We start from the raw sequence: 116,406 nt of genomic DNA on the forward strand, positions 1-116,406 counted from the left end.
TATGCTAAGATGTCATCGTACCATTCCGCGCCTAACTGGTGGTGTTTACGGTTGCTGAGGAGGTGTCCACACTCCGTTCCGTTAGCGTCTCTACCCTTATGCTCCGCTTTTTATTGCTTGTACTAGAGCTGGCCAACTTGGACAGGACGTCAGCCGCCATGTTTTCAGTTCTCGGTACCAGCATTACCTCGAAGCTCTACAATCCGGCCGTCAGGATCTTTACTTTACTCAGGTACTTTTTCATGACGGGCTCTCATGCTTCGTATGTGCCTTCTATCTGACTTGATACCAATTGGGAATCGGTTATCACCAAACTCCTTCTGGCACCAGTCGCAATGCTCACACTTATTCAGGCTAGGGCTGATTCGTACTCTGCCTCATTATTGGAGGCTTTGAAACTGAATCTGACGGCATATTCTAAGATCTCCCCCTCTGGAGACGTCATCATGACTCCGGCACCTGCCCCTATTTGCGCGGCTGAACCGTCCACTACTATCGGCCAGACGCCGGCAGGTTACGACGTTTCTGCGTATGTCGTCTCGACTATGAAGTCCGCCAATGCTTGGGCTTTGATAGCCGTGCGAGGCCTGTATTCTATGTCGAGTTCCGAGAGCTCTATTGCCCACTTGAGTAACATGCCGGTCGTTTCGAGCTTATGGAGAGCCTTCTCCAGGGGCTGGTTGGTGAGTAGCTGGACGGTATGCGAGTCCAAGTATGGCCTCAGTTTTCTTGCTGCAATGAGCACGTCATATGCCATCTTCTCCAGTAGCTCGTATCTCTGTTCTGCTCTAGCCAGGACATGGCTTATGATATATATGGGGCTTTGCTGCCCCTCTCTTTCTATCAATAGTACTGCCGCTACAGTCTTCTCAGATACAGAGACGTATAGTTGCAGTTTGTCTCCAAGCTCCGGCCGGGTTATTGTTGGCAATTTCTTGAACTGCTCTTTGACCTTCTTGAAAGCTTGCCGCTGCTCATCCCCCCATTCGAATTTCTTATTTCCCCTCAGGACTTTGAAGAATGGTAGGGCTTTTTCTACGGACTTCGAGACGAACCTGGTTAGTGCCGCCATTCTTATCCTGTCAACTTCTGGATATCCTGGATGCTCTTCGGCTCCGGGAGGTCGCTGATGGCCTTAATCATATCGGGGTTCGCATCAATCCCTCTGACCCCAAATAAGCATTTATTGGGATTCAGCTTCATTTGGTGTTACCGGGGAGCGGCATATGTTTCCCCTAGATCGACGACATGGCCCTCCTCCGTAAGGCTTTTCACGATGCTATCATCGACTTATACTTCCACATTCCCGCATTTTTGGTGCTCGAAGATCTTGTCCACCAGCTTTTGATATGTAGCGTCGGCATTCTTGAGACCGAAAGGCCTAGCTTTGTAGGCATATACCCTTGCGTCTGTGACGAAGGCCGCTTTGCTTCTATCAGACTCTAGCAGGCTGACTGATGCTAACCGGAGAAGGCATCCATGAAGCTCAGCAGAGCGTGGCCGCTAGTGGAGTCTACCAATTGATCGATCCTGGGCAAAGGATAACAGTCTTTGGGGCAAGCTGTATTGAGGTCGGTGAAGTCTACGCACATCCGCCATGACCCATTGGCCTTCTTGACCATTACCACTTTAGCAAACCATTCCGGGTAATCACAGGGTTCGATGAAATCTGCCGCTAGCAGTTTATCAACCTCTTCCTTGATGGTCGCATTCTTTTCTGAAGATAAGTTCCTCTTCTTTTGTTTAACCGGTCTGACGTCCTCTTTGACATTCAGCCTGTGGACCATAAATGCTGGGTCAATTTCCGGCATCTCGTCTGCAAAGAAGGCAAAGGTGTCGGCATGGCCTCGTAAGAGGTGTATCAGGTTGATCTTGACCTCAGCTGCCAAGTCTGCCCCTATCTTCATTGTTCTTTCCGGCCTTTCCAGCTCAAGGCTTACTTCTTCTGTCTCACCTTTCGGGCTAGGTCGCGGCAGGTCTGCCGGCCTTCCCTCGAAGTTCTCCATTTACATATCTCTCTTAGCTTTGTTTTCTGTCCTGCGCCTTTTTCGTGCCGACGGTGGCGTCTCTGCCGGTCGCTTGTGATCAGAGTGCTTGAGGGCCGTCAGGTAACAAGCCCTGGCGGACTCTTGATTCCCCTTGATTTTTTTCGGTTTACCTTTGTTTGACATGTAAATAATTGTCAAATGGTAGGTGGAGACTACTGCATGTGCATCATGGATCAGAGGTCGTCCAATGATAGTGTTGTAGGCCGCCGGGACGTCGACGACCAGAAACTCTACCATCATGTCTCTGGAATGGGATACCTCACCTATTGTCACCGGCAGCTTGATGGTTCCTTCCGAGACGACAGATGCCCCAGTAAATCCGATTACCGGATACGAGATAGGCTTTAGGCATGATGCCTCAAGGCCCATCTTTTCGAACGTCTCTTTGTATAATATGTTGGCGGAACTTCCGCCATTCACCAGTATGCGATGGACCATCACTGTGGAAATTTGCAGAGATACTACCAGGAGATCATCGTGGAGGTAGATGATTCCTTTGGCGTCCTCTGACGTAAACGCTACAGAGGGCATGCGTGGGGGTGCCGGCCACTGTCCGGTGTTATGATAGTTTACTTGATGCCTAACCTCCTTTAGGCTAGCTTTGGCACCACGTATGCTTCCCCAGCGTGTCGAGCCTCTTGAGATGACATGGATTTCGGTGATCCGTTCCTTCACTGACTTCCTGTTGCCGCTTTCATCCTCTCTGGACGGGGATTTCCGATGTACTTTTACGAGGTACTTTATGAAGTCACTAGTAGAAAAATGACGATTTGCGTCGCCCGAAGTGCGTCGGATGCAAAGCAAAACGATGCAAAAGTGTTATTTGCGTCGCACATGAAGAAGAGTGCGACGCACATCATGTGTAAACGAGCACCACAATGAGCTATCTGCGTCGCATTGACCAAAGGTGCGTTGCAAAAGCACGATGAGCTATTTGCGTCGCATTGACGTATTGACCAAAGGTGCGTCGCATTGACCAAAAGTGTTATTTGCGTCGCATTGACCACATGGCCCATACGACGCAAATAAATTTCACTATCTGCGTTGCATCGTATTTTAGTGCGTTGCATCGTATTTTAGTGCGTTGCAAAAGACCAAATTGCGTCGGACCTCATGGCCCATCCGACGCAGATTTGCAGCCCAAACCCGCCCCTTAACATATCCCTTAACCTAAATTCTCTATCTCAAATTCTCACTCCTCTATGCATCGCTTCACTCCTCTCAAATTCTCACTCTCTCTCACTCTATGCGTCGCTTCACTCCTCTCAAATTCTCCAACCTAAATTCTCCCTCCCTCCCTCAACCCTCCCTCACTTCTAAACTCCGTTTTCCGGCGACTTTCAGCTAACGAACGACACCAACGAAGAGCAGCGAACGAACGAACGAATCAATTGCAAGTCTCTCAAATTCTCGCTGGAGTTTCACTCTCAAATTCTCCCCTTTGCGAACGAACGAACGAATCATTTCCCAAGTATGATTCAATGCGAACGAACGAATTAGATTCCTCCCCCTTTGCTGCTCACCGACAACGCAAACAATATCAAAAGAAGACGAAAATTCGACGTGAAAAAGATCAAAGTACAATCTTGTTTCCCAGGTATGATTCAACGCGAAGATTTCATTTTTTACTTTAGTTTTCAGATCTGAAAATTCATTTTTTATTTTCAGATCTGAAAAATAATAAATTAGTTCATGCAGATGAAAATAAAACTTTGATCATTTCGTTTTTATTTTTATTTTTTGTATCTAATTTTTTTGTTTATTTTTTGGCATTTTTATGTTTTATTTTCAGATCTGGAATTTGTTCTTCTCGAAGTTGTCTCCCTCAAACACTCGAAAAATGTTGCCATTACAATGTTCCTTTATTAGATTCAGTTTTAATTTTACATTTTTTTTACATATTTACAATGTAATTTATTTTGTATATATTGTATATATTTTTTTACATTTGTTTGTATCTAATATTTACATATTAATGCAAAGATTTATTTGTATATAATATTTACATATCAATGCAAAAATATTGCAATTTTAAGTCATATTGTGGGAATATTATTTGTTTTTGGAATCTTGTCTTGATTTACCCAGAATGGTGAATGAAAATATGCAATAATGTGAGTTTGAGAGAAAAAAAACTGAAAATTAAAAAAAAAATGCAAATTCAGTAATTTGTGTCGCACCTATTGCCACATGCGACGCAAATTACTGACTGTTGGGAATTTGGGATATGTGCGTCATTTTGGCCTGATTTGCGTTGCACATTGTTGAAGATGCGAGGCAGATGCCTGATTTGCGTCGCACACAGTGCTATGTGCGACGCCAATTCCCCTTCTATCCGGTGCTGGGGAGAGCCATCTGCGTCGCACCGGATATTACGTGCGACACAAATAGGTAAAAGATCTGCGTCGTTTTCGCATACGACGCAGATCAATTTTAGGTCATCTGCGTCGAGACCTGTGCCGTTGGACCCAAGTCCGATGCAAATAGGCGTCTCAGGTCCGACGCAAATCGGCGTTTCTCTACTAGTGAGTATCCTCTCGTTATCAGATCTTCGATGCCGTCCTTCAGGTCCTTACAATAATTAGTGACGTGACCATAATCCCTGTGAAACTCGCACCACTTTGACTTATCCCGGCCCTTATAGTACATCTTTCTAGGCCGCTGCCACTTGTCGTCTTTCTTGTGGAGCTCGTATATCTCAGTCCAAGACATTGTCAAGGGGGTGTAATTGTGATATTGGTCAGGTCGCCCAACCTGACCCTTCTTTACCGTATTACTTTCCTCCCTCCTCCTGGAAGTTTCCGGCTTTCTGTCCTTCCGGTACTTGTCTTCCTTGCGATCTTTCTCCTTCTCTTTCTTATCTCCTGTCGGACTTTTAGCAGCTGCCACTTTGTCAAACTCCTCTCCTCGGATGAAGTCATTTGCCTTGCCTAAGACCTCTGTTAGGCTTGTTAGCTTTTTGCGGCCCAAGTAGCTTCTGAAGGCAGTCCTTTCTTTTAAGCCTGTCATTAGGGCTAAGACCGCCACCTCCTGCTGCAGTTTGGGGATGGTGATGGCTTTCGCATTGAAGCGCCCTACATAGTTCCTCAAGCTTTCAGAGTCCCCTTGCTTGATGGACATCAGCTCGCCGGTAGTTTTCTCCCTGCGCTTGTTTCTGACAAAGTGGGTAACAAACATGGATGTGAGCTGGTGAAAGTCGAAGACAGTTGCCGGTGGTATACTCTTGAACTAGGTTTGGCCAAGCCCAATTAGCGCAGTGGGGGAACACTTTACACCATACCGAGTCGGTGTTAGTGTATAGCAGCATGTGTCCCTCATAAACTGATATGTGATCCTCCGAGTCAGTTTTACCGTCGTATTTGCATGTCAGCATCTTGATCTTCTCCATGGGCTCTTGAAGGATGGATGTGAAAAAAGGGGAGTTTCTCAGGGATACCGGTGCCCTACGCCGGTATTCGCCTCCCTTTCTTAGCTAGTTTGACTGCTGAATCTCCGTATCTTGCACCTCATCCTCCTCTTCTTCCTCCTCCCCGAACTGCTCAATGGGGGTCTTAGAGTCGGCCACTTGATCCTGGTCATTCCAACCTTGTTCACCCTGGCGGCCCGTCCCTGGTGAGCGCATTGGCGATTGGACCAGCAGGTGGTGTCTGGCTAGCCATGGCCTGAAAGACCTCTGCAGCACTTCTAAGCTGTCCCGGAGTGAACATGTGCTGGAGCGTCTCGAAGATATTCGGTTGAGGGGTCTCAGCAGCTTTCTTCCCCTTATCAGTTGGCGGTTCGGGCAATCCTGTCGCCGACACTGGGGTTGAGAAACCCGGGGGTGCCCTCCCGATGGGGATGTTGTTTTCGTCAATTTCCGGCATCCCGAAATTCTGACTAGGATCCATGAGAGTGGTTTTGCTGGTAAAACTGTAGCTTAGACTCAAAAGTATAGTTCACCCCTCCTTCTAGCGCAAATTGTTCCGGTATGGAATAAGTAGTAGGGTGTGAACTGGTATGTCCTTCGTATGTAAGCCAGTTTGTTTATCTGCAACAGAGAACACGTAAGCTAACCTCGAGGGTTGATCCGAGGAACGCCCCTCCAATGCCTAAGTTAGTAATGGGTAAATCGGTAGCTCTCAAGTAGAGTATGATTGTGTTTGTGACTCAGATCAACGGGGCATTTATAGGAGCCGGTAAGAGTCATTGTTCAAGTAGGACTCTGCTCCTATTGGTTGGACGTAGGTATATTCCTTTGGGATATACATTTAGCCCATGTTGGTTCACTAAAAACAATGACTGGAAACGGAATGAAAACCTTGTTTCCGTTTCAAGTTGTTTGGTTCAACACCCATGGAAACCCAATCCCTTACTTAGTTGTAACCCAATCCCCTCATTTGTTACCTTACTTCACCCAGCGGTAACAAAGTTGTTACCTCCTCTAATCTAATCTCCGTCCCTGTCATTTCTCTCTCTCTTACCTCACCTCACCTCTCCTCTCTATCTTCTATCGATGATTTCGTGAAGATAATTGCAACATATCAGGCAAGATTTTTCAATTTCTCAATTTGAGGATCGATTTTGTCTTGGTAAGCATGTGATTTATGGCATTTTGTATTTTGTTGTTAAAATTTTTGGATTTGTTGGATTTGGTGCTACACGAACAATAGTTTTCGACATGAACTATTGAGTTTCAGTTTTTCACATCTGAAATTTCGTTTTTTCTAAATGAAAGTGTATCAAAAAATATCAAATCTGAAAATTCCTTTTCTTTTTCAAGCAAAAATTTTATATTGAATTTTTATTTTGGCTTATACTATTCATATTAGTAATGTATCAAGTTAGATTTTTGGGTCAATGAGTTAGACTTGTAGACGTTGTAGTGATTGAATTTCATAACCTGAATCTATTTTTTTTTTCCTTTTCATTTTTTCATTTTAGGAAGGATTTTTGCAGTAGGGAGTAATGATTTGATAAATTTCATATCCTAGTTTTTGGGGTTTAGATTTGATTTGCTGTGATGGTGGCTTGAATGATTCCTTTCTTCATTGAACCAAACAATCGATAAAAGTAACGGTTATTGTTACCATTCCACTCCTCTAACTCATTCCATTCCCTTTCCATTCCGTGGTTTGAACCAAACGAGCCCTTATCCTATATTGATGTTTATCTTTAGGCCCGTAGGCGCATTTAGATAGAAACTGGATCAAGCCTAGGGCCATGGATAATGGCCAAGGGAGGGATATCGTCTTGGTATCCTAATTAAACCGGTATGATGAAGTCAACGGTTCTGTAGTAAGTGTATTGACCATAACGATACACATCGGTCTAGGTGGACCGGTATGGAACTTACTCTGCCCCCATACAGGTATTAAGTATGAAATTTTGTTGGTTATTCAGATGAAATTAATTATATATTGGACTCTTGAAGTTGTTTTAAAGCTATTACAAGTATTCCTGTTATTCTCTAGTTTCTTGATGATTAAAATTATATTTTTTCGAAGACAATATTCTTAATATTATGATTATTGTTTTTGAGAAATTGTAAGTTGTTTTGAATTGAAATTGATGGGTTGAGTCCCTAAAGTTCATGCAGTTTGATGTACGATCTTAAATGCAGAAAATATATTATATTTTTATCGTTTGTTTTTGTTTGAGGATGATTAGTGAGGCGATATGGTCTCCTAGGAATTAACAGTCACTATTTACTCACCAGGGTACATAGTTTATACGTATGTATTGAGAAGGGTGTGTAGGTTCGTCTTCATTATTAGTTGTCGTCTGAGAGATCGAGAAGTATTGAGCATGTTACTATCTCGTATCAGGGTGTGGCCATGACATAGGCGAGCAGATTCCTAATACTATATAACCAAATATGAATTGTGGGTTACGATCCACTTACGTTCAATTCCTCCTCAAAAATGTGTTGAGAATATTATTTTGGAAAATATTAATATTATTTTATTCGATTTTTTCACCATATAACTGTAACAAATTTTGTTTGCACCATATACCCTTTCGACTTTTGAAATTCACCATATACCCCCGCTTTTGAAAAAATACGTTTATTTACCCTTAATGACTAACTGAGTTAAACTATGTTAGTCATTAACCCCCTAACCCCCCCTCTAACCATAATTAACTACCTTAAATCTACCCCTAACTCTAACCCTAACCCCTAATTTAATACCCTAACCAGCCAACCACCACCCCTCCCCCACCTCATCTCTTCTCCTCACTGCCCCATCACCCCCGCAACCCCCTACCCCACCACCCCTGCCCTACCACCACCAAAGCCCCTCTCCCTCACAACCCCCCTCCCCCTCCCCTCCCTTTCCCCCTCAGTCCTGCAACTCCTCCCTCCCCTTCCCCTTCAACGCATTGTCGGTCGCACCAACTCCCCCCCCCCGATTTTTAGGCCTTTTTTCACCCTAGATGTTCGAACTCAGTAGTGCTCTTCAAATTTTTCGAAACACAACAACCTAGATTTTTCGAAACACAACAACCTAGATTTTTCGAATGGAACCCAAAATTTTCGAATTTTTTTTAGTGTTGAGGGGTGCAATTCAGTTGGAGGAGGGGGTTGCGGGGGAGTGGGGAGGGGGGGCTTCGGGGCTGGTGGGGAGTGGGGAAGGGGGGGCTTCGGGGCTGCATGCGGAGTGGGGAGGGGGGGAGCTTCGAGGCTGCGTGAGAGTGGGGAGTGGGGAGTGCGGAGAGGGGTTCGGGGCTGCGCGGGGAGTGGGGAGTGCGGAGAGGGGTTCGGGGCTGCGTGGGGAGTGGGGAGGGGGCTTCGGGGGTAGTGGGGAGAGGGCTTCAGGGGTGGTGGGGAGGGGGCTGCTGGGGTGGTGGGGTAGTGGGGAGAAGGGGGAAGGGGTGGGGGAGGGGTGGTTGGGGTAAGGGTTAGGGTTTGGGTAGTTAATTAGGCTTATGGAAAATTAGGGGTTAATGACTAACGGAAGTCTAACACCTTTAGTTAAAAGGGTAGTTTGATGTATTTTTTGAAAATTGTACGGTATATGGTGCATTTGAAAACTTGCGAGGATATACAATGAAAAAAAATTTGTCAAGGATATATGTGAAAAAACCGTATTTTATTTTATTTTTATTGCTCATTGATATCATTCTTGATTTTATATAGTGACTGTTGATGATTCTTGCTTATTTGTTTGTGTGAACTTGATTATTATGTCTATTATAACTGATTTGTGAATCCTAATTGGGCTAGGAGAGTTGCTAGTTACTTCCTACTTATTGTCAATGTTTGTTGTTATGTTTTGCAGGTAATAAATAAAGAGTAGTTCTTTTATATATTGTGGGCTGTGAAGGAAGACTTATTAGGCTTATAAGACTTTATATTTTATTTCTTATTTATGTTTGTTAAAATGGGTTTACGAGGTTGTTTTGCCTCCATCTGGATATTTTTGGTTTAATTTAATTTGGGATTTAAATTTCAAGTTTGATTAGTTTATGGAAAATTATGTCTAGTAACCCTGTAATTTAGCTTATTGTTTATGGTAGACCAAAACAAAATGTTTCAAATGACCATGTAACTAATAACACTGTTAACACGTGACATTGATGATGTTTTGCTGTTAATAATTAGGATTAACACGTTAAACCTAGGGTATAGTTGTTACCATAGTAACTTTTACCTACCCTAACTTTGAAGTTAATAACCACGCTCCCAACTGAACCTTTGATCCTTCCGAAAAAAGCGTCCCTCTCTTCTTCTCTTTCTCTTCTTTCTTACAATGTGATCATTCATCTTCTTCAAAAACACGACCCTCTTATTCTTCCATTTTCTATGGTTTTCAAAACAAGTACTTGCATAGCTGAACTTCTAAGAAATTTGCACTAGAACCCAAGTGTGAAGAAACGAAGTTGAAACTGGGTTTTCGCTTCTTCTACTATATGTAACTTATCATCTCACTTTTGTTACCAAAATCCTTTCATGAATTGTTGTGCTTTGCTGCGTTGTGAATTTTTGTTGTTCAAATAATTGAATTTTTTTTCCTTTTTTTGCTGCTTGGCACTTTTGATTTACAATATGGCTGATAGTTTGGTTCTAAGATTTCAATATAAGGGAAAAGATGTAGACATTATTGTTCCCCTCAAAAAAAAAAATGTAGACATTATTGTTGATGACACTGATAAGGTGATGCTCGTAGATCATATAATTGAGTATTGGGAAAAGGCTGAGGAAGCCAACATTAGCACCCCTACAAACCCTAAATTTGAGTATCTTTATAAAATGAAACATGTTCAATTGAACGATGATAAAGACCTGATGACCATGATCAATAACTTATCTGAAAAGAAGTTGATAAATATATGGATAGAGGATGTTTCACATCCTAGTAATATTGTCATGATTGCCCAATCACTTAAGTTTATCCAAAAACATGTTGAGGGTTGGGTGCTTCATCTAGGGTAAGGAAGGGCAAGGAACCCGTGGAGATGGTGTATCCTAGAACAAGTTTAAGGGTGAGTCACTTAGAGGATGATAATGTTGATAACAATATCAATCAATGTATAAAGAGAAGTGGTATGACATTGAGGTTTCTTTTGTGGAATCAAATTTGAGAGAAGGAAGATGGAAAGGAAGCAGTACAGATCTGAGAGGCAGGGAGGCAATAGGGAGAGGGATGGGAAACAATGATTGATTCCAATGAAGTGGAGTTATAAGTGAGGAGGAGTACTAGAAATCTGGATGTTGTGTTAATTCCCAACTCAAATCAGCCCACTCTCACCTTATCAAATACAGATGCAACCTTAAACACAACATATCATGGTAGTGGTACAACTAAAAACCCAAATCAAGGCTCTAGGTCATCCAAATCAAGTGATATTACATGTAAAAGGGTTCCTTGAACGATTGTCAAGAGGAAAGGCATTACATACAATAATGGGACTGATGTGTTGTCAAAAAAGAAGAAATCTGTGAAGGGTGAAAGGAATAGAGATGTTTCTATTAATTACAACAGAAGATCATGGTATGTCGTTCTTCTCAACATGATGATGATGATGGATACTCTCCCTCTAATAGTGATCGTTCAACACTGAAGAAAGTTTGGTTGATGAAGATGAAGAATCGGATGAAGATTATGGACTAATTATTCATGGTATATAAGGGAGCATAATGGGATGATGATGATGACAACTATTTCAGTAAGTTGTATAAAGTATATGAAGATGAGAAGTTTAGGAAGATTGTAACCATACCATGGCAGTTGTTTACAGATAAAGATCATTTAAGAGATGGTGTGAGGGATTATTGTATACAATGTGGCTTCTCAATTGTTGTTGATGAGGCAAATAACTGCAGATGCACAGTGAGGTGCTTCATTGAGAGTTGTGCGTGGAGATTACATGTCTCTAAGCTAACTGATGGTGTCATTAGTTACAGGACAATAAAGTCCATCTAGAGCCCAGAACATACATGCATACACTTTGAGGTTCACAACCCTATGGTGAATGTAAAATGGGCATCAAGAGTTTTATTGTAAGACATTAGGGCAAACCATTACTACCCTGCCAAGGCACTGAAAAGCTGTTGTGGGACAGATACAAGGTGAGATGTGTTAAAGCATATTGTATAGGATTGGGAAAAGGGCTCTGAAATTAACTCATGGAGGTTAAGATGTATCTTATTCTTTCTTTACACAATCTTGTGGATTATAAGAGAATATAATCCAAATTATGCTGCATTTTGTGCTTGGACACCTCCAAATCACCCTGAAAGACCCTTATGTTTCTCAAGCATTTTCATTGCTTTCAAGGGCCCATTAGATGGATTGTATGCTGGATGTAGACCCTTAATTGGTGTTGATGGGGCCATATGAAGGGTGATTATGGTGGAATATTACTCTCAGTATAATAGCACTTGATGGTAATAATGAAATTTAGCCCTTTGCTTGGGCCATAATTGCAATAGAAGATATTGAGAGCTGGAAGTTCTTTGTGTGGCACTTGAGAAATGTTTTTGAAAGACAGTTGCAGAAGAGAGGATAAATGGTGCATCATTTCAGATAGGCAAAAGGTAAATCAAACCAACATCTCTGCCTAAACTCACATCTAACTTTCATTTCAGTTGAAAGGGTTGCACCTGACTTCTTGTGTTTTTACAGGGCATTGATGTTGCATGTGCTGAGTTAATGCCAACAACAAGGAGAAGATATTGTGCTAAGCATCTTTGCAAAAATTGGAAAAGAGCATTTCCAAGTCCTTTAATGTTCAGCCTCTTCTGGAAAGCTTGTGGAGCAACATTTATGTTCATATTCAGGAAAGTGATGAGTTTTAAAATATACCGCAAGTGCACGGTGTCTGTTTAGCAGAAACTGGCAAATACGGGTCCATCCACAGGGAGAGGAGTTCTACAGATTTATGTTCAATTATCTAACTACTTCCAGAAAGGAAAAATAATTGAGGAATTAATAACTAAACTAGAACGCTGAAAAATGGGAATTTATCAACTAATTAAATAACCTAGGGCAATCGAGCGGTCCACCATGCTTACACCAGTTTAATCAATATAATATAGTTCAACAACACTTGGATTGAGGTTCGAATAAATGAAGTATTTCGTTAATCATTGGTCAGGCATTAACAACTCCTAGATTAACATATGCCAGTATGGTCGCTCAACATAATCAAAACTACCTATTGTAACAAGCCTCTAATGAATACGATCTTCCGATTCTAATTCTTATTAGCTAAACATAACTCATGATATTGCACAATTACACGAATTAAACAAGCATAACAAATCAACAGGAATTATTCTAATTCAATCCAATTATTGAAGAACATCAAACTACAATAAAAAAGGTATAAACATGGCTTCCCTCTCTAAATCCTAGAAATAGACTACTCACTCATTATAATAAAGAACTCAATAAACATGATCAAAGTAAAAGAATTCATTAAATTAAAGAAAGTAAAGAAGAATACCGAATGATTGAAGAACAACGAAAACGAAATCAACGATCTTTATAAACTTCCAAATCAAAAGTTAACACAAGGTAGAGAGAGAAAAACTAAGTATTTAGCCCTAAAATCGTTGAAAATAAGATAGTCTAAACGAAAATACTAAAAACATATTTATACTCTTTACAAAACCGGCTAAAAAACGCGTCCCGAGAAACCGCCCGGTCGGGCGACGGTGATTCACAACTTACGACAAAAAAGCAAATCCGCCCGGTCGGGCCCGTAAGAGAATTTTCCCATTTGGTCGCCCGGTTGACCGGGCTAACATGCCTTGCATTTCGGTGAAAAATTAATTTCGCCCGGTCGGGCAAAACCGCCCGGTCAACCGGGCGAGGAAACTGCGATTCTGCGTCAACTTGCGAAGGTTGTATCTCTCAAACCAGAAGTCGGATTTGGGCGTGTGACCTATCATTGGAAATCCCTTGAAGCCTAGTTTCCAACCCAACTGGAATTTCTTGATTATCTATTTTATATCAAACGTTATGATCAAAATAGTGAACAGGTGTCAGTTTTGACACTTCTTTCACTAACTGTTTGCTTCATTCTAACTCGAAATTGTCCCGAAAAGATGCATTGTGACCCTTGTACAAGATATCTTCATCTTGAGTGATTAATAGGCTTGATCTTAGGTAATCACAATCAATTTGCATCAAAGTAACCTGAAAATGATCAAAACACGCAAACGGGGAGTAGTAGAGCACAACTTACGTAATACATGTCATTATGCACCTAAATGCTCTAAAGGGAGTTCCAAATGCAATCAAATGCATCTAAAAACTATATATAATTATGACATATCAAACTCCCCCAAGTTAAACCTTTGCTTGTCCTGAAGCAAACAAGACATGAACGTGAATATGATTGTATGTTTCGCCCCTTTATATATGAAAACAGAGATCAAAATCTTTTATAAAGCTCATAAATCATTCAAGCAGGTACAATTCAAGTTCAACTGTTCAAATTACTCTATTTACCCATCCCCCAAATAACCAATCCAATGCAGCTGCCTTATATGACATACAAACCTCGAAAAGGCATTCACTGGGGTGTCACTCCTCTCGACATTTTTGTGGCAGGCAAAAGATGTGCCTGATCACTCACCATCCTAACCATAATAACCCTTCCCACTCACACTCTCATGTGTTTAGAAAGGTGATAATGTCACTCAACCTAATCATGTCGACTCAAGTAGCGAACGTACTCTTTAACCTTGACAAACTGACTCCACATCAATCCGATAAACAATGTAAGCACAAGCTCAAGAGGACTTTTTCAGGGTTGTAATAGGGCTTAGGTACGGGTAGGGATTATGTATGGGAAATGTGGTGGAAAAAACAAAGAATAGGGTTAGCACAAGTCACTAGAAGTATCAACCTGAATAATAGCCAATAACAATCTCCCTATTCTATAAATCACAAAAGTTTCAATAAACTCATCCTTGAAGCAGTGTGATGAATTTTTTTTTTCTTTGCAAGCATTTGTAAAAAAAAGAATTTTTAACTTTTTGTTCAATTTTTTCAATCTTTCTTTTTCTTTCTCTTTGCATTTTCCAATCCAATAATCACATGTATTTCACTTTGCTCATTCTTTTCTTTTTCTGAACCTTTGTACCTTAATACTATCATCTCCATCCAAAGTAACTCATAAAAACTATCTCAGATACTAACTCAGATATATGCTCCCCCAAGCTAGGCTTGGGATTAATGCCAAAACAAGGGTCATGGGCATGTAATGAGGTTTAGTAACATGAAATAGTCATTAGGCTAAGCGGGGCTAAGGAGGATAAGAGTATATCGCAAAATCACTCGGAGGCTCAAGAATCAGACAAAAGAACGCCTCTATCATAGCAATTGTCACAAGTCATCAGATATCAATAAGACAAGAATAACGCTCATCAACGACGGGAAATCTTGTTGTTAATGGAGCTTTTCTCGTCGCAGACGCCTTTTACGACGAGATTTCCGTCCCGTCGTCCCCGGTCGCAAAAGGCTCCGTCGAAAAAAATTACGACCAGTTTGGACGAGTCGTCGTCATTGATTTTTTACGACGAGGTGGAAAACTCGTCGCAAAACGTTGTGTATCTGCGACGAGATTACCTGACGCAATTCAGTTTTTAAAAATTCAAATGATTCTTTTTACGACCAGAATTTCTTGTCGTAAATCTCATTTTTTAAAGTCATTGTTGACGTAACTACGACTAATTTTCGGTCGCAATTATACTCTTGGAACTATTTCATTACACCACTAACGACCATAATTCTTGTCGCAATTCTTTTTCATGCATTTCTTGCAACACATTTTACGGCCATAATTCTTGTCGGTGTTCTTTTATTAAATGATTTTTATAGCACATTTTTACGTCCGCATTTGTTTCGTTTTTTGCCGGACCAAATTGTTACATTTTGCGCCATTCTTGCTTTGCATTCACTATATTTACTTGTAAACCATATACCACTCACTCCGAATATCGTGATAAAACATAATTCATAAGTACATAGATGTCCAAACACAAGTACCAAATAACAAAAGTATCTACAATCTTAGCTAACGGTTCAATACGATAAAAAAGTCTAGAAAGTTTCACAAGCTAAAAAATCATAACTATTGTAATTCTTCCACATTGTAGAAAATGTATGACCCACAATGTTAGTCCATATCACTCCAACTCAAGCTTCATGTAAGGATCTCCTCCTCATGTCATTGTTATTATTAGTTTTACCCAATCATGAGTCGCCTCGCTACTAAGCCCCTAAAACAAAAGGTAACAAATTATAAATTACAATGTATAAATTTTTAGCACATAACAGACAAAGTAGAAGTATAAATAACAATGAGCAAAAAAATTAGTGTAAACTATGAAAATTCAAATGATTCAAACCATGCAACAAAAATGATTCAAACCATAAGCCTAAATGAAAAAGGCATCCCCCCAGCTAAAGTGGCAGATTAAAGAAATGAAAGGAAGTAATCAAGGTTGACATGCCAATGTTTTTTTTTTTTTTGACAACATATTCAAACAAATGAGCCCAGCTAATACACAAACCAACAAAATTTGCACAAAGGGACAAGAAATGGGTAAGCTACAAGAACAAACTAGGAGTAATACTCTAAACCTTGTTAATACTCTAGTAAACCAGATGTTCCTTCAGACCACCCACCAAAATAAAGCAGACATGGTAAACTATGACTATCCTAATAATGTTCTGACTCGAACCAAGGGCAGGAGGTATCATCAATGCCTTTGCCAAAAATGTTGCTATGCTCATTGTTGGAAGAATTTTCCTAGGTTTCGGCATTGGATTTGGCAATCAAGTAAGTCCCAACTTCTACTTATTTTTCTCTTCATTCCTTCCTTTCATGTGAAAACAATGTGGGTCTTGAGAAGTGATTTCTCTACCAGTTCAGCAAGATTTCAGAAGTTCTGCAATAATTAACATTCCGTGTTCTATTTTCTGTTTAATCTTACAGGCAGTTCCACTGTATCTTTCTGAAATGGCGCCTGCAAAAATCCGAGGAGCTGTTAATCAACTCTTTCAGCTAACCACGCACATGCCTTGGAATATTAGTAGCTAACTTCATAAATTATGGGACTGCCAAACAGTCTGGTGGAACAAGGCAGGTTAGAAGAGGGAAGGAGGGCGTTAGAAAAAGTCAGAGGTAACACGAATGTTGAGGCCGAATTTGTTGACCTTGTTGATGCTAGTGAAGCAGCAAGGGCTATCAAACATCCCTTCCGAAACCTTCTTCAGAGGAAGAACCGTCCTCAGTTGATTATAGGTGCTATAGCACTTCCAGCATTCCAACAATTTACTGGACCCTCAGATCAGATTTTATAGCTAATGATATTAGCAATCAGAGTGGTTCAGAATGTGACCCTCAGATCCTTTCCGATGTTGGGAGTTTATACCTCAGAGAAGCAGCAGAAAATGATAGTAATGAAGATGATCATGACGTGCAGGATCATGCAAGTAGCTTCATAATTTTAATAGTATAATTTGATGCATATTACTGATTTCACCAAAGTTAATATTGTTAATTGATTTAGTTGAGCTCACAGTTCAGATAGCTGATCTAGGACATCTATATTTTTATCTTCTACTAGGAATTTAGACTGAAAAAATAAAGCCGGTTTGATAGATAGTAACAAGTGATGGTCATACAGATGGATTTTATAAGTTATTTTGTGAATGAAGTCGCATGCCGATGTCCACGGTAATACTTATCCATTACCCAAGTATCTCCTTTTCTTCAGAAATCTCCATTAACATACATCATCAGTCGCAATACAGATAGTTCAGAATTTTCTCACAGCAAGAAAGAGAGTGAGGTCTGATGTAATACAGAGAATTTAAGGATAGTCCAAGAAAGAGAGTTGATTTCTTCAGTCGCAATTGAACTAGACTAACATCAGGAGAGAAGTTAGGTGAGGTCAACACACTCCCCTAATTTAGAATTAAGCTAGCGAGCACCTCATCCACCTTATATATTATCTCCTAATTTCGTTCCAAAATGCAGAGATCCAGCCTTCTATTCATTTTAATATCAACATCAGCAAATCAAAGACATTTAATTCTTTAAAGGTTAGAAAGCGTAGTCACCTGGAACGTTATGCATAGCTTGGTCCCGACCACTAGTTCGTTGAATATGAGCTTCCATTAACATGTTTAATTGTGCTGCCATATCATTCATCTTTTTGCCGTAGTCCTCCTTTATTTCATCTATTTTTTTGTTAAGGTCAACATTTTCTCGTTCCTTCTCTTGGATACGTGCCATAAGTTCTGCTCTACTGGGTAAAGGTCCTCTGACATCTTTAGGTGTTACACCAAACCCAAAGCAAACAACGCTACCACGATCTTGTTCCCCAAAGCATTTTTCGACAACTTCAAAATGTGATAGGGATGGATTCTCTTTCTCAACGTCAACTATCTCATTCTAAAATAATAAAACACAAAAAAGAAAAGTTTATTGTGAGCTCACATAAACATTATTTTGAACAGTTTAGAACATTTGTGAAAATATTACATACATATTTGCCATCCTCGTCTTCATCTAAATCTCCAGATTTTCTTTTCCTTGTCCTTTTAAAAACAGCTGATATTGGAGGCGGTTCCTTCCCTTCTTTACCTCCCTTCATATAAAATAATCAAACCATCAAAGGAGCATTATATAAAGAAAAGACTATAAATTGAAAATCTTACCATATCATCCCAAATTACTTGTCTAAATGGCATGCTACCAGTGCGATGAGGCATTGTTAAATGTCCTCTGTTTCCGGAATTTCTAGAACTAACTTTCTACAACCACAAAGTATATGTTAGTAATTAAACCTCTATTAAGGAAAAGAGTTGTTAATCATTACAAAAATGACATACTAAAATGCTAAACATTAAGAAAATGACATACTTTGAAATTGGAACTTGTAAAATGCTCTTTTACCAACCACTCCCAATCCTCCTTTGTTAGATCATTTGGCGTTTCTTTTAATGCATTTTCTATACCACCTTTTTTGATTATTGAATTCTGCATCAAGATCCCTCTCCAGTTCTGCCACAATCTTTTCAAATGGCAGAGGGTTATTGTACGGTCCAACTCAAAGCCATTTCCTGCAAATTTGTTCTGCAAAAGAAAAAATTTGGAACACAAATTAATGAAAACAAAGTTGTGTATGCAATTACGGTGTATGCGATATAAAGGTCAAGTTAGCATTACCACAACTTATTTCCACATATGATCCTTTGCACTATCATCTATCTCGTTCCATGAATGCACTCTAATTGGACAAATTAAGCGATCTCGAACAATTTTGCCCATGTGCCTTGTCATTTCCTTATGGTTATCTCCAACTGGACCACTGTTATAAAAATTCACCTCTAATTTCTCACCTTCTTTAAGATTTCCCACTTTCTTGCACTTGTTAACACCCCTTGGCTTTGCATCCGGTCTCCTATTTGTCTTCCTAACCGTAGGGATGGATACTTTCATAAAGCAACAAAAAATCATTAATGGGATATAAAGAATTAAAGCTTGAATTATAACAATTTGATGTTCAAAGTTAATTTCATACCTTCCTCCTGGATCCTCAAGGCATCTTGTGAAGAACTTTGATCAAGAAACTTACTAATTGCATCATTATTGATGGATCTTTGTAGGAAATCATCATGGTCTATCTCCTCATCAAGAGATAAAGTTGAAGGAACGGAAGTAAGCTCCTTTTCCATTTCCTCATTAGTAGTCTGTTGGTTCATTTGGCTTGCATTAGTTACATTTAAATTTGAAGGTAAGGAAGTAACATGTACATGGTTTGTGACCCTAGGGGAAGTAACTGTTTCACCTAAAGTGGACGAAGAAGGGGGTTTTGCATTAAGCGATCTCGAAAATAATGTAGCTTTTAGTCCTTTGCCACGATTTTTACCAAGTATTCCAGGTGCCAGAAACATGTTCTTCTTCCCACCTAGTGTCATTATGACATACACGAAAACTTAACCTGTCCATGTATTACTTTTGGTTAGTGGCATGTCAAGAGATAATGTTAGAATTTAAAGGTTCCTGATGAAAGAACGTAGGTGAAGGTATAATTCTATAACATGAACCATCTATCACTCGTTGATTTCTATTCAGTGAACATTTCTGTTAATGAAAGCAGTTACTATACGCTCACAAGTTGTCATCCCTTCTATGCAAAAGCTGAAGTTTAAAGAAAAAAAAGATAGAGAGTAGAGACGAGGAGAAGAGAACAAAGTTCTAACTTTTAGAGGTTACAGCAGGGCAGATGTTTTCTAGTTTAACACATCATGTCAGATTACTCAGATACAGCAGGGAAGATGCTTAACATGACAAGAAATTCTCATTTGGCTGCTATATGATACCAGAAAATTATCACCTTGCTTATAGGATAGGCAAGAGGAAAGCAAATCCAAACAAGAACACGAACCAATGGTGATATTGTTGCACCAATTGCTAAACCATGTCGAGAACAAGCTGATTGAGGTAAAATCTGCATTTGCAATAAAACATCGACAAGAATGAAGAAGAAAGAAATAGAGGTTACATGAAACAGAAAATGTAAGTGTGAACAAAACCATCATACAGAACTATTCAAAACTAACTACCTCCATCCTTGGGTCTGGGAACATCTATAGAAATCAACATATATGTTATTATAATATCACTGAATAGAAATACAAAGCAGAACTAAAATCACTGTATTCATAATCCCAAAAACAGAACTAAAATACAGAACTAAAATCCATGTTCTGCTTTCTATTCATAATCCCAAATACAGAACTAAAATACAAAACTAAAATCCATATTTAGCCAAATACAGAATAGAAATCAACATATAATCCCAACATATAATATCACTTGGTGGTTAATTAGAGATTGAATGCTGATTGCTTCAACTAATTGATGCACCAATCAGACACATGCATGCAACAACTATAAATTGTAATTAACAAAGATTCATCTACTGTAGTTACTTTCCATGGTATGTTGACACAACTAAGTAATCACAACAAGAAATCCTTCCAAGCTCCATGAAAAATGGAACATATAGATTGCTAATACATACCTTTCCTACTAAATGAACGTTATGAGGCAAGAACTAATAAATTATTTCAACATTAGTCATGAAAACTATAAATCTCAAAGTTGTGCCATTGTAATTTAGCAAGTAGTACTTTAAGCACCAATATATAGGCAAGAACTAATAAATTATTTCAACATTAGCTCTTGTCAACTACTTCTAAGCAACAAACATAACCTTTCCAAACACTATTTAGATATTGTTTTGTTCAAAAAAGAAAAATAAAGAAAATGCAATCTAATAATAATCCATCTTAAAACAATAATATTTTAAGGATCTCTAATTTTTCTCTTTCTTTCTTTACTCCACAGCATCAACGTTCTCAACAATCTCAGGTTCCATGTCAACCCTGTGTTCATCATTCATCTCGTTATGCGTGTATGCCGATGCAGATGCAACAAAGCCAAAAGATTCACGTTCTTGATACGCATCCTCGGCATCATCTAAGATTTCCATGCTTTGAGAATCTTGTCTTTCTCCACTGCCAACTCATATGTAACTCGAGGTTTTGTCTTACTGCAACACGCCAGTTACCTTTTTTTACAATATCTGTTGCATAGAACACTTGTGACACTTGGCTAGCTAGCACAAAAGGTTCATCTGTTTTGAGGTTCCGTTGTGTATCAACACTAACATACCCAAATTTGTCCACATTAATTCCTTTCTTAGAATCAAGCACATCATACCAATCACACCGAAAAAATACAACATAATTACCCCCCAAATACTCTACTCTGATTACTTCTGTCAATGCCCCATAAAAGTCTAAGGCCTCTTTTTCCTCACCAGTATCACCCAACACCACTACTCCACTATTTTGTGTTCTCAAATTTCTATCACGGTGTAATGTATGAAACCTAAATCCCTTAGTGACATAACCACTAAAAGACCTAGAACTGTATATAGGACCACGTGCTAAAGATAGAAATTCTTCCCCATAAGGACATGCTTTTTGTTCGTCCAACTTTTCAATCTGGAAAATACACATAATAACAATCAAAATGCAATCTCAAATTATCAAATTCAAAGATAAAACTTTTCCGGAATGAAAACGTACTTTTTTTCTAAACCAACTCGCAAAGTTCACATCTCGTTGATGTTGGGAAAGTTCAACTCCTTCATGTGCTATCATTTCAGCATATTCTCTATGTTGGACAGTAAATTAGTTAAAATTAAATAAAAACATCTGAAACATCAAACAAATGTTATAACTACTCACTTATAGAATGGGTCAACTTCAATGCAATTCTTTAAAGCATAGATGTGAGCCTGCTCTCTTTCATACACGTCCAAATTGTTGGTTTTTCCGCCCCTAAGGGCCTTCCAGGGTGAGAAAATATAGATAGTTTCCTCGCAGTATCATCATCACCATCACAGTTACGCTCATGACGATTAAATTTTGTTTCAACGTCATCTAAGTACCTTGAGCATAGAGTCATACACTCGTCAACAATATAACCTCCGCTATTGAGCCCTCGGACGTGCTTTATTACGCACATATAACTTGAGTTTATGGAGATATCGTTCCCAGGATACATCCAACGAAAATGGACAGGACCGCCAAGAATTAACTCATCAGCTAGGTGGACACTTAAATGAAGCATGACATCAAAACAAGAAGGAGGCAACCATGCTTCTAACTTCGAAAGAGTTAAAGGAATTTGGGATTTGATTTTCTCTAGATGTTCAACTTGCACAGACCTAGCACAAAGCACACCGAAAAACTGACATAGCTCAACTAAAGGCTCGGATACATCTTTCACCAAAAGGCCGCGAATCACAAGAGGAAGTATGCTTTGTAGCAGGACATGGCAATCATGACTCTTCAATCCTGAAATCTTACAGTCTTTTACATTTACACATCGAGAAATATTAGAAGAATAGCCATTGGGAACTTTCAACTCTTTTAAAAAACGACACAATATCTCTTTTTGACTCTTAGATAGTGTGTATGGGGGGGTAATTCAATCTTGTCACCCTTTGAAATAGGATGTAGCTTTGGCATTATACCTAATCCCTCCATATCAAAACGAGAATTAGCTGTGTCTTTAGTTTGTCCTTTAATGTTCATGATGGTTCCCAGAATAATATCACATATGTTCTTTTCAATGTGCATTACATCTAAATTATGTCGTAATAAAAGTGTTTTCCAATAAGGCAACTCAAAGAAAATACTTTTCTTATTCCAATTATCGCCTCTGATCTTATGTGACACTTTCGTCTTCTTACTGGGATCTTTGGACAAACATATACCTTCAAGATCTCTAACTTGTTCAAGAACTTCCTCCCCTGATAATGGCTTAGGTGCCTCTCATTTTTCTTTCTTTCCAAAAACATCTTTCTTCCTTCGCCATGGGTGATTAATAGGAAGAAAACGTCGATGACGCATATAGACATGCTTAAAACAATTAGGTAACCACATATAAGAAGTTTCTTTATGACAACAAGGACATGCTCTCTTCCCCTTGGTACTCCATCCAGATAACATTCCATAAGCGGGAAAATCATTGATAGTTAACAGCAAAGCCGCATGCATTTTAAAATTTTCTTTTTTTGAAGCATCATAAGTTTCAACACCAACTTCCCACAACTCTTTAAGCTCTTCTATCAAAGGCTGCAAATACACATCAATAGCATCGCCAGGACCCTTTGGACCAGGTATAAGCATTGACAATAGCATACTAGAAGGTTTCATACACATCGAAGGAGGCAAATTGTATGGAACTAGCATCACAGGCCAAATACTATACGGTTTTGCAACATTAGAAAAGGGATTAAATCCATCACTTATAAGCCCTAACCTAACATTACGAGATTCAGAAGAAAAAGCTTCATTTTTTTCATCAAAATGTTTCCATGCTTTCCCATCTGCGGGGTGCTCAATAAAACCATCTTCGACAGACCTTTCATGATGTCATCTCATATGATGAGCTGTCTTAGAGCACATGAACAAACGTTGAAGTCTTGGCTTAAGCGGAAAATATCGAAGGACCTTTTCAGGTATTCTTTTACCATTTTCTTTCGTTCTAATTTCCCCACTATTCTTACCTTGCTTCCACCTAGAAGCATTGCAAATTTTGCAATATTCTAATTGTTCATCATCTTTCCAAAATAACATACAATCATTAACACAAGCATCAATCTTTTTATATGAAAGCCCCAAATCTTTAGTGGTCTTTTTTGCATCATAATAGGAAGTAGGAAGAGTTGAGTCTTTTGGTAACAAATGATCTTTCAAGTATTGCAATAACATAGTAAATGAGTCATTACTCCACCTCCCAAGAGTTTTAATATGAAGCAAGTTAACAATTGTAGACAATCTTGACGACTTAGAACCTTCAAATAATGGCTTTTGCATATCATCAAATAATCTAAAGAATTTCTTAGCATCATCATTCGGATCTTCAGCCCGTAATTCACTAAAGGAGTCATTTTCAGCAAAACCACTACAATTAGGAAAAAAATCCCTAAGTATTGTATCCATCTCATTTTCGTTATCGTCTAATAACTCATCATCTCCTACTTCTTCGCTAGATTGTGATTCAAAGGTATCCTCCCCAACTCTTTCCCCATGGTGATACCAAAATGTATAACCCTCGATGATTCCATAAGTTAATAAGTGATCTTTTACCATATTTAGAGATTGAAATGATGCATTTAAGCATTTTACGCAAGGACATTTAATCTTTTCTATTCCTCCCGACTTTTCAGATGCATATTTTAAAAAGTTTTCAACGCCTATTTCATATTCAGCATTCAAACGATCATCTCGAGAAAGTTTCATCCATTCCTTACAAGGGGCCATTTTATTCTGAACAAACAAATGTAATGTTTTCTTATAATAAGATAATAACGTATCTCTAATTTCATAAATGAGAATATCTATGGTTAAAATTATAAATAAAGCGATAAAAAAAATCTAATAATTTACCTTTCCAATATGTTAGGACTATGTGTAGTGTGCAAGATCGTTGTCAAACACGCAGAAAAGGAGACAACACGAAGGATCACGACACAAACCCCAATTGTTGGTATACAACCTACGCCCAAATCCAAATCCAAATCCAAGTGTTAGCAAATAATTAACCTTGAATAACATGTCATTAGAACCTAGAAACCCGAAGCATTAATTAGTTGAATATCCATCACATGCTAACTGACTAGCACCAGATATCCATCACATACTTACTGACTAGCACGGTAGCACCACACCTTCATACACCATATAAAGTCATGAAATATCATTGGAAATAAATAACAATTTTCGAACGCTTAAGTATTCTGTCAATACATGTACAGTTACAATTAAACTCAACTTCAGATTTGGATACTCAGATTGAGCACATAAACTCCAATAGTCAAAGGATGATCTCGTCAAGTATTAGCAGTTCAGCACAACTTTTCTCAGAGTATCAAAGTTGTATATTACTTGATCACTAAGGAGCTACGTATACAAATAACAGCGGTCTGACTTGTATGATTTAACTGAACAACCAATCCAATTACAGCAAAATGTTTTACATCGAGCAAATCTCGCACATATTTTGGTTTAAGATACTGGACAACAAGCAAATCACAATTCAGAATGTCTTTTTGTCGTTTGGTTTGATTGGGGTTTCAAAGCACCAATTTTGGTTTAAGATTCTAATAAAATCACACCAAACGAACATAATTCAGCCAAATTCGACAATTATATCCCCGTAAAAAAAATCGACAATTATGGTTTACGATTATGAAAATATTTAAATCAAAATTATGCTTGAATATGGAAGAATAATACCTAATATCTCGCAATTATGGTTGGAGATTATGAAAATATCTCACAAATTGGGGCGCCAATGGGATGAATCTAGGTCGAGAATTCCCGTAGAACCATGAAAAATAGATGAACAAAAACATGAAGACCGTCAATTAAGGCGAAAAAAAACAAAAGAGAACATCTGATTTTGGCTTTATAGCATGAATGATGGAGAAATTTACCCAGAAATTCCAGATGAACAGAGAGGAGTTCGCGCAGTATGAAGCTCGATGAGAGAGAACCGCAATGGAACAGTACGTACTGAGGACTGAGAAGCGTAGGGCTTTTTTTAATTTTTGGGGATTAACAAATTAATGATATTTTTAAAAATTTCAATAATCTTTTGCAACCGATTATCACGTTGTAATTACTAATTAAATGGATGTTAAAAAATTGAGAAACCGGGAAAGCTCCCGCTCATTTTTTTTCGCACAATTTCACACATTTTACGACCAGATTTTATCGTTTACCACCCAATTTAGGACTCGTTGCAAAATAACCTTAATATCTACGACGGGTTCCAAATCTCGATGTAATTGGTAGCTTTTTACGACCGGATTTCCGCACGGTCGTAAAGGTTGGTCGCAATTGACATTCATTCTTGTAGTGAGCGAGTACGTTGTCAAAGTCAAGATCAGTCAGCTAATGAGGAACTAACACACAAGAAAACAGAATGGATATAGATATGAATCCATTGGCAAGAATGAATCCTCACAGTCTAACCAATTCAAGTATACAGTCAAGATAAGCGCTTTATCATCAAAACTCATTGAGGGTCAAGGCATTTAGAGTTCACATTCCAGCATCACAATCTCAAGTCCCTAACTATCCAGATAAAGAGCCCAAATACACTTTCAAAGAATATCATAGGGCACAGAGAAGCAATCACATCAATCCAGTCAAATCGTATTTTTGGTGTTCTTTCAGCAATATATGATTTGTTTTCTTGTTTTTTTTTTTTTTGTTTGAAAGTAAATAAATCTGGCCTAAGAAAGCAAAAAATCTACACTAAAAGGTAGTAAAAGAGAGAGAAAATACATACAAAAATCCTTCCCCAAGCTGAACGTGGCAATGTCCTCAGTGCCGCAAGATGAACTATAGAACGATGCTCAGAAGAAAAATTAATGTTAGGACTCTCCCGCTCTCTCACTCTTTAAAAGGGAAAAATGAAAAAATAAAAAAAAAAAGAGATAAGAGGAAAAAAAAAAACTACGGGTTGCCTCCCGCACAGCGCTGGTTTATAAAGGTCCCGCACGACCATATTATCTCCTCAATCTCAAATCGGAGGGGCTTGGCAATGAGTGCCTCCTCATCAAACATTTTCCTCCTGCAGCAAGTTTGCTCAAGCATAGGAGACTTAACAACATTGGTTAGTTTAAAAGTGACATTATCATCACCAACACTCAAAGTTAAAGACCCGGACTTGACATCTATAACAGCACCAGCAGTACACAAAAACGGCCTACCAAGAATAATAGGAATTTGGGCATCCTCCTCCATATCAAGCACCACAAAATCAACAGGAATATAAAACTTTCCCACCCTAAAGGGACGTCTTCTAAAACACCTAGAGGTATTTTATAGAACGATCGGCCATTTGCAAAGTAATTTGAGTGCACTTAAGTGCTCCCATATTCAGTTTCTTAAAACAGAAAAGGCATGACAGACACAAATGCACCTAAATCACACAATGCCTTATCTATAAATAATGCACCTACATGGCAAGGGATGGAAAAACTACCAGGATCCTTCAACTTAGGTGGGGTTCTATTTTGTAAAACAGCACTACACTCTTCAGTTAGAGCGACTGATCTACCCACCAAAGTCTTTCTTTTTAGTAATCATGTCTTTCAAAACTTAGCATAAACAGGCACTTGAGAAATAAGTTCAGTAAAAGGAATTGTTACCTCAAGGTTCTTGACCATAGTCAAGAACTTACCAAGTTGTGATCGACCTTTGACTTCTGCATCCTATGGGGAAAAGGTAGCCTTGGTGTAATAGGCATTGTAGAACCCTTTTCCTTCCGCTTTCCTGTCTGATCTTCCTTAGCTAGTTCGACCTCAGACATCGAACTCTTCTCCACTTCTTTCTCTACCACCTCTTTCTCCTTGCTAGGAGCAGCATCATCAATGGGCATGGGAGGAGCATCATAAACAGTGCCGCTACGAAGTGTAACAACATTGATAGTCTCCTTTGGGATGGGTTGTCCCGGCAGATAACCTGGTTGCCTCTGTGCATTATTTCGGCCACTTGAGTAAGTTGAGTCTCCAAGTGTTTGGTAGTGTTCTTCAACTCTTTGATGCTCTCCTCATGATTTTTCTGCATAGAAACCATCATTTTCATTAGATCAGACATAGTATGTTCTTGAGAGTTGACATTCTGAGAAGCTTGATGTGAAGGCCTAATGAAACCAGGAGGGGGATTCTGAGGAGACCCTTGATAATATTGTTGTCTAGCAGCATGTGGTGGTTGGTAGGAAGATTGTGGTGGAGGTTGAGGATTCTGAACATTGTTGTTCTTGTAGGAAACACTAGTGTAAAAAACAGCTTTTGCTACTTATCAAATGCTTTGGTTGATTAATCAACCCGAGCATTTGTGATACAAATGCTCGTGTTGATTAGTCAACCGGAGCATTTTATACCAAATGCTCCGGTTGACTAATCAACACAAGCATTTGTGATTCAAATGCTCGGGTTGATCAACGGAGCATTTGTGATAGATAAAGGCGAGTTATTTCTAATGTTATCAAATATTACTCGTCCCAAATTAAACCCCACTTCTCAATTCAGTTATCACTCCTAAGTCGCCTCTCCCTCCCAACTCCCAAGTCCTTCGCATCCTCCACCACTAAGTCGTCCTCCGTCGTCCCTCCCTCCCTCCCTCCGCCGGATTTCAATTGGAACTCGCTTCGCACAAGTCCCTGGCCGCCGTTCGAAGTCTGTCGCAGTTCGAAGTCCTTGGCCGTTGCTGCTTCCACCACAATTCAGGTTCAATCGAGTTCGAAGTCTGCCGCCGTTGCTGCTTCCACCAATCTATTGACTCAAATCTTTAGCCTATTGTTGTTATTTTTCTTATTATTGTCTACACCTATTCATCCTTTACAGCAAGCATTTTTCAAACAATTTTATGGGTCAGTGACGGAATCAGATTACTTCACTATGCGAATGGGCTTCATCATGGTAATTCTTCATTATATTTTTCCTCTCTTCCCTCAAAGTTTTGGTTATAATTGCTTTACTCAGTTAGGCCAAAATCAACTTACTCAGAATGTTGAGAAAAATATCTCGCATTTTTTTCAATATAGTGATAGTTCATATTTTTCTAAATATGTTGTTACTTGTACTAAGTGATGGCAATGAAATAGTATTCACATAATCTTTTTACAGCATTATATTGTATTCTTACTTATGAAAGGTTGATACAATGTGATTAATTAATTTCAATGTATGAAAGAATATATACTAGTAGAAGTAATTAACTAATTTTGCTTTTGACAGACACATTGTAGGAGTCATACAAAATTCAATTCAATGTTCACCGGCCGCACTTCAATCGAGCATTTGATCCCTCGGGTTTCTTTCTTTCTCTCTCCAAAAATTTATGTTAAACACCCTAATTTAGCAATTTTCAATGTGCTTCTATTGCGCCTAGTTTGCATAATTCATTCAATGTATTTGCTACCTGTTCCTTTGATTTTTTTTTATATAAATGCAAGTATTCATGGCAAGAGTAAATTTTTAGTCTCTATAACTGTTGCCAATTTTGTTGATTATGGGGAATTTGAATTAGAGTGTTTTTCATGAACTAGGCAAGACTTTCTACTTATTAGCTTAAAGTTGGAGCTTTGTTTTACAAGCAAGCAAGCAAGCAAGCATCCGATTGAGTCAATTTCATGTTGATGTGGGGATGGAGCGGATCATTTCTCTTTCTGAAATCAAATGCATTATAGTTCTTGGGCTGCCAGCCTGCAACGTTAAGTTAGCTTTCTTGATTGTATACTACTTAGAAACTCTCTTATTGAATTTCACTTTTTGATTATGCTCCAATTTCAATTGATTTTTGTTTTCATGTAATGTCGGTGAATATGCCGTCTTTTTTCTCTGTTGTTTCCCATTTTAGCCACTGCCAGCAAGCACATCGACTAATTAGCTAGATTGCTACGATCAACAACGAGCAACATGAATCACTCTAGCTTTAGTTTTATTAGATTTATTTAAGCTTCTTTTATGCCATCAGCATCATTAAAATTCAATACACAGATTTCTACTTCACAAATTTATCTAAATAGATACAGATAAGTGGTTTATGGCTTATGCTGTAATTAGTTTAAACATGATGTTATAGAAAACCTTTGTCAATCCCTTCTTTGATCGGATTCGTGATATCTGCAACATAATTAAACAAAAAAAGTTAACTGATCTTCAACTAAAAATCTGGTAACTCCTGTCATAGACAAATAATACTTTGTTACAACATTAACGTATGGAAGCAGTTTAATGTATTTGATCGGCAATTGAGCGAATGGCTCTTATTAGACAAAAAATACTCTTTTACAGCATTAACTTGCTTGCTTGTAAAACAAAGCTCCTTCTCATGTTGAATTTTCGCAAAAGAGTAGAAACTCTAGCTAATTAGTCGATGTGCTTGCTGGCATTCCAAACTTATTAGAGCTGAGACTTACTCTATAATGTGAAGTGAACACACCTTAGTTGTCTGGTTAGTTTAGTACAGTTAGTATATTTCTAGTTTTTTTTTTTTTTGGCATTCTCAATTTTGAGTTTTAATTTCTCTATGATTGATGATTCTTGTACAACAATTGTGGATGTCTTATGTCTCAGGATTGCCTTACCACTAGCATTTTTTTTATCATACTCAAAGCTCCAATATCTACATATTGAGTAGTTATTATATGAACTATTTGGTACTTTTGGTGCCTAAATTGTAATGCTATGGTAAGGATCATCTACCTCATGAGTCATTCCTAGTATATAATTACTAAATGAGAATTATAGTTAATAGTGAGCTAATGTATTACACCTCGTCCGTCTCTAAGTTTTATTAAAGGAAGTTATTAGTGGAACTAAGAAAGGAAGTTATTAGTGATATGTTGATGCTGAGGCTGCATGACTTTCAAAAAAACATTCTGACATAGTGGTACCTTGACTTAAGATACCAATCATCTGTTCCATCATCTGTCCTCCAATCAGTTTTCCATTTTGTCTGTGATGAAGTGCGAAGTTGCTTAAAAGTTACTTCTGTCAATCTAGAGTTATTCTCTAGTTGTGTGCTTAAATTGTTCAACCTTGGACAGGATGACAGTCAAACTATCAACCTTGCTAAGGTATGGAATATGATATGTACAGCTTTAGTACTGAACAGACTCGTCTGACCCTTTATATGACTGCAATTGCATCTCTCTCGAATTTGGTACAAAAACCCACTGTAAAGGTGATTTTGTCCCGGCTGAGTATCAATTTTCATGAGTACTTTGTGTAATGTCTAGTTGTGTACCATATCTTTTGTTACTAGGACTCCCCTAACGGTGGAAAATAAATGTCCACGATTTTTGTTGATTTGGCTGATAGGCTCTTGTCTACTATGTTCAGGTATTCCCACAAAATGGCCTAGAAATTCAACTATCTGGCTCCGGTGCTTCTGGAAATTCACCAACAACTTTATCACCAGCTGTTTTGACTGTAGACTGACATGTATGGCTGCAGCTGATGTGTTTTACCTATTGAGGTGAAGTAGTATCTTAACTTTTGAATTTACAGGTAAAAAGGCACGAAAAACACCTTATGAAGTGGATATCACTATTCCCGTGGAGAATTATGAGCCAGTGAAGTTTACTCTCACAAAAATGTACGGTAAGTAACTTTATTTAGTAGTGGTATGCATTTATAAGGAGCAGTCCCCCATCATTTTAAAATGACAAACTTCTTTTTTCCAATAATGAAATTTTGCAGATCATAGACAAGATGATGGAAGGAGGCAAGAAAAGGATGGCTATATTTGGGATAATATCCTGCATGTGGGGAATTTAATATTTCAAATAATAGCTTTATCATTTTATAGTTTATTTTCTTTAGATGCTGCCAGTGTGTAGCAATTGCATTTGCTTCCAGTCCACTTCCAAACGATTACCCTCCGTCTATCTTCTACCTCATAATCTCACTTGCTGAAAATCAGATAACAAACAAATATACAGTATGACTCACCCCTTCCAGTTTGCCAATTACTATACACTATTTAACCTGTTTTCTGTGCATACTTGAAAGAAAAGATTGCTTTCTTTGCCTTTTATTTTCTTTGCATTCCCGTCTTTATGAGTTTTCGTTTTCTCCTATTAAAGCATTGTCTTTATCTGGTTACTTCGGTTCCTTCTCTAATAAAGAAGCATGGTAGTAGTGGACATTGTGACTAGTAGGATATGTGGTAAGTGCCAAGTATGCACCCACAATTACACATAGTGTATTAGTGTATCTTGAGCATACGAAAAAGCAGTTCAGCATCTTACATGTTTTCATTATCATTAAGTAGCTATTTAACTGTTGTAGCTTGTTATTTCCATTTTGGAATATCATTTAATATTTGAATTTCATTCCTTATGTATGTAGATAACTCTTTCTGATTTAAGGGCTTTGTTTTTGGGCTTCTATGGCCTAATTTCTCTGCTAGGTTCATGCTTGCTGCTCAAACTTCTTAGATAATGTTTATTTATATCATTACTTTTTATTTGTTTGATATCTCCATTGGGCAGTTATGATATCATTGGGTTCATGCTTGGTGCTGATTTTTTTTTTAAAAAAAAAAAGAACAAATGCTCCGGTTAGGCTAAAAAAACGGAGCCATTGAGACGCAAATGCTCCGGTTATTAGCCAAAAAACCGGAGCATTTGACGAATTTGAAGACAAAAAATGCACAAATGCTCCGGTTTTTCTTACAACCGGAGCATTTGTTAATTGTCCAATTGCTCGTATGGCGTTTGCTACGCGTTAAATACGGAGCATTTGGTGGGTTTTTAACCAGAGCATTTGATGTTTTTTGTACTAGTGAAAAATTAGGATGATCTCTCCAACCTGGGTTATATGTGTTAGAGTATGGGTTGTGTGGAGGTCTCTGCTGAAAAACATTTGCATGCGCCATTTGATTCGAATCAGGTTGATTGTAGCAACAATCATGACCAAAAGTGGCCTTGAACACCACACACTTCACAAAATGAAGAAGTAATAGGAGCCATGGAGGACATCGCATTAATACTCATAGGAGGAATACTAGACTGTAAAGATTTCAGTGAGTCCATCTTCATACTCAACTGGGCTACTTGTGAAGACAACAAGGCATATGCATCAACATCCAACTATTTCTTTGTAATACTCCTGGAGGAACTATGATCATTCGCCGCTAAGTTGGCCAGGAAATTATACCCTTCATCTACCCCCTTATCTAGGAAGACACCCCCTGCAGATGAATCAATCGTGCTCTTGATATGAGGTTGTAGACCATTGTAGAATGCTTGGGTGATGAACTACTTATCCAGATTGTGGTGTGGGCATTCTCTCTGCAGATCCTTGAACCTATTCCATGCTTCCTTCAGTGTTTCATCGGGTTCTTATTGGAAGGTGGCAAGATTATGTCTTATTTCTGCAGTCTTGGTGGGAGGGTAGTACTCTTTCAGGAATGCTTCAGATATAGCACTCCACTCAGTTTCATTGACATCGTTTAGCCACTTCTGTGCCTTGTCCTTTAATGAAAACTCGAAGACCATGACCTTCAACTGATCAGGAGTGACCCCTTGGTGCTTGACGGTACGACAGAGTTGTTGAAACCGTTGTAAATGATTTGCAGGGTCTTCAGATGGATGCCCACCAAATTGATTCTGTTGGATCATATTAATGATAGCAGGCTTGATTTCGAAGTTAGCTGCCTGTATGTCAGGCATAGTAGGGCCTGTGGGAACATTGTCAGGAGAAGGTACCCCATAAGACTTCAGTGACTTAGGAGGCATAATTGGTTCTCTTGGTTCTTCCGTGGGTTTTCCCTGATTAGCTGACTGCTTTTTCTTCTTTTGTGTCTTCTTGAGCTGTCGGATGGTTTTCTCAAGATCAAGATCAGTCGGAACTGGAGAACCTGTTCTTTTAGACCTGGGCATAAAAGAAACTGTTTGGACCCAAAAATATGGCGAGCCCAATAACATGTGACAAGGTAAAAATACCCTTACCGGGAATTAACCTGACATATATAATAGCCTATAGCCTTGCTAGGCTCAAAATTACTGAAGGGACGGAAATACCCCTGTTGGCAATAGAAATCGCAGTTTTCATCTAGAATAACTCTCTATAAATAGGAACGTATCCCCATAACTCAGGGATCGAATATCTATCACTTGAACTTCTCTCACTACTTTCTCCCTCCACAAAGTTATTTACTGACTTGAGCGTCGGAGGGGCGTTCCTGGGGCACCCCCCGGGGTAGGTTTCCTTATTTTGCAGGATTATGGCCGACCAAACAAGACCTGCTCGAAATGGACGGGGCACAGCTCGAGACGACTCCCCAAATATCATATTACAAGTTTTTACCCGAAACAGGTTGGCGCCGTCTGTGGGGACCGTCAAACAAAAGGTCAAAACTACCTGAGTGTGCTCACGTCGTTCATACATGACCGAAGTTGACCGCTATCAAGTCAGCCAACATGGAAAAATGTAGTTCGAAGAGGTGCTCTTATGAAGGCCTTCGAACACTCACGGGGGTTGGTCATCTCCAACGTGCGTGGTTCGTAAAGGTCCTCATACAACCTTCGAATACCCATGGACGTCCACCGTCAATATAGTCATCAAGGGTCCTTTCATCATGGCCTTCGAACGTTCATGTATGTCCATCCTCAACGTAGTTCGTAGAGGTTATCATACAGCCTTCGAACATTCATGCAAGTTCGAGATGGCCTCGCTCGAGTCGACTAAGGACTTCCAATATGACAGATCCTCGACCCCTGGGCCATCAGCTCCTCGTTAAGGTCAAGAACCATGTATTCATCTTACTTGAAGAAATATATTCAAAGTACAAAAGATCTTCCAACAAGGCAATTAGACTCCCCTCGAAGTCATATGGCTCCCTTGGTTGAGTTCCTGATTCGCTCCCTTGGTTGAGCTACTCAATCGCTCCCTTGGTTACTCGCTCCCTTGGTTGAGCTCCTGATTCACTCCCTAGGTCGAGCTACTGACTCGCTCCCTTGGTTGAGCTACTTGTTCGCTCCCTTGGTCGAGCTACTAACTCGCTCCCTTGGTTGAGCTACCCACTCGCTCCCTTGGTTGAGCTCCTTATTCTCTCCCTTGGTTGAGCTACTCAATCGCTCCCTTGGTTGAGCTACTGACTCGCTGCCTTGGTTGAACTATTCAATCGCTCCCTTGGTTGAGCTACTGACTCGCTCCCTTGGTTGAGCTACTCAATCGCTCCCTTGGTTGAGCTACTCACTCGCTCCCTTGGTCGAGCTATTCACTCGCTCCCTTGGTTGAGCTACTCCTACAATCCCTTGGTCGAGCTATTCACTCGCTCCCTTGGTTGAGCTACTTATTCGCTCCCTGGTCCAGCTACTGACTCGCTCCCTTGGTTGAGCTACTCAATTGCTCCCTTGGTTGAGCTCTTGATTATATATCTCCCTTGGTTGAGCTACTCAATCGCTCCCTTGGTTGAGCTACTCAATCGCTCCCTTGGTTGAGCTACTCAATCGCTCCCTTGGTTGAGCTCCTAATTCGCTCCCTTAGTTGAGCTACTCACTCGCTCCCTTGGTCGAGCTCCTGATTCTCTCCCTTGGTTGAGCTACTCAATCGCTCGGTTGTGCTACTGACTCGCTTCCTTGGTCGAGCTACCACCTCGCTCCCTTGGTTGAGCTACTTACTCGCTCCCTTGGTCGAGCTATTCACTCGCTCCCTTGGTCGAGCTACTACCTCGCTCCCTTGGTGGAGCTACCACCTCGCTCCCTTGGTCGATCTACCACCTCGCTCCCTTGGTCGAGCTACCACCTCGCTCCCTTGGTCGAGCTACACTAGGGGAAAAAACAGAAAGGGCAGCGCAGGAAGGGCTGCGCTTTTCGTAAAAGCGCAGCCCTACTAGTGAAGGGCTGCCCTTTTTTAAAAAAGCGCAGCCTTTCTGTAGGTAAGAAGGGCTGCGCTTTTTAAAAAAGCGCAGCCCTACTAAGTGAAGGGCTGCGCTTTTTTAAAAAGCGCAGCCCTTCTGCTATGTAGGGCTGCGCTTTTTTAAAAAGCGCAGCCCTTCTGCTTAGTAGGGCTGCGCTTTTTTGAAAAAGCGCAGCCCTTCCTGAAAAAATTTGAAATTTCGGAATCGCGGGCTTTGAAATATTGAGCGGGGATTCGTCAAATATATTATCACTCATTCTCTCTCCTCTCTCACGTCCCTCATTATTCCTTTCCTCCTTCTCTCTCATCCTCTCTTCTCTCTATCCTCTCTTCTCTCTAAAAACTCCCATAAACATTTGCGACAAAAACCTTCAAATGATTTGCACTAAACATGGCAACGGAGTCCGATTGCCTATTGTGATACCTTTTCGGAAGCGGAACGGGCCAACGAGTCAAACACACACGCTATGCTGTGACGTTTAGGCTTTTTAAGCCATCCGAGTTCGTTTAAGCCTCCAAATAGCCATTTTAAGTTTTTCCGAAATTTTTTTTTTCCCTTAAATTATGTATTAGGATTTTGTTTTATGTATTTAAACATTATTAGGTTAATGTTTGGAGGTAGTTCTTGTATTTTCAGATCTATAATGTTCTTGTATACTTCTCTTTGTTTATATGTTTTGATTAATGTTCTTGTATACTTCTCTTTGTTTATATGTTTTGATTAATGTTTCTTGTATACTTCTCTTTGTTTATTTTGATTAATGTTCTTGTATACTTCTCTTTGTATATAATTTCTTGTATTTTCATCTTTGTTTTGATTAATGTTCTTGTATACTTCTTATACTTCTTGTATACTTCTCTTTGTATTTTAGTTTTTGTTCCTTTTTTTCATTTTCGTTTCATTCTTTTTATTGTTTTGGGTTTAGTATTTTCGTTTCGAATCTCTTCTCTTCTGTTTAATTTCAGAAAATGTGAGATTATGAGTAAAAAAATGTCAAAAAAAAATTTTTTTTTTATTTTTTTTTTGGTAGGAAGGGCTGCGCTAGTTTGGAAAAAGCGCAGCCCTTCTAGCTCAGAAGGGCTGCGCTTTTTCCTAACTAGCGCAGCCCTTCTGGGCTAGAAAGGCTGCGCTTTTTCCTAACTAGCGCAGCCCTTCTAGCTTAAGGGCTGCGCTTTTCTAGCGCAGCCCTACTTAAAAAGTGAAGGGCTGCTACTGAAAGGGCTGCTGTCAAAAAGCGCAGCCCTACATGCCTTTTTTAGCGCAGCCCTTCTTCATTTTTCCACTAGTGCTACTACCTCGCTCCCTTGGTTGAGCTACTACCTCGCTCCCTTGGTTGAGCTACTCCCTTGCTCCCTTGGTTGAGCTACTCCCTGGCTCCCTTGGTTGAGCTACTCCCTCGCTCCCTTGGTCGAGCTACCACTCGCTTCCTTGGTCGAGCTACCACTCGCTCCCTTGGTCGAGCTACTCCCTCGCTCCCTTGGTCGAGCTACCACCTCGCTCCCTTGGTTGAGCTACTCAATCGCTCCCTTGGTCGAGCTATTTACTGCGCCACTACGAAAACCTCTCCTCGCCGGAGCTCTAACTCCCTGGGAAGAATACGCCTAGATGGAGGCCAAAGACCTACTCTTAGGCACCTCACCCCGATCGAGTGGGGGATATCTCGGTCGACATAATCGCCGAGATCGGCGCCCGTCAAGTGCTACGGCGCCATACCCTTCGAGTGAACCAGGGACGCCTTGGTAACCTCGAGCGAGGCCACTTCCCCGAGTCATTTCGAGGCCCATCGGCCCCAAATAACCTCGGGCGAAGAGTCAGAACTCCTTCAAGTTATTCAAAAAACGATCAATAACTTCGAACGAAGTCTCTGAAAAATACCCCTCGAGTTGCCTGAGGCTCATTGGCCCCTGCGCGACCTCGAGCGAGGTATCTCATACCCCTCGAGTTGCCTGGGGCTCATTGACTCCTGCGCGACCTCGAGCGAGGTATCTCATACCCCTCGAGTTGCCTGGGGTTCATTGGCCCCTGCGCGACCTCGAGCGAGGTATCTCATACCCCTCGAGTTGCCTGGGGCTCATTGACCCCTGCACGACCTCGAGCGAGGTATCTCATACCCCTCGAGTTGCCTGGGGCTCATTGACCCCTGCGCTACCTCGAGCGAGGTATCTCATACCCCTCGAGTTGCCTGGGGCTCATTGACCCCTGCGCGACCTCGAGCGAGGTATCTCATACCCCTCGAGTTGCCTGGGGCTCATTGGCCCCTGCGCGACCTCGAGCGAGGTATTTCATACCCCTCGAGTTGTCTGGGGCTCGTTGGCCCCTGCGCGACCTCGAGCGAGGTATCTCATACCCCTTGAGTTGCCTGGGGCTCATTTGCCCCTGCGCGACCTCGAGCGAGGTATCTCATAACACAAAGATAGCTTCGATCAACTGGTGATTTTCTCAAGCGACACGACAAATATTTCTCATGTTTTTTCGTTTGAACAAGAATATTCTTGGGCACTCCCTCGTGCTAGTTGGTATTCTCGAGCAACCCAACTCACTCTCTTGGTCGAGCTAGTCATGTCACTCCCTTGGTCGAGCTACTCATTTCCTCCCTCGGTCGAGCTACTCACTAATTGCCTTGGTCGAGCTACTCATTTCCTCCCTCGGTCGAGCAACTCACTCACTCCCTTGGTCGAGCTACTCATTTCCTCCCTCGATCGAGCAACTCACTCGCTCCTTTCGTTAAGCTACTCACTTCTTCCCTTGGTCGGGCTAATCACTTCCTTCCTCGGTCAAGCTACTCACTCGCTCCCTTGGTCGAGCCACTCCCTCGAAGTTGCTCATCAAGCCACCTTCAATCTTGAGAGACCTTCATCAATCCCAACTTGTAGCTTTAAGGAACAACCATCGAGATTGTTAGGGGAAGATATGCAAGACCATGGTATTTACTCATACTTTGAGACATGTGCTGATCGGCACGACATCACCATCCCTCGAGTACCCTATAGCTCAAGCATCACCGCATCTCGACATCGCCGCATCACCGCATCACTCAAGCTTGTGAGCCTCCTCGAGATGTCTCTCTCTGCCTCCCTCGACTTTTTCAAGTCCTTATGATTAAATGGGACCTCAAGCTTAGTTATCTTTGTCGAAAGAGAGTATGTTTGTGTCCCGAGGTGTTAAAAGAGTGCATGAAAATGCTTCGAGTTCTCCATTAGGCTTGAAAATGGCGAAGTCGCCGAGTACCAAGCCGCTCACTCTTCTCGCCTGCTCCTTCTCGAGCCTCTCACGCCTCTCTCCCGCTCGAGGTTGCTAGGTCCATGCTTAAGCTCAGTCCTCTCGAAATGCTCTTCCATCCTCTCAAAGGGTAGCATGAGACCATGTATGGGTCTGCTCGAAGAAGATACAACATACGAAAAGGTGGGGTTAAATGAATTCGAAGACTTGGAAGTTTTTGAAATTGGCGCCAAAATGCAAAACTCACAAGGTCTTCAAATACCACTACTGAGTCATATGAAATCATATGGCCAAGACCGAAGTTGAAAGAGTTGGGCCATTATATAAAGCCATCTCGACTCCATGGACCTTCATTCTAAAAACATGGGTCATCTTGGAAGCTTGGCCGCCCAAGCATCGTTCCTAACTTAATATGGAAGTGTTCGAATATGATCTTAAAGATGGTCGCAGGTTCCTTCGAATATATTGTTCGAACACTTCGAACATTCATAACTTGCATTTAACCTTCGAAAGCGCCAAGTAACCTGCTCGAGCCATTCAAAAGCATGAGTAACCTCCTCGATCGAGCGAGCCACTTCTCTTTCTTGCTGAAAATCATGGGTAACCTCCTCGATCGAGCCAACTACTTCTCTTTCTTGCTGAAAATCATGGGTAACCTCCTCAAAGCCATTCATGTAGAGAAAGAACACGCCAATAAAGAATAACACTTTGACACATCATGACCAACCTTGTGACAGTGAGCACAAGTTGGACGCTCCGAAGAGCCACGGCCACGGCCAGAACCCGTACGAACCGCAAAGCCAAGAACCGCCTCTGCCGGTTTGTCGTCTATGGCAGATTTAGAGGTTCTAATACGTTCCTCCTGAACAACAAGATGATAAGCGCGATCTAACGATGGCAATGGGTCAGTGGATAAGATTTGAGAACGTAACCGACCATAGTAATCATTATAGAGACCCATAAGAAATTCATGTAAACGTTGAGTTTCATTACGAGAGGCGTGTAATTCACCCGCCACACATTGATGACAGCAAGAACAAGAAATAAGAGGTTCATGCTTCTTTAAATCTTCCCATAAAATATTCAATTTACCGTAATAACTAGAAACACTCATCGTCCGGGTTTGTTCACACTTAGCTATGGTAGATTTTATCTGATGAATGCACGGGCCGTTAACAGTAGCAAAGCGTGTTTTTAGGTGATCCCAAAGTTTATGAGCCTCTCTAAATTTAGTGAGCGTACCTTTAACCTCGGGATCGATGGTGTTCATAATCCATGAGACTAGCATGGCATTCACTGTCAACCAATCAGCAGCAGTGTAGGGAGATTGAGGAGCGGTGATCGTCCCATCCAAGAAATCGAATTTACGTCGCGCCTCCAGCGCGAGTTGTATGTCGCCAGCCCAGTCATCAAAGTTGTCAGACCGGAGACGCGTGGGTGTGATAAAGTCACCGGGTCTATCACCGGTGCCGAGATAAAAAGGATGAGTGATATCAGTTTTAGGTGGAGGGGGGGCGGCGGCTGTTCGTCACCTGCCATGAGAGAAGACGAGAGAGAGAAAAAAAAAATTCAGAGATTTGGCTCCGATACCATGTAGAGAAAGATTAGGGCAAAATATGTGTGTTGCCTTTCATTGAGATATGCAGATTATATATATACAATGTACATAAGAAAACTTTCTATACAAGTATAATAAGCCCATATAACATAATATCTCCTAACAAGTCACCTCTCTCCTGCTCAGAATCACGTAATCAAACTCGAAGACGAATATGTTGGCGCCGATCGATTCGTCATGTGAAAGCTGCATCTCTTGCTCGAGGTCATGTTGGCAAGTTTCCTCTCGACATCGTCACAACGCTCTACCGTTTTGAACCCCCTTGATCACTCCTGTCGAGGTTTATCCTTGTCGAGGAAGTTATGTGAATGTGAAAACAACCCTCTTTTCTCTTTCTCTCGGGTAGTGACATGCTCGAAGAGGTACGGTTATACAAGTTGGAAAGCTGGTCGAAGAGGCCGAACAACCTCTACTTGGACGAAGGCATGAAATGCTCGAACCTAGTTCATGGCTAGGTTCATATTCGTTGGCTCTAGTATTATATGAAGCAGCTGCGCCTCGACGAACCTGCATCGTTCCAACAACCATGCAAAGCACGCTCTCATGGTTGACCTTTCATGACTCTTAAGGCGCGAACGGCTTCATTCACCCTCTCGAGACTCTCATCCTCTCGAAGGCAAGCATGAGTGATCAAAACTAACAAGTGCGGGTCTGCTCGAAGAAGTTACAACGTAAAGAAAAAGGCCTTGAACAAGTTCGAAGACATGGGTTTGGCGCCCACCGCGGATATTTTTGAAAGTGGCGACTAAATATACATTCCTCACGCAACATCCATGCAGATTCATAAAATAATGGATGCATATAGAATAAAAAGTCAACCATTGCTTGATATTTACTTAGTCAGCAGGATGTATTAATCTTGAATTACAAAAAGCACCAAGATTGAATCACAAATGTAAATTGCAAGCAGACATATGGCAACTGATGGCCCACTTGGGTGCACATACTTATATATTGTATATTGGGCTCACAAGTTTGTGATTTTTTTTCGAGTATAAAAATGATGAGTTTCCGCTCAACACACGATCTACAGAGCGTCTTCTATCGCATATTGAGCGTGGGGCTAATGTTTGGACCTAAAAATATGGCGAGCCCAATAACATGTGACAAGGTAAAAATACCCTTACCGGGAATTAACCTGACATATATAATAGCCTATAGCCTTGCTAGGCTCAAAATTACTGAAGGGACGGAAATACCCCTGTTGGCAATACAAATCGCAGTTTTCATCTGGAACAACTCTCTATAAATAGGGAACGTATCCCCATAACTCATGGATCGAATATCTATCACTTGAACTTCTCTCACTACTTTCTCCCTCCACAAAGTTATTTACTGACTTGAGTGTCGGAGGGGCGTTCCTGGGGCACCCCCGGGGCAGGTTTCCTTATTTTGCAGGATTATGGCCGACCAAACAAGACCTGCTCGAAATGGACGGGGCACAGCTCGAGACGACTCCCCAAATATCATATTACAAGTTTTTACCCGAAACAGAAACAAAGAAAAATGTGTAGTGAGATGGTCTCAATTGGAACTGGAAGTTTTAATGAGACAGCAGAAATAGTCAAATAATTAATCAGAAAACTATAGAAACTAGCCGTCTCCCCGGCAACGGCGCCAAAAACTTGAAGGGTTTTAAAATATACCGCAAGTGCACGGTGTCTGTTTAGCATAAACTGGAAAATACGGGTCGTTCCACATGGAGAGGAGTTCTACAGATTTATGTTCAATTATCTAACTACTTCCAGAAAGGAAAAATAATTGAGGAATTAATAACTAAACCAGAACGCTGAAAAATGGGAATTTATCAAATAATTAAAATCCTAGGGCAATCGAGCGGTCCACCATGCTTATACCAGTTTAATCAATATAATATAGTTCAACAACACTTGGATTGAGGTTCGAATAAATGAAGTATTTCGTTAATCCTTGGTCAGGCATTAACAACTCCTAGATTAACATATGCCAATACGGTCGCTCAACATAATCAAAACTACCTATTGTAACAAGCCTCTAATGAATACGATCTTCCGATTCTAATTCTTATTAGCTAAACATAACTCATGATATTGCGCAATTACACGAATTAAACAAGCATAACAAATCAACAGGAACTATTCTAATTCAATCCAATTATTGAAGAACATCAAACCACAATCAAAAAGGTATAAACATGGCTTCCCTCTCTAAACCCTAGAAATAGACTACTCACTCATTATAATAAAGAACTCAATAAACATGATCAAAGTAAAAGAATTCATTAAATTAAAGAAAGTAAAGAAGAATACCGAATGATTGAAGAACAACGAAAACGAAATCAACGATCTTTATAAACTTCCAAATCAAAAGTTAACACAAGGTAGAGAGAGAAAAACTAAGTATCTAGCCCTGAAAACGTAGAAAATAAGATAGTCTAAACGAAAATACTAAAAACCTATTTATACTCTTTACAAAACTGGCTAAAAAACCCAAAAAAATGCGTCCCAAGAAACCGCCCGGTCGACCGGGCGAAATCCGTCCGGTCGGGCGACGGTGATTCACAACTTACGACAAAAAAGCAAATCCGCCCGGTCGGGCGCGTAAGCGAATTTTCCCATTTGGTCGCCCGGTTGACCGGGCTAATATGCCTTGCATTTTGGTGAAAAATTAATTTCGCCCGGTCGGGCAAAACCGCCCGGTCGACCGGGCGGGGAAACTGCAATTCTGCGTCAACTTGCGAAGGCTGTATCTCTCAAACCATAAGTTGGATTTGGGCATGTGACCTATCATTGGAAAGCCCTTGAAGTCTAGTTTCCAACCCAACTGTAATGTCTTGATTATCTATTTTGTATAAAAAGTTATGATCAAAATAGTGAACAAGTGTCAGTTTTGACACTTCTTTCACTAACTCTTTGCTTCATTCTAACTCGAAATTGTCTCGAAAGGATGCATTGTGACCCTTGTGCAAGATATCTTCATCTTCAATGATTAATAGGCTTGATCTTAGGTAATCATAATCATACATCAAAGTAACCTGAAAATGATCAAAACACGCAAATGGAGAGTAGTAGAGCACAACTTACGTAATTCATGCCATTATGCACCTAAATGCTCTAAAGAGAGTTCCAAATGCAATCAAATGCATCTAAAAACTATATATAATTATGACATATCAGAAAGTCATGGAGCAACTTTTAAAAGCCAACCCTAATACATTGGCTTTGTTGGCAAAAGTTGGAAAACCAAAGACTTGGTCCAAACATGCATTCAAGCCTGATGTGAAGTGTGATGTCAACAAACTAACTTCGTTGAGAGTTTCAATGCAACTCTTGGCATTGACAGATGTAGGCCTGTCTTGACACTCTTGGAAAGTAAGATCTATTATTCTCTTGGATTGTTATTATATCCTTATGAGTTTATGTTGTTGTGTGTTTAACTTGTTGTCCTGTTCACCAAAAGGTATTAGGAGGGTAACAATGGTGAGACTTGTAACAAGGAGGCAGGTATATGAAGAGTGGGATAGGGATGCCATTTGTTCTAATAGCGACAAAAGGATACAAGTAACGGGCAATAACTAGGGGTGTTCATGGGTGGTTAACCATCCCGAAACAACATTTCTGTTCGGTAACCAAAAGCTTTGGTTCGGCCTTTTTGTGAACCGTAACCGTTTAAACCAATTACCGCCTAAGCGGTTGACCATTTTTTGGTACGATTTTTCGATTAACCATTAACCGTTATTTAAGTTATACTATTATATTTTACTTAATATACTTAAATATTTTTTATTTTTTTGTGCATATATTTTAATATTATATATCTCTAATATAAAATATATTATAAGGTAGATAAAAAATCTATTAGAAAATATAACTAACACTAAGAATTCACTCCATTTTCTAGTTATAGTGTTTATATTAGTACTAGAGTTTCCAAATAATCACGCACTTCCTCTAATTGTTATAACTTAGTAACAAATATTAGAATTAAGAAAAATTTGATTTAATTAGTCCTAACTATGGGCGTCCTGACAAAAACAGTTCCTACTTTAGTCTATTATTGTTCGATCCCAACTTTTGGGGTTATTTTATAATAACAATTCAGTTCACCAGTAACCGTTTTAAGAGGTTAAATTTTCATTTTTTAGTTTTTACCTTTTTTGCTGTTTTAAGGGGTATTATACCTCCTCTTTCTCTCTCCTCCCTCCCCTTCTCCCTCCTCCTTTTCCTTCTCCCCTGCCATTCACCCCTCCCCTCCCACCTCTCTCCCGTATTAGGCTGCCACCCCCACAAACCCCCTCCCCTCCCCTCCCCTCCCACCCTGAATGAAACACCCCATCCCCCTCCTGCCACCCATTCCCCTCCGTTATAAGTTGGTAAATGCTTTTACTTCACGTGTTTTGATCAATCAAGAATGAGTCCTAATGAGATCAAAATTCTTTATGAAAGTCTATGTGAAGTTTGATCTACAAGCTTACTTTGGTTGACTTGTGTGCTAATACTAGCAAAACAATCTATTTTTAATTTCAAGCACCTCTTTCCCTCTCTCGTTCTCTTCCTTTCTCTCCATTCTTTGTTTTTGTGAATTCTCATGATGTTAAAATAAGATTCTCTTCGTCATAATTCTGATGTATTTGGCTTTAATTATTCAGCTAATTTCCCCAGTTTCTTAAGTTTTCCCTGCAATAATTGCGAGTAACTAAATTTGACTGGATAAAACTTTGCGGCAAATTCGCTGCAATTTGGTTCCGAACTCATTTACTTAGATTGAAAGTCAAAAAATGACTCCCGGCATGATAAGCGAGCCGAAGTTTTTTTTAATTGCTTTCTCGCGATTAGCTTTTCACTTCATGTTATTTGTTTGATTTTATTTGATTTGAAATTTTTTTCTCTAAATTATTATTAAATTTTTCGATTTTCAATTTTTATTTGCCAAAGATTACATCTGAGATCAGATTCTTTCAATTTCATCATGCATTAATACTGGCCTAGTATGATTTGATGTCGTGAGAGTTTATTGTTCTGTTGTGATTAATTTATTTTATTATCCTTATTTAACAAATGTAATCTAACATTTCTAATGCATTTGCCAATTTGCAGGGTGGTAGGGAGGGGGAAGAGGAGGGGTGGGAGTGGCTGGGGCAGGGGAGTGGCTTCGGGGGGCAGGGGGTTGTTCCGGGGGAAGGGAGATGGATGGTGGGGGAGGGGGGGAGTGGGAGGGGTTTCGGGGGCACGTTGATGGACGGTAGGTGGTGGGGGATGGTTTTAGTTAGGGGAGGTGGGTGAGGGGGTAGTGGGGTTGCAGGGGAGAGGATGAGGGAGCAATGAAGGAAGGAGGGAGGAAAGAGGTGGAAGAAGATAGAAAAAAAAAGAAGCAAAGTTTACCTGCTATAGCATGTCTTTAACCTATCGGGACTACCATTGTAAAATACCATTAAAAGTTGGGATTGAACAATAATAAACTGAAGTAGGTAGTGTCTTTGTCAGGACACCTATAGTTGGGACTGATTAATTGAATTTTTCCTAGAATTAATGTAATTGTTTGAAAATGTTTTACAATAATTAAATAGAGAAATAAATATTTTGGTATTTCGGTTAAAACTCAAAAATTATAGTTGTAACTGTGTTGTTTAACTCTTCATTTTATCGGTTTGGTAACTGTACCGTTAAAATATTTTTTACCGGTACGGTTACCATCCATTTTAACCGGTTTTTCGGTTTCGGTTTTTTTTAACACCCCTAGCAATAACAACAGGACTTTCCATGCTTAAGTCTTAACTCTCTGGTGAGGGGGAGTGTGAAGTACAAGATGGTAGGTCATCACTACGAGTTAGTCTTAACAACCACACATGTGTTTGTGGGTTATGGAAAAACAATGGCTTACCTTGCAAGCATGTCATGAAGGCTATTTTTCATGCAAGAGAGGACGCTTACAAGTATGTATCTCACTAGTATTCAGTTGTTATGTACAAGAAGACTTACTCAAGCAACATCAAGTCACTTCCTGACAATGAGCAATGGCCAGATAATGATCTACCTAAGATACAACCACCAACTGTTAACAGGAGTATGGCAGGTCACCAAGGAACAGGAGGAGAGAAGAACATAAACAAGCCAAAGGGAAGAGATCAAAGACTTTTAAAAATTGTAAATGCAAGAATTTTGGCCATAATGCAAAAAATTTCAAAGGAGGGCTGACAAACAAAGAGAAATCAGCTGAAGTTCAAGTTGAGTAGACTAAGAAAAAACAGACACAAAAGAAGACTAAGGTGTCTACATCACAACTAGCCACAAGCACAACTTCCAGAGAATCAAGCTCCCAACTACATTCAAGTTCTCAACAACTGCCATCTACTAACTTTCTTTCATTATCACAACCTATGTGATGTGTCACATCAGTTGGAACTAAGGGTATTCATTTCAGATATCTAATCCAATCAAAAATTTCGGATCGGGAAAAATGCAATCTGAATCCGATCAATTTCAGATCGGGTCGGATGTCCGAAAACTTAAAAAATTGAAATTTTCATAGAAAAGGTTCATATAATAAGTTCCGGATCAGATATTACTGATATTCGCCTTGAAAACGGATATTTCAAATCGAACATCCAAAAAAATCCGGAAAATTTTTTATGTTCCGAATATTTTCGGATACCGGAAAATGAAAATTCATATCCATATCCGATCCTAGCTCAAGAAAGGAATAATCGCCTTTATGCCTTGAGCCTTTTGCCTGCTTCTGCTTCATCTGCAGATCGGATTTTCAGCATCAAATATGTAATACCCCTAAATTTCTCTCTTTTGAAAAACTTATTTTAATATAAAACTCCTTGAGAAACTTGAGAGTATTACCACCATGTGAAAACGTTAAGGCTTTAATACTAACTACTAACTAAACTTGAACTAATGCAGCGGAATAACTGAATTAACTTCTCTTTATTGAAATAATTTTATTGTACAACTATATAAAAATGGATTAAAGAAAATAAAATAACAGTTCCTTGACTAATTATGATTCCTCACTAGCTCCCCCACATGAAGTATGCATCATATCAACTTGTAAAATCTGCTCGCCAAAATAGGGTACAAAGCCATAAAACAAAACAAAACAAAACAAAAGTGTATCAGTTAAATACTGAGTACATGTATATGCGGAATATTAAACACTTTATTTAATTAAACATGAAATATTTAATTTCGAAAAACCTTTATGGATACTTGATAATACTTGTATAATATAAAGTATATAACCTTGATAAAAATCATTTTTCCTTGCCTAGGTACCTTTCTTAAAGTGTGCACACCCCAAGTTTAGTATTCCTTACCAAGTCTATTACGAGTGGTTACTACCTTGTCCACATGACTTATACAAAAAGTACATGGGTAAATAATATAATGGCTACCGTTCTTGCTAATAAATAACAAGTCGTTGCCTGGGTAAATAATATTAATAGCTACCATTCTTGCTAATAAATATCAAGTCGTTGCCTCTTTATAATTTCGATCATAAAAGATCATATATCTAATAAAAATCCTTCGGAAATTGTCCTCCTTTAAAAAGAATAATAATTCTTATAAACTTAGCCATATAAAGACATAAATAAAATAACTTGTTTAAGAGGTAACTTTTGAAAAATAATAATAATTCAAAACAACTCCTTTTTAAATATTTAAAAATGAATCTAAAGATCAACTCCTTCTAAAATATTTGAATATAACTTCAAAGATCAAACTTTATACTCATATTAAACGAAAGACATAATTCAGAGTTCATAAATAAAATTTGTTAACATTCAAACATGTTCATATAAAATTAATGCAGTTCATAATAAAAAAAAATTCATAAAAACATGTATTGCAATCCAAAATATTATCCTAAAACATGATACTACACTTGCAAAACAATTATTAAATATCTACACATACACGCACCTCGAAAATTATACTATGAGAGAAGATAAATGGTAGGCTAAGAGAAAGAGAGAGTTTAAACTTGAGAAAAGAGATTTATTTCTCAAATTTGGCGTGAAGAATATGATGGGTGGATACCCCTAAATATACGAGTTGGATAGGTACAATTGGAATAGGACTAGAAAACTAAAAAATGAATTTAGGAAAAAAGATAAACTAATCTAGCTAAGATCTAACTAATATTTACGATTATCCAACTAAGATTAGGAAAAGATATAAATTATCCCATTATACATCACTATAAAAGGTAAAATAACTAAAAGATAAGTAAAAAAGAAAAAAAATAACCTTATATGATAGATCTTGAACTTAAAGGCCGTGAGCTATGCGCCGGCAATTGGTTTCATTTTTTTTGAATTTTTTCCTTGAATAATGCTAAAAAGGGGATTAATTCCCAAAATGTGCCCCAAAAAAATTTATTTCCCTGCGTACCGTCCACGTAGGACGGCACGCGAAAAAATAGTTTTTTTTTTGTTTTAGCGGAGGTAAACCGCTACTCCGAGTAGCGGTTTCCTTCAAACAAAATCGCTACTCGGAGTAGCGGTTCATTCACAAAAACCGCTACTCCGAGTAGCGGTTTTGGTGAGTGAACCGCTACTTAGAGTAGCGGTTTTGTTTCCCGGTTCCAAAGCAACGATAAACCGTACTCCGAGTAGCGGTTTGTTGCATAACCGCTATCCGAGTAGCGTTTTGTTGCCATAACACCACTAGCTGCATTGTTTCCACACTGGCCAAGTGCCAGAAACGCCAAAAATCCAGCAATCCCAAACAAGTATCCAACCTGCAATTCCAGCAATTCCAAACAATTATCCACCTCCAATTTCAACATTATCCAACCTGCAATTCCAGCACCAAATTCCATTCAACAACACCAACTTCATCCACACATTGATCACCAATCACCAAGTTCATCCACATTCAAATTTATGTAAAAAAAATTTAGTTACAAGTTAGATTGAGAAAATATGTCAATCACAAACAAAGTTTAAAATGTAACATAATGTTAACTAACTACATAAACAATAAATGAAACTGCTAAAACCCTCTCTTCTTCTTTTGTGAAGGTGTAGATGAGCTCGGTGTGGTCTCATGAGACTCTGCAATGGCATCAAGAGAAGGGGGAGTAGTGTCAGAACGTCATCGATAGGCCCTCTGACTGACTGGAGGTGAAAGCAAAGCTGTCGTGGTAGATATATGGGCAGCAGACGTAGAAGATGTAGAAGTCGGTGTATATCCAGCAGAAGTAGGCACCCGAAACATCTGGTTTCTAGAGATCGACCATGCTTTCACAAAATTCTTTAATTGCTGCAATGAGGCGAACTCTTGTCCTATCTCAAATTCAGAAGCCACAGTCAATGAACCAGTGCAATTCCAAGTCATCCATGAATCTATTAACCTTTGATCAACTTCGTCAACTCTAAGCCAATCTTGTGAACGAACACCAGCCTTTATTGCCTTGTCAGCTAATTCTCTTGCATCATCATCCTCATCCCTATCAGAATCCACATGCTCCTCCTCGTTTCCCAAAAAATCAACATCATTTTGATGTAGAGTGTCGAGATGGAAAATGTGGATGGTATGTGGGGAGACGAACCAGGAGAAATAAACTCATTCATGTGCTGATTGACATAATGTGGGTCTGATAACATGCTAGTAAATGATTCAAATTGCATATTAGGAGCTAATGTCGGTACCTCCATGCTATCCCTAAAGTCCATTGAAGGTACAGAACCCACATTACTTTGCACATTTATCTCTTTGGGAACTTGTTCAATGTACACCTCCATTGCCATGGCTGACGTTTGTGTCACTGAAAGCCACATAGCACTTAGTGACTCGTCATCCTCTAGTGCAATTGGCACATATTTTCCCGACATCAGATATCTCATAAACAATTTCAGTTCCACATACATACGATCACATCCAACAATGTCATATACCCTATTCAGAATCTCTTGAAACATCATACCGGAATTGATGAACAAAAACTTTTTCCTTCCACCTCTATACACAATATCAACATCATTTTGAGATAATTCACCATTCCAATAAAGGTATAGAGGATATTTAGGTTGTTCCATATTCTACATACAAAAAACATAATGTTTAAGTTATTCTTATTCTACACATTCAAACAATATGAACACTATTTTTCACCTATACTAGTAGTATTTACAACTTAAACACAACAATTCATGCAAAATCAACCATCACAAAATGCTCAAATTCATTTTTAACCAACCAACAACTAAATTATACTAATCAAACAACTAAACAATATGCTAATAACCTTCGAATTATACTAATCACCTTCCAATTATACTAACCTTCCAATTCATACAAAATCAACCATCACAATATGCTAAATTTTTAACCATCAACAACTAAATTATACTAATCAAACTAAACAATTTCCATCTAACAGTTACAAACCTAAAATACATAACAAATATGGCATGCTAAGCAAATTAAATTAAAAAAAAAACTCACAAAAATCAGGCTAGGGCTAGGCTGTCGGTGGTGGTGCGCCAGTGAGGTGCGTCCGTTAGCCGTCCGTGAGCGACAGCGACGGAATCCCGTGGTGATGGCTGAGCTCCGGTGGCCGTGTGCGCCGGTGAGTGTGGGTCGCTGCTGTCGTCGGAAGAGAGAGAGGGAGAAGTGAGTTTGAGAGAAAAAAAAAATTTCGAACGTTAGAAATTGTAGCCGTCCGTGAGCGACAGTGAAGGAATCCGGTGGTGATGGCTGAGCTCCAGTGGCCGTGTGCGCCGGTGAGTGTGGGTCGCTGCTGTCGTCGGAAGAGAGAGAGGGAGAAGTGAGTTTGAGAGAAAAAAAATTTCGAACGTTAGAAATTGGGGACTTAGGTCTGATTTTGGGGATTTTACTAAACCGCTACTTGGAGTAGCGGTTTTCTTTAATGAACCCCTACTCCGAGTAGCGGTTTACAGGGGCGGGTCCAAAGCCTTGTAAACTGCTACTCAGAGTAGCGGTCAATTCTTATGAACCGCTACTCCAAGTAGCGGTTAATATTAAATATAACCGCTACCTGGAGTAGCGGTTTTTATGCGTTAACCGCTACTCTGAGTAGCGGTTTTACTGAAGTTTAAAAAAAAAAAATTCTCGCGTGCCGTCCTACGTGGACGGTACGCCGGGAAATAATTTTTTTTGGGGCACATTTTGCGAATTAATCCCCTTTTTTGCATTATTCAAGGAAAAATTCCATTTTTTTTCTTTTCTTTTCTTTTTCTTTTTATAAATCTTTTTGTTTTGAAATTTCTTTAAATCTTTTTTTTTATCTTTTTTGCTTTTCTTTTGAGAAATATCTTCAACTACTAAACTAACTACTTGAACTATCATTTGTAAACTTAGGTCCAATATTTATTTTGGGCTAGAGTCTATTTGAAAAACCCATAATATGTTATAAATTCCTATTTAGAAACTTTATAATTAATAATAAACCTTTTTAATAAATAAAACTCTTTTAAAAAGTATAATTAATAACTTACTAAAAATACGGAGTATTACAAAATAAGTCAAAGCTGGGCCTTTCCGCTCGATATTCACTAACAATATATCCAAAAACTAAAAAAGGGATCGAATATCTGAAAAACCGGATTGTTTATTCATGAACACCCCTAGTTAGAACATCCTTTTTTGCAAACATATTGTTAATGGTTAATGGTTGCTCAAATTGCACTTGTTTTTGGTTAATGGTTACTTTTCGGACTATGTTATTAGTAGCCAGTGTTAGTAAACTTAGCCTAATCATCTCTATTCTATATGGGAAGAGGGGTAGGACACCAAAATATTAGAAACCCCATTTTACCCTCATAATATCTCTATTATAACTACTTCCTTTAATGAAAAAATAAAAAAGAAAACTACCTAATTAATTTTAAAAATAAAAAATATTACAAAAAGAAAACCATCAAGAATTCAAATATTCCTAATTTATTCGAAATAATTAATAATTAATTTAATTTTTTTCATCTCCTAAAAAAATTATTTTGTACGTATGTTCGCACGCATCGCGTGCATATAAAAACTAGTATACTCTTATGGAGATTTATGAGCCTAATTTTTTGTTGGTATGGTTAGTATCAGCAGAATTTATGAGTATGCTTTCCCGTGCTCTGTTTTTTTGGTAATTTTGCATAGTTTTGTTTCACAAAACGATAATCTCTATTATATAAGGCAAGACATGGGGGACACCAAAAAATAGAAAAAATGAATAAAAGGGGAAAAAAATAGAGGATAACTAACTATTTTATTTGAATGAAAAGAGGCGGAAAGTAGGATATTTAAACTGAACATTAGTTTTTTGAGAAAACAAAATATAAAAACAGTTTTTCTACCCAATTAATTTATTTTCTACTTCATTTGTTGTCACACATTATCGCACGCATTGCGTGCATGTAAGACGCATGTAAGACTAGTATAGCCAAGATCAAGAGCTTAGATCAATATTATTTCATTATGGATAATTGATGGTTACAAAACCATAATATCACCATCAAATACATCTTACATAACTCTTACTTACTTTAATAAAACAAAAATAACAAGAATAAAGTACAATATAACTGCCATTTTGAGTACAATTTTTATGTACTTCACAAAAGCATCCAAAGTATCCTTTATGACAGTTACAACTCCATTTGCAATTCGTTCTTCATGTCCATTTCCAGTCCTTCCAATTTGTTCTTCATTTTCAATTACATCTTCTTCATTAATCCAAGAAAAAAAGGAACATGATTTGCCCTTGTAATAAAGCTTACAGAGATTGTTCATTGAATCTGACACCCTGATTCCTTGAAGAGCGGCAGCGGCAAGATTTAATTCTCACCCAGGTGACACTCCCTAAATTTGGTACAAAATAAGAAGAAGAGGAAACACGAGTGGTAGCCATGAAAATTTTGTGGAGGATGTAGCACATAAATAGAAGAGAGGAGGGAGAAATGGGTTTGATTTTGGAAGGAAATATTTTGGTAAGGGTGGGACTGTAATTAAGTGGCTAGGTTTAATCAACCCTATGTCAATTTGAAGGTTTAACGTTTTAATCCTAGATATTAATGAAAACTCATCATTAATGTCACGTGTTAACAGTGTCATTAGTTACAGAGTCATTTGCAACATTAACTTTTCTTTGGTCTACCATAAACAATAAGCTAAAGTATAGGATTACTAGAGAGAATTTTCCTTAGTTTATTTTGAAACGTAGAATGACATATCCGTCTTGACAATATTTCCTCTATCGTCATTCTTTCAATAAGTTGTTCCATTTTCTTTAATTTATGTCTATAATCAAACAGAGTATGTTAAACTAATAGGAACTTCTTCATGGAACAATATTCAGGAGAATGTTGTAGGTGGGATGAAATTTGTAAACCTAAATGTTTTGGGGTTTGGGGTTTAGAAAGGCTCAGGCGTCTGATGTGGCTCTCGAAATGTTGTGGAGAATTATCTCAAATCCGTCAAATTTGTGGGTCAATACGATCAAGAGAAAATGCCTAAAACTATGGTCTTGCTCTTCTTCTCCCAACTCATCCTGGCAGTAGAGTAAGTTGTTAGGCATGTGTGATACCTTTAAAAAAGGTCTTAGATGACAGGTTGGTGATGGTAATCATATTTTTTTTTGGAAAGACAATTGAGTGTATCCATTCCCAATTATAAATATTGCTCTTATTACTACTGGTTCTAATAATACGTGTGTAAATGAGTGTATTTTGGGGTATATTACTTGGAATATCAAAAAACATAGTTCCTTTAATCATGCGGCTATAGTCCAAGACCTTACTAGTGTTTTCTTTTCTAAGTCCTACCTTGAGGATAAGTTGCTTTGGGGTCTTAATCCGGATGGCATTTATTCAGTGAAGTACGGGTCTAAGCTTATTCAAGGCTATGGGATCAAGCCAACTACTAAACTGAAATTCTTATGAATTTGGTATCTTCCTATTTCTCCAAAGATTAAGTTCTGTTAGTGGAAAGTTTGTTTAGATGGTCTTCCTACTAAAGCTCTTTTAAAAAAGTTTCATACCTTCCTTCCCCGAGAATGTGCTCTTTGTAATTTCCATTATGAAGATATGTCTCATCTTTTGATTGATTGTCCCTTTACTAAGAATGTTGCTTTTTCTCTAAATCAATTAGATGATTGGCCGCTCATTCCTCAAATCCATCTTAATTTAAGTATTCTCTTCTCTTCGGTGTTTTTGTAGTAAGGACCAAATTTGTAAACTTTTCTTTATCTGGTGGCATATTTGGTTTACTCATAATATAGTCATTTGTCATCAAGATGGTGTATCCCCTTTTAAGACATATTCTTGTTAATAATTTTGCTAAGAATTGGCACCATGCTCAGAATTGCAACTTACTCATTAATGTCGCAACTTCCTATTCTATTCACTCTAAGAACAACTTGAAGATGAAAAAAAGTACAGAGGTGTGGTGATCCCCTCCCCTGCTGGTTTTTTCAAGTTGAATTTTGATGGTTCAAAACTGAATAGTGATGATGGCTCATTTGGGTTCATCATCCGGGACCATAGTTGGTAAAATTTTCCTTATGGGTACCAAATCTCTGCATCCTAGAACTTATATTCGTGTTGGGGGAATGCGTGAAGGAATCAAGGTGTCGCTCTCTTTAAGGATCAACAACATTTGCATTGAGGGAATTTGGTTGTGATCAACTCCATTCGAAAATGTTGGAAAATGTCTTGGAAATTTGATAATTTTGTTTGTGATGCAGGAATGAATCTTTGTTCCTTCTCCAACGTTACGATCAACCACTGCTTTACAGAGGTTAAACAAGCAGTGGATTTTTTTGCGCACAAAGGTCACTCGCGTACCACTCGTCACCAATGGTTCGAGATTGATGATCCTCTCTTCCTTCTATGGATATGTTTGGCTAGTCCTTTCTTAAAGTCTAGTCTAGTTTTTTCTTTTCTTATTAAAAAAAAAAAATCAAAATGTATATAAACGTAGTTAAAATTTTTTTTGTAACCTTCTCCCTTACTAATTCTTCCCATCCCAACAAAAAAGAACTCCCAATTCTTCTTGTACCAGAAATAGATAGATCTATGAATTTGTAGCAGCACTAGAGCAAACACAGTGAACCACCCAGTTATTGAAAAATGGGAGCCAACAGCGACCCAACAACGAACCCAGCAGAACTATTCTCCGACGACCTCCTGAAACAACGGTCCGAAATCTACACCTACGAAGCACCATGGCACATCTACGCCATGAACTGGTCCGTCCGTCGTGACAAAAAGTACCGTCTCGCCATCGCATCTCTCCTCGAACAAACCCCAAATAAAGTCGAAATCGTCCAACTCGACGATTCCACCGGCGAAATCAAATCCGACCCTTCTCTCTCCTTTGACCATCCTTACCCACCCACGAAAGCCATTTTCATACCCGACAAAGACTGCTCAAAACCCGACCTTCTGGCCACCTCCTCCGACTTCCTCCGTCTCTGGCACATCAACCCTGATTCTCTCTCCTCCACTCGTGTAGAACTCAAATCCTTCCTTAATGGTAACAAAAACTCCGAGTATTGCGGTCCTTTAACTTCCTTTGATTGGAACGAGGCTGAACCGCGTCGTATTGGGACTTCTTCTATTGATACGACGTGTACTATCTGGGATATTGAAAGAGAAACTGTTGATACTCAATTGATTGCGCATGATAAAGAGGTTTATGATATTGCTTGGGGTGGGGCTGGAGTATTTGCTTCGGTTTCAGCTGATGGGTCTGTTAGGGTTTTTGATTTGAGAGATAAAGAACATTCCACTATTATATATGAGAGTTGTGAGGCGGATACTCCATTGGTTAGATTAGGGTGGAATAAACAGGACCCTAGGTATATGGCTACCATTATAATGGATAGTCCTAAAGTGGTGGTGTTGGATATACGGTTTCCGACGCTTCCGGTGGTGGAGTTGCAAAGGCATCAAGCTAATGCTAATGCTATTGCTTGGGCACCTCATAGTTCTTGCCACATTTGTACTGCTGGGGATGATATGCAAGCTTTGATTTGGGATTTGTCTTCCATGGGTCAGCCTGTCGAAGGAGGGTTGGATCCCATTTTGGCCTACACCGCTGGGGCTGAGATCGAGCAGCTTCAGTGGTCGTCGTCTCAGCCTGATTGGGTTGCCATTGCTTTTGCTAATAAGCTCCAGATTCTCAGGGTTTGAGTTCAGAGTTTCAATCAATCACTGTTCTATTGGTTATTACTTATTACTTATTTGTAGGGTTTCATTGAAAAAAAGTGTAGTATAATTAATTGTCTATTTATCAAAGGAGAATCTGTTATTTACTCATTTGTTGATTATATTTGTTCTGTATCTAGTGCTTTCATTTGGATGTGCTTTCATTTTGTGTGATGTTGCATTTAGCATGATTGACAAAAGGAAGGTTGTTTGATCATGAATGAAGCTAGTGTAAAGCAGGAGTTTGAATTTTGTTAAATTGGTTGTTAGAATGGATAAACTATCTGCTGCTGGTTGTTATTATCACTAAAAATGTAGACAGCATTATCCAAAGCTTTTCAGCTAATGTGTGAATTTATGCATCTTGCTGACCCAATTATAAAAGGTGGGTTACCCGATTATATGTTTTAGAGATTGAATGGCTGCATGATTGTCTAGTAGCTTTTGCTTATGCCTTCAATGTGGTTGGAAGAATCCTTGCCTTGTGTGATAGTTCCTTCGGCGTGCAATTGATGTAACCAGTGTTACCTAATTCGTGAAACTCTCTGTTAGGTAGGCAGAACATGTATGAGAACGCTGTGCACTACCTAGTTTTGTTGAACTGGTTCAAAAAATCACCACTGCACCAATTCGTGTGCTTCGGATTGCAGGGGAGGGGGCTCCTTGTGAATTAGGTAATAGTGGATGTAACTTATCTGCAATGGTTATAGCCTATCTGTTGGTTGCAAATCTTCTGTCTCCCGATTGGTGTTAAGAAGTACAAAGTAGTAGGCCTCCACCACATGCTTCCATCATGTGCTGCTTCTGTTTTCGGTGTAAAAATGCCGATATAATGAAATGGTCATTGGTAAGTTTGCTCATTTAACCCATGCCACAATTCATGATGTTCTTGCCATTCAAAGGACTACAAGAAGTTCTGGCTATGCAGCAGATGCTTACTAGCAAGGCAAGGTAATGCTTGTTAGTGATGCTTACAAGAAGTTTAACAAAGCACTGCGACAAAGCTGCTAATTATGGTTGTTTAATTAACAATGCAATAGATTATGGACTTCTTTGTAAGTATAATTTTAATCCGAATTAGTGGCGGTTTACTTGACTGTCTGCATTTTATGTTGGGTTGGGTTGTTTAACCTGTTTGAGGTAAAGTATTCATGGCAGAACCAGTTTTATATATCTCATGTTTCTTCAATGAAGCTTTTTCCAATATTCAAGAGTGAAACTATAGAAGCTTACTTGTAAGTTCAATACACTACTTATGTTTAGAGCAGACCAAAACTAGTTGAAATTCAATGTGAGCTCTACATGTCTTTTGAAATTAATTTTGGATTAGATACCCATCCGTCTTGAGCAAAACATCGATAAAAACTCTTCTTTGTTTACCTTAAGCCGCTTGTTAAGCTGACTGTCAAAGACATATTTTAACGTTAATTTTTGAATATATTTGTAAATTGTAGTCCATGTGCAATATAGGAAGCAAATCATTCACATGGAGAAGGCAATAGGATCCTTTGTTTCGTAGTGGGAGAAGCAACAACACATATGTCAAGCATAGAATTACTACGTATGAAAGAAGAATCGATAATAAACTTGGAAATATCAAAAATGGTTCGCCAACTAAAGTTCCTTCATGATTTTAGGGTTCACCAATATGATTCTGAACGCTGAACTAGCTACTTCGGTTATGAACTGTTTCTTGATTCCGCAGCAGCTAATTGCAAAAGCAGCTTCTCTAGACTCTACATGTACTGACAAGTTCACTGCATAACCACGCTAATATACGGAAATTGGACAAACTGACAAGTTCACTGACTCATTGTGTAACCATATTTTTATTTAGACATTGGACATACTGAAAAAAAAGCTACTTATCTTAAATAGTGTATCATCCACTTATTTACAAACAAAAATAAACAAGGAATCAATAGTATGGTAACAAATCTGTTAAGTGCAGTTCACAGGCTTGCATACCCCAGTCCATCAAAAATTAGACTATGAACAGAAACAATTACAAAAAATAGCAAGCCTACATGTAAAATAACTCAAATATCTTTATGGTAGTGTACATTAGCTATAAAAAAATGTACAAAAGGGTTAATTCTGATCAACACGAACTTCAATAGTCCCTTGGATCTAAAACAACCAGTGTTTCTTCCTTGGTTTGGGCGGGAGAGGAGCCGCTGCAGGAAAGGCAAACCTGGAGTTAATTAAAAGTATAACTTGTGCGAAGAAAAAAGTGAAAAACAAAACAGCTTCACAAAGAACAAACCTCGGAGTTCATAAAGGGAATTATAGTGGACCTCTGACCAGAAACTTAACCAGAGCTCTGCATCATAGGAAAGACAACTATCAATATCCATTGGAACCTTAGAGCATCACTGACCACCATGAAACTTCTCTTTTTTTGCCAGAATATGTTGCAGCCTGCATGACTATATTTCCTAATGCAGTTTGCAGATTGCAGCATACAGGGGAGGGGGAGGGGGAGGGGGAGGGGGAGAAATATACTTGGTCAAATTAACCAAATATACATGCAGAGGAAGAAGCAACTAAGGGCTTAACAGAATCTCTTGTGATCTTCACATAGCCACATAGGCTGCACCACGTACATATGTATTTTACAAAGTCATCCATAAATCAGGTCTGTCATTTTGAAGAAGAGGCATACTTAAGGTTTGACACCTGGCACATTTAAGGCTGGAAATGTTTTTATGTACAATGGATGAAAATGGAAAGTATGAAGAGTTATGTGGGACAGAGGGAAAGTGGGGCAGAGTATTTATTTTGGTTGCTACTCTTCTTCCTTATCAAAGATAGCAATTCCTCGCATTAAAATGGAACTATTTACCGTTAAAAGGCGATGCACCTCCTTAACTCTGGTTATTGCTTCCACTCACTACCCTTAGAATTTAGGACAAATCACATATCATTCAGTGTTATTAGTGCTTATCTAATGCCTAGTATTTCTAATTTTAGTTTTGACTTTTGAATACATAGCCAGTAGCCCGAAGGGCTACTTAACATTTTCCATATTTCAGATAGCCATTTCTGATTTTGACTTTTTAACTTTTTTTTGTTAGGAAAACAACACATTTTGAGATAGTAAAGTCATTTTACAACAACAAACTCACATCAATCAGTACTTGGTATGAAGGGTTGTAGAACTCACATTTTCAAAACGTCAAGATTACCATAGCTTATTCAAAAACACAGGGTTACATTATGGAAAAGTTAAAAACATCAAGGCATCTTCAGTGAAAACTCTGATGCTGGTTTCATACAAAGTGCAAACACGTCAATTATAAAGTTATATATTGAAAAAAAAAGCATATGGGCGACACACCCAGGTCTCCTTCCTGTAGTTGTCTTTACTACTAAATATAAAATTATGAATGTTGAGTGCAATTTATAAAGACATCATGGATACCTCGTTTAGGTGCCTGGTACTGTGGAATAATTTCAATAAAGCAGGTGTCTCTGAAGGAAGTCAAAAGGCATATCTTCGCAGCAAACTACAGATAATAAAAGCACCAACATGGACATCGAAGTTAAATAACATGGACTAGCAAGAAGTACACACCAAAGCAGTCGCAACCGAAATACTTTGACACACCAACATCGAATTAATGATGGGCTTTAGCCTTTAGGCACTGCAATTCGAGCTTCTGTACTCTATTATTCTTTCAATCTAGTCATCCTTCTACTTACACTTCAAACTTCCGCGGATGCTTGGATTTTTATATATAGATAATTGTATTAACAGCAAAAGTGGCTTTTAACAATCGTGCAATTTCAGTCATTTAACTCTTTGCCTCTGAACTCATAGAAAATATGTTCTGGCGGTTTATAGCCTCTGAACTTATAGGAAATAAGCTCTTAAGGAGGCAACGGTCATAATCAACTTGAAAAGCAAAAGCAATACTTCTGAATTCTGATACGAGTATGAATATATCATACACAAAGAGCAAATTCAAATACTGCCCAGAATATAAAATGATACCCTTTAAAAAACATATCCAGGCTTTAAATTTAGAAAGTGATACATTGGAGGACACAGCAGTAAAGGGACGGTTCATTGAAAGAAGCATCTTGAAATACTAACTGATCCAGGGTCATGCATATTCTAGAATATCATTTATTACTGACTTGGTCCACATCAAGTTGATCAATTTCTATTCATACTTCTATTACATAATCAAATGACAATTAATTATAGAAGGTGAAAGTATAAACTAATATCAGGCTAGTATTTTTATTAAGGAAGCCTTAGATTGCAAAGGTGTTTAAAATTTAGAAATCAGCTTCTTCACTTTGGCAATGCATTCTAATCGAACATGAATGATACTCCACCTTGGTGCACAAGGATCAGTGCTGGCAGTCTTGTTTAACTTGACTTTTGTTTGTTTGTAGATTCTTTATCTTAAAGGTGAATAATCTTGTCTTATTAATTAATATTATTATGTCTGGAAAAATCTACACTTGAATGAGGTGCAGGAACAGTAATTAAATAGCTTAATTCTGTAATCTGCGTCATGAATATTCTGCACATGAATTACCAAAAATATGATATGCCCCTTGATATACGCCTATGCCTACACATAAGCTTTCAAGTCCTGCCTAAACTGCAGGGAGGCTCCAGCCCCTATCGGCTCAGTGCACATAACATTGCATGGTGGTCTATCATCATTCTTTCAAATGTTTTGTCCTTTGATTAGTCTACATCCCCACAAGATGAGTTTAATTTTCACCTTTAAGCTCATCTTGTTACTCGTACAATATCACAGTTAATGGTTTAATTAGTTCATCAGAGGACTTTCCAAAAACAGAAAACAACCTGAAGGAGTCATTCAAACCAACAAATACATATTAGAGGGTGCAAACCTTATCAGCTGCTGCCTGAAGAGTTAAATGGTCTCCCCATTCCCCATTCCTGCAGTATATGCAAAATCAGATGGCAAATAAAACAATGGAATTTTGCAAAGAAATTACAATGAGAAATCACTGAAAACATGAAGTATCATTAAAAAGACATACTTTGCCATTTTCTTGTAATAGTGCTTGTACTTCATTGGGACATAACTTTCATACATAGACTTGTTGTCCTTTAGCTGAAAAAAGGATTGTTAGTATACATCAAATTTTTCAAGGGAAAGATTATCAAAAATGAAAGTGCTGTAATTCAATCGCATCTGAAAGCTCAATAACACTTCCACAAATGTACACCATGCTAAAGCAAGCGTATGTTTTCCCTCTCGAAACAGTTCAGTCTTTCATGCCAGTATTTTCTTAGGAAACCAAAAACTAGGCCTCATGATGGATCAGACTTTCAAGTGCCACTGTTTACTTTAAAACAAAAAAATTGAGACTCATACTTGCCAAAATAAGAGTTAAAACAGACATTAAGTGCAACCAATTCAGGTCGAAATAAATAAATGCATATTGAACTTTGTTCTCTCCTCTTAGCTATCAGATCCCCTCTAAATTCCTTCTAATTATCCTACAACAACCTTTCTTTAACTAGCCAGTGCTTTACCACTGAGACTACAACATTTTTACCTGTTTAATCACTTCTTTGCGCACGTGCTTGTGATATTCTGGTGACTTGAACATCTGGTCTGAGAGTGCACGAAACTGCAATGAAACAAAGATCAATAAGCCTACTATACCAACCAACATTTGCATATTGTGTCCAGCTCCACTCACCTGACAATTTCCATCACCGGAAACTTTGACTTCGTATAGGCCATAAACTTGTAGTCTGAAAAAAACTGAACCAGTTAAAATATAATGGACCAATAGGAAGTACGAACAGAACCCTCGATCAACACTACAGATCCAGAGGTCAAATTTCTGCTCCTCGCGCTTAACTGCTAATTCATAGATGTGCAAAATTGAGGTAGTGTTGAGCAACCCTCACCTCTCTCAAACAAGTGAATGCTTAAACCCAACCACTCAAGTACTTAAGCATGAGACAAACCTCTGAAGAAGCCGCTGGTGATCCAAGTTGGCGTCACTCAAGGTGGGAAAATAGGAATTTATCCTTGGGACAACCTGCACATTGGCAAGGTATTAAAATACAGAGAGAGCATTTAATCAAAATCTGAAGTACGTATAAGATTAAGAGCTTTCCACCAAAAAAAAAAAAAAGATTAAGAGCTGCAGTTGCTTTTAGCTATTTTTCAAGAATATCGAAACGTAGATCACCAACGCAGCCAAGGACAGCCAAAAAATTACCAATAGCAAGAAATCTGTAGCTACAGTGCAGATTGAGGATACGGGGGATAGCATAACCATAAACAGCTCCCTCCGTCCCTAAATAATAGGCAACATTTTTGTTGGGGGTCATTTTGAAGGATTTGAGTTACAAAACTACATTTATCCTTCACTACTTACATTTAACAAATCCACCATCAATGTAGTCTTTCAAATTTAGCATATTATTTCGGAGGGCCTAGAATTGGAATGTGACCTCTAATCTAGGCACAAGGGGAGTAGTTGAAAACATAAAGGTAAGAGCATGAAACACTGAATCTAAACTCCCTCTAATTCCAAAGGTGTCATATTAACCCCTCTTAATCAGTCCGTCCCATCAACCAATAAGGAAAACATAATTCTAGGGAAACATGCAATGCTCGAGTATTTTAAGTTGACCAATAAGAAAAAGAAAAGAACAGAAACTTTCATAGTCCAAAAGGCACTCAGTATAGATCAGAAGTCAATCTGTGTAGAGCACAAGAGTGTCCCCAGATACCAATTCTACCAAGCTTTTTCTTTTTTCTATATTAACTTGTTACAAATAAGATAAAGTTTCCTGATTCAAAATATTACAGTTAAAAGAAGGGGAATGTCAAGGAATCTGGAAAGAAAACGAGTGCTTAAGACAATATGAAAGGAAGTAAGACTACTGCGTTGCCAGTAAGAGGAGGCATTTTTACTGCCTTGCACGCCACAAACCATCTTCCCATGGGAGTATAATAATGAGAAAAAAGGTATCCTATTATTATTACAACTGAGCTATGGATCCTCACTCTGCGCCAAAGGTAAATAGGGGAGATAAGTGTGGCCCCACAGTGCTTACAGACAGGAAAGAAAAATAACAATTACTAGCCTTTGGCTAAGGCAAAGACGGCATACGAAGAAAAATTAGAGGCACCATAACTTGTAAATTCATGTAATAAGACTTCCTGCAAAAGACAAAACGGAAAACATGGACACGGCTGTAGTGTTCAGTGACAGTTCAGAGTGCTTTAATATTAGTCAGATTCACAAAATATGACAAAGTGCAATAACTGGGAGATTGTCTCACTAAAGCGACTGTACGATGAACGGCTAAACGAAGTCAACAGCACAAAAAGGCGAGCAACAATGAAATCAATGACGCGAATTAAGCAAGAGCAAGCAGCGTATACCAATTTGTTGCAATTAAACTCAGAGCCTCAGTGTCTTCCAGGATACCACTAGCTGACATCTTCTTTATGACAAGATATATAGAATTCATGTCTAACAATAAGGGATTGTCCTAAAATATTTACTGCATTCACCTTAATAGTATTGTAAAAGCGAAAGTGTTGTGATCTTACAGGAATAGGTGCAAGGTTAGAGAGACGCCGACCAACAGCACCATCCAGTTGAGAATACTCTTCTGTTAAAACAAGTGCTATCATCCTATCATCCTCAGTATCAGGCTGACTATTCCACGAAGTTGAGCTAGAACATTCACTGTGGAACTCATTTGTCACCATTCCGATTGAAATCTTCTACTATCAGCACAGATGAAGGATAGAAACTTAATATGGCAGTACAATATAAGTAATAACGTAAGCCTGCAGAAGATGAAAATACAAAAAAATACATTAGTGTCTATCAAACAGACATTTAATAAGTACAAAAAAAAGGAAGATTCCGACTTCAAATGATATTTCAGAAATCCAGGAAAAAGCAAGTCAGTCGAATTCCTTGTACAATCCAAAACAAAACATTTACAGTGAGTTCTGTAAGAAAGCGCCAAAAATGAGGCTGATAGATGAAGACTTGGTCCAACCTTGATTAGCAACACTCAAACACTCTAATCAAACCTACATATTATGCATCTTGGAAAGCTTCTCTCTCATGTCTCACCCATCTGTCTAACAAACACAAAATAGGTTGCATATATTCCGGTATGTGAACGGATCAGCCGATTAACGCACTAAGAAAGAAACATAACAATCAAACCCTACTCAATTATATTAGAGGTTCTTGTGACCTCTCATTACTCAATTATAGTAGAGGTTCTTACTTCTTATGTACAATGTCCAATAACGAATGCCGAATTTGAATTTTCGGAGAAGATGAGATAAACACATTACTTGCAAGTAATTGATGAATTAACATATAAAAGTCAAAACAATGATTACAACTTGGACCCCTCACCTATTGACCCCCAAATAAAGGTTATTCACAGGAGACGAAACTTCTTTCTAAATCAAAAACAAAACTCTTAAATTCATCAATGAATACGGCAAATTAATCAACCTCCTTATTTAGTAATCTATTATATCAAATTAAACCTTTGATCCAAATCCAAAAGTCGAAACCACAAAGAAATACGCATCATATATTCTTATACTTCAAACCATCCTTATCATCTACATCTTATCTTGCACAATTCATCCCTAAAATTCTGAAATAAGGGAACAATCAACAATAGCAAAAATCAACAAAATTTCAATTTTCAAATTGGAAAACAACGTCATAGACTCATAATCCCCCAATTTCGAAGTCTCCGAATTCATATAAAAACAGATGATTAAATTGAAATCAAATCAGCATCTATATAAGAAAATTTGTGCAAAACCAACGAAACTGAAGGTCGAATATTACCTTGATTATAATAATGATCGTATGAATTAAGAAAACAAACACAATTAGGTAACAAAAAACAAGCAGATCGAATTGACCCTTTCTTCTTGTTGTTTTTCTCTTCGATGATCAATTATCGTATAATCAAGTTGGATATTTTTTTGTTTTTTGGTTGATTGATATTTAGACGTGTGAATATTAGAATTGATGTTGGTTGGTGGGGGTTGGAAAAGAAATGGGGGGGTATTTTATTTTATGAATTTAATCCCTATATTTAATATTTAATATTTAATATTTAATTACGTAATATATATTTAAAAATTGGGTTTTGCGCGTAGCCGCATACCGCGTTAATATAGGGATAGAGAGCAGCAGTCGTCCACTACCACAAAAGGAGGAGGAGAGAGAAAGTGCCCGGGAGCCGTGGAGAGGACTTGCGCGGCACAACCATGCATGTCCCTTCTTTTTCTTTTTTAGACTTAATTCATTACCATATTGGGTTTTATTAATAGCTATGAATAGTCTTGTATGGTTTTATTTGTAAATTGTGAATTTTGAGCCATTGATTATTTCTTGCTATGAGAAATATTTAGTAATATGGTCATTTTTTTTTTTTGGAGGATATATATGTTTGTGAACAAATTTCATTTCAAGTTTAATTGTTAAGTGAATGAAAAGTTCGAATGAATTATGTAAATAACTTAGTCAAATTTTGAAATATTTATGGTTAAGTTGTTGATTTTTGCAGAAGTTTAAACTCTTATATATTTTGTAAAACTGAAACATTTTTCTTTTAAATTATGCACATCAACATAGAATGAGGATGTTGATTTTTTTTAATCTTAATGAGGCAAAGACCTAGAACAAGAAAATAAATTATAGTAAATAAATAAAACGATAATGAGAATAACATATAGAAAGACGCATCTACATGGTGAAGTGTGAAAAACAAAAAAAAAAAATCAAGTGATTGGTTATAATACACTATGTGGCTAAGTGTAGTTCAAATACTTATCTTAACATATAATTTTCAAGAGATGAGTTGTTGAGTGGTTATCAATTGTTACTTTATTGAAAAGTTAGATGTATCTGAGTGGACATCATCAATGTAGTGCATTGTGCTTGCAATAATACGACCAAGTTTATTAAATTTTTTGGCAAATCAATTAGCTACTCAGTAGACATGAGCGAAGTAGATTGACTCAAAAGTAGAAATATTATAACGAACAATGTTAATTATAAGTGGGAGGTTTAAGAGCATTGATATAATCCTCGAAAGATGTTTATTATCATATTATCACCTTCGATGATGAGATTGGAGACACCCATCTTCTGAGCCACTAAGTACACACCATTATGCTAGGTATTTACTTTAACAATCAACGAATAGACAAACCTGTTAAATTTTTTAATTCTTTGATTGGAAAATTGTTCCTAAGTGATCTTTGTGAATAATGTCAGCAATCATCTACAAGTTTATATATATCAACTTCATTAAACTTAATTTTAAATGTATCCTACACGGTATGGTCCCAATTGACTATAATAATGTATTTGTTCCTACATGGTTAATCAAGGAGAAAATGGAATTTTTTTTTGGTTCCAACTGGTTCCTTACTTGATATTTTATTTGGTATCAAAGTGCTCTATCAATTATCCTAGAGCTCGTGAATGTATCATTTTATGAACTTTATTATTAAGGGTGCTCCTACCATACATTCCATAGGAGAAAATACAATTTTGGTAAACAATGGAATTCATGTAGAATATTTAATTTCATTGTTAAAGAGGCTAGCTAGCGTTATTTGATTAGAAATAATATTTTGCGCAAAGGATGATTAGAAAGAATATTTTGAGCAAAGGAGTCAACATGATCTAGGATATAGGAAAATATATGATCAATAGATTCAAGACATAAATCAAAAATTGGCCATCAAAGAGAAAATCTAATTTAACCTATTAAGATTTCATTAGTTGGGATGTCATGATGAAGCATTTGCTACATATGTGGATTTTGATAGGGTATCAATGTGTCATATTATAGGTAGATTATTTACACATCTACAGAGTGATTGCGGGTTTGACTACTCCATTGAAGGTTTTTTATTTTGAAATGTTTTGAAAAAAGTCACCAACAAGTCTTTAAATGAAGACTTATAAACCTAATTGAATATTCATAAAACCGAAAGGGGCAATAGAAAAGGGACATTACCCAATGTAGGTTTTCCTGTTATGAATATTTTTGGTAAATAAACCAAAATTTGAGTTAGAAGGTGAGGGTACGAGAACGATCATAAATCAAACTCGATCGTCCATTGTTAACCTCTACTAAATACAAATCCATTTTCTAAATTTATGGTAAAAAAACACCCAAGCAATGTCAATTTTGTACACCCTAAAAATTAATTTAAGTCCTCAATGTAAGCACGAAAAGACTAATTTTTATGGTAAGTTTATTAAGCAATGAACTTATTAGGCTCCTAAACCAATTGTCCAAGTTATCTAAATTTAATGTTGACATTCATTTAGGTCTTTGATTAGCAAGTAATTAAGCATACTATAGGTGTTGAAGAAAAGCAATGAAAATCAATCAAATATAGAAAAATATGCATAATAAAGAAGTGTTAAAAGGAGAATAGAATATACAAAAACATGCATTTTTAGAGGATCTACATAGTGAAGAAAAATGCGGTAGTAACTTCAAGTAATCAAGAAGAATAAAATAATTGAAAGGGACCTCACAAATACACTTGTGTTGCTTTGGTTTTAGGGAATAACAACTTTTGGGAGGAGGATTTTTGAAGCTTAAAAATAATTTAGTGGAGTTTTAGAGTGTTTTGAAGTGTGCTTAGTGTTTGAGAGTAAGGTAGTTTGAGAGAAATAGGTGAAATATTATATACAAAATAGTTTTAAAGATTAAGTAAAAAGACGAGTTTCTTTTTAGGCAAAACAAGAATTAGGTTTAAAGTTTTCACACCGCGGATAAAAGAAGAAGGTTGTGCTTGGTGCATTAAGAATGCGCTTCACATAGAGTATTTGGTTTAAAGTTTTCACATCTTACATATTCTTCAACCTAATATGTCAATAAGAAAATAAAATATGAATGGAGAGAGAGAAGAATAAAAGTAGTAATTGTTTTATAAAGTCAAACTGAATAACTAATTACTTGATTCTACACGAAGAGAACTGGAAAAGCAGTGTAATATTATATGTGAGAAATCAACAAACTTAAAACTTACATTCAAAATTAGCAAATTAATGTAGGCGAGGTAAACGTCTAGAGAAGTAGAATTACAATTTGGATCCAAACTAAAAAGCAACAAACCAATGATGTGAATAACCGTTTCTAGATCGACAAATGCAATAAAGTAGGGCGAACCGAAGAAAGAAGGTCGAAGGGGTGATTGGTTGCTTGCTTGTTGGGTTGAGCGAGAGATAGAATTGAAGAGGTGGCATGTACTGGTGGTAGTCCGCCGACAGGGTGGTGGTGGTGCGCGTGGCAGAGAGGAGAAACGTGAGGATTGACGCTGAAGGAGTGAACTAAAGGGTGTGAGGACCGAGGTAGCAATAAGTCTTAGGGTTCCCTACATCATATGTGGCCCAACACTCTAACCAGCAGCCACATGCCCACAAACAACGAAAGAAGATTATTAAAAAAACGGTTTCTTCACCAAATGTCCCCGACAAATCATGAATTTCACCATATAACCTCAATGTTTTAAATATATTCACCATATACTCTTGAGCTTTCGAAAACGTTCACCAATTGTCCTTTTTCTAACGGACGTTAACTTGCCATTAGTGTTATTTATAATTTTGCCATTATTAACCCCTGATCCTAACCCCTAAACCCTAAAACTCTAACCCTAATCCTAACCGCTAACCAACCACCTCTCCCCCATCAGCCCCCAACCCAGCACCCTACCCCATCCCCTTCTCCTCATCCCCTAGCCCACCCTCACCCCCTCCCCTTCCCCTCCACCCCCGCAACCCGTCACCCTAGCTGAGCCCCCTACCCTCCATCTCCCTCCTGCAGCCCCATAACCCCCAAAAATTCGAAAACCACCAACCCTCCCCCTTCCCTCCACTCCACAGCCCCCTAGTCCCCCCGCTGCCCCCCACTACCCTCTCCCCGTAGTTGTAATCCTCCGTAATTTTATGAATTTTATTAAATATATTTTAATATATATTTGGATTTATTTATGGGAATAGTCGCACCTTTGAGCGACCCTCCCAAAACGGTCCCACCTTTCATAAATTTAGGAATAATCCCACGTTTGCGGAACATTTGTAAAAAACGGGCCTTTTTACTGGTCACCGGTTCAAAAGGTGATGACCCACACTTTATGTTTTTTTTAAGAAAAAAACCCTCCCACCACCCTTCTCCCACCCCGCTCTCCGCAGGCAGGCAGCCACCGCCTACCCCAATCTTCGTCTCCGGCCACCCCCCTTCTCCCATGTCCCCGTCGCCCCTCCCCCCATCTCCCCTACCCCTGTCGCCCCTCCCCCCGAAAAAATTATTTTTTGAATTTCCAGAGGAGGGAGAAAAGGAAGAAGAAGAAGCAGAAGGGGTGAGGATCTGCCATGGAAAGCGCGAGAGGTTTGAGGGGTTCATAGGGGAAGGGGGGTTTGCGGGGTAGGGGGTTTGCATGGGAAGGGGGTTTGGGGGGGAGGGTTTGTGGGGGTTTGAGGAGGGAGGGGGTTTGCGGCGGATGGGGTTTTGTGAAGAGGGGGGTTTGTGGCGAAGGGGGTTTTGTGGAGAGGGGGGTTTGTGGGTAGGGGCGGATCCAAGATTTCAATAATGGTGGGGAACCAATATAATCAACCTAATATTATGCAAAAATTCAAAAAAATCCAGAAATACATAAAATCACCCACAAAAAAATTATTTTTATTTAAATCACAATCTAATTTATTTTCTATATAAACCACTACAATTGTTCTCGTTGAGTCTTCATATTTTGAAATCTGCAATCAAATATAAAAATCAAGTAAATTTTATATTGAAAATAATAGTCTAATATTCAAATAAAATAATTAAACAATCTCATTGTAATTCAATCAAAAAAAGCAAGTAGTAAATTTGAAACAAAAAGCAAAGTCAATTGGTAATTTGATACTTGTGGAAAAAACGAAAAAGAAAAAGAAAGGTTGAACATACAATTTGCATCAGTGCGTGATGGCGAGTTGCGTGACTTGCGTCTTCTTGTCTACTACTCTACTGTTGCAATTCGCAAAGTTGGATTGTTGTTCTGAAGACTTAACACTCGATGGCAATGTCAGGCTATTTTTTAGGTTTCACTTTTTAGGTTCAAAAAGTACCTTTTTTAATCTTTGACAGGTTAAAATAATATTTCGGGAGAGTGGGATTTGTGAAAACCGAGTAGTAGTAGTACTAAGGGAGTCCGAAAGCCTGACGGAAGGCCTTTTTTTGTTTTATATTTGTTCTTTTTGAAGTAGTTTTTTTTAAAAAAAAAAAAAATGGTGGGGCACGTGCCACCCAGGACCCCAAGTGAGTCTGCCCTCGTTTGCGGGGAGTTCGCCGGGAAAGCACAAGGGGTTGAGGGGTTCGCGGGAGGAGGGGGGTTGAGGGGTTCGCGGGGGGAGGGGGGTTTGCGGTGGAGGGGATTTTGCAGGGAGATGGGGGTTTGCGGGGGAGGGGGTTTTGCGGGGAAAGGGGGGTTTGCAGTGGAGGGGATATTTTTACTTACATAAAACGGTTTTCTAGAATCTATGCATAAAACACATAAGCGTCATACATTAATCGTTGTACTGCTTAATACGGTAGTTTCAGTTCGTCTGTTCCTCTCAAAGGAACATACGCTCATTCTCTTTTTAAATTGCCACATATACAGTTACTTACCAATTCTTACTCGTTCCTTTTTATTGGAAATAGAAACAGAAAGTCTTGCTTTGGTCTTCTTGTTTCAACATTTCTCCAGTATCAGTTCCTTGAGCATCTTCACTTAATCTTCAAAATCCAAACTTGATTTCTTCTTAACTTAGTATTCTCTTTGCTCTTGTCAATGATACCTTACAAAAATCTATTCACTTAACAACTTGTTTCTTCATTACTTAGTTTATATCTTTATTCCTTTGTCATCATCAAATCTAGGGTTCAAGAGGAACCTCATTAAACAATCTTACATATCCCTAATTCCTTCCCACTCCAACCTCATTCTTTTCGGCCTCCTCTCTCCCTCCTCCCTCACCCAATTTTCAATCTTTCGCCGATCTCCCTCCCTCTATCCTCTACATGCGTCGCCGCTCCCCTGCCATCGGCTGCTCCTCCTCTATTTCCACATCTTATTTCCGTTTGTTTCTTCTCGTCCTCTATGTTGTTCTTTTTCTTTATTGTTTTCGGATTTATCATTTATATTGTTATTATTATTGCTCAATTGTTGTCAAACTATTAGTATGAGTAGTAATAGATCTGTAATTCACTTTTAAAGGTTTAAACTTAGGGTTTGTAATGTGTTAAAATTATGACTTTTTATGGGTTTTTAAGGAGTAAAAATTTATAACCATATCTATAGTTTTAAAGGTTGAAGTTTTAATGTCAAAAGAATAATTTTAAAGGTTTTAGAAAGCTCATAAGTATTGTTATAAGTACTGGAACTTTATTATGGTAGTGATTAATTATTATTATCATTACATGTAAGAGAAGAATACTTCTTGAGTTAGTTGTTTTTAGTGCACTAAGGTGGCACAAATAATAGCATATACGAGGAGGTACATAATGTAACGGCCCGACTACTGATTCACAATTTAAGACTACCTAATTAGCAGTGGAATACCTACTTAGTTGAGGCATTACTACCATACTTTCAGTTAGGAAGGTGTAATGCTACAATCATATAATATATTTAGACATTATGAGATATAATAGCGATAACTTAAACATCTTATATTATATTAAAGCAAACAACGTTAACGTTACTATCACAGCAATAATTCATATTAAAGTATATGGTCTTACTTGTTAGTTAAGTTAACCTTACAAGATAATAGCACTACTACTAGATGATTTTATAAGGTGGTAATCCTTGCCACGATGCAGTACCATCGTCCCGAGCAGCACTTAAAACATAAATACAAAACGTTATGAGTCGAGGCTTAGTAACAAGCTACTCTAGCAACATAAATCCATTTTAACTCATTTTATTTGCAAACAGAGGGATAGAATAATTCAAACACTTACGAAAAATAACATTCATTCAGTTTTACCTTAATAATCCATAATCCCATTTCATCAGTTTTTACTCTAGTTGATGTACATCAGTCAACGCTAGGACGTCTCCCATTATGTGTATGCACCACTGTGCAAGGACCTGGGCCCCGAGAATTGCCCTACACCAGTAAACAGTAATGGGCCAGTGCCCCAGTAAACATACGTGCACGACCTTTAGTCAGTTAGTGGATACAATCAACCAGTTTTTTCACTTTAATTTATAAATTACATTTTTTTTACTTGACAAGAGATTTAGTATAATTCAGTAACTTTCAATCTTTTAGTAATATCTCATAAATAGTATCATTTTTAGTGATCTATATTTATCATATATCATTTTATTGGAATTGTATGAACTGCATAATACTTAATTAAAACATGTATGAATAATAATCCTGCAACTCAGAATTACTTGTTCGTAAATGATTACCATTTCAGTAGCATGTCATAATTTCATAAAATATATTTCAAGAGAGTTGCAGATACTAGCAGTAGTTGTTACCTCGATTGCAGTATGATAACCCTCTTCTTATGTCTTTGATATCGTCCTTACTGAGCTCCGAGAAATGAGTTTTTTTAAGTTTAAATACGAGTATTTTATAACTTAATAATCAATAGAAAATATTAGTATGAGTGCTCTTTAAGTACGATCCTTAATTTACAATATTGTTTATATAAGTTATATTGTCTAACTTAATTAGCGTTTGCATAACATGTTGAAGTTATAAAAGTTTATCCAAAACCTTTATACTTATCTCATGATAATCTATAGATATTACTTAGAAATCGAATTAAAAAATATTACCCATATATAGTTTAGTCATATTATCATGTTATAAGCTTAGAATTTAATAGTTGCACTCATATAAGTGAGTTAGTTATTAAAATTATAAGTGATTATAACTTCTAAACTAGTTTAATTTAGGAGTATATGTTAAAATATGTTGTAGCTCAAATAATCTAAATCTTGATAACATATATTTTATTATAGACTAACTATAAATATTTACTAAACTTAGTAATCTTATTTTATGAGTGATTTTATTAACTAATTATTATAAACATATATTAATCTTGCTATTACTTAGAAATATATCATTAAGCCCGTTTGAAGAGTCCATGTGAATAAAGTGAGTTATATATAAGCATCATTAAGTTGTTTAAGGCTTTGTTTGGTAGGAAAGATTTGGATGGAAAAGAAAGGAAATGTAAAACCAAACTTTCTCATATTTGGAAAAAGAAAATAAGAAGGGTTTGATTGGAAGGGAGAGGAAGTGGAAGGAAAAGAATACTCTTAAATCCTTGCTTTTTGCTTTCCTTTCCTCCCAAAATCGGAAGAATTTGACAGGAAAGAAAGCTAACAAGCTTTTTACCTATGTTTTCTTTATTTTCTTACTTTTCTTTCCTTTACTAATGACAACCAAACATGTGATTCCTCTTAAATCTACCAATTATACCAAACAATGAAAACTACAACTAACTTTTTTTCTCTTCTTTCCCTTTCTTTTCCTGTCTCTTCCTTTATTTTCCCTTCCTTTACTAAGAAAAATACCAAACAAAGTGTAAGTGAGGAGTTAAGTCAAAACTTACCCAAAATAAAACAAGAGAAAAAAGACCAAGGCATGGTCTTCCTTCACTGCTCACACACTCATGTGGATGAGAGAAGAGGAACGGGGATGCTGAACCGACGAAGGAAGGTCGACGATGGTAGCAGTTTGCAGTCGCGAAGGGCGACAGAGGGGTGGCGACTAGAAAGGCAGTGATGTTGTGGTGTCGGGTCGCGAACTTCGAGGAGGGTTCAAAAGGGAAGAAAGAGAGCGAGAGAGGGGAGGGGATTGGGGCGGCTAGTCGGCGGCGGCAAGTAAGAGAGCAGGTGGTGGTGGTTATTTGGCGGAGCTCGTCAAGGGTCGTGGTGCGGTTGCGAAAAACAGAGGAAAGAGGAGATTGAAATTTCATATTATTTTGATTATTTTCTGAATTTATTTTTTGCTTTTTGTGATGGAAATTTCGAACTCATGTAACACGCCAATAATTCTTTCTTTTACAAAATATCTTTTCAATATAAAACTTAGATAATTATCAAAGTATTATCGTCCGTGTGATAACGTATCGGCTTATTCAGAATTTCGCAGCGGAAAACATGTAACTAAACTTTAGAATTGAAATATAATAATCAAAGTCATTTAAATCCAAACAAAACTACCAATGTTAACTTCACACCAACTTAAATAAAATGTTCCTACTAAAACAATAATTAACTCAATCAGCTACACAACTCTCCATTCCCAAATCTCCATGATGCAACATCTGCACACCTGTAGATGTCAATGCACTAAAGAATCTGCTCATCAAAAATGGGTCATCACAGGATCAATAAGGCAAAGTTGAGTACTACATGATAATAAATAAACATTCCTAACATGCATGATACTAATAAGTAATAAGCATGGATAAATAATAATATAACAATCTAACATTTTGCAAATAACTTTTACTGTACTAAACTTTAACCATCATTTTATTACTTTAATGGAATAATTATTGGACCGAGTTGTCTAACTAAAAACCAGCCTTCACCTAGGAAGACGAAATACGGGCGCGACTTCATATTCCATAGTGACCTGCGATATCGAGGAACCTTTGAATAAAAATAGGAACGGTGATCAATCCAATTCCTAGAAAAAGCCATGGCACGCTCACCATGTACCCCGACTCCTGATTGTCCAACTTCAGACGTGCATCACTCTAAAGTTTATTACTATCCACGTTACACTTTACATGATTTACCAATTATTACTTATTATGACACACAAGCAATACAAACATATAAAATCAAACATTCACAACTTAATTCATTTGTATCTTAGGATTAAATAAGTGATCATACAACTTATAACCCAAAATTACTTCCTTTTTATTTCAATCCTTCTTATTTGTTGAACCTAGACAACAACTAACTTACCTTTCAAAAGCATAAATTATCAACTTACCAAATAAGGTTCACCATCCTCATATATAAGGGAACACATGATTCAACATGATCCAACTCAATAAATATATTAATTTCCCCATGTGGATTAATAATTAAAGTTCTCAACCAACATGCTTGCATCAATATTCCATACAAACACGATATTCAACTCATAATTACATCTTATAATCAACATGTTCGCACACATGCATAAAACATGTAAAATCCAATCATAATAGAAATCACATATGAACTTACAAAGTTCCTATACATGATACTACAACTTTTCCTTCCTAAAATCATGATACTGCTACCTACGTTTCCTAAAAATCTTCCTTGTTACTGTTCTTACACATACCAAGGAGGATCCATTTGTGTGTGGGGTATAGGGTGGGTAAAGTAGGAGAGAGAAAGAGATTAAGATAAATAAACAAATAAAAAAGGGTTAAAGTAGGAGAGAGAAAGGGAGTAAAATTAGAATAAATAATGTAATGGTGGACCATATGATAGGGACATGCGAGAGTAAAAAGGGAAAAAAATTCCAAATAAGGAATAAAGTAAAAGAGGAAAGATCTTTTGGAAACGCACTTAAACGAAAAGAGGGAAAATCTTTAGGAAACGGAGGGAGTACATCATATGACACATAGGTATGTACGTACCTTGTGTAAACAAATTGGCAGGCCGCCTTTAATCACCTTAAAAATCGCCTACTAAGTAATCTCAGCCTAAAACAACCAATATAATTCAAAATCAATACTCTAAATAAATTCCAGCAACTTTATAATACTTTAAATTCCCTTCAAAAATGTTTAAAAGTTGTTTTTACTATTAAAATTTCAATTACTTATTTTACCTAGCATAGTACTACTATATTAGTCATTAAAATTCATAAAACTCCATTATTAACAACCTTTCGAAAATTCTAACAACTTATAAATTATTAAAACTCTCTTTAAACATATTTAAACATGCTTAAATTCATAACTTAAGTCTATTTCATAGTTTATAACATGCTACTATGATTTGCCAATCTTTAACACCCTAAAAATTCATGCTTTGATAATTAAAACTCAATCTAAATATAATTATCAAATCTAAAATTTTATTCTTTCAATACATAATTTATATAATCATAGATTCATCATTAAAATAGTAGATTAAAGTTACTAATTATAATTAGTACTAAAATAAAACATAAAAACATAATCTTTAATCAAAACTTGAGGAGGAAGAAAAGAATTAAACCAACGAAACAAAGAGAACGAAGGAAGAAAGGGGCACCGACCTGGGAACACAACAATAGCTAAAACAGTCGACATTGGTGTGAAGATTTCGGTGTTGTGACGTTTCTTGGTGGAGAAGAAAGTGTTTCTTGAAGAAAAAGAAAGAAAATAGGAAGAAGGAAAAGAAACGTGAAAGGAGAGGGAGGAATATTGGGCGCCGGTTTGGTGATTGTGAGGAGAGAGAAAATTTATGTGGGTAAAATAATTGGGTTCAAGGTATTTATATGTTGGCTTTTCTTTTGTGCTTAGGAAAAGACAATTGGGTTTCAATAGAGTTTTATGATGAATAGGATTAATGATTAAAACTAGAGGTGATTGGGCCGGGCCCGTTGTCCGCTTTGTGGGCCGCGGACCTGTCACGGTAAAAAAAAATTATTTCAGGCCCGCACCGGCACGAGCCCGCGTGGGCCAGGCTCGTGGGCCGAACGAACCTTTCCTTTGTTTTTTAGCCTAAAACTGTCAAAAATCCAAAAAAATAACATAAAACATGGGCCTGCCCACGGGAGGCACGAGCCCGGCCTGCGGGACTGGGCCGGGCTGTGGACAAAATATGGAAAATTTAAGCCCGGCCCACCATTTCTCCAAGCCTGCGAGTCGAACCCGTGAACAAGCCCGACCCGGTCCATGCGCATGTCTAATTAAAACTCCTAACATCACTAGAAGTCCTTTTCCTAGTTCACTTAGAATTTGGATTTCTCAAGCCCATTTAAGCTTCTTTTTCAGATCCAATTAGTATTTCAAATATTTTCCAAAACATGTCTTAACAAAATATTTTAACTTCCTTAAATCCTTAAAATCATTTCTTTTACTTTCAAAATAGTCAACCTCTTTAAATAAATAAATTATTTTAAACTAAATTATATTTCAATATATATATGCTAAAATATATTTACAAAATTCATAAATTTACGGGGAATTACAACTCAAGTCCCCTATTTATACAAGAATGGCTAACTCATGAGATGGATTTTCAAATTTTAAAAATTCTTCAAACCATTGGCATCTATGGATTTCAAGAAAACAGAAAACTTTACCTATTGTTTCTCTGAATTTCGGTGGGTTAAGTGTGATTGAGAGAGTAAAGTTTCAATAGGTTTCTAGAAGATTAAGTACACTGAGTTGGAATGGATGGTTTTTAACTTTGTTGAGCAACCTCCATCCTTGCTCTTACACATATGGAGGAGGAAGAAGATGAAGTTAATTTTTTTTCTTTTACTTTGTGTTTTTCTGATTTTGGGGAAAAGAATGGTGTTGGGCTAACAAGTTTATTTTTTATGTTTAGGCTCATAGAATTGGGCATTGGGCTATCAGAGTTTGTTACTAACCTTAACGACCCATTTGGTACTTGTTAATAAATTGTGGTAATGGGAATGAATTTTAAGTATAATTTTATTAGGGAAGCACCCTTAAAATCTCCATGGGGAGACATTTTTTCTCTATGGACAAGCAATCTCACCCCTAAACTTGTGTTTTTTGTCTTCAAGCGGAAGCAATTTTTATTATCATCTACAAGGTGGTATTGGATGGGAATGAAAATTCAAGAAGGAAAGTGGGCACTGTAGGATAAATTAGCATTACCATGGGAATAAACAATGATATTTTTTACAAATTTACACACAAATTCATTCCCATTACCACAATTTATGACCAACTACCAAACGGATCGTAAGTCTTACACCCAAATTACTTACAAGGTTGACTATAAGATTTTAGTAATTTGATTTATACACTTCATTATCCATAAATTATTAAACAAAATACTTAAAAATTAACTTAGTGATTTTTATTTACTGAAATTGGTTCACTTTTAGTTTAATTATTAAAATTAGTTATTATTTAAATAAAATTAAAACTTGGGATATTACACGTAATGTCTAAGAGTTTTGAACATAGTACCATGTACTAGGATCAATTCTGAAACTTACTATCATGATTAAGGAACTTTGATAGATAGACAAGATTATTTGCGACAAAAAATCATGTTTATGTGATTATTGTGTGAGAATATGTGATTGTTATTTATAATATGGTTATATAGATTGTTGATATAAGTGTATAGGAGGTTTGATTATTTATTTAATCATGTTTATTTATAACCTATAATTGGTAAGATTTACTTTTTTATTGATCATGTTTAATATTTATTACATGTGGTAAGGTAAAAGTGAATAATTGAAATTAATCATACTATCTCTATATTCCATACTTTATTATTTATTATTCTTTAACAATCACCAAGTGAGTGAAAATTTATGTATTAATTGTTATTATTGATTTTATTCAACAACTTTGATTAAAGGATTCATGGTTATATAATTAGTTATTCTGTGATCACTTTCATTTAGCAAAGATAAAATATATACATTGAGTGTTGGTTTGTTGCTGTGTGTTTACTTTGGTTGTTATGTACGGGTCTTATCTGTTGGTTCATATTCAAGAAATGAATCAAATCTAGTGACATATAATGAACAATAAAAATTTAGATTAATGCATGTATGTAGTATTAAGCAATGGGAGTTGGTAGTAACCCATGGATTTACGAGACAACTTGATCAATCTCTCTTTCGTATATAATTTGTCGATATTGATTTGTTTTGAGGCATATAATCATGCATGTTGCCTTGTTTTCTTATTGAAGAGTTGTTTTGGTTTGGACAACTCGTTCATCGCTCATTCAACCTAATTAATTAATTAAGTTATTATTGGAGTCATGTATTATACAAATATTACTTATTTTGCATGTATTGCATGACCATTTAGTCCAGTATAAACACTATATCAACTATAAGAGGGGGGGTGAATTGTAGTTGGGGAGATTTCCAAACTTTTTGCGGAATTAAAACAAACTCGATATTGGAAAGAGACAAGCAAATGAAATTAGAAAGAGACAACCACACGAGATTTTTACAAGGAAATCTTCCAAGGCCCGATAGGAAGAAAAACCTTGACCACGAGGGATTTTGACTCAAACTCTCTTTAATATACTACGCCAAAAGACTCTCTTTTGTACAACCTAATATTGGACCTTCTTTGTTCCTCTAGGAACTTGTTCCCCAGTCACCCTGGCCTGTTCCCCCTGAACACGTGACTTTTCTCGCTTGACTTCACTCGAAGTCTTCTCTTTCTCTTTCTCACTCTTGATTACAAGATTTTGTTCTCTAAATCTCACTCACCCAACACTCGAAAGTATTACAAGAATATTTGCTTTGAAGAGTATTGAAACCGAAAATAAGCTTTTTTATAAAATATTACAAATAAATCTGGGAAGTTGTTAGTTTATTACGGTTCATTGTTGAGCTATATATAGGAATCTCAACAGCCCCTATTTTTACTCCACTTACATAGACATGGGTGTTCGAAGTGTCCCATGATCTATCCGTTGATGTAGCCATTTTATCCATGATCTTCTCCCACTAACTCCACATTCAAATCCAAGTACAATTAGCCATTACTTCCATATTCAACGTGAAATTTGTTGTTGAGGCTAAATATGTAATACCCCGATAATTCTCTCTTTCTAGAAAATACTTTTATAATAACCCTAGAGAATTACCCAGGCATTATCGCCCGTGTGATAACGTTTCGGCTTACTCAGAATTTTGCAGCGGAAAACAACTTATTAAAAACAACTTTATTAAAACTTATGAAACCAAATAACAATGTCAGAAACTAAACACACCAACTTAAACTACTGTCTGAAAACATAACTTCTAGGAAAACAACTTAAATGATTCTAATATTACAAGAGCCTCTCCATTCCAGATTCCCCAATGATATGCATCTTGAACCTGTAATGTCAATGCCGTCTCAACTCTGCTCCCCCGAAGGATCACCACAGGATCAATAGGCAAAGCCATGATCACAAACACAGACAAGCACGTAATCAGCAAAGCTGAGTACTACATATCAGGCATACATAACCCTAAACATGATACTACAAAATATAACTTGCTTGCAGGAATAAATAATAATAAAACATATAACAATCTGCAGACGACTCCTACTGAACTAGACTCCAAACTTTTATTTCTTCTTTAAATGGAATAGTTATGGGACGAGTTGTCTATACTGAAATAGGAAATACGGTCATGACTCCGTAATCCAAAATGACCTGCGATATCGAGGAACCTTTAACTAATGAGGAAAGGTGATCAATCCAATCCTAGGAAAACCCACGGCACGCTCACCATGAATCCCAACCCTTAGTGTCCAACTTAGACGTGCACCAGTCTAAAGTCTAACCTATTCTCGTTTCACTTTACGTTGCATACATTTTAATACTTGTGTTGACACCAACCAAGCACATAACACATAACTAATACTCACATAAACGTCACAGAAATCCTTTTTATCTTAGAATTAACAAGTGTTCACAACTTATCAATCAAGACTCCTTTAACTTCTTTTTATACTTTACTAACTTGCCTGTTGAACCTAGCCAACAGTAAACTGTACCTTTATATAGGTATAACTCATACTTACAAGTAAGGATCCACGTTCTTATAAGATAAATAAATAATCTCAAGAATCATGTAACACATGATTCATATACTTACATTAATTCACTCACGAATTAATACTTAAACTGGACTTATCTGCTTGCATCAAACTTCCATACAAACATACATCTATAAACTTCTAGTTTACATGTAGCACACAGGCAAATAACATGTAAAAATTCCAGTAAATCATATATATGAACAACAGAGTCCTATACATGATACTAATAAATAAAACATCCTTAAAGCATGTTTCTAAATCATATAGCACGTAGACTACGTACGTACCTTGTATAAACGAATCTGTAGGCCACTTTTACGCTCTAAAGTCTCTACTACGAACTCCGCCTAGAAAATAAAATAATGAAATAAATACCTTGAACTAAAAATTTACAGCAACTTAAAAAAGAACCAAACCCCTTAAACGTGTTTTAAAATCGTTTTTACGCATCAAACTTTCGTTATTTTTAATCCCTAGTATAGTACAACTATTCTAGTGATTAAAAATCATTAAAAACCCTTAAAATACATATTTTCTGAAATTCCAGCACTTATAAGAATTTATAAATCTTCTGAAAATATATTTAATACGTATAAAATTATATGCTAACCAAATCTCATGATTTAGATTTTATAAATATAGTTTTAGTGATTAAAAACCCTAAAAATATATCTTTCATAATAAAAACTGAAAATAACTTAATATAAAATCTGAAATTTATTATTTTTACATATATGACAGCCGAATATATTTTGCGTATAAAACATAATTAAAATCATAAACATGCTAATAAATAATAAAATAATATAAAAATAATACTTTAATGGAATCTTAGAGAAGAAGAAAGAAAAACAACCATAAAAGAGGAAAAAGGGACCGACGGCAGTGGGCGGCAAAACCAGAAACCGGCGAGCAACTTGGTTCAACAAAGTTTTCGCGACGTTTCTTGTTCAAAAAGAAACGTTACTTAGCGAAGAAGAAACAAACTTTTGAGGGAAAAATATGAAGAACACGCACAAAGAGAAGAAGAGAGAGTAACGCCGGGTGAGAGAGAAAGAAAAGAAAGTCACGTGAAAGGAGGAGAGAGAAATAAAGTGTAGGGTAAAAATTTGGGTTTTTAGGATATTTAAATAGAGGCTTTTCCTTTTGGGCTTAGGAAAAGAGATTTTAATAATTAAAACTTTGATGACTAATAAGATGGGCTCATTAGGACTTTAGTCATCAAATAATCCTTTCCCTTTTTATCACTTTTGGGCTTTCGATTCCATTAAACTTTCTTTTCAAATGCTTTTAATAATTAAACTCTTATTAAAACATGCTTAATTAAAACATTACAAATTTTATTAAGCTATGAAAATATTTTTAGTTGACTTTTAAAATAGTCAACCCTTTTTAAAAGTCAAATCATTTTGCAAACTCATTTGGATTTAAATATAACTACATAAATACTTTAATATATTTATGAAAATTCTTTAAAATTGTGGGGGTTTACAGTCTACCCCCTTAAAAGAAGTTTCGTCCCGAAACTTAACACAAAACCCTCGTACTTTCGAAAGTTGAACTCATCATTTCGAAAACTTTTGGAGAAAAGGTAGTGCCTCTCGTGCACTTTCCCATTTTTTAAAACACTTGTGTTACTTATGAACACTTTTCTTATGCGGAGACTCTATTTCTTTTGCACTAACATGTGCAACTTGCCCAACATAGGCATACATATGCATGAAAATCTCATAAAAATAGACAAAAGCGCGAAATTCATCGCATTCTACCCCCTTAAAGAAACGAGTTACGCCCTCGTAACTCACCTCAAGGAATAGGTCTGGATACTTTTTCTTCATATCCTCTTCGACTGACCACGTTGCCTCTTCTGACTCGTGGTTAGACCAAAGAACTTTGACAATATGAACGTCCTTGTTGCGCGTACTACGCACTTTCCTGTCAAGAATCTTGACAGGTCTTTCCTCGTATGTGAGGCTACTATCTATCTGAACTCTTTCAGGCTCTAACACATGACGCTCGTCAGGGATATAGCGCTTAAGTTGGGATATATGAAACACATTATGCATCTTTTCAAACTCCATTGGCAATGCAATCTATAAGCTACTTTCCCAATGCGCTCCAAAATCTCATATGGCCTACATATTTAGCATTACTTGCCTTCCTTTTCCCAAATCTCATAACGCCTTTAGTGGGTGATACTTTCAAGAATACTTTATCACCTACAGCAAACTCATCTTCACGACGTTTTAAATCTGCATAACTCTTCTGCCTATCTTGCGCAGCTTGAATTCGAGCCTGAATTAGTCGGACGTTCTTAATGGTCTCCTCAATGAATTCAGTCCCCAAAACTATATTTTCGCTAAAGTCATTCCAGCAAATGAGACTTCTACACTTCCGTTCATATAATGCCTCAAATAGTGCCATCTTTATACTCGCATGGTAACTATTTTTAAGAAAACTCAATCAAATCTAATTGGTCCTCCCAACTTCCTTGAAAATCAATTGCACAAGCTCTCAACATATCCTCCATAGTCTGATTAGTCCTCTCAGTCTGACCATCGGTCGCAGGCTGAAAGGCGGTACTCATTTTCAATGTTGTTCCAAGGTTTAATTGGACCTTTTTCCAGAACTTAGATAGAAATCTAGAGTCACGATCCGAGATAATGTCCTTTGGAACTCCATGCGATCACTAGGGGAAAAAAACAGAAGGGCTGCGCTTGAAGGGCTGCGCTTTTATCAAAAGCGCAGCCCTATGGTTGAAGGGCTGCGCCTTTTTGAAAAAGCGCAGCCCTACAAATAAGAAGGGCTGCGCTTTTTCAATAAAGCGAGCCCTTCAATTGGAAGGGCTGCGCTTGTTAAAAAAGCGCAGCCCTTCACCTTGAGAAGGGCTGCGCTTTTTTAAAAAGCGCAGCCCTTCCCATGGTAAAGGGCTGTGCTTTTTAACTAGCGCAACCCTTCTCACTGTAGGGCTGCGCTTTTTCAAAACTAGCGCAGCCCTTCTCACTGTAGGGCTGCGCTTTTTTAAAACTAGCGCAGCCCTTCCTGAAAAATTTTGAAATTTCGAAACCGTGGGCTTTGAAATATTGAGCGGGATTCAGATATATTATCCCTCATTCTCTCTCCTCTTCACGTCCTCATTATTCCTTTTCCTCCTTCTCTACATCCCTCCTCCCTCTCTCCTTCTCTCTAATCCTCTCAAAAACTCCCAGAAATGTTGCGACAAAAACGCTGAAATGATTTGCACGAATCATGCCGACGGAGTCCGATTGCCTATTGTGATACCTTTTTAAGCCATCCGAGTTTGTTTAAGCCTCCAAATAGCCATTTTAAGTTTTTCCGAAATTTTTTTTTCTCTTAAATTATGTATTAGGGTTTTGTTTTATGTATTTAAACATTATTAGGTTAATGTTGGAGGTAGTTCTTGTATTTTCAGATCTATAATGTTCTTGTATACTTCTCTTTGTTTATATATATATTTTGATTAATGTTCTTGTATACTTCTCTTTGTTTATTTTGATTAATGTTCTTGTATACTTCTCTTTGTATATAATTTCTTGTATTTTCATCTTTGTTTTGATTAATGTTCTTGTATACTTCTCTTTGTATATTAGTTTTTGTTCCTTTTTTCATTTTCGTTTCATTCTTTTTTTTGTTTTGGGTTTAGTATTTTCGTTTCGTTTCTCTTCTCTTCTGTTTAATTTCAGAAAATGTGAGATTATGAGTAAAAAAACGTCAAAAAAAATTTTTTTTTTTATTTTTTTTTTGTAGGAAGGGCTGCGCTTGTTAGGAAAAAGCGCAGCCCTTCTAGCTTAAGGGCTGCGCTTTTCTAGCGCAGCCCTACTTAAAAAGTGAAGGGCTGCTACTGAAAGGGCTGCTGTCAAAAAGCGCAGCCCTACAGGCCTTTTTCAGCGCAGCCCTTCTTCTTTTTTCCACTAGTGGATCTCACTACATGCTTGATATAGGTTGTAGCGAGTTGCTTCTTTTTTTATGTCTCCTTAATAGGTATGAAAACAGCGGACTTGGTCAGTCTATCCACAATAACCCAAATGGTATCATTTCCACTCTTCGTCTTGGGTAAGGCAGTCACAAAGTCCATAGAAATAGAATCCCACTTCCATCCAGGAACCTTAACGATTGAACTTCCCCATGGGTCTCTTATGGTCTATCTTCACTTTCTGACAGGTTAGACACTTAGACACATATTCGGCTACTTCTCGCTTCATGTTTGGCCACCAATAGATCACCTTAAGGTCTTTGTACAACTTGTCACCCCCAGGGTGCACATAATATGGAGTATTGTGCCCCTCGTCCATAAGACATCTCTTAAGGTCATTGCACTTCTGTTGTACACACCTCCCTTTAAACCTTAGACTCCCATCATCATGAATCTTGAAGTCTACTTCCTTACCTTCTATTTTCTCCTTAATTTTGTCTAGATGCTCATCCGACTTGACCCTCAATAATTCGTCGAAAAATGACACTCCAAAGAAAGATTACTAAGTCTAGCCTCACTTTCCCCAGGATTTAAAATTTAGCTCAACCTTTGCATATCTCATATATCAAAGCCTAAGCTATGATCGATTTTCGACTCAAGGCGTATGACTCGATTTTCGACTCAAGGCGTCAGCAACCACATTTGCTTTCCCCTCATGATATTGGATGTCTAAATCATAATCCTTAATCAACTCTAGCCATCTTCTTTGCCTCATATTCAAGTCCTTTTGGGTAAATATGTACTTCAGACTCTTAGGTCTGTAAATATCTTGCAAGTTGCTCCATAAAGATAATGTCTCCAAATCTTCAATGCAAACACTATGGCAGCTAACTCTAGATCATGGGTAGGGTAATTAGCCTCATAAGGTTTCAATTGACGCGACACATAAGCTATTACCTTACCATTCTGTTGCAACACACAACCCAAACCATTTTTCGAAGCATCACTATAGACCTCAAATCCCTCATTCCCATCAGGTAGGGTTAAAACAGGTGCAGTGGTTAAACGATCCTTCAAGATCTGAAAAGCTTCCTCACACTTCTCATTCCACTCAAACTTGGACTCCTTTTTCATCAAATTAGTATAGGTCTTGCTATCTTCGAGAAATCTCTCACAAATCTCCTATAATAGCCAGCTAAACCCAAGAAACTCCTAATGTCAGACACACTCTTTGGAGTTGGCCACTCACTCACAGCTTGAATTTTGGCAGGATCTACTGAGGCCTTTTCCTTAGACACAAAATGACCCAAAAATGCTACTTTCTCCAAACGAAACTCACACTTAGAGAATTTGGCATATAACTGGTTCCTTCTCAAAGTCTCCAAATAATCCTTAAATGTTCATCATGCTCGGTTTCATTCCTCGAATATATCAAAATGTCATCAATGAAAACCACTACGAATTATCCAAAAACTCATGAAAGATCCTATTCATCAAGTCCATAAATATTGCAGGAGCATTGGTTAACCCAAATGGCATTACAGTGAACTCATAGTGACCATAACGCGTTCTAAAGGCAGTCTTAGGTACATCCTTATCTGTACCCTCAATTGATGATATCCTGAACGTAAGTCAATCTTCGAGAACACACTCGCTCCATTCAGTTGATCGAATAGGTCATCTATTCTAGGAAAAGGGTACTTGTTCTTGATGGTAACATTGTTCAACTCCCTATAGTCGATACATAACCTCATACTCCCATCCTTTTTCTTCACAAACAATACAGGTTCTGCCCAAGGCGTTGCACTAGGTCTGATATAACCCTTATCCAAAAGTTCTTGCAATTGCGTCTTTAATTCACTCATCTCAGGAGGTGCCATTCTATAAGGTGCCTTAGATATAGGTGCAGTTCCAGGAACTAAGTCTATGGTAAACTCAACGGCTCTTGCAGGCGGCATACCTGAAATTTCACTCGGAAATACGTTCATAAACTCATTCACTATTGGAACATCCTCAAGCTTTAACTCAGCTTCCTTACTCACATCCTGCACACTACAGAAAATTAGCTCACACCCCTTTCTCATCAATTTCCTTACTTGCATGGCAGAGATAACTCTAAACTTCTTAGGTTTCCCAAAACATCTATAGGAGGTCAACTATCCCAAAGGGTTTCTCAACACTACCTTTTTGAATCTCACAATCGATATTAGCCTTGTAAAGACTAAACCAATTCATTCCAAGAATCACATCTAGGTCTCCCAAATTAAATTCTATTAAGTCAGACGGAAATACAAAGCCTCCTATCTTCAAAGGCAGGTTTTTAAACAACTTGGTGCACCTTATGATTTCTCCAATAGGTATGCTAATAGGCAAATCATACACTTCGAAATATACTAAACGCAATTGAATTTTCCTCAGTCAAACCTTGCTCAAATCACTGAGCCTTTAACTCCTCAATGGTTATTACCTCAAATGGAAATCTAGACAATGTTATAAACTTGCTATAATACTTAGAGATAGTCATACTTCTCATCCTAAGGTTTGTAAACTTCTAGGCTTTTAGTTTCCTCATAAAAGTAGGGTAAAACTTTTCTCTTAAAGCAGCAATAAAGGATTCCCAAATAAACTCTTTCATCATACTGAGTCTAGTCTCATTCTGTTTCTACTATAAGTCAGTGTCATCTTTCAGATATAGTATAACTTGACCCACTTTCACACTCTCAGGACAGTTCACAGCCCCAAAAATCTTTTAAAACGCCCTAATCCGACTCTCTAAGAGGATAGGGTCAGCTTACCCCTTAAGGTATGGCGGTTTAATCTTATCTAGTCTCTCAAACATGTCCCAGCAGAATCGGGATACTCAACACTTTCGAGTGCAATTCTCTGCCAATAGGCGAATAACAGAAGCTAAGGCATCATTATTGTTTGACGCTCTACTTCGCGACTGAAATCTAACGTAACTCTACTTTGGGTTACAACATAACTTACATGTCCATCTAATAAGGCAACACTTGATTTGATCATTAAAGATCGCATCAACATACAATTCCACTAAGTTTCAACAAGAAGTGTTCTCTAATATACGCATAATTGTTCACGTAAATCAATTCATATTAACATGAAATGAATTGAGTAAGAAAATACAATCACATAATGAAAATAAAATAAATAAAAATATTTCTCATTACGTGCCCGAAAATAAATTCTTACTCACTCATATAAAGAAATAATAACTTCTATTCCTCAATCAATAATAAGAATATTCTCCCAATCCAAAATAACCAACTTATTCCTCAATAATATCAGAATAAGGAAATTTAAACCATTATAGCTTGACTACTTTCCAACAACTAATCTCAAACCATAAATAAATACTCTATGGAATTACATTATCATTCTCATCCTTGTTTCCTTTATATGGAGTAAACATTTCATCTTCAAAGTCTCCATAGTCTTCACTATAGTAATATTATTAACAATAATAATCTGAATTCCTGGATCTAGTAGATCGTTAAATCCTTTTGGGATGATGTCCATTTTCATCCATCTCTAAAACATTGACATCGCTCAGATAAGGTCTCCAAATAATTTTGTAGATGTCCTTTCAGGTTTGCACTCTAGTACAATCAAATTCTTAAATTACTTCATATATCGCTAACAGGGATACCTACTTTTAACCCATAATGCATAATGATCTCCAGGCTAATGTAACTATAAGTTCGAGGCTCATGACATCGAACATTCTCATCATCACTCAATATAATTGGGTTATGATAGATTCCTACTCTATTAACTTGCCTGACAGACATGGTTAGAAATCTACAACAAATAAACCTATAATGGTTTAGCATTCTCTCTAACGTGTTCCCACAAATAACAAGAGGTAAACAAAAACAAAGGCATGTAAATACACTTTGCAGGCAAGAATTATAAACAGTTAGCAGGGACGAAAAATATTCATGCATCAATACCAGAGAAGTATAATAATAATGCACTTATTACAAAAAATGATAATGTGCAGATTTGCAGGGAAGAAAAATAATAATGATGCTGAACTAACTTCCTTATGCAGACATATAATATTTCTATCTTATATGCCCTTCTTATACTACCCATTCTCACAATGCAATACTATAAACCTTAAAGGCATGAAAAATAATGCAGACACTTTAATAAATAATATTACTCCAGTGCCTGAAAATAACTTTTCGAAATAAAAAAAAAATTTCGGACCACCTGGTCACTCGAAAAAATTTTCTTTCACTCGAAAAAAAAATTTTTTTTTTTTTTCGGACTCAGCACTTTTTCAAATTTTTTTTTCCGAACTCGAAATTCGAAGTCCTATTCTTCCGAAAAAAATTTCGGTTTTTATAAAAAGTTTCTGAAATCAAAACGTAGGAGCAATACTAAGGTTTCCTCCAAATAACCAATAAGCTAGGTAACTTAATAAGCTAAAGTCACTTAATAAGCTAGTTAGTTAGTTAAATGGACGAAGGCAACCCTAGCCTCCCCTTCTCTCTTTTTCTCTCTAAAACCCTAGCCTCTCCTACTCCTTCTTCATCAGTTAGGGGCTGCCATGGATGATTTCATCCATGGTAAGCCCCCTTTTCCTTTTTATTTTCAGTTTTTAATTTATTTTCTTGTTTTGTTGAATAAATTAGTATCTCTTTATGAGATTTCTTCAAACCCTGTTATGGGGTTTTTAGTCTCTGTTGTGGAGATCTCCTTCTCCCCTATGGGAGTTGTGAGTGTGGTTGTTTTGTTTTTAGGTATGAGAAATTGTTCTTATTGGTTGACGTTCAAGAGTACATGAAGGTATTGGAATCTCGGATGCGGTTAACATGACTCGATCAAGAATGCTCTTCCCAAACTATGTCAGAATGATAGACTTCCTCATCAATAGCTGTTTGATTTGATTTAGTTTCTTCGAAGACGAATTTGATTTAGTCTTGTCTAATTATATCTTGTTTTTCTTTAATATCTATTGTAGATTCCGTTTGGCCTTCCATTAATGAGATTTCTCTTTCAAAAAAAAAGCTAGTTAGTTAGTTAGGCGCCTATAAGTCATAAACTAACCTAAAGCTTTGATACCACTTTGTAACACCCCGATAATTCTCTCTTTCTAGAAAATACTTTTATAATAACCCTAGAGAATTACCCAGGCATTATCGCCCGTGTGATAACGTTTCGGCTTACTCAGAATTTTGCAGCGGAAAACAACTTATTAAAAACAACTTTATTAAAACTTATGAAACCAAATAACAATGTCAGAAACTAAACACACGAACTTAAACTATTGTCTGAAAACATAACTTCTAGGAAAACAACTTAAATGATTCTAATATTACAAGAGCCTCTCCATTCCAGATTCCCCAATGATATGCATCTTCGAACCTGTAATGTCAATGCCGTCTCAACTCTGCTCCCCCGAAGGATCACTAGTAGAATAAATGCTATTTGCTGCGCTGATATTGCTGCGGTTTTACCTATACGCAGCAATATAACAAGCCAAAAAAATAAAAAAAAAAATTTAAAATGACAATATTGTTGCGGTTCCCGCCAAAAACCGCAGCAATATTGTTCAACGAGTCAATTTTGAAAAGCATGTGGGCCCACATCGACTAATATTGCTGCGGTTTCCACGTAGGACCGCAGCAATATATTAAAAAAAATACTTTTTTAATATATTGTTGCGGTCCTACGTGGCAACCGCAGCAATATTAGCTGGCAGCCAAAAAAAAAAGGGGGGGAGGGTTTTAATTTTACGACTCTCACAGCAGTTCTCTCTCTCACTCACAGTACTCGCTCTCTCACACTCTCGACTCTCTCTCACACACACTCTCTCTCTCCTCCGGCGAATTCGTTCTTCCGGCGACGTCTGCAACAACTTTCCGGCGATTCCCTCCGCTTCTTTCCTTCGTTTTCCGGCGATTTCCTCTATCGTTTTTCGGCGAGTTCGGTTTGCTCCGCTTCTCTCCTTCGTTGCTCCAAGAATTCGATCCTCCGCTTCTATTTCACCGGCGCCACTTCAAATTTTCGGCGCTTCTCCTCTGAATTTCCGGTGCTTCTCCCTCAATTTCTGGTGTTCCTCGCCGTTTTGTCATCTTAGGTTATTTTTTTTTGTAAATTTTTCTTAATTAGTGTTTTAATAAATGTTTGGCTGAAATTGTAGTTTAAAATGATTAGTATAAAGTATATATATGCTTAGTTATATGATTTGAGTATTAAAAACTGATTTTGTGATAATTTTGCTTTAGTTTTTGTATGCCTAATATGTTATACGGGATTGTTTATGCTTAAGTTATTGTGATGTTTTTGTAATTCTTTGTTTAAAATGTTGCACCATGCAATGCCTTTATATTGATAGACTCACCAATGGGAGGGGAAGGGAAATCTAAGGAATGGTTTGGTAATTGTTGTTTGATGATAACTTGAAATCGCTTGAATGCGATTATTGTTTGGTGAATACTTGGAATCGCTTGAATGCGATTGTTTTTATGCACATCATATTGCCTAGATACCTGTTCAAGACTTACTCATTAGGAGTAAGTCATGAATAGTCCCCGTTTTGGGACTGTTCTTAAACGTCACATCTCACTTAGGTGGTGATTGTGTGTTGATTCTTTGATACTAAATGAAATACGGTTAGTCATTTCCCTAATTTGTTCTCCGGGTACGTATAAGATAAACAATTATCTTTATCGTGTACTTGGAGAACTAAAGGGAAATGCTGCCAAATTTCACTTAGAATCAAAGATGATACATGCATTCACTAGTGGGATTGGACGTTTAAGGATGGGTTAGGTTAGAGTGATAAGGACCCAATGGAAGCATGCATTGAATATTAGTTTGTTGTATGTGTTGGAGTTATGTGAATTTTAAATTGATAATAATTTGTATGTATGTGCTGGGGTTTTTAGAAATGGATCGAAGTTGGATGTATGGAATGCGGAATACATTGGAGTTCGTAGATAGTGTGAATGAGTTTTGTAAACGTGCTGTAGAACATCAACAACTTACTTGCGAGGCTGAGATTTATTGTCCATGTGTTGATTGCTACAATGTGAATATGATTTGATATTAGGACCATAAGGGATCATCTTATCCGTCGTGGATTTAGGGCTGAGTATTATATTTGGTTATGGCATGGTGAGCAGGGAAAATATACTCAGGATAGGGTTAATGTTGATGTTGGACTAGTAATTCATTAGAGATTGATATGTCGAATGTCGGGGTTGAGAATGAAGTTGTGATAGAAGATCATGTTAGGATTGAAGGTGATGATGTAGTAGGTGATGAAAATGACAACGGAGATAATAGTGACACTGAGGATGAAGAGTTTGGTGATCGAATAGGTGAGATGTTGGAAGGGGTCGTGACCATTTTAATGAGCGGCCACGAGTGTTTGACAGTTTGTCTGAAGCTGCTGGGAAACCCTTTATCCAGGGTGTACAAAATACACTCAATTGAGTGGGGTTTTAACTCTTTTCAACATAAAAGCGAAACATAATTTGACTGATGTAGGCTTCACAGAACTCTTAGAAGCTTTACATGATATGTTTCCTGAGGGTAATTTGTTACCAAAATCTACCTACTATGCCAAAAAATTAATGTGTCCTTTGGGTTTGGAATATGAGCGCATCGATGCATGTCCGAATGATTGCATGTTGTATCGAAATGAGTATGCGGACCTTTATGAATGCCGAGGTGTGGTAAGTCCGCTACAAATTGCCGGATGGGGTTGTGCCCGGACCGGGCAATACTGGTCCTTCTGGAAAGTGTTTGGTATCTTCAGTTGTGCCAAGGTTTAGGAGGCTCTTTTCTATAAACGAAGATGCACAAAACCTAAGATGGCATGCTGATCGGAGAAAGAAAGACGGGATGCTTAGGCATCCAGCAGATTCTCCTCAATGGAAAGCTATCGATTCCAGATATAGAGACTTTGGTCAGGAAGCTAGGAACTTGAGACTTGCATTGTGTACGGATGGAATGAACCCTTACGGTACTTTGAGTAGTCAACATAGTACTTGGCCTGTTCTTTTAGTGATATACAATCTTCCTCCATGGTTGTGCATGAAGCGGAAGTATATTATGTTGTCTCTTTTAATTTCTGGGCCTAAGCAGCCGGGAAATGATATAGACATATATCTTGCACCTCTCATCGAAGATCTCAAAAAGATGTGGGACGAAGGTGTTAGGTGTTTGATGCGTATTCTAATGAAGATTTCAGGCTTCGGGCTATGCTTTTCTGTACTATAAATGATTATCCTGCTTATGGAATTTAACGGGGTATAAGGTCAAAGGGAAAAAGGCATGTCCCATATGTGAGAATGGTATGGAGGCTACACATTTGCCACATTGTGGGAAACATGTCTATATCATTAATAGGCAATTCCTACATAGTTCTCATCCATATCGAAAGAAAAAAGCACCATTTAACGGGTTTGTTGAAAATGCTCCAGCTCCTAGACCGTTAACTGGAAAAGAAGTTTATAATCGTGTTAAGGGGATGGGAAATGTATTTGGTAAGGGGGTTAAACCTTCGGAAGACGATGGTGTCATTTGGAAAAAAGAGTCTATATTTTGGAGACTTCCTTATTGGAAGTACATACCTGTTAGACATTGTCTCGACGCAATGCATATTGAAAAAAATGTTTGTGATGCAATTATCGGTACTCTGTTGAATATGCCAGGAAAGACTAAGGATGGTCTTAAGGTTCGTAGAGATATGGAGAAATTGAAGATTCGGCCTAATTTATGGCCAAAGGTTAAGGAAAAGGCTAAGAAAGGAAAGGGAACAACAACGTATTGCCTCCAGCTTGCTATACATTGTCTAGGAAAGAGAAACGATTGTTCTGTGAGTGTTTATACGGTATTAAGGTTCCCACCGGATACTCATCTAACATGAGAAGACTTGTTTCTATGACTGATCTGAAATTAATTGGGTTGAAGTCTCATGACTGTCATGTGATGATGCAAGTGTTTTTGCCGATTGCAATACGCGGGATTCTTCCAAAACATGTCAGACTTGCTATCACGAGGTTGTGTTCATTTTTCAATACCATATGCAACAAGGTACTTGATCCTGAGAAGTTGGATGCTTTGCAAAATGAGGTGGTGATCACACTTTGTCAATTTGAGATGTATTTTCCACCTTCTTTTTTGACATTATGGTTCACTTAGTCCTTCATTTTGTAAGGGAGATTAAACTGTGTGGTCCTGTGTTTTTAAGATGCACATACCCTTTTGAGAGACATATGGGTTCTTTGAAAAAGAAAGTTAAGAATCCAGCAAGACCAGAGGCGAGTATTATTCAAGGAACAATTGCCGAAGAGGTTGGAGGATATTGTTCTTCTTATTTTGCTAAGGCTGTGACGATAGGTCTTCCAAAGTCGAGACACGAGGGTAGATTAGAAGGCAAAGGTGGGGTCGGAATGCGACATATTGCACCTTCATTGGATGAGTTGCATAAAGCTCATCTTTTCTTGTTGCACCATGTTACTGAAGTTAATCCATACTTAGAATTGAAGTTAATCCATACTTAGAAAGACATATGCGTGAATTGCGTCACAAAAATCCGTCAAAAGGGGAGAGGGCATTGATGAATGAGCACAACAGGTCGTTCATTGACTGGTTTCACAATAAAGTAATCGGTGAATTGTCTGCAAACAACCATCATGTACCTGATACAATTAAGTGGTTGGCATACGGTCCACGTGACAGTTTTACTCCTATGAAGGATATGATATCAATGGTTATACCTTTTACACTGAACGTCAGGATAAGAAATCAAAGGTGGTCCAGAATTGTGGGGTTTCAACGATTGCATCATCTAGGGAGTATGCGAGTGCAAAGGATAAAACTCTAATTGATGCTACACAATCATACTATGGGATCATTCAAGAAATATGGGAGCTCGATTATTGTGACTTCACTATGCCTATTTTTCGATGCAAGTGGGCGGATAATAGACGTGGTTTGCAAAGGGATGAGTGCGGTTTTACTCTAGTCGATATGAGTCGTCTGCGTGACACGGAAGAACCTTTTATCCTCGCATCGCAAGCAAAACAAGTGTTCTATGTATCTGATCCGTAGACACTCAGTGGTGCATTGTTGTTAATGGTAAAAGGCGAATTTTAGGAGTAGGTGATGTTGACGACGAAGAAGAATATGATAAGTTTGATGATATCCCCCCTTTCTCAATCCCAAATGATGATATGATGATATGTCTGATACTGAAAATAGTTACATGCGAATGATCACCAAGAAGGTATAACAGTCATCGAGCAACCTATTGACCAAAATTAAAGGTAAAAAATGTTTTATATGAGTAATTTGACTTGTTTTGGATTTTGTTACAATGATGTGATGATGTGTATTGTTTTACATTTTGTTAACACTCTTTCTTGTTTCTATGTATATGCTACAGATATGGCTAGTGACGATTTGAGCGATTATTCATCGGAGTCTGATGCCCCTTTTCACCCAGAAAAGGAGCCTGACCAGGGAGAGGACAGTGATCGTGCTGCAGATGCGGAAGATGCTGGATGGAGAGATTTGAGCTAGAGGCTGATAGGAATGCTTTACTTGGCATTGAGGTGACAGGTCCTGGGCAGCAAATCCCCTCAGGTTCGCGTTTATTTCAATATTGTAAATATTCACTATGTAATTTACTTGTTCGTTCTCTAATTTAATTTCCTTATTTTGATTCTTAGATCCACATCAGAGCACTACATATTATGGTAGCGAGAAGAAGTCAAGCGGGAATCCAAAGGCATCCAGAAAGAGTAAACGAGGTCCCACAATGAATCTCCGCAACACAGGAGATATGGTCTTAGAGTTTGATGCTTATGGAAGACCAACAGGTAAATAGATGTATATTTACCATACTTAGCTTATTACAATTTCATGTTGGATTTCTAATTGTTTCTTTACTAGGTAAATGGGAGCCAAGTATGGTATTTGGATCGGTCTTTCTATACGGAAGCTAAACATCAATTGTTCATGGAGACACATTTCTCCTACCTTGTTGGATGTGATGTGGAAAGACACTATGGTAAACACATTTCTCCTACCTTAGTTTAATGTATTTAGGCCATTTTGGGACATTTTCTTCCCAAATGAATGAATACGAGTTGTTTCATGCTAGTTTAAGTTTAAAACACCTCTAATATATCATATATACTTAGTTTTGTGTATTTATTGTTAGATTTGATTGTAATACAACATATAGGCAAGTTGGAACCAAAATAAGCCCATTTAAGCCATTTTGGGCCATTTTCTTCCCAAATGAATGAATACGAGTTGTTTCATGCTAGTTTAAGTTGTAAAGCCTCTAATATATCATATATACTTAGTTTTGTGTATTTATTGTTAGATTTGATTGGTAATACAACATATATGCAAGTTGGAACCAAAATTACCCCATTTAGGCCATTTTGGGCCATTTTCTTCCAAATGAATGAATACGAGTTGTTTCATGCTAGTTTAAGTTGTAAACACCTCTAATATATCATATATACTTAGTTTGTGTATTTATTGTTAGATTTGATTGGTAATACAACATATAGGCAAGTTGGAACCAAAATTAGCCCATTTAGGCAATTTTGGGCCATTTTCTTCCCAAATGAATGAATACGAGTTGTTTCGTGCTAGTTTAAGTTAAAAACACCTCTAATATATCATATATACTAGTTTTGTGTATTTATTGTTAGATTTGATTGGTAATACAACATATAGCAAGTTGGAACCAAAATTACCCCATTTAGGCCATTTTGGGCCATTTTCTTCCCACATGAATGAATACGAGTTGTTTCATGCTAGTTTAAGTTGTAAACACCTCTAAAATATCATATATACTTATTTTTGTGTATTTATTGTTATATTTGATTGGTAATACAACACATAGGCAAGTTGGAACCAAAATTAGCCTATTTAGGCCATTTTGGGCCATTTTCTTCCCAAATGAATGAATACGAGTTGTTTCACGCTAGTTTAAGTTGTAAACACCTCTAATATATCATATATACTTAATTTTGTGTATTTATTGTTAGATTTGATTGGTAATACAAATATAGGCAAGTTGGAACCAAAATTACCCCATTTAAGCCATTTTGGGCCATTTTCTTCCCAAATGAATGAATACGAGTTGTTTCATGCTAGTTTAAGTTGTAAACACCTCTAATATTATCATATACTTAGTTTTGTGTATTTATTGTTAGATTTGATTGGTAATACAACATATAGCAAGTTGAACCAAAATTAGCCCATTTAGGCCATTTTGGGCCATTTTCTTCGCAAATGAATGAATACGAGTTGTTTCATGCTAGTTTAAGTTGTAAACACCTCTAATATATCATATATACTTAATTTTGTGTATTTATTGTTAGATTTGATTGGTAATACAACATATAGGCAAGTTGGAACCAAAATTACCCCATTTAAGCCATTTTGGGCCATTTTCTTCCCAAATGAATGAATACGAGTTGTTTCATGCTAGTTTAAGTTGTAAACACCTCTAATATATCATATATACTTAGTTTTGTGTATTTATTGTTAGATTTGATTGGTAATACAACATATACGCAAGTTGGAACCAAAATTAGCCCATTTAGGCCATTTTGGGCCATTTTCTTCCCAAATGAATGAATACAAGTTGTTTCATGCTAGTTTAAGTTGTAAACACCTCTAATATAGCATATATACTTAGTTTTGTGTATTTATTGCTAGATTTGATTGGTAATACAACATATAGGCAAGTTGGAACCAAAATTACCCCATTTAGGCCATTTTCTTCCCAAATGATTGAATACGAGTTGTTTCATGCTAGTTTAAGTTGTAAACACCTCTAATATATCATATATACTTAGTTTTGTGTATTTATTGTTAGATTTGATTGGTAATACAACATATAGGCAAGTTGGAACCAAAATTACCCCATTTAGGCCATTTTGGGCCATTTTCTTCCCAAATGAATGAATACGAGTTGTTTCATGCTAGTTTAAGTTGTAAACACCTCTAATATATCATATATACTTAGTTTTGTGTATTTATTGTTAGATTTGATTGGTAATACAACATATAGGCAAGTTGGAACCAAAATTACCCTATTTAGGCCATTTTGGGCGATTTTCTTCCCAAATGAATGAATACGAGTTATTTCATGCTAGCTTAAGTTGTAAACACCTCTAATATATCATATATACTTAGTTTTGTGTATTTATTGTTAGATTTGATTGGTAATACAACATATAGGCAAGTTGGAACCAAAATTACCCTTTTTAGCCTATTTTAAAAAATAAAATATGTTTCACATTCCCGACGAGGTTTCATACAAGAAGGATTACTTGAGTGCTTTGAATGTCAGATGGAGGGATTTTAAGAGCAAATTGGTATCTGGTTGGATAACAATGACGAGAGTTAGATCAAAAAAAGAGAAGTTAGGTGATAGTCCGCCAGACGTGTACAAGTACATCAAGAAGGAGGATTGGGTCATTTTCAAAGAAAGGATGATGTCAGATTATGCTATAGTAAGTTTATAATTTAATTATTAACTTGGTTTTAATTGATTTAAATAATATTATACTAACTTAATGTATTTTGTTTATTTTTGCAGAAAAAGCGAGAAAAGGCGCTTGAGAGCGCAAAGAAGAACACACATCATCACCACTTAGGTCAGAGGAGCTATGGAGATGCTAGAGAGTTGTGGAGGGAGGAGAAATTCGGTCCACCTAGTTTTGATTCTGGATCGTCATCTGGTACATCATCCTCCTCGGTGCCCTCCAGTTTTAACCGGGGTGATGATTGGTGGTGGGCGATGCATAAGAAAGATCCTGTTACTAAACAGAGATTTATTCCAGCTGAGGAAACAAAGAAAGCAGCTGACAAATACGTATGTATATCATTATAATTAACTTTTAGTTTGACATGAATATTTTTTTCATTTATCAACTACATTATTACTTGCTTTTTGGGCAGTTGGAGTACAAGGAGAAGCAAGCCAAGGGTGAGTTCGTTCCGGTTCGTAACAGAGACGCCCTGTTTATAGCTCTTGGAGAGAAGCTAGATCATTCGGGTCGCTGTTATGGTTTTGGGGGCGTGAATGTTGGCTACACCAAGGCTTTTGGGCACGTACCTAGGCAGTATTAGGAGACCGAGTAAGGAGCAAGAGGAGGAACTCATACGGAAAATGAGTGAAAGGTGGAGGGAGGACATCGCCACATGATTTCACAGTCACCTACACATCCACCTTCCGGACCATATCCTTCACCATCTGGGCCATCTCCTTCACATGTACAGTCACCTAGGCTGTATCAGTTTTTCCCTTCACCATTTGCTTTGCCATCTCCTACACAACCTACTCATCCACTTATTCCTACACATCCTTCACCATTTGTTGTGCCATCTCCTATTCCATCGTTTGTTCCACCATCTACTTCACCATTTCCCGGGCCATATCCTGGGCTATCTCCTCGGCCATCTCCCGAGGTAGCTGCTTCACAGCCTACTCAGCTATGTACTCCATTTTCCGACTCTCATTCTCCTCAGCAGAAGGTACATTCAGTTATTATATATACATGTGCTTTATACAAAAATTATTATATATACATGTGCTTTATACAATATTACGTGTTGCTGTTAGGATGAGGTTCCATCGTTTGTTCCACCATCTACTTCACCATTTCCTGGGCCATATCCTGGGCTATCTCCTCGGCCATCTCCCGAGGTAACTGCTTCACAGCCTACTCAGTTATGTACTCCATTACTCTCATTCTCCTCAGCGGAAGGTACATTTAATTATTATATATACATGTGTTTTATACAAAAATTATTATATATACATGTGCTTTATACAATATTACGTGTTGCTATTAGGACGAGGTTCGATGTCGATTGTATTTGGTAGATCCAACTAGTGGAGGGACTTGTCTAGTGGCAGATGCATATTTTTATGCTTTTGATGAGACCACTACAGTTCATGGGTCTAGAATGATGAATGATCACCTGAAAGTGAAAATTCATCGAATTATAGAGAAATATGGTCATCTGCCACTACCTGTTCCTGTCCCTACATATGACATCGACACTACAGCTACTGCTTTGGGTACTTAGGTGCAATGGCTAAAAGATTTAGCACAAATGTTAAGTGATGAGGTAGTTGTTTATATATGCCTCCATTTTTGTAAAAATAATAGGTTTCAATATAAAAATTTTATAATCTTATGCGCGTTTTGAAAAATAATTATTAGGTTACACCGACACCTAAAAAACAAAAAGGGATTTCGGGGGAGGCTGTTAGATCTTCTAGCCAGTTGCATTCAGCCGGTTCGGCTTCTCAGTTTAGTCCAGTTATCGACGATCGATCGTTCTTGGACTCCCTCACTGAGGACTGCAGAGAGTTAAGCAGATACCCTTGCCCTTGCCGTCGCGGATGATGATGCTGTTGGTGTTACCTTGCCGAGATCCTTGTTCCATTATTCGAGGGATGATGGCACCGCTTTTCTGACCAAGGAGGATATTGGACAGTTTTTGAGAGGAGAGATGATTAATATTTCTATTCTCCAAGTGTACATGAGGTAACAATAATCAAAGTTATGATTTTTTTTAACATTTAATTATATGGTAGTTGTATTTTTCACATATAGTTTACCTTTGCCAATTTGTAGAGCTACGCAGTCGGACTTGGATGGATTTGGGGATTCTATTGGACGTGTTTGTTGGATGTGTCCGCAAAGCATCGTTATGGAGTCCCATTCATCATCGGATGAGGTAACACAGTACATTTTGCATTCCATGGTTGGATGCGTCGATGTAGATGCTAGTATCATGTTCGCGTCAATCTTTCAAGAGTAATATTCTTTCTTTTTCTTAATATCTACAAATATTTATTGTTGCATGATATGTGATTTTTTATATAATTATTGTTGTTTAATCTTGCAATAGCCAACATTGGATATGTCCCTTGCCCGGGATAGTTTATACCTTCGATTCTGCCAGCTTTCACAAACAGCGGAAGTTAAAGCTTAAAACACCTATGATAGCGTAAGTTGATATATGTTTGATATACTTTAAATGAATTGAGATGTTAACATTCCACAAATAAAGAATAAAGCAAACAATGTTGTGTTATCTAGTGCTTTTAGGAGGTTTAGGATGAGCGGCCACAGAGTTCGTCGAGAGAAGCTTTTGTGGAAATATGTTGAGGTATGTATTGATCGAATTGCTTGATTCAATTTAAAGCTTACTTTATTCTCATTATACGGTAAGTTTTCTCGTATTTTTATAACTTTTGATAAAGTGCCCGCAACAATAAGGAGGCACGGAGTGCGGTTATTTTGTGATGCGGTACATTTTTGACGTACTCGCTTCATATTTTGGTTCGTTGGATATGGACAAAGTAAGTTCATATAATTATTCATTTCATATTTAATATATTTTAACTATTTGATGCTAACTTTGGTAAATTATTTTCAGGTTGCTCAAACCTTTACCAAAGATCCTTATACGGAGGATCAAATCAATGAGGTGAAGAATAAGTGGGCAAGATACTTTGTTGATGAGTGCATTGCGTAGGTTAGTTAGGTTATGTTATATTCTTTGTTTTTCTAACTTTAGACGAATATATACATTATTGCAACGTGTACCAACCAACATTGTAGTGATCGATTTCATGATATATATATATATATATATATATATATATATATATATATATATATATATATATATATATATATATATATATATATATATATATATATATATATATATATATATATATACGTTGTATTGCGCTAAATATTTTTGTTGGATTATTATAGAATTGTATTTATGATGTTGGTTGGGTTGAATATGATGTTGGTTGTTGGATTGAATATTGGATGATGTATGTTGGAGATAATGGTGGTTGTTTGATGGATTTTGGATTTGCTTGGATGGTGGATCTAGGAGATGTTATTGGTTGTACAGGTTAATTCCCTATTATGGGTTTATCCAATTTACAAACGGAGCTCTGCCAAAATTTATGCAGAAAATTTATTAGCATTATTGCTGCATAGCTTCATCAAGGTTGCATATATAGCTTCCTCATCACTAATATATAACAAGAAAAAAAAAGCAATATTGCTGCGGTTTCTGGCCAAGAATCGCGGCAATATTGCTTTTTTGTACAAAAAAAACAATATTGCTGCGGTTTCTTGGATAAACCGCGGCAATATAACATGTCAGCAAGGTGACATGTCATCAGAAAAAATTAATATTGCTGCGGTTTGGACTCAAAACCGCAGTAATATTAACCTGACATGTCACCAAAAATTTATAATATTGCTGCGGTTTGGACTCAAAACCGCAGCAATATTTGTAAATATTGTTGCGGTTAAAAACCGCAGCAATATATTTAATACCTATTGCTGCCCCCTTAATTGCTGCGCGTCCAAAACCGCCGCAATAGGGCACTTTTTAACCGCAGCAAGTAGCATTTATTCTACTAGTGGATCACCACAGGATCAATAGGCAAAGCCATGATCACAAACACAGACAAGCACGTAATCAGCAAAGCTGATTACTACATATCAGGCATACATAACCCTAAACATGATAATACAAAATATAACTTGCAGGAATAAATAATAATAAAACATATAACAATCTGCAGACGACTCCTACTGAACTAGACTCCAAACTTTTATTTCTTCTTTAAATGGAATAGTTATGGGACGAGTTGTCTATACTGAAATAGGAAATACAGTCATGACTCCGTAATCCAAAATGACCTGCGATATCGAGGAACCTTAACTAATGAGGAAAGGTGATCAATCCAATCCTAGGAAAACCCACGGCACGCTCACCATGAATCCCAACCCTTAGTGTCCAACTCTAGACGTGCACTAGTCTAAAGTCTATAACCTATTCTCGTTGCACTTTACGTTGCATACATTTTAATACTTGTGTTGACACCAACCAAGCACATAACACATAACTAATACTCACATAAACGTCACAGAAATCCTTTTTATCTTAGAATTAACAAGTGTTCACAACTTATCAATCAAGACTCCTTTAACTTCTTTTTATACTTTACTAACTTGCATGTTGAACCTAGCCAACAGTAAACTGTACATTTATATAGGTATAATCATATACTTACCAAATAAGATCCACGGTTCTTATAAGATAAATAAATAATACTCAAGAATCCATGTTACACATGATTCAATCTTACTTACATTAATTCACTCACGAATTAATACTTAAACTGGACTTATCTGCTTGCATCAAACTTCCATACAAACATACATACTCATAAATACTTCTAGTTTACATGTAGCACACAGGCAAATAACATGTAAAACAATTCCAGTAAATCATATATATGAACAACAGAGTCCTATACATGATACTAATAAATAAAACATCCTTAAAGCATGTTCTAAATCATATAGCACGTAGACTATGTACGTACCTTGTATAAACGAATCTGTAGGCCACTTTTACGCTCTAAAAGTCTCCTACTACGAAATCTCCGCCTAGAAATAAAATAATGAAATAAATACCTTGAACTAAAAATTTACAGCAACTTAAAAAAGAACCAAACCCCTTAAACGTGTTTTAAAATCGTTTTTACGCATCAAACTTTCGTTATTTTTAATCCCTAGTATAGTACAACTATTCTAGTGATTAAAAATCATTAAAAACCCTTAAAATACATATTTTCTGAAATTCCAGCACTTATAAAAATTTATAAATCTTCTGAAAATATATTTAATACGTATAAAATTATATGCTAACCAAATCTCATGATTTATATTTTATAAATATAGTTTCTAGTGATTAAAAACCCTAAAAACTATATCTTTCATAATAAAAACTGAAAATAACTTAATATAACAAAACTGAAATTTATTATTTTTACATATATGACAGCCGAAATATATTTTGCATATAAAACCATAATTTAAATCATAAACATGCTAATAAATAATAAAATAATATAAAAACTAATACTTTAATGGAATCTTAGAGAAGAAGAAAAGAAAAACAACCACAACAAAGAGGAAAAAGGGACCGGCGGCAGTGGGCGGCAGCAACCAGAAACCGGCGGCAGCAACTTGGTTCAATCAAAGTTTTCGCGACGTTTCTTGTTCAACAAGAAACGTTACTTAGCGAAGAAGAAACAAACTTTTGAGGGAAAAATATGAAGAACACGCACAAAGAGAAGAAGAGAGAGAAATGTCGGGTGAGAGAGAAAGAAAAGAAAGTCACGTGAAAGGAGGAGAGAGAAATAAAGTGTAGTGTAAAAATTTGGGTTTTTAGGATATTTAAATAGAGGCTTTTCCTTTTGGGCTTAGGAAAAGAGATTTTAATAATTAAAACTTTAATGACTAATAAGATGGGCTCATTAGAACTTTAGTCATCAAATAATCCTTTCCCTTTTTATCACTTTTGGGCTTTCGATTCCATTAAGCTTTCTTTTCAAATATGCTTTTAATAATAAACTCTTATTAAAACATGCTTAATTAAAACATTATAAATTTTATTAAGCTATGAAAATATTTTTAGTTGACTTTTAAAATAGTCAACCCTTTTTAAAAGTCAAATCAGTTTCCAAACTCATTTGGATTTAAATATAACTACATAAATACTTTAATATATTTATGAAAATTCTTTAAAATTGTAGGGAATTACAAAATATTTGGAAGTTAGTTAGATCTCCTAGATTCTAGGAACTGTTTGGTCAAACAGTTTCCAGTCCCTGGATTCTAGGAGCTGACTGGTCAGTCAGTTTCCAGTCTCCTGGATTGTAGGAACTGCAGTTTGATGCGCTTCCTCCATTATAGCTCGGTTTGTTATTTCTTGTTTTTAACAGAATAATTCTTTTAACCTGTAGAATAATAACAAACGCATACTCCAACAAATATCATGAAAATTAGTTTACTCAAAATAATATTCCACTAGTTTTTGGACCCGTGCAAAATGCACGGGAAGTTTTATTAAGTAAATATACTTATATTTTAATGGTAATGATTGCCTATTTTTTAAAAGTGGTTGCATTCAAATGTGATATATTAATATGATGTACAAATTCACAAACAATTAATAAAATAGTAAACAAATTTAATTGTAAACTAAACAATTAACTATATTAACTATGTTACATAATAAAATCATCACATTGGGTAAATAATTTAAAAGTACGTGTTACCCATCTAAGTAAAGTTTGCAACGAATTACTCCTTACAATTACGAATGTTAGCTCAACTATATGTGCACGAATACCCAAATATTTACACTCCCATGAAACTTATTTGAGGATTAAAAGATATTTTTATAATTATTATTAGAAATTTTTAAGAACTTCAACCGTAATTTAATTAATAAATATATTTTTTTCATTCTAAAATACACAAAACACTTGCTGTTTTAGGATGTTTCATAATAAATGACACGTTACTTTAATTGAAAATTACTCCCTCTGGTTTTATTAGTTTGCCCACTTTCCTTTTTGAGTTGTTCCCTTATTAGCTTATACAGTTTTTTTTTCTGTTTTTTGGAATGGTCTCACTACTTTTTTATTATTATCTTTACTTTCGCACTCAACTTTTGTTGGCCCACAACACAATACGATATGCCAATAAATTAATAATTTATCTTTCCTTCTATGACCCACATATCTATTTCTTTTAAAACTCTATGCCGAAAGTAATGGGTAAACTAATAAAACCTGGAGGGAGCACTTCTCTCTATCTCAATCTTTATCTCTATCTTCATCACATGAGTTCCTCTTTTTATTTCTCTCTATCTCTATCCTTTCCTTAATCCTCGCCCCCCGGGCCCCATGTTTCATTTATTTTATAATAAATGACATATTCATTAATAATTTTAATCCCTATGGTGCAGTTAACTTAACAAATAATTTTGCTAATCTTTTTTAACTTTTAGTAAAGTTTTTTCTTATAGATAATTTGTCTTACTCCTAGACGTATTTTCTCGTTAAACTGGTCCCACTTGTTATTTCCTAAATCATATACCATATTCAAACACATAAATAGGTAATATTGACCATATTATCTTCAAATGCTATGTTTACGGCTATCACCATCCTCTATTCTACTGAATTTCCTTATCCATTAAAAAAAGCATCCAACAAAATTCTTGATCCAATCCTTTTTCCTTAAATCTAAATAGGAAGACATCAATTTTGGACAATTCAGGCAAAGCAAATAACGTTCTCTATCTTTTATTAGATTTTGTTAAACTTTGAAGTGCAATCCCCCAACTTTGCATGTCGTTTTAATTTTCTTTAATTTATTTTGATATTCGAGCTGATGAATTCTATGGAACTGAAGGTGATTTTAGAGAAGAGGGACATAAAGAATTGAGTTCAAGTTGAGACGATTTCTTGCCGTTATCAATTATTAATTTATGTTTTCAAGGATTTATGGTTTTATTCATGTTGCCCTCTATCTTGTGTCGTCGCCCAAGTTATCACTTATCTCTTCAATCATAAATTTCATTATATTTTTTTACTATATTGTTTTAGAATTTGTTCATTGCTTCTTCTATATTGTTTAATCAAATATGCTAATACATATTCATAAATTGATTTACCTGTAATATTCAAATTTTAATTAGCTTTGGTATTTGAAATTATTTAGGATTTACGCATCCATAATTATACATCGTTTAGTTCTTAATTAGTTATGCTCATTGCAAGCTTTTCCCTTTATCTGGAACTTATGCCTTTTTTTATGAAGAAAAAAAGCAATGAAAAGGGCAGTTATTTTTTCTTTTTGAAAAAAGTGAGGTTTTACGAAAATTTAACTTTTCAAGTTGATATTTTAATGGATAAAATAAAATATGTAAATTCGTGGCTATTCTCATTTTTTTCTTCCTGTAATGGGTGCAAATCATCTTTAAAATTATTAGAATGGGACTTTTGCATGTATTTGTATATATAGCTAACTGGTAAACTATCTGAATTGTAAGTTATATTATGAAAATTTTTGTTTCATAAATTTAACATGTGATAATACAATCTTGAATATCATGCATGGTGTAAATACTTATAAATACTCCCTCCGTTTCCTAAAGATCTTCCCACTTACTGTTCCTACAGATACCAAGGAAAATCAAGTTGTATGGGGCATGGTGTGAGTAAAGTAGGAGAGAAAAGGGGTTAAGATAAATAAACAAATAAAAAGGGGTTAAAGTAGGAGAGAGAAAGGGAGTAAAATTGAATTAATAATGTAATGGTGGACCATATGATAGTGACATGAGAGGGTAAATAGGGAAATTTGTTTTGCCAAATAAGGAATAAAGCAAAAGAGGGAAGATCTTTTGGAAACACCCTTAAACGGAAAGAGGGAAGATCTTTAGGAAACGGATGGAGTATTAAATAAAATATTTAAGACGTAAAAAAGAGCGACAAAATAATTTATCCTATGTACTAATATAATTTAATATATAAAATTAAAGTGAAAATACATTTTCCACCTTAGTTATGGACCAACCATCATAATAATGTAGTTTTTGGACCCCGTGGATAATGCAAGAAATATTTTTTGTTTAATAAGACTGTTTATATTTCATCGTTACCTAATACATACATATAAGGATTGCATCAAAAATTGATAAAATATAAGATAATGAAATGTATATTTTATGATACTTTTCTTTAAATCATGTTATGTAGATTTATAAATGGTAAATAAAATATTAAAGACTTTAAAATATTGACATAAATCATTCGTATATTTTAAAATATAATCTAGTGAAATCGAAGAGGAAATACGCTACTTACTTTGGATAAAAGATTAAAAAAATGGCACTCATCTAATAAAATAAGCAATATATTTCTATATATATTTACTTTTAACTGCTCTTTTAATAATAGTATCACTTGTATTTTTCGCACGCGATGCTTGCTTGGTATTTTTGCGAGACAGAAAGTCGTTTTTTTTTTGTATAGGAATCAAAATTTGATTTGTTAGTATGAATGCATTAATACTTGTAGACAATTGTAATCATTTATGGTGGCTTAGTTATTATATAATTGTTTTCAACATTTTTGTTAACTTTTCTAATGCTATATTTGAGTTTGATTTTTTTTTCTTTTTTAGGCAAAGTAGTTAATTTATTCATGAGGGTAGTAAAAAAATGTCCTTGGGGAACACCATAGCTCCCCCCTTCCTTTATATAATAGAGATATAATTGTGTTCAATATTTTTTTAACTTTTTTATGGTATATTTGAGTTTGATTTCTTTCTTTTTTGGCAAAGTAGTTAATTTATTCATGAGGGCAGTAAAATAATTTCCTGGAGGACACCATAGCTCCCCCTTCCTTATATAATAGAGATAGATTATTTCGATACCAAACAAAAGCTTTCACATTGAATGTAATAATTTATTTTATAACGAATCAAAATACCTTCAAGATTTATATTTGAAAAGGTAAAATGCAAATATAGAGTAACATAAAATTCAATTAGATATTGTCATAAGTTGTAGTCATAAATCTAAAATATTTATCTAAGTAAAAAAAATTTCTATGTTTTACAAATATATTGCAATACTTTAAGAAAAAAAAATGAATTTTTCGCAAAGATGAAGATTTTGGCAGCTATTATACAAAATAAATGTTTTTGCTACTATATTATGATTATGTTGAAGAATCAGATGTGTTGAAGAAGAACGCGAGATTTGGAAAGAATCACCAAACCATGTTGAAGAATCAATCATAATAATATAATTGTAGCAAATATGAGAATTTGGAAGTAATTGATTTGTTCCCATACCCGCCTCATTGCCTCAATCAAAGAGGATTTGCAAAATATTACTTCAATAAATGACATGTGGCAAGTGAATGAGAGGGGTCGAAAAATCAAAGGAGCAATGAGAGGCGAGAAAGAATATGGGGCTGCCACGTAGGCTGAATTTTTCTTGCTTTAATATTATATATGATGTTATTTGGTTAATTCAAAGTAATTTATAACACATAACATTTCGAGCATATTAACTAATTTATTTAAATAGCTTGAATAGGTTAAACTCATAACCATTTCTCCACAAGTTTTAATTAAATAAATTAAACTCAAGATAATATGAATTTATGTAAATTAAATTATTCAAAGTTACATAATTAATTTCCTAGACTCAATTTATTTTCCTAGACTCAATAACATCATTTGTCGTCATTAAAACCGTGAATATAACAATATTCCCCCTTTTTGATGATGGAAAATAATTGGCAAAAATAAGAAAAGAAAAAGAAAAAAAATAAGAAATTTTGTGAAAACTCTAAGACACTCTAAAACCTTTAACACTTTAAGACAAACTCAAAACTCTAAGACACTAAACTGTGACTAGGAACAGAGACAAAGATCATCAAGAAATGCAAGAGAAACAAAGGAAATTTCAGAAATTTTTTCAAGTGCCAAGTGCCAATACATCTTCACCCTTTTGTCATCATCAAAACTAAGTAGTGAAACCTGCAACACTAGTAGAGTCAACAATCTTAAATTAAGGCAAGTAGCTCTAACATACTATCTCAGAATATTAGCCATCCACACATTCCAAGAGCAATAGATACAGGAACAAGCACAATAGAGCAGTAGCATATCAGGAGCAGAGTTCAAAAGGCAAAAGAGAAGAAGATGAAAAAATAGAGAAAGGAATGATGCATAGATCGTTAAGAAAATTCTTGTGATTTCCACAAGAAAAGGATAAAATAAAGTGAGATGCAATTGTTCGATAAATATACAAGCCCAAAATCAAAATTTATAAAGTCTAAAGGGAGAAGGAACTGGGATCAGGGAAGATCATGAATGGGAAAGGAGGCAGCAACAATATCGATCTTGGTATAGATGTTGGAGGCACTCGTATTTAGCATGATCTGATTTTGAGGATTTTGTCTTTTTACCTCTTTTCATGGGAATTTTAATTTCCCTTTCTACTTCTTCTTCATCCTCAATTTCATCGTTCAATTGCGTGGAAGAAAGTTCCAATTTCAGTGATTTTTCCTTGCATGCAGAGGATGCGTGACTTGAGACCTCTGTTTCATGTTCGCTCTCATCATATTCCACAAGAGGAGAAGTTTTCTCCTATGGAAGAGGAATACTTTCGGTGCTTGAGCGTTTTGGTGCCATGGAGATTAGGGTTTTTTGAGGAGAGAGAGAGAGTAGATGAGAAGTTTTGGATGTGTGATGGTATTTTGAGAGTGAATAGTAGCGTGAGTAATGATGGGATGGAGGGAAGTGTTTGTGAAGGGGTTTTTATGCGTGTGAGAGGAGGAGGTCCATTTAATATGCTTCGCTCCCCTTTTCTTAGACATTCAATTTTTCAAAAGGGCATGCATTTTATTTTTCAAAACAATGCAACATATGAAGTGTGAATACAAAAATGAAAATCGAGAAATAAAATAAAATAAAAGAATAAAGAAAAATAGAAGAAAGAAAAAGAATGAAGAATATTTGAACTCATGCTTATGATACCTTCTAACTAAGTTGTACAAGTACTGTATTATTATTAAAGTACTAGTGAGGACACTAAGGGGAATATTATGAGACTAATGTGAGTTCTCAACCTTAACCAAGGTGTATGAATAAAATTCATGAAAATTGCAGGACACACTTAGTAATGAATATTACTTAGGAAAATAAATATAAAGGCATTTTCAAATTATTCTGATCATCCCTAGTTCCAAGCGTATCTTTTCAAATCTATCTCTAGAAAGTAGTTTGGTCAAGATATCAGCTATTTGATTTTCAGTGGGACAAAATTCAACTTTGACTAGACCTTTTTCTACATTGTCCTTCAAAAAGTGGTGACGAATATGAATATGCTTGGCCCTAGAGTGATGTACTGGATCCTTGGAAATACATATTGCACTAGTATTATCACAGAATATAGGAACACACTTAAATTTAATGCCAAAGTTGCGTACCTGTTGTTTGATCCATAATACCTGGGAACAACAAGCGGCTGCTGCTACATACTCGGCCTCAGCTGTTGAAAGTGCAACAATGTTTTGTTTCTTTGAACTCTAAGAAACTACGCTTGTTCCTAGGAACTGAGCAATTCCAGAAGTGCTTTTTCGATTTACCAAGTCTCCGGCATAGTCAGCATCAGAGTACGTAGCTAACTAGATCAAAGATGTCACTTCGAGGATAGAATAAACAAAGATCGTCACTTCCTTTCAAATATGTCAAGTGTGATTTCTTAGCATTTGATTGGAATCTGGCACATAAACCAACACTAAAGGAAATGCCAGGTCTACTTGCAGTTAAGTAAAGTAGGGATCCAATCATACCTCTATAAAGTTTCTGATCTACGGATTTACCACTTGGATCCTCATCTAACCTTGTGCCTGTTCCTATAGGAGTATGGTTGGTTTTTGCTTGTTCCGGCCCATATTTTTTCAGTAGTTCCTTCACATATTTTTGTTAATGGATCATTGTTCCTCTTTCAGTTGATTTGCAAACCAAGAAAGAACATTTCTCCCATCATGCTCATCTCAAATTCACTACTCATTAAATCAGCAAATTCCTTGCAAAGAGATTCGTTAGTAGTACCAAATATTATATCATCTACATAAATTTCTACTATTAGAATATCTGTTCCTTTAGATCGAAGGAACAGGGTCCTATCAACTTTACCTCTTATGAAATCATGTGAAAGTAAGAATTTTGAGAGTCTTTCATACCAACATCTAGGAGCTTGTTCCATCCCATAAAGAGCTTTATCTAGCTTATAGACATGGTTTTGAAAGATCAAGGTTTTCAAATTCGGGAGGTTGTTCCACATAGACATCTTCCATTAAATACCCATTTAAGAAAGCACATTTAACGTCCATTTGGTACAACCTAAACCCCATAAATGCAGCAAAGGCAATCAAAATTCTTATGGCTTCTATTCTAGCAACAGAAGCAAAGGTCTCATCGAAATCTATACCTTCTTGTTGATTGTACCCTTTAGCTACAAGTCTGGCTTTATTCATTATGACTGTTCCATGCTCATCCAGCTTGTTCCTGAAGACCCATTTTTAGCCCAATTACCTTTTGGTTCTTAGGCTTGGTTTCAAGATGCCAGACCTTGTTCCTCTGAAACTCATTCAGTTCCTCTTGCATGGCATTAATCCAATCAGACTCTAGTAGGGCATCACTGTGATCTTGAGGTTCTGTCATGGACAGAAAGGCTTGGAATGCACAAAAGTTCTTGAGTTGGGATCTTGTCTGAGTTCCCTTCTCAATGTCGCCTATGATAAGATCTAGTGGATGGGATCTTAGGTGTCTCCAGGGCCTGGGTTCGAAACCTCCTACTCCTGTTCCTTCAGCTTGAGGTTCTCCAATTGTTTCAATTTTTGGTTGTATTTGTTCTTCTTGTGTTTCTTCATCTGCCTGTTCCTCTTGAGGAATAGGATCAGGAACTGTCATCTCGTTTTCAACAATATGCTTCTTATCAGTACCTGCAGGTGTTAGTTCCTCATCAACACTGGCTGACTCTTCAGGACGAGTCAATCCGATTTCAAAATCATTTTCATAACATGGTTCAAGCAGAGAGTTAGTTTCATCAAATATGATATGAACGCTTTCCTCAACACCCATTGTTCTTTTGTTATAGACTCTATATGCTTTACTATTCTAAGCATATCCTATAAAAACTGCTCATCACTTCTAGCATCAAATTTTCCTAGATTGTCTTTACCATTGTTGTTACAAAACATCTACAACCAAAGACTCTAAAATAAGAGAGTTGGGTTTTCTTCCTTTGAAAAGCTCGTAGGGGGTCTTCAAGGTAAGAGGTCTCGGCATGACCCTGTTGATATAGCAAGTGGTGTACACTGCCTCTGCCTGAAAGTTCTTTGAAATATCGCTGGCTATTAGCATTGTTCTTGCCATGTCCTCCAGAGTACAATTTTTTCTTTCCACCACGCCATTTTGTTGTGGGGTCCTATGAGTAGAGAAGTTGTGGTCTAGTCCTTCATTGCTGCAAAACTCATCAAACTAGGAGTTTTCAAACTCCTTACCATGGTTAGAACGTAAATGTTTCATTTTAAAACCACTTACCCCTTGTATTCGTTTAGCAAAGGTTACAAATTCATTAAAAGTTTCATCTTTGCTATGAAGAAAAATAACTCAAGTGTATCTTGAAAAATTATCAACCATAACAAGAACATATCTCTTACCTGATCTGCTTTGGATACGTACAGCGCCACATAAGTCCATGTGAATCAATTCAAGTGGACTTTGTGTGCTCACCATCTTCTTTGGTTTGAACGAGGATCTAACTTGTTTTCCTCTTGCGCATGGTCCACAAACTTCATGATTTGAGACCTTGATTGTTGGAATACCAACAACGAAGTCCTTACCACTTAGCTTGTGGAGTAAGGTCATACTTGCATGACCATGCCTTTTATGCCAAAGGAGTGGCTTATTGTCAATCGCACTTAGACAAGTTAGATTGTTCCTAGGAACCAGATTCAGGTCAACAACATAAGTGTTTCCCTTCCTGTTTCCTTCCAGAATCTTGGTGCCTGTACCTACATCACTTACTACACAACATTCATCAGTAAACTTCACATTGTTCCCCTTGTCACAAAACTGAGAAATACTAAGTAGATTATGTTTCAAACCCTCGACCAAAAATACATTATCTATGGAATGTGACTGAGATTTCCCAACCTTACCTACACCGACTATATTACCTGTAAGATTGTCTCCAAATGTCACAGTTCCTCCTTTATAGACTGAAAGTGAGAGAAATGTATTTTTGTCTCCAGTCATGTGCTTAGAACAACCGCTATCGAGGTACCACAGGTTGTTCCCCCTCACTTTAGCCTGTATCCAGAACAATTAGTCAATGGTAGGAACCCAATCTGACTTGGGTTCCTCTATCGAGCTTGAGTTCCTTTTAACTTTCCACACTTGCTTAATTAAGCGAGAGTTCTTTTAATATGTTCTTCTCTGGAGGAACAGTCAGACACTAGGTGACCACTGAACCTGCAGTAAGAGCATACTCGATTGCTTGGCAGATCAACATATTTTTTCACTTTATTTTTCTTCTTATGATTGAAATCTAATCCATTTCTTCCTTCATTTTTATACTTTTGTATCCAGCTTACTGAATCAGGAAGTTTTATTCTTGAAGATTCTAGTCTCCCTTTAAGTACCAGATTTTCATTTAAAATTATATCGTATTCCAATTTTAATTTTTCAAAATCTGTTCTGGTATTTAACGGGGAGCTGGTTTCTTTAGGAACAAATAGTTTCAATTCTGTCATCTCCATATTCAAGAAATAGTTTTTATTTTTAACCTTTTCAAATGCTTCTTGAATACGTCAGTTTTCATAAAAATTTCAAAGAATTGTTCTTCAATACTTGCATTCACATATTTAAACCAGTTTGAATGTTCTTTGGTGACTTCTAAGGCATTTTCCATATTCTCCTCTCTTATGCATATTGCCTTGTAGTCATCCAAAGTTTCCAAAAGTAATTCTATAAGTTGATTCTTTGTAAGTTCTGATAGCTCTTCTTTAACAACATTAATACATACCTTGTTGTATGGCAAGTCCTCTTCATCATCTGTCTTGCCATGATACATAGATGAGTTGTTTCTTCTTCAGGTTGTTCCCGCTCCTCGTCAGAGTCAGATTCCCCCCAGGCTGCAACCATGGCCTTTCTCATTTCTTTTCCTTTCTCCTTGTATTTTTCTTTACCTTTGTCATTTTCCCAAAGCGGACATTCTTTAATAAAGTGGTCAGGACTTCCACATTTATGACAGCTTGGCTTTGTCGGCTTTCTCCGTGTTCTTTCCTTTATAGCTTCTATTAAAGAACTTCTTGAATTTTTTCACGATCAATGCTGCTTCCTCATCATCCGTTTCTGAGTCCTCTTGTTCTTCAGATTTGAGTGTCAATGCTTTAGGTCTATTAAGATCAGTCTCATGAGTTCCTAGGTGCAACTCATGAGTCAACAAGGAAGCTGCAAGTTGCTCGATATTAAATGTGGTGAAGTCCTTGGTTTCTTGCAAAGCTGTGACTTTCGCCATCATTTGTCATCCTGTGGGAGCCTCCTTAAGACTTTTCGAACATGTTCCTCTGGAGTGATAGTCTTTCCTAGAGAGTTAAGCTCATTGATAGTATTGTAGAATCTAGTGAGCATATCTTGAACTGACTCTTTAGATTTCATTTGGAACAACTCATACCTATGCATGAGCATGTCTATCTTTGATCTCTTGATTTCGCTTGTTCCTTCATGAGTAACTTGTAGAAGTTCCCACATTTGCTTGGCTGATTTGCATCCCATGACTCTATTGTGTTCATGGGGACCAAGGCAACAGTTAGGGATGGCAATGGGGCGGGTCTAGGTCGGGTCCACCTAGACCCAGACCCAGACCCGTTTATTTTTCACAGACCCAGACCCGACCCAGACCCGTTGGGTCTAGATTTTTCAGACCCAGACCCACTGGGTCTAGCGGGTCCATGGGTCCTTACTGGGTCCTAAATGGGTCCTTTTTAGTTTTAAGTTTTCATCACATTTTTTAATATATGTAATTAAAAAATTTCGCCCTAATATATATAGGTTCTTGTATCCATGGTTAAAGCATTCTCTAAATAAAATTTTAAGAATTAACTCATAATATATTAAAATGTTACAACTTATAAAGTTACACTAGTTATTAGGCCCGGGCTATGCTCCAGGGTAAGAAAAAATTTCATTTATTAATATAATACTTTATGATAATAACACTAAATACAACTTAGCCTAGTGGTTGGAACTTTAGTATATGTACTTGAGGTCTTGGGATCAAATCCTATACTATGCAATTTCTTAATTTATTTATTGTACATGGATTACATGAACTAAAACTCCCTAGGGAGAGCGCCACGTGGCACATTTTCTTGTTTTCGCACGCCTTTTAATATATTAGTATAGATGTCTTAGTGGAGTTACAACACTAATGAGTTCACAAAATCACAACTCATAAAATTTTAGAGTTTAGGTAAAAAAAAAAATTTCTAATATGTAAATAGGTCAGCGGGGCGGGTCTGGGTCTAGCATATGTGGACCCGGACAGACCCGACCCATGCTCTTCGGGACCCAGACCCGACCCGGACCCATTGGGTCTAAAATTTCTG

General features: G+C 37.1%; 6 protein-coding genes across 7 annotated transcripts; 3 read left to right on the forward strand and 3 right to left on the reverse strand.

Moving 5' to 3' along the window:
- Window positions 1-2,006: 2,006 nt before the first annotated feature.
- LOC125498552 (uncharacterized) lies at window positions 2,007-5,225 on the reverse strand. The gene is made up of 2 exons (XM_048646781.1): window positions 4,503-5,225; window positions 2,007-2,597 (listed from the first exon to the last, which is right to left on the reverse strand). Exons 1-2 carry the CDS (start codon window positions 5,223-5,225, stop codon window positions 2,007-2,009), a joined length of 1,314 nt encoding a protein of 437 aa, XP_048502738.1.
- An 11,918-nt stretch (window positions 5,226-17,143) lies between these two features.
- On the reverse strand, window positions 17,144-18,753 carry LOC125498432 (uncharacterized). Its single transcript, XM_048646615.2, has 4 exons — window positions 18,417-18,753; window positions 18,212-18,307; window positions 18,040-18,141; window positions 17,144-17,945 (listed from the first exon to the last, which is right to left on the reverse strand). Exons 1-4 carry the CDS (start codon window positions 18,537-18,539, stop codon window positions 17,595-17,597), a joined length of 672 nt encoding a protein of 223 aa, XP_048502572.1. The 5' UTR covers window positions 18,540-18,753; the 3' UTR covers window positions 17,144-17,594.
- A 36,548-nt stretch (window positions 18,754-55,301) lies between these two features.
- LOC104897089 (WD repeat-containing protein LWD1) lies at window positions 55,302-56,628 on the forward strand. The gene has a single exon (XM_010683910.4). The coding sequence runs from the start codon at window positions 55,438-55,440 to the stop codon at window positions 56,500-56,502; it is 1,065 nt and encodes a 354-aa protein (XP_010682212.1). The 5' UTR covers window positions 55,302-55,437; the 3' UTR covers window positions 56,503-56,628.
- Window positions 56,629-58,424: 1,796 nt separating this feature from the next.
- On the reverse strand, window positions 58,425-65,604 carry LOC104897090 (OVARIAN TUMOR DOMAIN-containing deubiquitinating enzyme 12). Of its 2 annotated transcripts, XR_007274970.2 has the most exons (11): window positions 65,377-65,604; window positions 64,095-64,337; window positions 62,492-62,565; window positions 62,218-62,272; window positions 62,071-62,145; window positions 61,549-61,622; window positions 61,396-61,444; window positions 59,942-60,026; window positions 59,684-59,783; window positions 58,784-58,840; window positions 58,425-58,694 (listed from the first exon to the last, which is right to left on the reverse strand). XR_007274970.2 is itself a non-coding variant. In XM_010683911.4 (10 exons), the coding sequence occupies exons 2-10, from the start codon at window positions 64,254-64,256 to the stop codon at window positions 58,648-58,650; spliced, it is 678 nt and encodes a 225-aa protein (XP_010682213.1). In that variant the 5' UTR covers window positions 64,257-64,337; window positions 65,377-65,600; the 3' UTR covers window positions 58,425-58,647. The 2 variants fall into 2 exon arrangements, 1 of the variants encoding a protein (XP_010682213.1); XM_010683911.4 differs by lacking the exon at window positions 59,684-59,783 and having other exon boundaries at window positions 65,377-65,600.
- Window positions 65,605-98,683: 33,079 nt separating this feature from the next.
- LOC130591857 (uncharacterized) lies at window positions 98,684-99,422 on the forward strand. The gene is made up of 3 exons (XM_057395798.1): window positions 98,684-98,803; window positions 98,890-99,165; window positions 99,252-99,422. The coding sequence occupies exons 1-3, from the start codon at window positions 98,684-98,686 to the stop codon at window positions 99,420-99,422; spliced, it is 567 nt and encodes a 188-aa protein (XP_057251781.1).
- Window positions 99,423-99,494: 72 nt separating this feature from the next.
- LOC130591858 (extensin-like) lies at window positions 99,495-100,385 on the forward strand. Its single transcript, XM_057395799.1, has 3 exons — window positions 99,495-99,827; window positions 99,916-100,060; window positions 100,306-100,385. Exons 1-3 carry the CDS (start codon window positions 99,495-99,497, stop codon window positions 100,383-100,385), a joined length of 558 nt encoding a protein of 185 aa, XP_057251782.1.
- The last annotated feature ends 16,021 nt before the right edge of the window (window positions 100,386-116,406 follow it).

The sequence above is a fragment of the Beta vulgaris genome, chromosome 6, assembly GCF_026745355.1.
Source record: "Beta vulgaris subsp. vulgaris cultivar EL10 chromosome 6, EL10.2, whole genome shotgun sequence".
NCBI lineage: Eukaryota > Viridiplantae > Streptophyta > Magnoliopsida > Caryophyllales > Amaranthaceae > Beta > Beta vulgaris.

Excerpts from the sequence above, each read along its gene's own strand:
- LOC130591858 (XM_057395799.1), top strand. The coding sequence starts at position 99,495 with ATGATTTCACAGTCACCTACACATCCACCTTCCGGACCATATCCTTCA. Across the intron at positions 99,828-99,915 it reads CTCATTCTCCTCAGCAGAAG|GATGAGGTTCCATCGTTTGT; the intron begins GTACATTCAGTT and ends TGTTGCTGTTAG. Across the intron at positions 100,061-100,305 it reads CTCATTCTCCTCAGCGGAAG|AGAAATATGGTCATCTGCCA; the intron begins GTACATTTAATT and ends ATCGAATTATAG.
- LOC104897090 (XM_010683911.4), bottom strand. The coding sequence starts at position 64,256 with ATGGTGACAAATGAGTTCCACAGTGAATGTTCTAGCTCAACTTCGTGG. Across the intron at positions 62,273-62,491 it reads CACCAGCGGCTTCTTCAGAG|ACTACAAGTTTATGGCCTAT; the intron begins GTTTGTCTCATG and ends AGTTTTTTTCAG. Across the intron at positions 62,146-62,217 it reads CCGGTGATGGAAATTGTCAG|TTTCGTGCACTCTCAGACCA; the intron begins GTGAGTGGAGCT and ends GTTTCATTGCAG.
- LOC125498552 (XM_048646781.1), bottom strand. The coding sequence starts at position 5,225 with ATGTTTGTTACCCACTTTGTCAGAAACAAGCGCAGGGAGAAAACTACC. Across the intron at positions 2,598-4,502 it reads ACTTGGGTCCAACGGCACAG|TGGCCGGCACCCCCACGCAT; the intron begins GTCTCGACGCAG and ends AACACCGGACAG.
- LOC104897089 (XM_010683910.4), top strand. The coding sequence starts at position 55,438 with ATGGGAGCCAACAGCGACCCAACAACGAACCCAGCAGAACTATTCTCC.
- LOC130591857 (XM_057395798.1), top strand. The coding sequence starts at position 98,684 with ATGACGAGAGTTAGATCAAAAAAAGAGAAGTTAGGTGATAGTCCGCCA. Across the intron at positions 98,804-98,889 it reads TGATGTCAGATTATGCTATA|AAAAAGCGAGAAAAGGCGCT; the intron begins GTAAGTTTATAA and ends TTATTTTTGCAG. Across the intron at positions 99,166-99,251 it reads AGAAAGCAGCTGACAAATAC|TTGGAGTACAAGGAGAAGCA; the intron begins GTATGTATATCA and ends CTTTTTGGGCAG.
- LOC125498432 (XM_048646615.2), bottom strand. The coding sequence starts at position 18,539 with ATGCAGAATTCAATAATCAAAAAAGGTGGTATAGAAAATGCATTAAAA. Across the intron at positions 18,142-18,211 it reads AAGTAATTTGGGATGATATG|GGAGGTAAAGAAGGGAAGGA; the intron begins GTAAGATTTTCA and ends TTTTATATGAAG. Across the intron at positions 17,946-18,039 it reads AAGACGAGGATGGCAAATAT|AATGAGATAGTTGACGTTGA; the intron begins GTATGTAATATT and ends TTATTATTTTAG.